We start from the raw sequence: 142,753 nt of genomic DNA on the forward strand, positions 1-142,753 counted from the left end.
CTGTCAGCACAGAGCCCGATGCAGGGCTCAAACTCACAAACCATGAGATCATGACCTGGGCTCGAACTCACGAACTGTGAGATCATAGCCTGAGTGGAAGTCGGATGCTTACCCAACTGAGTCGCCCAGGCGCCCCTGGATTTTCTCTCTTCTTCACCCCTTTTCTGACCTCTACCCTGACAGCATAATTAAAAGGAAAGAAAATCTCTACTGTAAACATCTTCAACCATTTTTGTGCCTGAGGCTAACTTTTTTTAAGGCCCAGAAGATAACTTTGTCTCTGAAATTTACCTTATACCATAATAAAGGAACCTCCAAATTTTCATATACAATGTCCTAAAATTAAAAAAAAAAAATCATACTTTATTAGTAAACAACATTGGGGGAAACTCCAAAACGTGATTCAGAATGGTTATGACCCCAAAGGGAGCTCTATATTCTTCATTCACTAGACATTTGTTGGTCATTTTACTTTGCATGCACTAGTACGGGTCATACAGCGCCCCCCGCCCCCCCCCCCCCCCCCCATGTAACTGTCCTCAAATTTGTTGAGTCAAGAGGCATTAAAGCGATTGGACTGGTTTTGCAGAAATTGTGGGGGGTAGGGTGGTGGCACAGCCTTGTAAGCATAGCAAGAAAAAACATTCGAAAAACATGTAATATTGGAAAACGGGGACAATGAAAAGCCGGACAGAAAACACAAGCTCAGTCATTAACGAGGCTGGTGACTCGTAACTTGTGAGTAGATGACTACAGCGTGTTCCACATTAGATCTATTTAAAATAGGCGTTTCTCTGCGTTGCCTTTCAGATGGGTCAGAGGACCCCCCCCCCAAGTGAATCGATGACAGCTGTGCCCCACCCGCCCCAAATCAGAGCACTGACGGGGATCGTGCCACACTCACTCACCGAGGAGTCAATTAAGGAACTTGATTAGGACCGAATCCTCCTTTCAACTCTGATGCGATGCCAGGGGTTAAGTATGCATTAAACGCAGGCGCCTTTTATCTGGCTGCTCAACAGGTAGTATTTTGTAAACGCTTCCCTTCACGTACCTCCCCCTCCCCCAAGCTTCTCCCTCCCAAGATTCTTCATGTTTGGTTCGGGAAGGCGTTGGGGGTGCTGGAGAAAATCAGAGTCGTCTGGGCAGCTGCACTTGTTTATGAGGGATGAGCACAGTCACGGCGCGCACAGAACAAAAGCCTTCAGGAGCAGGGAGCACGGATCCACCTCCTCCTGCAATCACCGGCTTCGTTTCGATGGAAAGCAAAGGTGTAAACGCACAAGCAGAGGCAGCAAACGCCCAGGTTCCTACGTTGCTGCCGCCACTATTATTGTTGCGGCTGCTCCTCCTCCAACCCAGCGATCCGGTCTGCGCGCGAGCCCGGACAGACCCATCTATCCAGGGTCCACGGGGCCCTACTGTGTGCCAGGCCCCGGACTGGACACCCAGCACCTAACCCCAGTCCACTGGCTTCGAGAGCCCTCCCTCGGCCCTCCCTTCCTCCTGCCCCGGGTGGGTGCGGCTGGGGGTGGGGGTTGGATTTCATCGCCGAAAGGTCCAGAAAGCCCAAGCCCAGAATCCGGGCGAGAGGCGCAGCCGGAGGAGCCCGACTCCGGCGCCCCGGGAGCGCGCGTCTGCGAGGCCGCGCGGGGTCCCCCTGTCTGGCGCTCAGGTGCCTCCGCCGCCCACTCCGCCGCTCCCCTCCCCGCGCCCTCCCCTCTCCAGCGAGGGTCGAGTTTGGCTGTGGCGCGCGGGGGAAGGAGGGGCTACGAGGGATTTGAAAGTGCACAGGCTGCGGAGCGGAGCTCGCATCTGTTCCCGCCGCCCGCGACCGGATTGAATTTCTGCAAATTCAAACTGAATGGGGCTTTCTTCTGCTGCCTTCCAGAGGGCGCCTGCAGCCCGCCGCGCGCTGCTCTCGGGCGGGAGCGCTCCCCCGGCGCGCAGCTAGGACGAGCGAGCCGGCCCCGAGCCCGCGCGGGCCAGCCGGCGGCGGCAGGGCGGAGGCTGCGGAGGCGCCCGGGCTCCGGGACCCGGTACCCGACCGCGCCCCCCGCCAGCCCGGCTCCTCGCGCGCGCGCGAGCGGGGCGACTGTCATCAGCCGCCGCACGGGACCCGGGCGGGGGCCCGGGCGACCCTCCGAAGAAGAACTTCTTGGGGGCGGGTCCCCGACACCCCGTCGCCGGCTATTGTCTGCGCGCGGCGCGCGGCGGCGGCCCGGGGCGCGGGAGACGCGGGCCGGGTGGGGCCGGGCCCAGGGCGGCGGCGGGAGGAGCCCGGGCGGCCGGAGGAGGCGGCGGCGGCGCCGGCGGCGGCGGAGGAGGAGCCGCGAGCGCGGGAGCCGAGCGGAGCCGGCGGGCCGCGGGCGAGCGCGATGCCGGCGGCGGCGGGGGACGGGCTGCTGGGCGAGCCTGCGGCGCCCGGGGGCGGCGGCGGCGCCGAGGACGCGGCCAGGCCGGCGGCGGCCTGCGAGGGAAGTTTCCTGCCCGCCTGGGTGAGCGGCGTGCCCCGCGAGCGGCTCCGCGACTTCCAGCACCACAAGCGCGTGGGCAACTACCTCATCGGCAGCAGGAAGCTGGGCGAGGGCTCCTTCGCCAAGGTGCGCGAGGGGCTGCACGTGCTGACCGGAGAGAAGGTGAGCCGCCCGGGGCGCGGGCCCCGGGGCGGGGTAGGGGGGGGTGGTGGCGGCGGGGACCCTGCCGGGAGCACTGCGCGGGGAGTCCAGTCCCGTAGTCCCCGCGCCTCCCCTCATCCCGTTTTTTCCTCGCGGGTGGAAAGAGGGGACGAGCCAAACGCGCGCGCGGGCCCCCGCGGCCGGACTGCCGGCCTTTCCCGGGGCGGGGGGCGGTCTGGGGTCGGCTTCCCCGGTGGGGGCGGCTCGTTGACCCGCGAAGCCGCCTGCTGCCTTTTTGCTCCTCGAAGGGCGCCGCCTGGTGGGCACCAGCGCGTGGGGGGGGTCGTGGAGGGGTTCTGCCCTTGGCGTCCGCAGGGGCCCCAGATCTGCGGAGCGACAGGAGCCAGGCCATTACGTTGCGCGCGCGGGCCACTATGTTGAGGGTGGGAGAGCCGCTTGGGGAGCTTCGAGTCCGATTTTCCCTCCTGGACTTAGGAGCTGGGGGAAGGCTGAGACCCCAGGGGCCTTTTCCACCTGCGGGCTGGGGGCAGCTAGGGAAGTTTTTCGTGCTCAGACGAGGGTTTTCACATGGCCCCCCTTCACCCACCCGTTCCCTCCCACTCCTGCTTTCGGGTATCTCCCACCCCTCCACCCTCAGCCATTCCCATCTCCTTCCCTCTATCCCTCCCCCGTTCTCCTCAGCCCCTGGGTGGGAGCTTCAGTAAGGACCCCGCTCCTGCAGGGAGCACACTGATACCCCCAGATTTCAGGGCTTGGGAGGTGCCTTCATATCTTTGGAGAAGGGAAAGCAAAGGAGGAGACCCAGAGACCTAGAGGGGCACCCTCTCGGGACTTGTGAGAAGTTAGACGGTTGGGAACCCTTGCTAGGTGCTGCCGAGGTAGATCTCAGTTGTGACTTGGAACTGCGAGAACCCCGAGATATGATGACTTACTTTGGAGGTGAGAGGCACGGGGTCACCCCAAGCGGTGAGGCTGCCCCAGCCTGGGAGTTGCCCAAGTTTTGGGGCAAGCTCATGGTCGTCTCAGCCTCAAGACTCCCCTGCTCTCCTCTGAGGCTTGGAGTGGCTCATTGATCAGGGAAGCATCGGCCCTGTGGGGGGATTGGGAAGCTATAGACTTCCTACCTGCCCTTCTGCCCACTGACCTGGGGTCGTCCGCCCACCCTGGGTGTCCCTGGGAATGCCATACACTGGACCCCTGATGCCAGAGCCAGCTGACCTGCCCGTCTGTCCCTAACCTCACCAGCTTCGGTTTCCCTCCTCCTTTCTCCACTGTGTCCTGAAGCCCCTTGCATTTGAGTGCAGGTCTCTATCACCCTTGTCACTGGCCATCTATTCCTACCTGCTGCTCCAAGTGGGGTACCTTTGTTTTGAGTAGGTGGGGTTAGAGTGGGTAGTTTAAAAAGTGCCTCTTGCTTGAATTTCCATGTAAAACAGGAGTGTGCGGAATGAACTCACCAAATTGAGTAATTCTTCAAAGAAGAAGAAAAAAAAAAACACTCCTAACCTCATTCTAGTCCGAAGGGAGCACTGCATACTTCACTGCTTTGGCTCCAGGAGGACTGGCCAACTTGTGCACCCGGCACAGGCCGCCTCCCCCCCCCTCCCGGCTTGCCAACTACAGTCCGCTCACTTCCCCATCCCTGGGTAAATCCCTGCCAGCATGGGTGGTAGAACTTGATTTTCCTTTTCCTTTGAGACATTTCGGAATTCAGTCTGGTTGTGCATGTTCCCGCTTGAACCTTAGCAGAAAGGGACGAGACTTTATATCGACGGCCTATGGGCAGCGTTACGAGCACATTGATCTCGCCTGCCCTACCGCTCAGCCTCTTCTGGCTTCTCTCCACTTTCCCATGCCGCGTCGTGCCTCCAGCTCCTCACCGGTGCATTTTTGCTCTGTAACATAAGGCTGTTAGCCTTGGCCGAACTGGGCGAGGGTGCACTCACAGCTCAGCCCCTGTCCGGAGCTTCTGGAGCTCTGTGCCGGGCCCCCAGGACAGCCTGGATGCAGGGAGCTCTTGCCCAAATGGGGTCCTGATGAGGAGCTTTCTTCACCCTTAGGTGTTCATGCCCTTTCTCTGCCGTCCCATCTTTCATAAATGATGAATTCCACCTCATCTCAGCAGGGGGTGTGTGGCACTAATTGGATATAAGATTGTCATTCCCAGGCTATTGGATTGGCTCTAGTTACTGAGGGTGGTTCCTAGGGTGGGGGAGGATGTTGGGGAGATTATTCTGATGTGTTGTTCTCCAGCCAGGAGAATCAGTGCTTCAGGGGGTACAAGCATCGTGAGAAATCTGGATTTTAGTTCGCTTAATTGCCTGCTTTAAGGAAACAATGGGTGTCATTCATAGCTTTTATCTCCCAAATCCAACACCTTTGATGCTTAACTAATAGATTAGGGTTTTGGCAGATTGTAGAGATTAAAATTGTGTGTGTGTGTGTGTGTGTGTGTGTGTGTGCACGACTTTGGGAAGGATTGCTGAGTTTGTGAGTCCCCATCCACACGCGCTCTGGATATTGTCTTACGAAAGCCAAACGAAGGTGAAGTCAACCTCCTACTCTGTGCAGCCTTGCCCTCTTTTTACAAGGTGAGCTAGGAAGAAGCTTTTCAGGCTGGAGACGGGGTACTCATGGGAGCCTAGCAAGGGGAGACCTTGAAGTGACAGTACTCTGGGGGAAGGGAAATGAGGTGTCCCTCACAGTGTGATGTCAACGGCCCTGGAAAGCCTCTCATCCCAATACTGCCCCCCTTTATGGAGTGCATACTTTGGATAGAGCACGCCACTTTTGTCCTTTCCTTCCTGTTTTAAAGGACATAGATCACAGTGGGAGGGGAATGAAGTCACGAACACTGTAGTAAGAAATGGATGCATGCCCTGGTGCCATCCCCTCAGTGGCAGGATCCAAGGCAGCTTGTGGGGAATCAGCCCTTGAAAAAGTTGAAAGCCGGGGTGGAGAAAGGGAAGTAGACGGGGTACCCATGTTTGGCCTTGGACTTCACAGGTGCAGTCTCAAACTATGCGCTGTGTTTTGGGTGATTCATACCAAAATCCAGGGTACTGCTGGTTTGGGACACTTGGAGTGCGTGAGTGCGTGTGTGTGTGTGGGTTGCATTTCGACTTGGTGCACGTTTCCAAAACGATTTGGTCAGGAACCTCCCCGTGCCTTGCCGGATGTTACTGCCCAGTCCAGGTGACCGAAAACCACCCTTACCTGACTTTGAATTCTGTCTCATCAAGAGGCTTCCTTTCCCGCCACTGTCTCCCTGACAGCAAGTTGCCAGCCTTTCCTCTGAAGTGGTTTGTTTGAGAGTCATTTGAATCTAGATGGCCTTGTTACTGCTTGAAAAGAAAGAATGGGTTTGGGTGACACTCACTTTTGCCTGCCTTCGGCTTTGAGTGGACGTCCTCTCTGTTAATACGGCTTTGAAAATAAATAATTCACTTGGGCATGTGAGGCTCTTAACTGGTCTGCTCTGAGGACAGTGTCTGTGACTAAAGGAGCCTGATGATAGGGGGAGGAGGAAAACTGACCACAAAATCAGATTTTGAAAAGTGTTTTGTGTGGCGTTGAGACCAAGAACAAAGTTGTTGAGCGGGGGTTGGGGGGGGGCGGTGGTACTGAGTGATGACTTTGAAAGACCCAGAGAGGTTGGGCTTGCTGTCACTGAGATTGTTCGCTGATACCTATGAAATGCATCATTTGGGCACATAATAGGTTATTGTTACATTTTTTAAAAACTTGGTAAAATAAAGGAAAGGCTTACAGAGAAAAAGCAAGGTAGATCTCAGGTAGAGAGCTGGTTTTATAGGCAGAACCGCACGAAGGGGAAAATGGTGGAGGCCACAGTTATCTCCTTTTGTGATTAAGTCTTTCTAAGGTACAAGGGTGGGCACAGAAATGATTGGTTAAGATGTCTCAATATCTTCTCCTACCCTTTGGTTAAAAAAAAGGAAAATAAGGCGGAGCTATTTTGGGGCTTAAAATAAGGGTTGCCTGCTTAGTAAGTTGCCGGTAACGATGCTTTGAGCACCACAGTGCCAGATACCTGGAGTGAAGGAGTTACTAAAAATAGAAATTACTATGTGTTGCAGAACAGGAAATAGGACTAATTTTAGAGATGGCCTTTTGGCAGATCTGTTTTTAGCAAGTATTTCTGAAACAAACAGGTGCTAAATCCTGTGGGTTTTTTTTTTTTCTTTTTTGAAGTGCTAGAAATTTAGGGGTAATAGCTCTGAGGAACAAGAAATGCTTCGAGAACTGGAAATTCCTATTAATCCTCAGCAGGGATCTCTTGGCAAGAAGGAGGCGTTTGGCAAAAACACCTGCTCTGTGTGTCGCGTGTGACAAGGCAGCGCCTATAATTTCCGAGATTGCACGCTGCAGTGGGAAGCGCATTCTTTCTGAACTTCCTGCCCCGTCTCATCTTTTTCAAGTACGTGTGAGTGATGGAAATTGGCACGTAGGGCTCAGTTCTTCGTGCTCATTGATGCTCGGGTCCCGTGGACTTCAAAGGGAGCCTTGCATTGGCACAGCAGTGCTGAGCGGTGCCCAGGAAGAGCCGTACAACCCTAAATTTCGTCCGCAGGTGTTGAGTCATCGTGCAGGCTGAGTTCGACGACAGCGTTCTGTTCTGGCTGTTCCAGGGCGGGATGGCTGCCTCCCCATTGGGGTGATTGTCCCCCCTGGAGGCATGGGGAGCGGCAGCTGTGTCTGCCCCAGAGGGATGGGCAGGCTGGGTGTTCTCTGTGACCAGGTGATTTGGGCACGAAGTATCATTTACGTCCTCAGGATCTACACCCCCCTCTGGATTATTCATGGTAACCAAGTGACCTGCTCCCTTGGCTAATTGAAACCCATAGATAAACCCCCAAGCCTTATTTTTAGCAAACTGGTGAAACCTCTTCCTCTGCTCAGCCCCGGGGCCCTGGCCGCTTTGAGTGCTGACCTGAATTGAATTTCACGCTCTCCGATGGGGGGCTTGCTGGCTGGTAAGATGACCAGGAAGGAGGAAGGAGGTGAACCTCGGGGCCTCCATCAGCCCCGGAGGAGGCTGATAACCTCTACGAAGGTGGGCAGAGCCACTGCATCTCCTGTATCACGAGTGCCACCTCTCCGTGGTGTGGCGCGTTTTGGGGTTTATTTGGGGGTCTTCCGGGCATTTTCTCGCTATATACTTGCGGTGCCCCTGAGCAGACGGGAACCAACTTGCTGGTGTTCATACCTCTGTTGATGAAGCAGAGGAAAGCCCTGAGTAGGTTTTCCCTCTGGCCTTCACATCTGTGCTCTTAGGGCTTTGGAACAAATAGCCATACACTAGGTGGCTTAATTTTATCCCATCACAGTTCTGAAGGCCAGAAGGTGGGGGGCCCGGTGTCCACTGCTTCCTGGGGGAGACAGGGCCAGGGCCCCGGGTGGGAGGGAGTCTGAATCTGAGACCTGGCTGTTTCCATAAAGAAAGTGGACAGCTTTCCCGCCCTACCTTGCTGACCGGTTGTGATCCCTCTCAACCTGAAACGAGGGAGCATCCACGGGGTCTGCACTCCAAACCCTCTCAGTGTCTTGGGAAATGTTCTGGCTGCAGGTTTCTTTTCGGTTGGAATTCTTGGGGGCTCTGTTGTGTGTGGGTGTGCGGGGGATGCTTTTAGGATACTTTTACATGTTCTCTGTGTTTTCTCTGGAGAACGTTGTGTCAACGGAGTTTGGCTAACTTGTCGACCAATGTGTCTAGTTCAGAGACAGTGGGAGAGACCCTCCCCCCCCCCCCCCCAATCCATTCTGGGCTTTGGGAGAAGTTGTGGGAAACTGGACTGTTGTCAATTAGAGTTAATGATTTGGGACATTCGGGGGAACCAAAGACTACTTGGGTCAGAGCCATTTCTTAACGTCCACTTACCCCCTCACTACGCTGGCGCTTCCCTACTTAGCTGTGCGCTTCCTCGTTAGTGTGTTCTTTTTGGTTTTTAGTCGTTATTGTGTGTTTTTTCGTTTGGTTAAGATCTGGTGTGGCTAATACAGACTCGTGTTCTAAAATCCGAAAGCTTTGTGAGGGTATGTGGTGGGAGGTAATTCTGCCTCTCACCTGTGTGCCTCAGCAAACAGTTCTTTCTCTCCCCAGAGGCAACACTGCCTCTGGTTTCCTGTGTATCCTTCCAGGGACGCTCTATGTGCATACAATATACATACAGTATATACATATTGTAAATGTATAGAAAGGTACACTTTTTTACACTGTAAATGCTGTTCAGTGTCTTGCCTTTTTCACTTAGTAATACGTGTTGAACATCCTTCCCCCAAACGACTATGGGATTGCCTCATTATAATTTTTTATTTATTTATTTTGAGGGAGACAGCACAAGTGGGGGAGGGGCAGAGAGAGAGGGAGACAGAGAATCCCAGGCAGGCTCCACATTGTCAGCACAGAGCCCGACGAGGGGCTCAAACCCATGAAACCGTGACATCATGACCTGAACCGAAACCAAGAGTCAGACGCTTAACTGACTGAGCCATCCAGGCGCCTCTTCATTATTTTTAATTGCTGCATTTTATTCATGGTACGGAGCTAACGTATTTACTGTATTATTCCCTGTTGGTGAAGTCCATGGACGTTACTTAAAGAATTAAAGGCAATTAAAGAATGGACATTTAGGTTGTATCCAATTTTTTGTTATTCTCAAACTCTGCTGCAGTAAACATCTGTGCCCGTTATTTTGTAAACGTTTCAAGTATAGCTGAGGGATAAGTTCCCAGTCTTCGGTGAAAGGGTATGACTGTTTTTAACTATTAATAAATATTGTCAAATTGCCTTCCATAGAGTTTGGCCAGTTTCTGCACATGTCAACCTAACATGGCGGGGTGGGGTGTGTGTGTGTGTGTGTGTGTGTGTGTGTGGAGGGTATCTTTCCATATCTTTGTCAATACAAGGCACTCTTTAAACTTTTTGATCTTTGCTAATCTAGTAGATTAAACAAGGTATCCAGTTTTCCTTATAGTTTCTCTCTCTTTTTAAAAAAAAATTTTAACATTTATTTATTTTTGAGAGAGAGGGAGACAGAGTGTGAGCAGGCGAGGGGCAGAGAGAGAGGGAGACACAGAATCTGAAGCAGACTCCAGGCTCTGAGCCATCAGCACAGAGCCCGATGCAGGGCTTGAACCCATGAGCCGTGAGATCATGACCTGAGCCGAAGTCAGATGCTCAACCGACTGAGCCACCCAGGTGCCCCTCTTTACAGTTTCTCTTATTTACAAGGACACTGAGCATACTTTCATGTTTAACAACAATTTGCATGTCATTGCTGTTCGTTGTTCCTGTCCACCATTTGCGACTGGGTTTTTGGTCTTTTTCTTCTCGGTTTATAGACACCCTTTGTATGTTAAGGACAGTGACAGATTTTGCAGCTATCTTCTCCTGCTGCCTGCTTAATCTTTGTCCTTGTTTCCTGGTGATTTTTGCCATCACAGAGGTTATATCCCTGGACCCCACAAACTAGAGAGGGACCGTAGGTGAGCTTTGCAGGTCTATGAACCCCTATAAATTGTTTGTGGATAATTATATTTCCAGGGAGAGGGTCCATGACTTCCATTGGATTCTAAAAGGTGTTATTTACCCGCAGAATATTAAGAGCCAATGCTTCGTTGCCCACCTCTGTCGACTCTGCTGACTGAATGGAGGTTTGTGCATTGTTGGGATGAAGATTTGAGTCACCTTGGTTTGCCAGCTCCTGTGCTGATTGGGCTGAAATTGTAGATAACACTCAGACCAGGCAGGCTGGTTCTACAACCATGACCTTGGACTAGGCATGTGATTCTGACCCCCTGCTCCCACTATGCCTGGGTCATGGGCATAGGGCATGATAGAGTGTAGACACATCTTTGGAAAACCTTGACTTTTGCTGGGACAACTCTGAATCCTGGTCCCATAATCTCTTCAGGGGAAAGTCAATAGAAAGAATTTTTTGGTGGGTGGTTGATAAGAAAGAAAAAGAGGAATATGGAGGGAAATGAAAACTTTTGCCACTTAACTTGGACATAAAGTGCGCTAAGTCAAGGGTAGGCACTTGGGTAAAAATATGCCTTGGGACCCTGTGGGATCTTTTGTCTACCCATAAGCCCTCTGGAGAGTGGTGCTCGTGGGCTGAACACCTGGACCCTGGTGTTTGGAATCCTAGAGGTCAGTATGACCTTGTTCTGATGACGCTTGTCGCTTTCTGCCCCTTCTTCACCCTGCTTTGTCTTTCCTCAAAGTGCTTCTCATCCCCTCTATTAGCTTGCTGGGGGCTGCTTGCCACACACTGGGTGGCTCAAACTTAAATTTATTGTCGCACAGATCTTTTTCTTTTTTAATTTTTTAATGTTTATTTTATTTCTGAGGGAGAGAGAGAAAGAGAGGGAGAACATGAGTGGGGGAGGGGCAGAGAGAGAGGGAGACACAGAATCCAAAGCAGGCTCTAGGCTCCGAGCCATCAGCACAGAGCCCCACATGGGGCTCGAACTCACAAACCATGAGATCATGACCTGAGCTGAAGTCAGATGCTTAACCGACTGAGCCACCCAGCTACCCCCCCCCACCTTTTTTCTAAGTTTCTTTTTTATTTTAAGAGGGAGAGAGAAAGCGAGAGAGAGAGAGAGAGAAGGGGAGGGGCAGAGACAGAGGGAGAAAGAATACCAAGCAGGCTCTATACCATCAGCATGGAGCCTGACATGGGGCTCGAGCCCACGAACTGTGAGATCATGACCTGAGCCAAAACCAAGAGTCGGACGCTGAACCGACTGAGCCACCCAGACGCCACGTTGCCACATAGCTCTGGAGGCTAAAAGTCCAAAATCAAGGTGCCAGTAGGGCTGGTTCTTTCTGAGGGCTGTAAAGGGGAATCTGTTCCAGGCCTCTCTCGTTGGCTTGCAGATGACTGTGTTTTCCCTGTGACTCTTCCGTCATCTTCCTTGTGCGTGTGTCTGTCTCTGTATCCTCATTTCCCCTTTTTAGAAGGACGCCAGCTATATTAAATTAGAGCCCATCCTAATGATCTTACTTTAACTTGATTACCTCTGTAAAGGGTGTATGTCCATGGGGCACCTGGGGGGGCTCAATCGGTTGAGCATCTGACTCTTGACTTTGGCTGAGGTCATCATCCTAGGGTCATCAAATTCAGCCCTGAGTTGGGCTGAGTGTGGAGCCTGCTTAAGATTCTCCCTCTCTTTACCTCTGTCCCTCTCCCCCACTTGTGTTCTCTCTCTAAAATAAAAAAAAAAAAAAAATTAAGAAAGACTGTATGTCCAAATCAGGTGACAGTCTGAGGTACTGGGAGTTAGGACTTGCTATCGTCTGATTGGTTATGTCCCCCTAGAATTCATATGTTGGAGCTTAAGCTCCAGTGATGGTGGGATCTTTAGGAAGTGATTAGGCATGAGGGCAGAGCCTCCATGAATAAAACTGTAGAAGAGACCCCAGAAATCTCCCGTGGCCCCCGCAAGAACACAGCAAGATGACTGTCTGTGAACCAGAAAGAGAACTCGCACCAGACGCCCAATCTGTAAGCTCCTTGATCGTGACCTTGAAGCCTCCAAAACCATGAGAAATAAATTTCTGTTGTTTCTAAGCCACCCCATCTGTGGTATTTTGTTATAGCAGCTCGGAGAGATTAAGACAAGACTTAAAGACAGGAATTTGGGGAGGACAAAATTCAACCCATGATGTCATCTGACCCCCTGGTAAATATTTATGTGTTGATGTGTTTGTTGTTTGTCTCCCCACTGGACCGTAAGCCCCGTGAGGAAGGGATCGCCGCTCTCTCCCTGGTGTCTGGAATAGTACCTGGAACAGACAAGGTGCATCGTAAATATTTTCTGGATGCATCAGAGAATGCTTTGATGTTCCCAGGACACGAAGGTGGTCCGTGGATAACCTGAGCTGGCGGGGACTGGTTCCTCAGGTGCTGTCTGTCCAGTCCTTGCAGTGCGTGGGTACGCATGTGTGAGGGATGAGGTGGTTGGACAGGTTGTCCAGCCGGCGTTCTTTGGGAGAAAACCCCAGCCCCGGAACAGCTGTGCCTTTTGCAGGGATTTGTTAAGGAAGGCGCCTAGGTAGCAGAGTGACAGGTGACCAGCCAGAAGCAGAAGCATATCTTGCCGTGTCATGGGGCTGTTGATGGACCCTCAGCTCTTCCCAGAGAAAATGTGCCGACACCGCGACAGATGGGCAGAGTTGCTATTTGCAAACATACATTTTTTTTTGGATGTTGCCCATGGAGATATATGGAGGTTTGGATCTGTCTCTTGGACTATAATTTTTAAATAAGTGGATCGGTCTCCTAAACCAAATCGCTGCCAAAACATGTTGCCATCCGGCTTGCTTCTCCTGCCCGTTCTCTGAGCCATTCGATTGCTTTTCGTCTCCCTCTTTGCGTTACTTCTGCCATTTTTATCCCGTACTGAGTTCTTGTGTTGTTACATCCCATCCCGTGGCTTTCCGGGAAGGCATCTGGCTTTCGTTCTGCCTCTGTTGGGCCACTCTTGTTTCACGAAGGTGCCCTCTCGATCGCTTCCTGCTGTTTGCCGAGCTCTGCGAATGGAACACGGGAGAGTGGACTGCAGTGATGGGCACCCACTGAGCACAGAGCGGGGTGCTGAGGGCAGAGGAAGCAAGGACATGTCGTGCCCTCCAGGAGTCTTAACTATTTCTGGGTAGGGATGGTCGGGTGCAGTCAGATCCCAGCGAATCCTTCGTGTGTGTGGAGCAACCCAGGGATTTCATGACCTCCCGAATCACCGAAAACCTGCAGCAAAGCGATGAGTGCTTGCTCTTTGCTTTCAGCACGTGGATGTAATACTGATAACAATAATAATCATAAACACTTACGGATCTTGTACCATCTGCTGGGCTATGTCCTAGATGCTTCGCTGCATGATATAATTTTTTCCTTACAGTGGACTTTTATGGTAGGTACTGTTGTACTGATTTTGCAGAGTGACTGGCCATCCCGTGGGGCCCAGGACTCTCAAGTTTAGCAGGATTCGTGACTCTGGGTCCCACGTGGGGTGAGCACAAGCCCTGCTTCTCTCTCTCTCCCTCTCTCTCCCTCTCTCTCCCTCTCTCCCTCTCCTTTCATTCTCTCTGCCCCTCATGGGATTCTCTTTCTCTCTCTCTCTCACCACCCCTGCTCACTTGCGCCCTCTCTCACTCAATAAAAACAAGTTTTTTAAAGCATTAAAAATTATTTTTATTTTTATTATTAATTTTTTTTTTTTAAAAAGAGAGCATGAGCAGGGGAGAAGAGCAAAGGGAATCTTTTTTTTTTTTTTTTTAATTTTTTAATGTTTATTTTTGAGAGAGAGAGACAGACAGAGTGTGAGCAGAGGGGAGGGTCAGGGAGAGAGGGAGACACAGAATCCGAAGCAGGCTCCAGGTTCTGAGCTGTCAACGCAGAGCCCCACGCGGGGCTTGAATCCACAAGTTGTGAGATCCTGACCTGAGCTGAAGTCAGATGCTTAACCAACTGAGCCACCCAGGTGCCCCAGGAATCTTTTTCTTTAAATTTTTTTTTTTTTTTGTTCAGAGAGAGAGAGTGAGAGAGAGCATGCACAAGATTGGGGAGGGGGCAGAGAGAGGGGGACGAAGGAGTTGAAGCACACTTTTTGCTGATAGCAGAGAGCCTAATGCAGGGCTCAAACCCATGCATGAACTGCGAGATCATGACCTGAACCAAAGTCAGATGGTTAACTGACTAAACCACCCAGGTGTCCCGAGAGAGAGAGAGAGAGAGACAGAGGGAGAGAGAGAGGGAGAGAGGGAAAGAGAGAGGGAGAGAGGGAGAGAGAGAAAATGAGAATGAGAATGAATCTTAAGAAGGCTCCACGCTCAGCACAGATCGGCGCAGGGCTCGATCCCACAATCCTGGGATCATGGGATCAAGATCCCATGAAATCAAGAGTCAGATGCTTAACCAACTAAGCCACCCAGGCACTCCTCAAATAAAAGTTTCAATGAACAGCTAATTAGGTCATGAATCAGCAATGAATAAACCAAAGCCCAAAGTCCTAGACCTAACTGGGGTGCTTGTTGTAGATGACAGCCTCTGCGTGTGGTCCCGGGGGGTGAAGCGTGCTTTTCCTCTGGCTCTACTGTGCCAGCTTCACAGCGAACTGTGAGTCTCAAAGTGTGGGCAGTGGTTCTGGTCTGGTTTTACAGGTTCACTGTTAATTGAAAAGCTTGAGCCTCGCGTATGTGTTTATGTGTAAATCATACACACGTAAATGTATGTATGTGTATACATATACACAAACGTGTGTGTGTATGCATATTAAATAGAAGTCATAGAATACTATGCTAAATAGAAATATAAATGCATAACTTCTGGCAGCAGATTTTCTTAATGAAGGAAATAGGGGCACTGGTAGCTGCGTTGAGTAGCTCTGGTTAGCCTTCAGTCTTAGCTTTTGTGCTGGAGGGGGAAAAATATGAGGGGAGAGAGGAGTTTGAATCGTGGTCAGCTGCGGGTGCCTGTCCTGTGTAGCCCACCAAGCAGCCCCTAGGAGTCTTCTTGTTAAACCCCCCTCCTACAAGAACGAACGCAGATTACTTATGAAAGACAAAGCAAAACACGGTGCTTTCACTTTACTTGCTATGCGGATGATCTGGACCTCGACCCGCTTTTCCAAGCTCCCTTTGGGTCGAGAAGGGGCGTCGGAGGCAAATGGAATGAGGAAGTGCCCCGGTGAAAAAGAGGCCACAGGGAAAGTTGGCCATGGAGTCTGGGGTCAGGCTCTTCTAGCATTCTATCTGAACTCTACTTGGGTGAAGCCAAATGGATAAAGATAAGTGTTATCACTTCTGTAATCTGGTCTTTAGTTAGCATTACTGCTGCTCTGATGTAGAAGTCTAGCTTTCTAAGTGCATTCTTTCTTCCAGGGTAAAACTTTAATTAGAGATACTGGTCTATGACTCAGTTCTCAGTTGAACATTTATATTTAGCAATACTAATAAAAAAAAAAACCCAGATTTGTTTTGAAAACACTTCTCCAGGTTTGTGAAGTGTCATTCCCATGGGATGACATTGTATTCTATTAAAAACTAGCATTGTGAGCAGTAGTTGTAATTTCAAGCCCAGTTGGACGTAATGAAATTTGAATTTCCCTCTGGAGGGATTGGCTATATGACTGTTGTGCTGTCGCCGAATTCATTACTCTGAGATGCTTTTTTCCTAGATCCAGAATGATTTTTTTTTTCCTTTTTATCTTAGAAGGCCATTAAATTAAAGCACCTGAGAGTGTGTGAAATAACAAATGTTCCTGTCCAGTAATCAGACTTAGACTGTCTTCCAGATTGCAATGGGGCGTATGTATTTAAAAATAAATACTAATCCCCTAATATGAAACAGTTGTTTTTCATGCAATCAACTATAAATATTTTTTAAATAATTTATAAAAGGATTTTTGACCAAGTATTTTGTGTCTTAAAATTCTTTAAACTGGGCCGGTCACAGGTACCTTCTAGAGTATTTGAGGTTATTAATCAATCAGAATAAATCCTGGGCTAATATTTATTCATCGCTAGGTCTTTTTTCTTGCATAGCTACTTACATACACCCTCTTTATTAATAATGCTGCCACACTTTACTAATCACATTTCATTTTCTACTCCCCTTTTGTTTTAAATACCTTAACAATTGTCCCCCTTTTTTAAAAAAAAGAATTAAACGTTTTTGTCTCTGGTTACTTGTGGAAAATAAACAGAAGCACAAAGAAGAAAATAAAAATCACCTGTCATCATACAACCCAGCAATAATCACTGTGAATAATTTTAGGTGTTTGGGCTGGGCACGTGTGATACGGAGATATGTACACATATACATGTATACATAGAGGTGATTTTTTTTCTGCTTTGAATCCGTATATTACAAAATTGAGATTCCAATGTTCATGTTGCAATTTAACTTTTTTCCCCGTCTTAATATGTAGAGAACATTTTCTCATGTTATTAAATAGTCTTTAAAAATTTTTTTTTTATTTTATATAGAGAGAGAACACAAGTGGGGGGAGAGAAGGAGAGGGAGAGAGAGAGAGAGAGGGAGAGAGAGAGAGAATCCCAAGGAGGCTCCACTCTCAGCACGGACCCTGACACAGGGCTCAGTCCCATGACCCTGGGATCATGACCTGAGCTGAAATCAAGAGTTGGATGTTCAACCCACAGAGCCACCCAGCCCCCCTAAATATTCTTTTAAGATTTGATTGTTGGTGATAAATAACATTGCATTATTTAGAGTTACTGTAGTTGTACAAACTAGTTCCCAACTGCCGTGTATTGAGGTTATTTTTAACATTTTCTACATAAATGATACTGCTATTACCATACTTATATGTACATCAGTAAGCCCTTCCTTAGGATAAATACTCAGAAGGCTTTTGACATGTTGCAAATTGCACTTCAGAAAGATTATGCCAAATGACACAATGTATGGGAGTGACTTTTAAAAAGTGCATTTTGGTAACTATTAGGGGTAGTCATAATTTGTATACTTGATTGAAAATTTGTGTTTCTGCTATTAACTACCGTTAATGATTTTCCCCATTTTTCTCCTGTTTCTCTCATTGATTTATACAAACTTTTAACATATTAAGGATATTAGCTGTTTATTTTTGGTATGTTGCAAATATTTTCTCCCAATTGGTCATTTGCTTTTTATTTCATTTTATGTGTCCTTTTTGTTGTTGTTGTTGTTGTTGTTTTGAAGGGGAGCATATACAGATTTTAATTTTGTTTAGTTAAACCATTAGTCTTTTTAATTTTTTTTTAGTATTTTCTTATTTTTTATGCTTAAACTAGAGGATTTGTTATTAGTTTTGCTTAATGAATTTATTACTGCTGACTAAAGTATGAGTCTTGTCAATGTTTCATTGTTGTCTGCAGAAGATCCTTTGTGTTGTGGGATGGGGATTTTTGACTGTATTTTCTAACCTGTTGCAGTTGAACCTAATGGTATCGATAGCACAGGCTTTAGGGGCCAACAAACAGCCTTGGTTCCTACCGCCTTTCTGCTTCTTTTTTTTTTTTTTTTTTTTAATGTTTATTTATTTTTTTCAACTTTTTTTTTTTTTTTTTTTTTTTTTTAATTTTTGGGACAGAGAGAGACAAAGCATGAACGGGGCAGGGGCAGAGAGAGAGGGAGACACAGAATCGGAAACAGGCTCCAGGCTCCGAGCCATCAGCCCAGAGCCTGACGCGGGGCTCGAACTCACGGACCGCGAGATCGTGACCTGGCTGAAGTCGGACGCTTAACCGACTGCGCCACCCAGGCGCCCCAATGTTTATTTATTTTTGAGACAATGCGAGTGACAGAGTGCAAGCAGGGGAGGGGCAAACAGAGGGAGACACAGAATCTGAAGCAGGCTCCAGGCTCCGAGCTGTCAGCCCAGAGCCCAATGCAGGGCTTGAACTCACGAACCATGAGAGCCGAAGTTGGATGCTTAACCGACTGAGCCACTCAGGTGCCCCGCTTTCTGCTTCTTAGTACTGTGTGATCTTGGGGAAGGTATTCAAACCTTCCAAACTTTAGTTTCTGTGTTTGTAAAATGATAATAACTCATGGGCATTCAATGGGCATTTGATTTTATACACACACACACATACAGATGCCTATGCATAAAAATATACATGTAGAAAAAGTACATACATATTCATGTATATAATATACATGTATATAATATATGTATAATACGTACATACAATGTACATACACATAGATTTTTTTTATTCTTTTAATAATTTTTTAATGCTTGTTTATTTTTGAGATAGACACAGAATGTGAGAGGGAGAGGGGCAGAGAGAGAGGGAGACACAGAATCCGAAGCAGGCTCCAGGCTCTGAGCTGTCAGCACAGAGCCTGATGCAAGGGCTCGAACCCACAAACCGTGAGATCATGACCTGAGCCAAAGTCAGCCGCCTAACCGATGGAGCCACCCAGGCGCCCCCACATAGATTTTTCTTTCTGTGTATCTGTGTAAAGCACGTATTTATCCTGAAAATGTATTCAATGTTAGTGTGTTAGTGAACAAACCACAGTTGGTTATTCTCTTCTCTTCGACTTTTGTGTTTATGGTTAACCCTTAAAGGTGTGTGACTGAGGGTTTTTCAGATCGTGAGAAATAGATCCTCGCTGAGTTTATCGTGGGTGATGAAGTTTTATTTCAGAGATAACGGGAGGTGAGGAAGAAAAGCGGGCTGCATCCCTGAGCCCCACAGTCAACACCTCCCTGAGGACCTGCCTGCCACTCAGGGCTCCAGGGGGCCTGGATACCTGCATTCCATAAATTCCACTTCCCTCCTATGCCTCTGCCTGGGGCTTCCAGCAATTTCCATGGCTCTTACAGAATATTCCTCTGTCTGCCCTCCCCTCTGCCTCACAGCTCCTTACTATCAGTGGTTTCTCTGCTGACTGGTTTGTACTTTCAGCTCTCTCTCTCTCTCTTTTTTTTTAATTTTTAATGTTTATTTTTGAGAGGTGAGGAGGGGAAGAGACAGAGAGAGAGAGAGAGAGGGAAACACAGAATCCAGAGCAGGCTCCAGGCTCTGAGCTGTCAGCACAGAGCCCCATGCGTGGCTCGAACTCACAAACCGCGAGACCATGACTTGAGCCAAAGTCACATGCTTAACCGACTGAGCCACCCTGGGACCCCATTTTCAGCTCCAAGTATTAACTTTTTTCCCTTACATTTCTTCGATCGGTGACAGAGTGCTAGGAAGGTATGATCATTGATTCCTTACTGGCCTTACCTTCTTGTCACCGTCTGGGCACAAAGCGTCCTTCAACGGTATAAAGTTATTTTAACAGTGGAAGAAAGAGTAAACCTATAGATAGATAATTCTCCACAAGTTCCCAGATGGGCATCGTGTGGAAAAATTTATTGGACAACGTAATTCCCCGCGTTTGGGTTTGGTAGCCAAATCTTTATTCAGCACTCAACAAAATATTTTACTGTTACGATTTCTTCTGTGTTTGTGTTTGTGGTTTTGGAGATAATGATGCTACATTTGTTAACCGACCCTTTGCTAGAAGTCCCCAGTATTTCCATGGTGATCTAAGGCTAAATTCCAAGACTGAGTGGAGAATTTTGTCTTGCATTATTATTGCCAAAATTTCTGTGTTTCTAGTTCCTATGGTGTCCCCCAAAGCTCCCCCCACCCAAAGGCTACTTTGTTCATGTACCTTTTTCAGCTACATTTGGCTCCCAGTTTTGTCCCAGGATGGGAGAATAGACTTTTGATTGTTTCCTGCTGCCTCTGGGACAGGAATACTTCTTGAATTAGGGCTAATTTTGGAGTTTTAAGTATTAAATGTCAAATATTGAAGAAAGCACGTCTATGATCTCTTTGTTGTGGAAGGGAAGGTCATCTAAGGCTTAGGGGAAGGGAAAGGAAGAAAGAAAAGGGAAAACAGAAAATAGCTGATGATTTCTTGCTTTGTCAGATCATTCCCTCTACACCCCTTGAAAACCCTTCCTGTTTTCAGAACCTCCTTTTTAAGATCGATTTCACATCCTTTTTAAGATTGATTTCCTAACCTAAAGTCATTTGCTAGGTGTACCATAAGGTCAGAATGGTCACTGCTGGAGAAATTTCCCACTTGTAACCAGTTTTTCAAAAAAGCGTTCTCTTTACTTGGCCATTGGAGATGATCGTGTGTTTTTGCATTCAAACACTATTGATTGCCTTCTTCATGCAGACCTGCTGCTAACCTGTATGGGCTTTTGTACAAATTAGAAAAAGGTATGGCTAGGCAGACCATTGAGAAAAAGGCATCCCCTCTGGGCAGACCAGTTAGAAAAAGGTGCTCTCTCTGAGTGGCTTCAGTGCCAAGGGCCATGGATTGGTGAGCAGACAGCATTTCAGGGGCACCTGGGTGGCTCGGTTGACTCAGCCTCCGACCCTTCGTTCCGGCTCAGGTCATGATCCTAGGGCCGTGGGATCGAGCCCTGCATCGGACTCTGTGCGGAGTGTGGAGCCTGTTTAAGATTCTCTCTCTCCCGCTCTGCCCTCCTCCCCTGCTCACTCACATTCTCTCTTGCTCTCTGAAATAAAAAATGAAGAGAAAAAAAAAATTCTTAAAAAAAACCACACAAAACATTTCCTCCAGGGTACACAGGGTGGCAAGCCAAGTGAGGCCTGGGTTTCTGTCCCAAACGGCCCCCTCCAAAGGATGTTTTTGTGTAAGGCACCAAATGTGAGTGGGCACAAGAGTCAGATCTTCCCTCCAAGAGTCCTGGGTCCCGGAGTCCGAATCGAGCTGTGAACCACAGACAGAACGTATCGTGGTAACGGTGACAGTTTTTCCCTAACAAGTGACAGATGGAGTATCCTAGGCTTTTAGGGGATCTCCAGTAAAACTCTGCAGGCTCAGAGTGTCCTGGTGCCTCTCTGGGAAAGTCCACTTTGTTGCTTTGCTGTAGAGAGAAAGATAAGCCTGATGAGAAATCAATTCAGGTCTGTTTGTGTCACTCACTGCCCAGGAGACACAAGACGTATTCCGGCACACGTAACCAGGGAGATCTTGGGGGGAAGTGCCCTTCACTGGAGCCACGAGACCTGTGACCCCCTGTCTCCTGAGTCATCATTCAACCTGACGGAGGGGCCCCGGGCTGAGACTTCCTGTGTGTTAAGAGCTATCACAGCTGTTCAGCTGGGGTCCGAGAGACCCCTCTCTGTGAGCTCAGAGAGAAAACTCCCCCCAGCATGCTGACTGCCCATCAGCCCCTGTGCACCATTCCTTCCTTGGATGGGCAGATAGTGTGACCGTTTAATAAGGGGTCAGTGCCCACCCCTTGCAAGTGGGGAAAAGGAAAGCGAGGGTCTTTGAACGTAGGTCCCCCACCCCCTACCCCACTCCTGGGGAAAGGAACGTGATGGTTTTGGGTTTCTCTGTGTGTAATCTGAGAGGCTCATCCGTCTCCGTGTGACAGAGGAGAATTTCAGCATCAGGAAAGTCACTTCTGATCCAGCACCAACAGCTGGGTGGGCCGTGCCTCACTGGTGCACACCACACGCAATCTCTTGAATATCGTAGCTCAGCGTGACTTCTGCCCCCGAGAGGGCTTGCGAGCTGCCGTCTGGGTCTGAGGTGGTTGTCAGGCCGCTGTCGCCTTGACCGTCCTCATGTGGAGGCCCCCCTCTTGGATCTCTTGAGGTGTTTGGGCCGAATTGCGTGCCTCTCCCCCGCAAATTCCTATGTTGGAGTCCTAACCCCCCTGTCGCTCACGAGGTGACTGTATTTGGAGATGGGGCCTTTAAAGAGAGAATTTTGGCAAAATGAGGTCGTGGGGGCGGGCCTCGTCCCATCTGATGGTGTCTTTATAAGAAAAGGAGAATAGGACACACACACACACACAGAAGGAAGACCACGTGAGGACACAGGGAGCCGAGGGCCACCTACAAGCCAAGGAGAGAGGCCCTCCGAGGAAACCGGCCCTGCAGGCGTCTTGATCCTGGACTTCCAGCCTGCACAACTCTGAGAACGTGAATCCTGTCGCTGAAGCCTCCTGGTCTGTGGCCCGGCAAACACACACGGCGTTTATACATCCAGATTCGCTAGGTGTCCTGAGAGCTAGGACCAGCCTCAGGACCATGTGGGGCAACTTCACTGTAGTGAATTGCATTATATCCAGATAGTACAATACCTGGAAACAACGCCCTCCGCTCAGTAAGGAGATTGATCTTGCTGACCGAACTCCTGATTTGTTGTTGTTGTGTGGTTGCCTGCGGTCTGGTTCCACGTAGGAGTCGTGTCATCAACCAACCAGCCAGCTAACCGACCCTCTGAAAATACTCAGGGCCGACATTACTTCTGTTTGCCTGGTATATTTATTTCGACAGCCTTCAGAAGAGTACAGTGTTTCACGTTTCTACTAGGATTTCCTAAGGGACACATTTAAGTATACGGAATTATGAAGACAGCCCATAGAGGTACTTAGATTTTGTTTGTTTATGAGATGTTGACAACGTGGCTTATAAATAATTCACGTATGATTTGTGTGAACCGACAAGGCTATTCCGTGTACCTCTTGCAACGTTTACGTTGAACATACTGTCGTTGCTCATAGTATTCTGTCACATGTGTTAGTTTGCCAAGGCCGCCATAACAGAATACCACAGACTGGGTGGATCAGACAACAGAAATTTATCATCTTGAACCAAACCAAGCTTATTTGGTTCTGGAGGCTGGAAGTCTAAAATTGAGATGGAGCAGGGGTGGTTCCCTCTGAGGGCTGGGGGGGGGGGGGGGCAATCTGTTCCAGGTCTTTCTCCTAGCTTCTGGTAGCCTCGGGAATTCGTTGGCTTATAGATGGGATTTTCCCTGCATCTTCCCTCTCTGTGCGTATGTGCCACCGTCTGTGTCCAAAGTTCCCCTTTTTATAAGGACACAGTCATGTTGGATTAGGGCCCACCCTAATGACCTCCTCTCCATCATCTGCAAAGACCCTATTTCCAAATAAGGTCGTGTCCACAGGTACTGGGGGGGTGAGGACTTCAGCATCTTTTGGGGAGACACAACCCATTCCATAACATCATGCTAGGATTTTTTTCCTTGTCCTGTCTCATTCACTCACTAGCCCAGAATGGCCTTTGGACCCTCAAAGCAAAGAGCAAGAGACAGGCAAGGTCAAGGGGACGGTGAAGAAGATGGAGTGGTCAGGACCAAAAGATACACTGCCTGGGCATTGGTGTTCCTTGGGCTCTGGGTGGAGAGTACTGCCTAGACCCTCCACGGTGCTTCATCACCTCTGACCCCTGTGTTCTAGCTTTCTGGGACACTGAACTTACTCTATCCCTTCTGGATGCTGGCCACTGTTAAGGGTGCTTGGGGCTCACTGTGGAGTGACAGTTGACTTGGGGAGAGAAAGCTGGGAGACCAGGTGGAATAGAGAGGTGCTGTAGAAATGCAGATGGTTATGATGACGTTCCCGTCGAGGATGCACCAGACCCTGGACACAGGGCTCTGAGTCCCCTAGGTGGGCTGGCTTCCATAGAAAGGCAAGGAAGTGAGCAACACAGGGCAGTATTTCGCAGCCTTATTGTTACCCGTATGGCTATGGGGCATCTGTACCTGGCACAACCGTTTTATGTTTTGTGGTTATTATCAAGACAAGCTTTGTATTTTGTGGTTTTATTGGGGCAAAGGTAGGGGTGTTGAACATGCATTTTGTGAGCTCTCTTTTCTTCTAGACGCTGGAGGCCCATTCTCTGTCTCTTGGTCACCCTCGTGGAGAGGTCCAGCATTGAACTTTGCTGTGGGGTGGGACAGGGCGGGTGGGGGTAGGAGAGAGGCTTCGGGAAGCGTGAAGAGAGGTTGATTGTTAGACTAGCTTTGTGTGAAGCAATGAATTTGGGAAGTTTGCGAGAAAGGGCAGTGTCTGTCCATCCTGAAAAAGGCTGGTTTGAAAGCAAAGCCTTTAATCCCCACAAAGCGTCCCATCCGTGTGCCTTGAAGACATTGGCAGGGGTCTCTTGAGGAACACCCTTCGTGAACTTACTCTCTTCGACGGCTTAATGTTACACACATTTATAATGTATGTTATAGTGGAGACAGTCTTAATGATTGCAAGTTGCTCTGAAGTTATCACCCCCTTCCACTGCTCTCTGTAGGCAGATGAGCGTAAGGAGAGAAGCTTTTGCTGCCCTTGATGCTGTGGCGGAAGTGATTTTGAAGCTGGCAGCAATTTCCTGCTGAAATGACCTCCCTCCCTTAGATCTGTTCTTACATTATTCTGTGTTACTTTCCTGGGCCTGCTGTGACAGAGCGCCGCAAACCAGGCAGCTTGGAACAACAGAAACGGTCTCGGAGCTCTGGAGACTAGAATGGTCCATGTGTCCACCAAAACGTGGGGAAATCTTCCTTGCCCCTCGCCCAGCCTCTAGTGCTTTACCAGCAACCTTCACTCTTCCTTTGCTTGCAAATTCGTGGCTCAGGCTCTGTGTATCTTCACAAGACCTGCTCTGTGTGTCCGTTCTCTTCTTCTAAGGACACTGGCCATATTGGCTGAGGGACCCTTCCTACTCCTGTCTGATCGCATCTCGCTCTAACTAATTACACCTGCAATGACCCTGTTTCCAGTAAGGCCCCATTCAGAGGTACAGAGAGTTAGGACATTAACCTGTTTGGAGGGACATGGTTCAACCCCTAATTGTCTGCTGCCACTGACCACGGTGCCTCGTGAGTCCCCTCTCTGTCCTTCCCTGCTGCTCCTGTTCGGTCTTTGCATCTCCTGTGAGTTCTAGCTCTGTGTTGCTTTAAAAAAAAATTTTTTTTTTTAAATGTTTACTTATTTTGAGAGAGAGTGAGCAGGGGAGCGACAGAGAGGGGGACAGAGGATCCAAAGTAGGCTCAGCAGAGAGCCCGATGTGGGGCTCGAACTCATGCACCGTGAGATCGCGACCTGAGCCAAAGTTAACCGACTGAGCCACCCGGGCTCCCCTTTGCTCCATGTTGCTTTTTGATTTCACCTCCTGCCGACCGGTCCCTGTGCCCCATTCAGGTTTAGTCCTTGTTAATCCTCTGTGTCTCCTCGTTCACGGCCATAATCCATCTTTACCACTTAGAAAGGAACTCTACTCATGCCACAGGCCTGCTAAAAGAAAAAAAGCCCTCGATTAGTTGGCTCCCTTCTTACCTACAGAGTGGATTCCACATTCCGTCCCCTGCATTCAGGGCTCTGTGTGCTCAGGGCTGTGTCCTCGCTTCTGTCCCAACACCGTTTGTGCGGGTCCAGGCAAGGTGGGTTCTCTGTCCTCTGAGTGTCCTTTGTGGGGGCCTGCTGGCGCGCCTCTGCTCCCCGCTCGCCCCTCCTGCCCACCCTCCCTTCTAAGCCCCCCCGAAATGCCCCATTCTTCCATGGGGCCTGCCTGCCCCGCTCTGCCCCCAGCCTGAAGCCTTTTCTAACCTACCGCAGTGTCACCTTTTACATTGCACATGGCATTTCGGATGTTGCTTCCTCACGAATTTGTAGGATTAATTAGGTAGAACCAGGTGTTGGGCACGAAAGAAGAAATTCTCATCTGTGCCTGGCCTGATGTTTCCCAAATGGTGGTACTTGGACCGCTCAGTAGAACGGAGGTCTTCCGTGGAGGCTCTGGCTGCATTTCAAAGGCTTTGTCACAGGCCAAAGGTTTCCTCTGGACAACATCCCTCCATCGAGCCCCGTGTGATACCTCAGTTCATCAGTACTCTGGAAACAAGCCTTTGTCCAAAGTCAGCCACCGGTTTATTGTGGTTTATTTTTAACTTCCTGATGGATTTGGATGCAGAGTGGCTGGAAAGAATTTCCCAGGTTTTGGAATGGACGGGATCCTGGTAACCTCAGAGTGCTGTGTTCGTTTCCCGGGGCTGCCGTAACCAAGTATCGCAGCCAGGATTGCTTAGAACCACAGAAGTTTATTCTCTCGCAGTCCTGGAGGCCAGAAGCCTGAGATGAAGGTCTTGACAGGGGCTCGCTCTCTCCGTAGGCTCCAGGAAGGATCTGTTCCAGGCCTCTCTCCCAGCTTCCAGCAGTTCCTTGGCTGGTGGCCGCCTCACCGTGACCTTCGTCTTCATCTGTGACCCGTGTGTGTGTCTCCATGTCCGAATTTCCCCCTTTTTGTAAGGACACCAATCGGATTGGATTGACTCACCCTAGTGACCTCATCTTACCTAATTACATCTGTTTCCAAAGAAGGTCATATTCTGAGGTCCTGGGGGGCTAGGGCTCCAATGTGGAATTCTTTTTGGGGGGGAGACACAGTTCAAGCCATAACAAGTACTAAGCTCCAGCCCTCCCTGGAGGGGAGTGTCTGCTGGATCGACTTAGGTGAGGCACTGAAGCTCGCCAGATTAGGCGGGGAGTGGGGGCGGGGGGGGGGGGGGTGCCTTCAGAGAAGATGGCGGTGAGGAGAACGGGGTAACCATTCTGTCCACACTGTTCCCCTCCGTCCCTGGGAAAACAGGCCTGGCTCTGCTGTTGATGTGGTGACAGCCATTCTCCTGCATGGAGGCCTCAGGCTGCTGGCAAGAGTGACCGGCCTGGGGGGCCTGGGGGACAGGCGGTGGTCGGCCCTGCCCGTGTGGTCAGCAGGGCTCGTTGGGCCCTTGGGATGTCAGAGGTGAGGACCTGACATCAGTCACACCGGTGTTTAGCCCCCGTTTGAACTTGTAACTCGCTCTTTTCTGTTCACACTGAGCTACGGGTGCCGTTGCTTCCTCTGCTCCCCAAGTTCCGGTAACAGGTGTGATCGAACTACTTCCTCGAGGCTAAGCATGTCTCATGAGCCACTGGGGTGATGTCGCCGTTTGGGAATTAGGTTTTTATTTTTATGTATTTGCTTATTAAAGTTTATTTATTTTGAGAGAGACAGAGACAGCGTGAGGGGGGAGAGGCAGAGAGACAATCCCAAGCAGGCTGCGTGCTGCCAGGCAGAGCGCCATGTGGGGCTCGAACTCACAAACCGTGAGATCATGACTTGAGCAGAAACCACGAGTGGGAGGCTTGATCGATTGACCCAGCCAGGTGCCCCGGGGGATTATACTTTTAAAGTGACCGCTGTGGGTAGTAAGATAAGTTTTTGTGTTTCTTGGTTACATTGACTTTCCTGATTTAGCTATTTACAATAATCGAATAACCCACTGGGTAACCGGCTTGGGCCTCCAACGCAGATCACATAGCTCTTCTAAATGGCAAGAAGCAGCTTTGCTGTGGGTTGGGAGTCAAATCCAGGTTGCCCCATGTCCCGTCTGGGTGACCTACATGCAGATTTCTTAATCTGTGTAAACCAAGAGTTTTCCCTCCTACAAAAAGGGAAAATAATAGGGTTTTCTTCATAAGGTTGTGGGAGTCTCAGGGGACAACGTGCAGTAATATGTCCTGTGGAGTCTGGTTTGTCAAGTGCTTGCTGAATGGGACTGGTCCCAAGTTGAGATTTATATGGCTTGGTCACTGTGGTCTACACGTGTGCCTTTTTATTTGTTTTCACACTCCGCAGTTGACAGACAAATGGCAATTGTCCAAATAGCTCATTAATTTTATGCTTATAGATAACTAAACTATGTAAGTTAGATCACTAAATGGATCCCCAGTTGGCTCGATTATTTATAGAGCTTGAGTTATTCAGATAGTCGCCTACATTGATTGATTGATTGATCTGGACCATGGAGACCCATGCCTAATTACAGCATGCATTTTTAATACTATTTATGCTATTAGTTAATATTTTCTTTACATAATGAGAAAAATGTGTTCAATCTAATGAGATTATCACTCTTGATCTACTTTAAATAGCTATGGTAATGATCAAAGTGTCTAGCTTTTTGTTTGTTTGTTTTGTTTTTTGATGGAGGGGGAGAGGTGAGGTTTGCAACCAGTATATCTTGTCTCCTATAAAAGACACTATTAACATCTTTCCAGCCTGATTTTGACATAACAAAGCTCCATTAATTTTGATGGAAGAAATAGATAATTGGCACTTGACCCAAATTCACAGTAGGGACCCAGTAGCATAGGAAATCACAAACTAAGAACAATACCCCCAATCACAGGAACCCCTCTGTGAAAAATAAAAAAAGCTCAGAATTTAAAACGTATTTTCAGAGTTAGTGATCACATACTTTTAAGTAGGAACAAACTTTTGAAGTCTGTGATAGCTCTCTTGAAATGATTCTTTTATTGGACTTGACTATATAAATATTCATGTTGTTGTATGTGTATATCTTATATTGTTTCATTAGTTACTTTTTTTGCCATTGGAGTAGTAAAAAAAAATGTTTGCTAGGTACTGAAAACAGTATTGAGGTGAAGATTATTTTAATTATTGGCCAGATTAACTTATTCTTGCCAAAAAAATAACCACCTTTACAAGGAGGCAGTTGACTGAATAATGGGTAAAAACGTCTACACTTTTTACAAGAGTTCTGAACATCGATGGCCTGGATAGAATCAGAATAATTGTGTTCCAGTCTGGGAATTGCCACATTGTGTCACCCTGGGCAAGTCCCCACACCTCTATTAAATACGGTTTACCCCTCTCACTAACAGAAACAAAACGGAACTCCCAATCCTTTCTTATAAACAGTCACATTTTCAGAGGGATCGGCTAAGAGAAATGCACTTTCACAAATGAGAGAGGATTTAGAGAAAATACGAGAAAGGTTTTAGGGAAACTCTAAGATTGTATCTAATGGGATGAACACTATTAAGTCATGACACAATTTAAGAACACTAGACAATAGCAACAGAAAATACAGCCCCTTTGGGGATGGGTGTGACTTTCTCATCTAACATTTGCAGTTACTGCCAGAGGTTTAAAGACCTCTTGAAGGAGCCAATTCTGTTTCTTCCTAAATGGTCTTGAGCACCCCAGCCCCGTGCCTGGAAGCTAAGCAATTAGTCCTAGTCTAGAGTGTTCAAGTCATGACTGTTCACTGCAAAGGGCTTGGTTTTTTTTTAATGTTCAAATATTGAAATTCTGGCAGATTTTTGACATGGATTTGCTTCAGGAGATCTTTTTGGCTCTACTTTTGCAGCCCCTTTCTGGCTCTACTTTTTTTTTTTTTTTGCTAAACTTTAAATGGACCAGTGGTAAAGAGTGCGAAGCATATTTATCTGATGTTTCCTAAACTTTTTGCATTACTAAAAGCAGCCAGAAAAGAAAAGAAAAAGAAGAAAAGACCGCTGTGACAAATGCAGATGAAAAGATGTCGGCCTCCTTTTCCAAAAATAAGCAGGAAGTGGATATGCAAAGGCGAAGTTAAGATGTACAATATATGCCTGTTTGTAGTAAAGTTAATGACTTAAAGTAATCAGCGTATTGAAACTCATTAGCAGGGAAAACAGGTGACAGAGATAGAAAGAAGCTGCAAGCACTGTGATTGTTGGACTTGAGTTTACTCAAATCGCATTGCCTCCCCTTGGGAGTGGAGGTGTCTCCTTTAGATTCGTGACTGCCTTTCTTATTGCTAAAATTTGTGAGAAGTTTGGCTGGGAGTTGTCTCCCCCTAAAATTCATGTTGGAGTCTTAACCACCAGCAACTCAGAAAGTGACTATGTTTGGATATGGGATCTTTAAAAAAAAGTTTTTTTTAACGTTTATTTATTTTTGAGAGGGAGGGGGGAGAAAGGGAGAACGAGTGGAGGAGGGGCAGAGAGAGAGGGAGACACAGAATCTAAAGCAGGCTCCGGGCTCTGAGCTGTCAGCACAGAGCCTGACGCAGGGCTTGAACTCATGAACCTCGAGATCATGACCTGAGCTGAAGTCGGATGCTTAACTGACTGAGCCACCCAGGCGCCCCTGAATATGGGATCTTTATTTTATTTTATTTTTTTTTCAACATTTTTTATTTATTTTTGGGACAGAGAGAGACAGAGCATGAACGGGGGAGGGGCAGAGAGAGAGGGAGACACAGAATCAGAAACAGGCTCCAGGCTCCGAGCCATCAGCCCAGAGCCTGACGCGGGGCTCGAACTCACGGACCGCGAGATCGTGACCTGGCTGAAGTCGGACGCCTAACCGACTGCGCCACCCAGGCGCCCCTGAATATGGGATCTTTAAAGAGGTAATTACTTTTATTTTATTTTATTATTATTATTTTTTTTTAATTTTTTTTTTCCAACGTTTTTTATTTATTTTTGGGACAGAGAGAGACATAGCATGAACGGGGGAGGGGCAGAGAGAGAGGGAGACACAGAATCGGAAACAGGCTCCAGGCTCTGGGCCATCAGCCCAGAGCCCGACGCGGGGCTCGAACCCACGGACCGCGAGATCGTGACCTGGCTGAAGTCGGACGCTTAACCGACTGCGCCACCCAGGCGCCCCGGTAATTACTTTTAAATGAGGCCTTTAGGGTGGGCCCTAATGCGGTCAGACTGGTGTCCTTATAGGAGGAAATTGGGACGCACACAGGCACCGAGGGAAGACCAAGTGCGGACTCAGGTGTAGGGCAGCCATCTACAAGCCAAGGAACGAGGCCACAGAGGAAACCTGTTGACACTTTTCATCTCAGACTTCTGGCCTCTGGGACTGTGAGAAAATAAATTTCTGTTGTTTAAGCAGTTACGTTATGGCAGCCTTCGCAAACGAAGACACTGGGACGTGTTTATTAAAATGATGGAAAGCACAGTCTGTGTTTGAAGAAAGAAAAGAGAATCGAGCGTTCTGGTTTCACCCAGGCCCTCTCCCTGCAGCCCTCACCCACCCTGTGCCCACATGCGTGCTAACACGCACACGCCTCCCACCGAGTTCCCTGGTTATCTGCTTGTGAATTCCTCGCCCTTCCCGAGAGCCATGATCTGCCTGTCAGTGGACGCAGAGCATTCAGTATTCCCCGTGAGTAGAAGGGAGGCCAGGAGGATTTATGGTGTCATTGCAGGAACACAAATTCCGCTTTCATACAGACTGACACCGTAAATGCACACGTATAAATCAGAGCAGAGTGGGGAAGCAAAGCCCTAGCTTTCCCTTTCTGATGAGCACAGGCACCGGGGCCAGCCCTGACATGCAGCGTGTGATTTCAGTGGAGGGGAAGGAAGCCTTGTGAGCACGTGGCGTGGGGAAACCATCTGCAGATGGTTATTGAAGACCTCGTCTGAAAGGGCTCGCTCCGGTCCCAGGCGCAGGAGACGGGAGGGCCGATAAGGATTCCTGTGCTCAGCTCATGCATAGCTGTCATTTCGACTCCCCTTTCCTGGAACCACCACATCTGCCCCTCCCCCGGACCTTTGCCCTCCCCCACTTTGTAGGGGGCGGGGTGCTGCTGAAAGTCTTTTCCACCTGGAGCAGCCCATCCCTCCAGGTTTCCGTGAGATAGTACCGAGCGGTACTGGCTTTTCTTTTCTTGCCCCGTTAGCACTCTCTGCAGAGAGCAGTGATATCCCACCCCGCTGTGTGGTCCGCTGTGTTTGCTCAGTTTTAACGACAGCTCGTGAATGGTTACCGTGTACCGAGCACATGACTGTGACAGAAGTTGGTGGCCGTTATTACCCCCAGTTTACTGATGAACAGTCTGCGGTCTATTGACGTTAGGTTTGTTTTTTGTTTTGTTTTGTCCGGGATTTCTCAGTTCTGGGCTGCTGCCTTGGTTTTGTTCCGAGAGGCACAGTTTTCATCCTCACTGCAAATTTGTGTGACTGGTAATCTACACAGTTGGTAGAGGAGACGGTGGAGCATTTCTTCACACATTCATTCATTCACCAGATTTTTGTTGTTCTTGTCGTGTGCTGTGTCTCAGGCAGGCAGTGTGCTGCTTCTGGAGCTCAGAGGGTTAAATGACTTTGCCAGAGCCATGGGGTCAGGGCAGCACTGGCCACTGGCCACATGTAGCTGCTGAACACTGGAAATGTACCCGATCTAAACTGAGATGTGCTGTGCGTGTAAAACACACGTCAGGCTTTGCAAAGACGACGTAAAGTATCTCGTTAACAATTAAAGTAGCCACGATCAGTTTGTTCTCTGCAGTTAAGAGTCTGTTTTCTGGTTTGTTGCTTTTTTTCTTTGTCTTGTTTCTTAAATTCCACGTATGAGATCATGTGGTATTTGTCTCTGACTGACTTATTTCACTTAGCATTGTACCCTCTACGTCCATCCATACTGGTGCAAATGGCAAGATTGCATTTTTTTATGGCTGAATAATATTCCATTGTCTGTATATACACCACATCTTTATCCATTCGTGTATCGATAGACACTTGGGTTGCCCCTATAATTGGGCAATTGTAAGTAATGCTGCTGTAAACCTAGGGGTGCATATATCCTTTTGAACTAGTGTTTTTGCATTCTTGGGGTAAATACCCAGTAGTAGAATTACTGGGTCATATGGCAGCTCTATTTTTAACTTTGTGACGAACCTTCATCCTGTTTTCCGTAGTGGCTGTACCAGTTTTTCATTCCCACCAGCAGAGCACAAGAGTTCCTTCTTCTCCGCATCCTCACCAACACTTGTTGTTTCTTGTGTTTTTCATTTTAGCCATTCTGACAGATGTGAGGTAATATTTCGTGGTGGTTTTGATTTGTGTTTCCCTGATGATCAGTGATGTTGTGCATCTTCTGACGTGTCTGCTGGCCATTTGGATGTCTTCTTTGGAGAAACATCTGCTCGTGTCTTCTGCCGTCCATGTTTTCATTGGATTGTTTGTTTTTGCTGGTGTTGAGTTGTGTAAGTTTGTTATGTATTTTGGATACGAACCCTTTATCGGATATGTCACTTGCACAGTTTCGTTGATTGTTTCCTTCGTTGTGCAGGATGTTGTCCTAATAGTTTATTTTTGCTTTTGTTCCCCTTGCCTTAGGAAGCACATCTGGAAAAATGTTGCGATAGCCGATGTCAGAGAAATTACTGCCTGCCCTCTCTTCTAGGACTCTTATGGTTTCAGGTCTCGCATTGGGGCCTTGATCCGTTTTGAGTTTATTTTCGCGTGTGGTGTAAGAAAGTGGTTCCGTTTCATTTTTCTGCACGTAGCTGCCCAGTTTTCCCAGCACCACTTTTTGAAGAGACTGGCAGTTTCAGTTTTGCAAGATGAAAAGTGTTCTGGAGATGGATGATGGTGATGTCTGCACAACAAATATGAGCATACTCAATGCCACTGAACTACATACTTAATAATGGCTTATTTTCTGGTAGGCGTCTTATCAAAATAAATAATAGAAGAGAACAACCAAGACCTTAAGGACTCACTGTGGTCTCCCTGTGTCTCACTGTGACTATTATGTGAAAATATTGGACTGAAAGTGGCTGGGTCAGTGAAAGTTGGTAGGATGGTTGGAATAAAATGTTCAAAAAAAAAAAAAAAGAGGAGAAAGTAAGGAGGGGCTGGTGCCAGATCAAGAAGGATTTTTCAATTTCTCATTAAGGAATCAAGTTTATTTTAAAGGTCTCTGAACACAGCAGATGATCATAACCATTCTTGGAAAGAAAACTCTAATGCTTCAATGTAGAGAAGGGGGCAGCCCAGAAAGAGTGTGTGGAAGCCCTTAGAAGGCTGGCCAGGCCAGTAGACATGGCAGGGAAGGAACCTTCTGGAAGACTTGGTGACTGGTTGCTGGGAGAGGAGGCAGGGGAAGAGTCAACTGCTCAGGCAACAAATGAGGATGATGATGGCCTCCGTGACAGGAGCACAGAGAACAGTGACAAGTGTGATTTTGGAGAGGCTGGTCAGGGAGGGCTGGGGGGCAGGCTGTCCACACAGGCAGTAGGAAGGATGCTCATCTCGGCACATTGACAGCGATCGTTGGCTGGGGATGGTCATGCCGAACCAACCCCGTTATCTTTTGGATGCATGTATCTATTTGCTTTTAGATGATGTAATTTGAGGCTTTCTCTCCACTGTCACCAACTTATATTCTGGGTAATTAAAAACGGGGCCAAACTGGAAGAGAAATGCAGCAGAAAGGGGTGCTGGGGGATCAGAGTTGAAGGGTATTTGAGGCAATTGGGTACTTTTAGTTTTTTAACCTAGGTATTCATCGATTCAATACATTTGGCCTTTCAGGAGCCAGGCATGCTGGGGAATGCCAAGATGAATTATATGCGGTGTCAAAAAACTTATAATCTGTTCCTAAGCTGGGCCTTTTGACCATTTTCCAAAACCAAGGAGAAGTGATTTTAACACGACCCGTTTTTGTTTTTGTTTTTGTTTTAATGTTCATTTATTTTTGAGAGAGAGACAGAGTGTAAATGGGGGGAGGGGCAGAGAGAGAGAGGGAGACACAGAATCCAAAGCAGGCTCAAGGCTCTGAGCTGTCAGCACAGAGCCCGACGTGGGGCTCGAACCCATGAACCGCAAGATCATGAGCCAAAGTTGGATGCTTGACCAACTGAGCCACGCAGGTGCCCCCCAGCACTACCTGTTTTAATTCCTACTTCATCTCCCTTTAAGATTCCTGAGTTGTGGGGAACTCTGGGCATGGAATTTGGGGTCACTTTTATCCTGTGGATGATAAATCTGTTTTGATGACAAAGAAGCATGTGCATTCTGTCTACATAGATGGGCTTTTGATAAGAGTTCCAGTTGTGCAGCTACTGCTCACATGGGTACGCAGCTGCCCCAGTGCACCTTGCCGTCTGAAAATTCTCCAGTTTGCCTTTTTCCTTCCTTGCAGGAACCCAGTTTCTGGTTTTCCCACCAGGAGGATGTTTCTAGGGCGTCGGGACGTGATTTGCTTTCCAAACTGGAGCTGGAGCCTGGGCACAGAGAATCCCGGTGACAGTGGCTTCAGAGCCCCGCGGGGTAGGCGTGCCTGGCGAGCTGACTTTGTTTCTTTTCTTCAGCCAGAGTTCAGCTCTTTACCCGTACCCGGCGCCGGGTTCTGTTAGGGTTGCCAAATCAGTCCTAATGAGCTCTGTTGTTTAAATTGGGGACGGAAACTTTTTCCCCCTCATTTACAAGAAGACAGATTTTAGTGCACAGCAGCGGGAGGGTGGCCGGTGGGGAGCCAGGGGTCAGGAGCTGTCGCGCTCCACTGCATAAAGAGCAGCAATTAATGGGCCCCTATAAAAGACAGCGATGTGTGTTTGCTGTCTAGCACCGTCTCTCTGTGAATTGGAGCAACCCTGAAATTAATTATAAAGCCGGCAAAGGATATTTTCTGCTTTCTGTTAAATAAGTATCCTCCACACAGGCACACGTTCCACTCAGATGCATTTACGGGTATCGTTTTCCTGGGAAGAAGGCGTGAAACCAGTTTATTTTCAGAATTTCCCACTGGGTCATGCTAATCACCACAGTTTTCAGCCTTTTTACATCCACTCAGGCTTGGGCTGGAGCCTGGAGCCTCAGAGCCTCTGTCCCTTGTCATTTTTTTCATGGCTTTCGGGGCAGCCCCTCCAGCAGCCCGATTTGCTTCATCCAGCAGTGCCACCCAGACTTGACTGTCCTAATGCGATTTACAAAGTAAGCCGCTCTGTTATTACTGATCACTTTCGTGAAGGTTCTGTATTACTCTGCTAGAGCCACTGTAACAAAATGCCACAGGCAGGGGCCTTAAACAGCAGACACTTATTCCCTCCTGGTCCTGGAGGCTGGAAGTCCCAAGATCAAGGTGCTGGCAGGTTTGGTTTCAACCCTAGGCCTGTTTGACTTGCAGACATCTGCCTTCTCTCTGTGCCCTCACCTGGCCTTTTTTCTCTGTGCTTGTGAACCCCTGGTGTCTCTCCTCCTCCTCCCCCTCCCCCCTCCTCCTCCTCTCCCCCTGCCTCCCCCTCCTCCTCTCCCCCTCCTCCCCCTCCTCCTCCTCCCCCTCCTCCCCCTCCCCCCTCCCCCTCCTCCCCCTCCCCCCTCCCCCCTCCTCCCCCTCCCCCCTCCTCCTCCTCCTCCTCCTCCCCTCCTCCTCCTCCCCCTCCTCCTCTTCCTCCCCTCCTCCCTCCTCCTCCTTCTTTTTTTTTTGAGAGAGAGAGGGCACAAGTGAGTGAGGGGCAGAGAGAGAGAGAGAAGCGGGGCTTGTGTTCATCCAATGCAGGGCTCAAACACACGAACCATGAGATCATGACCAGAGCCAAAGTCAGATGCTTAATGACTGAGCCTCCCGGGCAGCCTTTTCCTCTTCTTATAAGGACACCAGTCCTGTTGGATCAGGCCTCCACTCCTATTTTCTCGTTCACTTATCATTACCTCTGTAAAGGCCCTGTCCCTTTAGAGTCACATGAGGGGTTAGGCCTTCAACAAATGAATTTGGCAGGGAGACACGATTCAGTCTGTAACAGATTCTGGTAGTTTTAATAGAATCTTTTTCTTCCAACTGCAACTTGTCATCATTCATTCATTCATTCATTCAAGAAATGCTGGAGTGCTGTCTATGTGCCAGAGACTATTCTGGATGCTGAGAACGTGTCCGTGAAGGAGACAGAGGACGTGCCTTCCTTTCTGGAGCTTTCAAGGGCCAGGCAGATTCCACATGCTGTCAGTGAGCTGGGTAGGATTTAAGGGGTGACCAGGGCTAAGGGGGGAGAATGGGCCGGAGGAAGGGGATTGTCAGTGGCAGCTGGCTGTGGCTGTAAACAGGTGAATCAGGGAAGCGTCTCTGGGAGGGGACATTTCAGCAAAGTCGTGGAGGCGAAGGGGTCAGCATGTGGCCCCAGCTGGGAATACACCTGTCGCATCTGAAGAGCTAGGAGGCGGTGGGTGAGCTGAGGGAACAGGAGGGAGGCCGGGGGGGGAGGCGAGGTCAGAGAGCGAGCTGGCTGCCTGATGGGGACCCGCGGGCATCCTTGGCTCTTTGGCTCCTTCCTCTAGGAGAAGCGGGGGTTGGTCCTGGATTTGGGGGAGCTTTCCTGTTCCCCCAGACTAGTTGCTCTCGAGAAGGTGACAGATGGGAGACAAGTTTGCGGGGGGAGAGAGGCTAGCAGGCAGGTGCACAGGCCAGAGTTAGGTGTTGGGCTGACGTCGTAGGGTGGCACAGGGGGGTGGCTGGCGAAAGTGACGGCTCTTCTGGGCTGGAATGCCACGCTTTAACGCTGGTTGTGGCGCCTCTCCAGGGTTCTCCCTGGTGACTTCTCCATACTCAGCCAGACGCTGAGGAAGCCAGAAAGGGCTTTATGGAGTAGGGTGGTGGGACGGTTCCAGTCCACGCTGGAGCAGGGGATGTCAGCCCACTGCCTTTAGCTTGGCAGCCGCCCAGGCTTTCATTTTCTCTCTCTGACTCACCCAGAAAGGGCCACTAGGGATACTCTGTTCAGCGTCCTCTGATCTGCTTTCGTTGCCATTTAATCTAAGTCATATGGCTTCTGTCCTGGCTGCAGTGGCATCCACAAGTCACACAGGTAATGGCGGCAGCCGTCTGTCCTCCCTCCCTCCCTCCCTCCCTCCTTCTTCCCTTAACCTGCACACACATCGGCCGTGTCGTTACTCTGGTCCATGTTTATTGAGCTCCTGTGTTCCTGACGCCGTGCCAGACATTGGGCCTGCAAGGGCAAGCCACCGTTTGAGGTGACAGTGGGGCTGGGGCCAAGAAGGAGGTTCTAGAAGAGGGCTCCAAGAACAGGATGAGGCTTGGAAAAAGGTGCAAGGGGTCCAGCAGGGCTGATCCCAGAGTCTGGGAAGGGGGCCTGGAGGGGGGAGAATGTTGTGCTGCAAAGGAGCGACGGCCTGTGAAGAGACAGAGGAAGGGGACTGTGAGTGCCCGGTGGGGGCAGAGTGCGGGGGCACGGCCGGAATCAGGCGGGTCTGGGAAGCCTCTCAGAGAAGGTGACATTTCTCCAAGGGGGGGAGTCTGTGTCTCTGCATCAGTCACACAGAAGCTGAAACACGCCCATAGGTGGCATCACGTCTTATCGTTTTAATGGTTGAAGGGAAGGATTTTGGTCTGCCTGTATCCTAGCTGAGGGCGGGGAGGACTGGTGAGGTTACACCTACTCAAGGCGGGAGTAGAGGTGACCAAGAGGTCACCGTACTGACCACCTGTGGCAGACTGGTGGGACCTTCCTAACTTCCTTCCTTCCCTCCTTCCCTCCCTTCCTCCCTCCCTTCCTTCCTTCCTTCCTTCCTTCCCTCCTTCCCTCCCTTCCTTCCTTCCTTCCTTCCTTCCTTCCTTCCTTCCTTCCCTCCCCTCCCCTTCCTTCCTTGCTTCCTTCCTTCCCTCCCTCCTTCCTTCCTTCCTTCCCTCCTTCCTTCCTTCCCTCCCCCTTCTTCCCTTCTTTCCTTCCTCTCTCCCTCCTTTCCTCCCCACCTTCCTTCTTTCCTTCCTTCTCTCCCTCCCTTTTTCTCCCTCAAGAGCTCCCCATGAGCCATGCACTGACCTAGAAGCTGGGAACACAAAAGTGAGGAGACCAGATACAACTGCTGCCTTCTGGGAGATTCCAGTGAAGGTGTCCCAAACCGTTAAGTGTGTGTGATGAGCATGACAGCTGGGGAAGCACCCGGTGACCTGAGCCAGTCTGGGGTGGAGGAGGGAGCGGGTCCTGGCCAGGGAAGAGTGCTGTGTGGGAGGGAATTCCAGGCAGGGGTGGGGGAGGCGACCCAGGAGAGGCGGTGGAGGTGCCCACAGGCAGTCAGGGCTTGGGAAAGAGGTGAGCAGGACATAGGTGTTGGGGAGTGTGAATACACAGCGTGTGGAAGTGGAGGGGCTAGAAGTAGAGGTGGGTGGATGGCATGTTGGTGGCATGTAAGGAGGGAGGAGGCTGGGGGCGGGAGGCTGGGAAGGAGGGAGGAGGGCGGGGGGCGGGAGGCTGGGAAGGAGGGAGGAGGCGGGGGTGTGGGGGGAGGCTGGGAAGGCTGAGCCATGGGGAGAAGCAGGAGGCACTGCTCTGACCTCCTGACTGGTGGTCTGAGGGCCCCAGACCTGCGGTGAGGACCAGGGAGCCGTGGGGCTGGGTGCCTCTGCGTCTTCTTCCTCCTCGTCTCGCACAAAAATGCAGCTCCTAACAGCGATCGCTTCCCGAGGGCTTTCCTGAGCGCGGCTGGTGCTCAACACCCTGGGTGGCCTCGCTCATTTCTCCAGCATCCCTGTGAGGTGTGCGTTAGTGGCCCTCCCTGCGTCGTTTTTTTTTTTTCTTTTTTTTTTTTCAACGTTTTTTTTTTTTTTTTTTTTTTTTATTTTTGGGACAGAGAGAGACAGAGCATGAACGGGGTAGGGGCAGAGAGAGAGGGAGACACAGAATTGGAAACAGGCTCCAGGCTCCCAGCCATCAGCCCAGAGCCTGACGTGGGGCTCGAACTCACGGACCGCGAGATCATGACCTGGCTGAAGTCGGACGCTTAACCGACTGCGCCACCCAGGCGCCCCTCCCTGCGTCGTTTTAAAGAGTGAGGACGCTAAGGCTTGGAGAGGTCCAAGCTACCAAGTGGCAGAGACCGGCTTTGGAGTCCAGGCTCCCGGCCCCCGAGCCCGCAGGCCCGGCTGCCAGGCTGCGCCACCCTGTCACCCGCCGCGGTGTGGAAAGCGGCGGAGATCACGCCAGGAACTGTGAGGTCTGGCCCCAGCCCTCGGGGAAGGGACAGGAGCCCTTGGCTCTACCTTTTCATTCTCCTGCAGGATGAGGGAACCCCGTGGTAGTACGTGATGCTTGGATGGTCAGGTGGTCCTCTTGGCTGCCGTAACCAGACCCCACACACTGGGGGCTTAAACAACACACACTTATAGTCTCTCAGCCCCGGAGTCTGGACGTGCAGGATCACGTGCCAGTAGGGTTGGTTTCTGGTGAGACCTCCTCCTTTGTTTGTAGATGGCCATCCTCCTGCTGTGTCCTCATGTGACCTTTCCCCTGTGCATGTGCAGAGAGAGAGAGATCTCTGGTATCTCTTCCTCCTTTTTTTTTTAATGTTTGTTTATTTTTGACACACACACACACACACACACACACACACACACAGAATCCGAAGCAGGCTCCACGCTCTGAGCTGTCAGCACAGAGCCCAACACGGGGCTCAAACCCATGAACTGTGAGATCACGACTTGAGCCGATATCAAGAGTCGGACGCTTACCCGACTGAACCACTCAGGCGCCCCTCTTCATTTTCTTATATGGCCACCAGTCCTGTTGGATTAAGGCCTTACCCTTATCATCTCATTTAGCCTTAATTACCTCCCTTTTCCCAAATATAGTCACCTTGGGGGTTAGGGCTTCAACATACAAATTTTGCAGCGGGGGAGCACAATTCAGTCCGTAACAGATGGTGATCTTGAACACTCCAAAGGATCTGAGTTATCCCCGAGAAAGAGCCCGAAGACCCGTGTCCCTTCCATAGTGTGCACTTGGCACATGGAACAGTGTCAGATACATTTTAGGTGCTTAATAAATGTTTGCTGAAGAAGGAAAGAGTCTTTTGAGTTTAACGTAAATTATTCATTAAGAGACCAAAGTAGGGCATCTGGGTGGCTCAGTCAGTTAAGCATCTGACTTTGGCTCAGGTCATCATCTTATGGTTTGTGAGTTAGGGCCCCGTGTCGGGCTCTGTGCTGACAGCTCAGAGCCTGGAGCCTGCTTTGGATTCTGTGTCTCCCTCTCTCTCCCTTGCCCCACTCACTCTCTCTCTCTCTCTCTCAAAAATAAAAACATTAAAAAAATTTTTTTTTAATTAAAACATAAAAAAGAAACCAAAGCATTCTGGAAGAAAGCTCCTTTTTTTTTTTTTTTTTTTTTTTTGGCTAATTTCCATGTAATAAGAAAATTCAGTTGGTCATGGCCTCTTACTCCCTGTGCCTTCTGATTATCTAAAACATTATGGTATAATAGCACTGTGATTAAAGAAAGGCTGAACTTTCAAAAACACAGCACACACCGTAGAACGGATAAGACGTGGGGGACATACATGTGTGTTTTTGTGGTATTAAAGAGGGGGTCTGTGGTCAGCATTCTTTTTCTTACTCATATGGAAGATCCATTTTATATCTGTCTTTTCATTTTAGAGATTAGACACATGTATGATTCTTGATGTGTTTGAGAGTCATGAATTTTAAAGGCAGTGGAGGGTGATCGGGGATGAAGGGATGAATTTTAAATCCTGTTAACGCTGATCCTATGTAGACAGTCTCAACTAAGTCAATATTTAAAGAAGATGAGAGAAGTAGGCTGATATTAAACCACTGCCTCGGGATTTAAAAGCAGCTCTATTCCAGAGAGTTCGGGACACTGAAATGGGGTTCAGGCTTCTTTTTTAATCTGCCGGGGAGAGAAATGCACATTTTTTTTTTTTCCTGAGCTGAACCAAACTGGAGTGCTTTTCCACCCTCTCTACAGGCTGCTTCTGTGAATGTAGAATGGTAACAGTAGTCAGAGCACCAATTTAAGGAGCACTTACTATGTGTCAGACATCGTACTGAGCGCTTTCTGCACATTATCTTAGGTCCCAGCGTGTGCTGCAACGGGGTCGGATGCCTTTGTGCGTCCCTCATTCTGAGTAAAATTCAGTGTTGGATTTTTTTTCTCCTACTACATGCCATTAAGCACGAACTCCTTTCTGTACCTTGTCTTCCTCCTGATGGATTGAGATCCCTATGCTTGTGCTCCTCCCCCTTTTCTGTGTTGGAGGGCAAGCAGGCTCTGTGCTATCAGCACAGAACCCCACTCGGGGCTCGAACTCACGAACGGTGAGATCGTGCTCTGATCCAAAATCAACAGTCTAACACTTAACCAACTGAGCCACCCGAGCGCCTCAGGAGCTTAGCCATTTAAATTTGCTGATCTTACCCGTCACTGATAGGCATTTTTTTTTTTCTTTTTGGTGGGAGCAGGGTGGGGTGGGGAAGAGGGTGGGAGTTGCCATGTTGTGAGAAATGCGATTTCTTAATTAATGAGAGAAGTTGGTGAATAATCTGTTTTCAACCGTGGCTCACGGGAGCCGTGTTAGTCTCGCTCTGATGTTTGCACCACCGCGAGACTCGGCTGCGCGTCTTGGAAACATGGCGTCAATCTTTGAAAACGGAGGCCTTTGTAAATTTCAAGAAGCTTTGCAAGCTTGAGTCTGTTGACGATCTGGAGCTGTTTGATTTACCTTTCACAGCAGAATTATTTCTCTTGATGTGCTCAGGGTGACATCCAAGCTGCCACGCTCCCTTGACATCACTACCCCCCCCCCCCCCGCCCCCTTCTCCAAACACACCCTTCCAGTTGGGGTCCTTGGACTTGGTCCTCAGTGAGTCTGCACACATTTAATTTTTACTTTTTTTTTTTGATTTTTTTAACATTTATTTATTTTGGGGACAGAGAGAGAGCATGAATGGGGGAGGGGCAGAGAGAGAGGGAGACACAGAATCCGAAGCAGGCTCCAGGCTCTGAGCCATCAGCCCAGAGCCCGACGCGGGGCTCGAACTCAAGGACCACGAGATCGTGACCTGAGCTGAAGTCGGACGCTTAACCGACTGAGCCACCCAGGCACCCCTTAATTTTTACTTTTTAAAACTCGCCTGACTGAAGCAGTTCATCCTTTCAGCTCGAGACCCATCATCATGCCAAGCTTCAACCTTGTAGAATCAGCATTAGATCTACTCTGCCTGCAAATGTCTGATTACCGTCAAATTAGATGCCTTCCTTTGCTGATCGTTGACTGCCTTTTCCTTAATTTCCCGTTCAGCGTTTCCCATGTTGTTACAGATGAAGCTGGTTAAACATTCCATTTTCAGTATTATCGAGGCGGGGTTGGTAAGTTTAGGGGGTGGATTAAAGAGCCCAGGGATGAGGTGGTGTGTGGAAATGGAGAGGGGCATTAATGAGGTGGCTTTCGGGCTCAGGGGTCTTCACTGAGGGGCTCTCAGAAGCCACAGAACATGGAAACCAAGATACCAAATAACAGTGGGGCACATGTGGCGTGCTGGCTTCCTGGGGCCGCTGTCACAAAGCATCACAAACTCGGGGGCTTAAAACAACAGAAATTGATTCTCTCACAGTTCTGGAGCCTGGAAGTCCCAAATCTGTTTCACTGGACCAAAAAAGCAAGGTGTTGAGGGGGCCGTGCTCTGTCTGATGAGTCTGGTGGCTGCGGCATTCTTTGGCTTGTGGGCCATCCTCCTTCTTCGTGCGGACTTCTCCTCTGTGCGTTCGTGTGAACCCCCCTCCCACCCCCCCTATTTTATAAGGACACTTGTGCTGCCATGTAGGGCCCGCTCAGATGGTCCAGGTTAATCTCATCTCAAAATCCTTCACTTTTTCCAAATAAGGCCATATTCACATGTTCTGGGGATTAGGATTTAAAGTCTTTGGGTGGCCGTTACATAATCGACTACAGGCAATTAAAGAGCTAAGTAAATTATCCTAATAACCATTGTGTGCTCTGTTGAAAAAGGCATATTGTATTACCGCCGGGCTTTCAGACTATTGTTCATTCATAGTACTTTTAAGAATTTCATTGCCAAAGGGTGTCATTTTTAAACCATTGCAAGCAAAGCCACAAGCAAAGACAGAGTCTAATTGTACTTTTCAGCATCGCTCTTTCTCTCCACCCCCACAAGACAGTGGCTATGTTACATGCACGTATGCGCACACATACACGTGTGTATATGTGGTTGTGTATGTCTATGCATATGTATGTGTGTGCACAAGCATGGATGTGCCTATATATGTGTATATATACTTTTTTTCTTTATCTTTTGGTCACGGGTGAGTACAGTTTTTACAGCTTTCAGTCTAGCATTTACTTGTGGGGGCCAAACTCCAGCCTGAGTATAACTTTTAACCTCTATGGGAGGATTGCATCCCTATTGGCTGATTGTCTTTCTTAGTTATATCTTTGGATTAAAGACCTGAAGACCCCCCCCCCCCCATCAAAATGGGTGAAGGCACAAACTTCCAGTTATAAGATAAATAAGGCTAGGGATGTCACATGTGGCATGGTGGCTGTTGTTAACGATACCGTATCGTATATCTGCATGTTGCTGACACAGAGCATCTTAAAAGTTCATATCAGATGGTGGCTATGGTGGGCACAAGAGAAAGAGAGCTGAAGCACCCCCTGGGAGGGAGGTGGGATTTGAGTTAGTGGCTCAAGGACTGGGGTGTCCAATTGGGTGAGGGGGTGGCCTGGGCTCAAGCTCGGAGAGTAACCCAGTGTGTTCAGGAGAGTGAGGAGACTGGCCCCCAGGCCATCCCCTGATGCTATGTTATTTATTTATTTATTTATTTATTTATTTATTTATTTACTTACTTATTTAAATAATTTTTTAATGCCTATTTATTTTTGAGAGAGAGAGAGAGAGAGAGCGAGTGCATGAGTGGGGAAAGGGCAGAGAGAGAGAGGAAGACACAGAATCAGAATCTGAAGTAGGCTCCAGGCTCTGAGCTGTCAGCACAGAGCCCAGTGTGGGGCTCGAACTCACAAACCGTGAGATCATGACCTGAGCCGAAGTCGGACACTTAGACTCAGCCACCCAGGTGCCCCTGATGCCATTTTAGATAAGGTGTTTCTCCTGGTACAGGGAAGTAGCACTTTCTTAGGGTTCTTGTGAATAGTTAGGGAATAACCTTTGCTTGCAGTGTCTGACAAGACGGAGAAGCTTGAGTGCTGGGCCAGGGAGTGTGGACCTTGCCCTGCAGACAGCAGTGAGCCCCAAAGAGCTTTAAGCAAGAAATCAGAGTTCCAGACCCATGGATTTTGAGGCAGAGCATAGAGTGACTTTAGGGGGCCGGGAAAAGAGGTAGGATGTTGATGTCATAGTCCAGGTGACTGGACTTGGTTTTAGTTTAGTTTTTTAGGTTTTTTTTTTTTTTTTAATGTTTGTTTTGTTTTGAGAGAGGAGAAGGAGACAGAGCACGGATGAGCAGGGGAGGGGCAGAGAGGGCGAGAATCCCAAGCAGGCTCCATGCTGTCAGTGCAGATCCCCACATGGGTTTTGATCCCACGAACTGTGAGATCATGGCCTGAGCTGAAATCAAGAGTTGGATGCTTAATCAGCTGAGCCACCCAGGCGCCCCTCATTTAGTTTTTAATCACAAACCTGAGTCAAGAAGTAACATTTGAGCAGCTCACATAAATATTACCTATCAATCATCTATCAGTCAAGCATTCATTTATTTATTATTTCTTTATTTTGAGAGAGAAAGCAAGCAAGCACAGGGGAGGGGTGGAGAGAAGGAGAGAGAGAATCCCACGCAGGCCCCTCACTGTCAGGGCGGAGCTGGATACGATATCCCCCCAACTGTGAAATCTTGACCTGAGCCCAGATTGAGAGTCAGATGTTTATCCTACTGGGCCACCCAGGCGCCCCTCAATCATTTATGTTTTTTATCTGTGTCATAACTTGGTACTAATATATGGGGTATATTATGAAAGTGACAAAGTACAATCACAAAAAAAGGAAATAAACAGAAGTGGAAAACCCACTCTTTTTTGTCCTGCGGGGCCCCTGCCTTGAGAGCCTTGCACGGGAATGTCCCTTGCTTTGGGAATGTCCCAAACAACTTTGAGTCACAGAGATGGTCCGTCTGGGGGATAGGAGGCACAGTCCTAAATGAGCCCGACCGGTGGCATGGGAACAGAGGAAGGACAGGTGAGGAGGCATCAGCAGGAGGAAGCGACATGATGTCAGCGGCTGGTCTCCTAGCGAGAGGAGTGAAGACAGGAGAGGGCAAAAACAGGGGTGTGTTTTAGGGCCCGGTGAGCTGGTGAGCAGAGAGGTGAAGCCCACCAAAGGGAAGGGGTGCAGATTTGGCTGGGAAAGACCATCTCCACCCCCGTCCCTCTTTCCCTGCCTTTGCAGGAGGCTGGAGGGTCTGTGCATGTGACACGTTGCTTGTGAGGGCAGTGACCCAGGAGCGGTGTCCTGTGGGCAGCTGAGACACAATTGTGGGCCACCAACTGGCTGCACCCTGACATAGGGGCCAAGAGCTAATGTGAGCCATGACTCGCCCAGGGAAAGAAAAGGATGCTTTTCCGTGGCGGGAGGAAGGAGAGGGCATTGCGTCCCCCACCCGGAACTAAAGACGAGGGCAGATTTGACTCTGTCAGAAGTGGGGGCCTGGGGGAACCCCGCCCCCGGATGGATGATGGCTCAGCCTGAGAGGGAGCCAGGAGAGGCCCTTTGCTGGACTGGAACTTGGCATTTCACGCCGGGGATAACCAAGTTTGACACTGACTCTTCACTGAGCCTTCCAGACCGTCCAAGTTGGCCTAAGTGAATTTCACTCTCTTCCTCAATAATCGGGTCTGGTTCCTGATGTTACATTTTTGGGTTTTTTTTTTTTTCCCCTGGATGCTATTTTTAGATGAGGGGGTTTCCCCCCTGGTACAGAGAAGTAGCTATGTATTTTCCTAGGGTTCTTGTGCCTAGTTAGGGAATAACCTTTGCAGCATCTGACAACAGCCATGTTCTCGGTGTCTCCTCAGGTGGCCATAAAGGTCATTGACAAGAAGAGAGCCAAAAAGGACACTTACGTCACCAAAAACCTTCGGCGAGAGGGGCAGATTCAGCAGATGATCCGCCACCCCAACATCACCCAGCTCCTTGATATCTTGGAGACGGAAAATAGCTACTACCTGGTCATGGAGCTGTGCCCTGGAGGCAACCTGATGCACAAGATCTATGAGAAGAAGCGGCTAGAGGAGTCTGAAGCCCGCAGATACATCCGGCAGCTCATCTCTGCCGTGGAGCACCTGCACCGGGCTGGGGTGGTCCACAGGTAAGGGCCGTGGCACGCTCACGATCACCGACTCTGTGCTGAGCGGACGGCACAGCGGGTCAGTGCGCTCTCGGCACGGCTGAATTGTTGCAGCACGCTGTGCCCCGTCTCCGGATTTCTGTGTCGGGGGATTGTTTTGTGAGCCGAGTTGGCGCCATCGTGGGGTGGAAAGAGTGACCTCTGAAACCAGAGTGCCGGGGTTTGCATCCTGGCTCTACCCCTCCACAGTTGTGTGACCCTGGGCAAGTAACTTCACCACTCTGAACTTCAGTCTCTTCTTCTGTAAGATGGGAAGAGGAATGATCCTTGCCTCATGGTTGTTGTAAGGGTCCGTGTAGAGAATGCAATGAGTTAATCTATGAAAAGTGCTGAGAACAGTGCTGGGTCCATACATGTAAGTGTTGGCTGCTCCAATCAATGTTAAGGTGGCATGGGATGGTTTTTCAGCTGGTGCTGTGGATGATGCTTTCGTTGTATTTGCTTTACATACGGTAGTAGCTGTTTTATTCAACAGAACTGAGTCACCATTTTTTTTTTTTTTTTTTTTTTTTTTTTTTTTTTGAGAGAGAGACAGAGCATGAGCAGGGGAGGGTCATGGAGGGAGAGGGAGCCACAGAATCCGAAGCAGGCTCCAGGCTCCCAAGCTGTCAGCATAGAGCCCGACGCGGGGCTCGAACTCACAAGCCCGTTAGGTCATGACCTGAGTCGAAGTCTGATGCTCAACCGACTGAGCCACCCAGGCGCCCCTTGAATCACCGTTTAAATTGTGAATTTGCTCTTGAAAGTAAGGGGAGTGTCTCACGAGCCAGACTAACCTTGCAAATGATTATGAAAGTCAAACTTTTTTTTTTTTTTTTTTTAACAGTCTGTTCCCTCCTGAGGGGGAGCTCCACAAGGAAAAGTGAATGGAAATAGCATGCCTAGCAATGTTGCCGTGGGTGGTGGGGGCCTATTTTTAGTGCTGTATTAAAATACAATGAAAACAAAAGAAAGAAAAATATTTAAAAAGTGCCCTTTTTTACCCCCAAGAAAATGTTGACTCTACCAATAAATTCATACTTCTTCCTTCTTGAAATTATAATCAGTAATTACTCTGGGCTGTTGAGAAAACTTAGGGTCACATTTAATTGATTATCATTTTATTTATTTATTTATAAAAGTTTATTTATTTTGAGAGAGACAGAGACAGAGACAGTGTGAGCACAGGAGGGGCAGAGAGAGTGGGAGAGAGAGAGAGAGAGAGAGAGAATGAATAATGAATCCCAAGCAGGCTCCACGCTGCCCGGGCAGAGATCGACTTGGGGTTCAGCCTCACAAAACTGTGAGATCATGACCTGAGCCCAAACCAAGAGTCAGACACTTAACCAGCTGAACCACCCAGGTGCCCCATGTTTAAAAATTGTTTTGTATCGAAGTACAATTCACATACCACGAAAGTCACTATTTTAACGTGTACGGTTCAGGCATTTTTAGCATCGTAACAGAATTGTGCAACTATTGCCACTAATTTTAGAATATTTTCATCCCTCCAAAAAAGAAACCCTGTACCCATCAACAGCCACTCTCCATTCCCGCCTCCTGCCAGCCCCTGGCAACCACTAATCTACTTTCTGTCTGTGGATTTGCCTGCTCTGGACATTTTTTATAAAAGGAAACAAAAGTCTGTGGGGTTGTTTGTACCTTGGTCTATTATGAACAATGCTGCTATGAACACTCATGTGCAAGTTAGAGCATGAACATGTGTTTTCACTTCTTTTGAAGAATTCTGCTTTTAGCAGAGGAACTGCTAGGTTATATGTTAACTCTGCATTTGACCTTTTGAGTAAACACACACACGTGCGTGTGTGTGTGTGTGTGTATTTTTTTTAAGTTTACTTATTTATTTTGAGAGAGAGAGAGTGTGTGAGCGTGTGCAAGCAGGAGAAGGGCAGAGATGGGGGGGAGAGAGCGAGAGCGAGAGCGAGAGAGAGAGAGAGAGAGAGAGAATCCCCAGCAGGCTCCACACTGTCAACACAGAGACCGGCAGGGGGTTCAGGCTTAGGAACCTCAAGATCATGTCCTGAGCTGAGAGAGATTAAGAGTCGGACACTTAACCGACAGAGCCAGCCGGGGGCCCCAGTAGACACATATTTTTAAAAATTCAGCTTCTAACGGTGCGTTTTATGTGTTTGAAAGCCATTCATGTTCTGATCAGTGAAGAAAGCAGCTCTAGGCCTTTAATTAACGGAGCTTGTAGGCTTTCAAGGTGAAGAGGGCCTTTCCTTACTAATGGGATTGGATGCGGGGCGCCTGGGTGGCTCAGTCGGTTAAGCGGCCGACTTCGGCTCAGGTCATGATCTCGTGGTCCGTGAGTTTGAGCCCCGCGTCAGGCTCTGTGCTGACAGCTCAGAGCCTGGAGCCTGTTTCAGATTCTGTGTCTCCCTCTCTCTGACCCTCCCCCGTTCATGCTCTGTCTCTCTCTGTCTCAAAAATAAATAAACGTTAAAAAAAAAAAAAAAAGGTTAAATGATGACTAATGGGATTGGATGCTCTACCCCGTGGTGCTTAAGCCTGTGGACACGGTGGGGGAGGTCCCCTGGCTCAGAGCGATTCCAGGGCCTTGGCCAGGCATCATTCAGGCAGATCAGTTCCTCACTGAGGTGACAGTCTCTCCATGTACACGTTTTCTTAGTCACACATGTTGTCATGAAATCACGCCTCATTGGAACTCTTCGAGTTCCGGTCAGCAGGGAAGGGAACGTTGGGAAATTTTAAGGGAATAACACTGTTTGTGGCTCTTTCCATCAATACCCTGGTGCGGCCTGCCGTGTCACAGCTCTGCCCTTATAGGAGAACAATGGCCGTGAGTGTGCCTGGTTGTAGCTTTGTTTATTAAGGAGACAAAGGCAGAGACCTCACGAATGAATCAGCTTGGGTTAATGACTCTGCTGGTCAGAGTGGCAAATAGAACGGGGGGTCCAAGCTTTCTGCAGGTCTCGGGGTGTCATTACAAGGGTTTTGAGGTGTCAAAAACCAGCTGAGCGCCCAGCTTCGCAGGATCCTGAGGACAACAAAGGGAAATCCAGTGCATGCTCACTGTCTTCTCCCGCAGGAAATTCTCAACAACGCTTTTAAAGTCATTTTAACAGATTCCCATCCCTCTCGGCACAATTACTGTCAGGACGTCAAAGGAATGAATTTAATCATGTTTTGATAGCAAAGACGGTGTGCTTTTCTTCCTCTGATCTCTGACATTCTCCTTCTTTCTCTGTCCTTGGAAAGGCGTTCATAAGCCGGCGATGGTAGAGGCTCAGATCTTTCAAAGTTAGGGGAATTTGGAAACATAGGTGTCGTTGAGGGAGGAGTCCTTTGTTTTTCTCTCTGGCGATCATGTTAATGAGTGCCAGTGCGCACGGACGTGGGTGGTTAGGTGGTGGAGACATCACAGGAACATGATCGTGCAGGAGAGACTCATGGGCTGACTCTAGCTGAATGTCTTGACTTTCCCAAATTCCGTACCACTAACAGCATACATGACCCAGTCACCGCTGGTATAGCCTTTACTGTAGCCCTTTCCCATGGTGGCAGTTTCTCTCCTGTAGGTTGCAAAGAAGAAATGGATTTCTTTTTCTTTCTTTCTTTCTTTCTTTCTTTCTTTCTTTCTTTCTTTCTTTCTTTCTTTCTTTCTTTCTTTCTTTCTTTTTTGTATTTACCAGATTTTTAAATTATTATTTTTTTTTTTTTTGGCTGTTTTTTTTTTATTTTTTTTTTTTATTTATTTTTTTATTTTTTTTATTTTTTTTATTTTTTAATATATGAAATTTACTGTCAAATTGGTTTCCATACAACACCCAGTGCTCATCCCAAAAGGTGCCCTCCTCAATACCCATCACCCACCCTGCCCTCCCTCCCACCCCCCATCAACCCTCAGTTTGTTCTCAGTTTTTAACAGTCTCTTATGCTTTGGCTCTCTCCCACTCTAACCTCTTTTTTTTTTTTTTTTTTCCCTTCCCCTCCCCCATGGGTTTCTGTTACGTTTCTCAGGATCCACATAAGAGTGAAACCATATGGTATCTGTCTTTCTCTGTATGGCTTATTTCACTTAGCATCACACTCTCCAGTTCCATCCACGTTGCTACAAAAGGCCATATTTCATTTTTTCTCATTGCCACGTAGTATTCCATTGTGTATATAGAAACCCCAGAACTAGACCCACAAACGTATGGCCAACTCATTTTTGACAAAGCAGGAAAGAACATCCAATGGAAAAAAGACAGTCTCTTTAACAAATGGTGCTGGGAGAACTGGACAGCAACATGCAGAAGGTTGAAACTAGACCACTTTCTCACACCATTCACAAAAATAAACTCAAAATGGATAAAGGACCTGAATGTGAGACAGGAAACCATCAAAACCTTAGAGGAGAAAGCAGGAAAAGACCTCTCTGACCTCAGCCGTAGCAATCTCTTACTCGGCACATCCCCAAAGGCAAGGGAATTAAAAGCAAAAGTGAATTACTGGGACCTTATGAAGATAAAAAGCTTCTGCACAGCAAAGGAAACAACCAACAAAACTAAAAGGCAACCAACGGAATGGGAAAAGATATTTGCAAATGACACATCGGACAAAGGGCTAGTATCCAAAATCTTTAAATTATTTTTTTAATGTAACGTATTGTCACGTTGGCTGATGCACAGCGTATATGGTGTGCTCTTGGTTGTGGGGGTAGATTCCCGTGATTCCCAGTGCTCATCCCAACAAGTGTTCTCCTCGATGCCCATCACCCATTCCCCCCCCCCCCATCAACCCTCAGTTTGTTGCCTCCCTCTCTGTTTGAAACTGTTGTTTCATAAATTATTTTGAAGTTAGATTTTTCAAATGAATAAAAGAGTATGGTATTTCAGAGATGCCCTGGGAGTCCCTCGTGGGAAGATTTCTTTTTTTTTTTTTTAATTTTTTTTTTCCACGTTTTTATTTATTTTTGGGACAGAGAGAGACAGAGCATGAACAGGGGAGGGACAGAGAGAGAGGGAGACACGGAATCGGAAACAGGCTCCGGGCTCCGAGCCGTCAGCCCAGAGCCCGACGCGGGGCTCGAACTCACGGACCGTGAGATCGTGACCTGGCTGAAGTCGGACGCTTAACCGACTGCGCCACCCAGGCGCCCCCCTCGTGGGAAGATTTCTGAGCAAGTAGACTGGATCATCCCAAAAGGATTTAGGGTGAGTTTCGGTGACTGTGCCTGTCCAGTGATTTAAAGGGCTTTTGGTTAGTGTGTTAGAGGATGCTCTAACAGCACAGTTCCTGATTAGGCTGATACTATATCCTTGTATTCTCATCAGCTTAATGCTTGGCAAAGCCCTTGTTTCCTGTGATACGAAGTCTAAATATTTAATTGTCTACTCGGAACTACTGAAATATCCTTTACAGGAAGGAAATCTTTAAAAATCATGTAAATATTGTAAGCAGAAAAAGAGAAAAGGAAACTAAAGCCGTATATAGCAAGATTCCCTTAGCAGCTGGCAGAGAAATTCATTTTACACTGGGCCTGCCGGCTCCTTTGTCTTTTGCTATAGTAGGGCTGTGGCTGACTTTTACAAAAGTAGAGTATGGTCTGATTTCTTCATTACTCCGTGTTAGGATGGCCTGAGAAAACTCCACGTTTAAAATATAACGATTTTTTTTTTTTTTCTCTCTCTCAAACGTGCTCGCCCAGCACGGTGCCCAAACCTGATGATCTGCCTGTTGTATATAGAGCGTTGACTCTTAACATCAGTCAATGAAAAGTGTGATTCCTCGGACAGGCTAATTTGAGATTCATCGGTTCATTCAAAATAACAAAGTCCAATCAAACCGTACAGACAAAACGTAACAGTGTAACACAATACCGCCATCCCTGAGCAGGAAGAGAGGAGCCGAGGGGGCCCGCAGGACCAGGGCTGAGAGACACATGATCAAAGGGAGTGCGAGCCTGTGTTTGGATGTACGTCAACACTGCCACTCCCAGGGCCATGACCTTCCTCATTCATCAGTATCGGGAAAGGACCCTCTCCGCTCAAGAGGAATGTGGTGGAAGAGAAGGGACACTCCTTTGTTCTCTTGGGCCTGACAAGAAGCAGGCACACCACGCAGTGGTGGGGCATTGAGTTCTTTTAACTTTCAGGTTTTCTTGGAGAGGGGAGGGCAGGAAGGGTGGACAAGGAGGGGGTGACTTCTGCTTACATTCAGCAACTGTTTGGGATCCCTGGGCCTTCTGCTGAGAGACCGCACATATCTGGAGACGCTGGTCACATTTAGCAAAGGTTTTGTGTTGAGCTGGGTTTAAAAAATCGGATCGGAACTACGAGATTTCACAAAGCTCTAACGCAGCAACTCTATGGAGCGGGTTGCAGGGTGATCAGCGGCGTTGATTCCGAAGCCAGACCGCCTGCACCCACGTGCTGGTTCTGCCACTTAAAAGCTGCCCTGGGCAAATCGCTCAGGCTTATGTGCCTCTCTACACAATAGGGATAATGGGTCATCCACTTCACGTGGTTGTCATGAGGATTCAATTAGTCCATTCACGTTAAGTGTCCAGACTGAGGCAGTAAGTATGGAGTACCTCATCCTGCCCTGCTCATTCTTCAGGTCCTTGTTCTAAGATCACCTCCTCCAGGAGGCTCTCCAGGCTAGGTCCCTGGTCCTAGACCCACACTGCATTTCTACTTTGCTTTCCAAACTTTTCAAACGGTAGCTTTCTTGTTTGGTATCTGTTTTCTGCACAGGCCACAGGTAGCCCAGCGTGCAGCCCAGTAAGCATACAGCAAGACTTTGTGGAATGAATGAAGGCCAGTTGAATGACTACAGCTAGTGTCAGAGTTAGCACTGGGATGGAGGCTTTTTGGCAGCCGGTTCATTCTGGAATATTCCATATCGTCCCTAGAATATCAAAGGAGTTTCCAGGCGCCTAGGTGGCTCAGTCGGTTAAATGTCCCAACTCTCGGGTGTCGGTTCAATGCAGAGCCTGCTTGGGACTCTCTCCCTCTCTCTTGGGCCCTCCCCTGCTCGTTCCCTTCCCCTCTCTCTCAAAAATAAATAAACTTTGGGGCGCCTGGGTGGCGCAGTCGGTTAAGCGTCCGACTTCAGCCAGGTCACGATCTCGCGGTCCGTGAGTTCGAGCCCCGCATCAGGCTCTGGGCTGATGGCTCGGAGCCTGGAGCCTGTTTCCGATTCTGTGTCTCCCTCTCTCTCTGCCCCTCCCCCGTTCATGCTCTGTCTCTCTCTGTCTCAAAAATAAATTAAAAAATGTTGAAAAAAATAAAAATAAAAAAAAAAATTAAAAAAAAAAATAAATAAATAAACTTTAAAAAAAAAAAGGGGGCGTTTCTTCATTGACTTAGTACCAGTTTGTTTATTTTTCGGGTCCCAATTTGTAGAGTATCATCTTTTTAGTGAGTGAGTAGCTTTCACTTTATAAACAGTTCATATCTGGAGCATTGTAGGAATTCAATAAAGGTTTCATTTTGAGTAAATAAGTCAGGTACGTGCTTCACAAATGATTCTTGTGTTTTATCAGAATGCCCATATTGTAAGTAAATCAGTGATTAAGAAATCATTTGCTTTTAATACAGTGCTTTTGAAGATAAACCTAACCCCCCAAAAACTCGTTTCCTGCAAAATGCCTATGGCCTTGGGGAGTTGGGTGCTTTTCTTGGATGCTTTATTCTTTTTTTTTTTATTTAAAAAAAAATATTTTTTTAAAGAGAGAGACAGAGCATGAACGGGGGAGGGTCAGAGAGAAGGAGACACAGAATCTGAAACAGGCTCCAGGCTCTGAGCTGTCAGCACAGAGCCCGACGCGGGGCTCGAACTCACGGACCGCGAGATCATGACCTGAGCCGAAGTCGGCTGCTTAACCGACTGAGCCACCCAGGCGCCCCTTGGATGCTTTATTCTTAGCTTATTGCTAAAATCAATCTCCACAGGCACCAATGTCTCCTCCAGACCTGATCCTGTGTGAGCTTGCTCTGGCCACCCTCTGGGCTCTTTCTCTCTGACCTTTCCGTGGAGGGCTAATGGCCCCCAGTGCTGTTTGCTTATCACCCAATTAATCACCTTTTTAAGTCTTTTCTGGGCTCTCCTCCAGAGGAGGGCACTTGCTCTTAGCACCTTTATTATCCTCATCTCTGCCAATGGTAGGTTAGCCTGGGAGTGGCCACAAGACACTGGGGCTCAGTTTCCCTCCTGCTAAGGGCCCTGCCAGGTAGCCACTCTTGGGACGCCGTTTTTCAAACCAGAATCAGATGCTCGGAGTTTAAACTACTTGCCCAGGGCCACGGGACGGTCAGTTAGAGAGCCTGTCCGTCCTTGTCTCCAGCTGCCAGGTCTGGGGCCGAGACTGTGCTCAGCATCTCTGCCCCGGGTCGCTGCCCCCCTCTTGGAGGCGCCTTGCGCTCAGGTCTTCACTTCCATCTTTTGTCTTCACCCGAGTGGCACCTGGGGTCTCTGTGACTTGGCCTGAGGTTTGTTAGGGGCCTGACCTTTGACCGTACCGGCTGGAGAGGGCCTTGGAGAGGCCGGCGGAGAGCCCCTTCCTTCACTTCCTCCCCAGTGTTCTGGGTGTATGTGCGTGCACGCAAGTGTGCTCACGTGTGCACGCGTGTACACACTCACCTACATACACATAAGCATGCACACACGACCATGCACACATGCACATATGTATGCAACACCACACGCACGCCCTCACACCCGCTCACGTGCACACACGCACGCCTACAGGCACACACACACATGCATGCCCACGTACACAATGATCATCTGTGCACACACATACGCGCATGCAGACATGGCCACCCACAGGCACACCTGTGCAGGCACACACGCCCACTCTCCACCTCCCCAGTACTCTCCTGGCCGCCTTCCCTGAAGGGTCCCAGCGGCTGCTTCTCCTCTCCTCACACACTGAGCGCCAGGACCCCTTATGTTTGTTATGGCAACAGAGCCCTCCCCAAAGCACACCCCTCTGTCTGGGAGGGCTGTGGCTGGAGTTCTTGGCGGCTGGTCTCCAAACCTTGGAAGGTTTGGAGGTTACCATCGTTCAAGAAATGCAAGGAGAGTTTGGGTGAGTGGGTGGGTGCAGGGGGAAGGAAGGCGAGGGGCACGCTTGGTAGCTTGTGGGTGGACCTTTAATTGCTAGTCACGGCCTGGCCCGTTGGAGCTTGTGCTTTTGAAATAAACTAGAACAAAGGGCTGGTGATTAGGGCTCTCCCCTCGGGCTCCAGAGAAACACCCATCAACCCCTCTCAGTCTCCCCCTTCCCCAAGCTTAGTAGAGACGGAGAGACCCGGTGTCAGGTCTCCAGAGCTCTGTGATGATGAGGCCCTTGGGCATTGCTCCTGGAACAGCCCGGTGTCCAGAGAAGGCTCTGTGCCTGGGCCCCTGGTGGCCTTTTCTGGGCCAAGCTCCCTCCTTTGTTCCCAAGACACACAGTAATTGCTTTTGGTAAATTCTCAAGACTCAGGTGCCCCGCCCCAACACTGTCCAGGTAACCCGATCCTCTGGTGCCCCCTTGTATTAGGCCACGCCCCATCCCCTCTCTCTGTCTCCTCTTTGAAGCCCCTTTGGCCAAGAAAAAGCTGTCTTCACCACCCCCTGCCCGCTCCCACCATCCAGGGACCACTTTCTTTCCCTCTCTTCTCTTCCGAGGCTTAAGTTCACTCTGAAGTTGCAGTTTGCGAGCCACAGGGAAGACCCGCTCACACTGCAAGACTGTGGGAGGAGCCTCCTACTTCTCTCTCCCCTCAATAAAGTGATGAATCTTATCATCGAGGGACACTGCTGTGAAATTGAGGATTGCCTCCCTCATCAAGTGCGAACCAGTCCGCTGTCAGAACGTTCCTTCCCAAATGGCAAATCTCACGCTTACCAGAGCCAAATATCTTCTTCTCGGGGATGGGGCTAGTGTAAGTAGCATCTTTTCACAGGGACCCCAGGGAGGTTTTCTGGATAACAGAGGCCTGCCAGTATTTTTGTTTGTTTGTTTTTAAAAAGATGCAGTGAAATATGCTACCGCTAAAACCTTATGGATAGATTCATCCCTCTTATTATTCAAGAAGATGTCTCTCAATTTTGTGGTCTCCTGGGAATATTTGTGGTCTCTGGGGTCAGTTGTTGAAGAGCTGGGCAGAGGGTCTGAATGGTCCACTATGCCGAATGGGGCTCGTAATTAATTTCAGGTGGTAAGGGTTCCCCGAAGTGAACATCCTGAGTGAGGCACTTGCTTGTAGCGGTAACATTCCTAGTACTGATCTCCTAGGAGGGGAGAAAAATATCCAAAAGCTACTTTTAAAGAGTTAATAGATTTTATATATATTTTTTAGAGCAGTTTTAGGGTTACAGAAAAATGGTGCTGAAACTGTAGAGTTCCCACATGCCTTCCCACCCCCCTTCCGCATGGTTTTCCCGGTTAATATCTTGTGATAGCGTAGTACATTTGTTAGAATTGATGGACCAATGTTGATGCATTATCATTAGCTAACGCCCATAGTTTACATTAGGGTTCTCTCCACTTCTGTGCAGTTCTGTGGATTTTGACAAATGCCTGATGTCAGCATCGTAATAACTTCGCCACCTATGAAAATTATGGGCCACCTCTTCTCCTCCTCCTCCTTCAGGCAACCACGGATCTTTTTACTGCCTCCATGGTTTTGCCTTTTCCAGAAGGTCATATGGTTGGAATCACACAGTACGTAGCCCTTTTCAGATTGGCATCTTTCACTCAATCATATGCATTTAGGTTCCTCCGTGGCTTTTCATGACTTGGTAGCTCATTTCTTCTTATTGCTGAATTAACTTTCCCTTGTCTGGGTGGACCACCCAGTTTGTTTACCCATTCATCTCCTGGTGGATAGGGCTTGGTTGCTTCCAGGGTTTGGTAATTATGAATAAAGCTCCTATGAACATTCCTGTCCACAAGTTTCGGATTCTTGGGGCGCCTGGCTGGCACCGTCGGTTGAGCATCCCAACTCCCGACTTCAGCTCAAGTCATGATCCCAGGTTTGTGGGATCAAGTGCCACGTAGGCCTCCGTATTGAGCGTGGAGACTGCTTAAGATTCTCTCTTTCCCTCTCCTGTAAAAAAAATAAAATAAAATAAGTTTTTGACTCTTTTGGGTAAATACCGATGCAAAAGCTACTTTTAAAAACATGATGTTAAAGCCTTTCTTCCTGAAGAGAAGGAAAATATTCTCCCCCTCCTTCTAGATGTATTTCAAGACAAGGCAGAAGGTAGCAATAGATAAAGCCAGAAGTTGTGGAATGTTCCTTTCATTTGGGTAGATGAGGTACAGTCCTTTCCTGAACAGAGACTAATGTAGCTCACCTTTAGTCCTGGAAGGTTTAGGCAGTCCAAACCATTTAGAAACATTGACAGAAGGGTAATAAATAGGTAAACAACCGAGTAACAGGTTTGTTCTGAGCGTTTGTCCTAAGGATAGGTACTATGGGATGCGGTGGGTAGAAATGAAAACTGATTATATTTTTCTCACTTTGCCCAACAATTACATTTTATACTTACTCCCCTGGTTTTATGACATTTCCCTAGTTTCAAAAGTGGGCATTTTTTTTCCCTCTTTTGCATTTTTTCTTATTTTTAGTCTTCCATTTATATCATTCTTCTCATCATTGTGGTTGTTCACTAGGCTTTTGTGGGCCCAGAATTATCCAGCTTAGCTTTATAATTCTTGGCAGTTGCTTTCTTATACCTCACCCCTCTCAATTGTTTTTCTCCATAGTGTATGTTCTGAACCAAATTTCTCCTTTAATGCCTTAGTGTGGCTTCCATTCTTTCCAGGGAAAGAGGTTTAATTTCGCTGGAAACAAACTGTGGCCTTCCTTTAGATTTAAATAGCACAGCTGCTTTATAATCAGTTTGCACAGGATCACAGTTTGGGCTATTGCTGGCCCAGTGTTTTGTGTGTACGTGCAGTTTTTTTGGAATTACCGTAAATGCTTGAATAGAAGGTCAAATTAGATCATGTCCTACTTCTCTTCAGAAAAGAGGAAGTGTCTAATTTTCAACAACAAAGTACTAGCTAGAAAAGACCCATTAACCTTGACTCACTTAGGACTTTTGGGAGCTTTAGAAGTCACCCGAGGAAACGAATAGAAAGGCAGGCCAGGACGTTTTACACGGCTTTAATAATAACTTTCAGGGTCATAACCTCACAGTTGTGAGGGTCTGCGACAACTCTAAAAACAATTCACCCGAGTTGTTGATTTGCAGAGATTTTAAATGGGTGCTTATTATTCAAATGGCTTGTGCTGAGACTACCCGCCAGTATTCACAAAGTGCGTTATCACAAACATCCAGTCCACCGCAAGGTCATGCGACCCTGGTAACACCAAAGGAAGGCTCTGTCATCCCTGTCCTGACTGTGACAAGTTTCAGTAAAATTGTTTCATGAAAGGTGAGGGTGTAGGAACAATATTTCTGAAGTTAACATTATGTTATATGCTCTTAAAGATAAATAGAATGATCATTTGGTAAATCCATTGTGTTTTTAAAAATTACATATGTGTCTTTTCCAAAACCCTTTTTCTGAGGAACAGGGTCTTCCCATTGGAAAAATGAGGGGGAGATTACCTTATATTTGGGGTCACCCTGTATTTGGACATACGTGATACATTTTATTTTTTTAATGTTTTTAAAAAAATTTCTTTGTTTTTGAGAGAGAGACAGACAGAGAGCAAGTGGGGGAGAGGCAGAGACAGAAAAGAGGGAGACACAGAATCCGAAGCAGGCTCCAGGCTCGGAGCTGTCAGCACAGAGCCTGACGTGGGGCTTGAACCCATGAACTGTGAGATCATGACCTGAGCCAAAGTCAGATGCTTTACCGACTGAGCCGCCCAGGCGCCCCTCCATGATCCCTTTTAAAGGCTGACATAGGTTTTATATAGTCTGTGCATTGTTTCCACTGGATTGAAGCGAAGGGACACAGTTCTTCCTCCCGTTGGTGGGTGCATGTGGGTGGGGGGATATCCATATGCCCTAGCTGCAGGTTTCAAAACAGACCTCCCCTTTCTCATCCAAGTATGCAGCCCTAAAGCTACCAGCCACCTCCCAATTTTGAAAGACCTTGGATGTTTTATAGAGCTCACCTTTTTTTCTCACTTGACTCCTTTTCTTCTCCCAATTTGAAATGCTTCCCTTTATTGTTCCTGTGACAACTGTGTCCCGGGCTTCCCCCCCCCCCCCTTCACCAGCATGTTGTCCTTGGTTCTTCTCCCCAACCCCCAATCTCCTCCCCCCCTGCCCTTCATCCTCTCCCTGGGCAATCTCCTGTCCTTTCAAGGCTCAGCTCCCCAACTGAGGTTGAAAATTGGTAGTTTGCGAGAGGTAACTTGCCTGCAAGTTTGGCCTATGCAATGTGGCTGTTACTGTTTTAAATGTGAATTTGTTGCCAACATTTAAAAATTGGGATAAAGTCCAGATTGCTAGATTCTCTTGGAGAAAATGATGAGCTGGCGGTGTTGGGACTGAGCTGTGAGCAACTGTCCCTGTTAAATGGGACACTGCTTTCCCGTTTACCAAAAGCCCTAGCAAAAGCTCCCTTTTGTCTCATGACTTTGACGTAGTATTATCGGTTGCCATTTTTGCTTATCATGACTCTGCTATTCTATTCCTTTGGCAGAGATATGAGGAAGAAAGATTTCTTTTGCCTGTACCTCTGTTCAAAAGTGGGAAAAATAAACTAGACCAAGAATGCTGTGTGTTTCAAAACAGTGGAATAGAGCATGTGTGTGTGTGTGTGTGTGTGTGTGTGTAAAAGAATATTCCTACATATCTAATACTCAAGGTGTGCCTGAGTGGACAGGCTACAACTTAAAGATGCTTGGACTGTAATCATCAGCCTCAATGGTTTTGATGACCACATGTATACTTTTGCTCCATTTTCTTCTTCCAAAATTCAAAACGATCTCTTTGGTAATGTAGATTCATTCGTACTTACTGAGTACCTGGGATGTACAAAGGCACTGGGGGTACAGTGGTAAGTGGGGCAGACATGTTCCCTGCCCTCTGGGAGCTTACAGTCAGCTAACACAGATACCGCAGGCACCTCTCACTCAGCATGACCCTGAGTACACTTCTCCCTTCCCCCTCTTCAAGCCACCTTAGTGTCAATGATCACAGTCACCCACCGGTCCGTTAACAATCTTCATTCCATTTGCAAACTTAATTCCCTTTGGGCATGTAACAGTTAACATTTACTCAAGCATAGTATAAGGGATTAGGACCCTGACATCTTTGGAGTCCATTTTTCTGCCCACCGCAATACCTGCCTGCTTAAATAGATTATTCTTACCTGCCAATTTGTGGATGACACTGGGGCTCCAAGCATGGAGTTTGTAGGACTGATAAATTATGTCAGCTTTCAACATTTAAAAAAAATTATTTTTAATGTTTATTTATTATTGAGAGACAGAGAGACACTGAGCATGAGCAGGGAAGGGGCAGAGAGAGGGAGACACAGAATCTGAAGCGGGCTCCAGGCTCTGAGCTGTCAGCACAGAGCCCGACGCGGGGCTCGAACTCACAAACTGCGAGATCACGACCTGAGCTGAAGTCAGATGCTCAACCAACTGAGCCACTCAGGTGCCCCGCAGTATTTATTTATTTATTTATTTATTTATTTAGCACCTTCCCCAACTCTGTTCCTTCCCCGGGCTGGTGTTACTCACTGTCTCACAAACATGTGGCCACATGTGTATTTCTGCTCAGGCAGCGCCTGTCTTGAATGATGCCTTCCACTCTCTTCCAACCCCGTCTATTTAAATTCCAAGTTTCAGCTTTGATCCCACTTCTTCCGGAAACTTCTCATGATGTGTTCTGCCCTCAGTGCTCTCTGCTTTTCTGAAACCCTTTGGCTTCTTCGGCCTGCGGCAATTAATTATATCATGTTTATAAATATTTACTTACCGCTTGTGTGAGTTTTGGCAGAGAGCGTTTTGGGTTGGTTCAGAGCGGCTCTAAACGGTTTGTTTGCCTTCAGAAGCAAAATGTTATTCCACTATTTCAAATGTCTATCTGAAATATGCTGTGGTTTTGTTTATTTCAGGGACTTGAAGATAGAAAATTTGCTACTGGATGAAGACAATAATATCAAGCTGATTGGTATGACTTTAAAAAAATCTTTTTTTCAGTTTATTTATTTATTTTTAAAGAGAGAGAGAGAGCATGAGTGGGGTAGGGGCAGAGAGAGAGGGAGAGAGAATTCTAAGCAGGCTCTGTGCTGACACAGCACAGAGTCCGACACAGGGCTTGAACCCCACGAACCATGAGATAATGACCTGAGCCGAAATTAAGAGTTGGATGCTCAGCCGACTGAGCCACCCAGTCCAGTCATCCATGTACGACTTTTTTTTTTTTTAAGGCAAGACTATTTTTTTTTTTTTAACATTTATTTATTTTTGAGACAGAGAGAGAGCATGAACAGGGGAGGGTCAGAGAAAGAGGGAGACACAGAATCTGAAACAGGCTCCAGGCTCTGAGCTGTCAGCACAGAGCCCGATGCGGGGCTCGAACCCACGGACCGCGAGATCATGACCTGAGCCGAAGTCGGACGCTTAACCAACTGAGCCCCATGGCAAGACTATTCTTTAAGTGTTGTGTTGTCAGTTCTCATTTATTTCTGGGTTATTGACTTTGAAAAGTATCCATAGTTTATTTCTAATCCCAGATAATACTCTCTCGATCATCTCCTTTACCTCCAATATTCAATAATGGTTTTGAAAATGAAAATTGCTTTTAATAATGAACATAATTAGGAAGGTAGATATACTGTAATGTGACCATAAGATGAATTTCACAGCTACAAATAAGTATTTGTTGGTTATGTGTTCTTGGGATTATTCAGACATCAGCTTTGTATAACTTCAGATAGATCTGAACTTTTAGAGGGGCTATTTTTGTTTGGATTAAACATAAATTTAAAACTTCTTTTAAACGTAAAACTTCTTTAAAACAGTGAAAAATGCTATTTAGTTCAGAAGTACTCCTCCTAGCTTAGCCATGGCTTAATTCACTTTTCAGTGAATACTGGGGTGCTGAAATCAAAGGGAACCCCAACTAACCTTCTGTTTTTATTATAATCTTTATTGAAGCCCCATTGGACATTGGTGGTTGTGCAGAGAGAAGTCCCCATAGAGGGATAATTTAGAAGGAAGGTAATCATAAGGAAGTTCCAGGATAGAGTGAGTCATAATTGGTTCATAATTCAGGGTCCATAAGCGAGTTCACTCCATGACTCATTTGTTAGAAGAATTCCGTTTTTGTTTGCCTGTATGATTGCTCTTGGCAAAAGTCTCATGGCATCATTTTTACACCCAGATGTTAGCGCCATCATCTGTTCCGCTCTTTCTTTCCTTTCCCACCTCAAGTGCAAGTAATTTCTTCCATCTCAATAGCCTGAAAAAGGCTTTATATTAGGAGGAAAGAGAAGGATCAATAGAATGTTGTGAATTTAACTTTCGTACCCAAGAAGGAATTTTGTTTGGCAAATACTGAAATCCATTTCTAGACTCTCCGAAACGTTATCATTCAAATAACCAGTTAGATTCTTTGGACTCACAATTGGCTCCCAAAACCCAGTAAAGAGGCAAGGGGCTGCTGGGACTCCAGACCCCTTGGCTGGGTAATTAAGCACCACTGATAGGTGTTAACGAACGAATATACCGATTGTTAGAAAATTAACAAGGGGATACCAGTTTTTTTTATTCCCCCCAAAGATTTTAAAGATGATATTCTCTAAAACGGACAATTCAAAGAATTATTTTCTTATCGTTTCGCTCTTACATTTTAGTCGTCCTGAGGGCCAAATATGGAAGCGTTCAACAGGACAGCCGTTGACATGTCTGTAGGATGTCTTTCTGGTCCTTGTTTCTGGGATCTGTGGCATTAAGCAAAGGCCCGACCTGGTCGGGGGGTGGTGGGGAATGGAGGAAAGCGGATCGTTTAGGTTCTCTGGCAGGCTGACCTGTAACTTGCCTTCAGAAAATGTGGAGGTGACAGAGATGGACTTGCCCTCATAGCAGCAGATTGTAAGGAAACAGGCCACGTGAAAGCCGGATGTACGTTACATAGTAAAAGCTAAAATCACTCCCTTGCACCGCGCATCGTCCAGACTGAGGCTGGTAAGCTCTAGCACGATGCCTTTCACCAGGGGGTGATGCTGTTTGCCACCTACAGCTTCTTTCCTTCCCTCTTGCCTCCCTCCCCTTCTGGGCTTGCTCTCTCTGTCTCCCCAAGCGATAGCCCTAGCTCATCATGTCTAAAACTAGAAACGTACTGTGGAATGAACAGTGTTGAAAAGCGCAGAAATTTTAATTGGGTGGAAGTTTGCTCAGAAGATTCTGGAAGAACCAATCTCTGTACCCAGTGGGATAGGTTTATAAGTAGTTCACAGATTGGCCTGGTAACAAACCCCTCTTAGAGTGGACCTGTAGAAGTAAGAGGAACATGATGTGCCTAAATGAGAGCCCACGGTTCCCCTTGAGGAGAGTGGGCTGGTGGCTCTTTAGATTCCAGGGACCCTTTTGTTCAAATGCCTCCAAGTCCTCACCGCTCAGCTTGGCAGCTGATTCGGGCACCCAAGCCAGGACTGAAGTGGGTTCTGTCAGAAACTGGGAGTCAGAAACCACAGTTTTCCAAAACTGCTGGAAAGGAGGCTCTGATCACTGGATTTCCCATTATCTGCACTTTTATGTGGCTCCTGGTTCTGTCGTGAGCAGCAGCGTAAACCAAAAGCCTTATCTCACATTTGTAATCAAAACAGACATTATAGTACCCCGCCCCCCCCCCCCCCAAGGGCAACTGGGCATTGCCTGGTGTTTACCAATATCTACATTTTCTCATTTTTTCCCTATGGGTCAGTCACAAAGGCAATAACTGGGGGTGGGGGGTGCTGGAGGGAAGGAAGGCCCAGTGTCTCATACGTTTTCTTGCCCCCCGCCTCAATCCCCTTCCCTCTCCACCCCCTCCCCCCCCAGCTTGGGCCATTTGGATCAAATGTTTCTATAACTGTCGTTTTGCAAGTTGAAAGCTCTTGAACCTTTTCTTCAAAGGAATTACCTGGTTGTTTTTCAAAGATGGATTACAGTTATTTCCATTTCCCCTTAATAGTTTCCTTTCTTTGAAATAATTTGGTTTAAATAAATGTACTTAAAGCTGCGTTTCAAATGAACTGGAGCTAACTGGGAGAAAGATCTGATTTCGTCAAGATTTTTTTTTTTTTCTTTCCACAAAAACAGTCTGATGTCTGATGGTTTAGGTGGTAATGGGAGAGCCCCAGCTGAGAACAGTTTTGCACCGCAGCGTTCACTTGGGCGTTTTGTGAGACTCATTTTGGAGCCTTCAGAAAACTGAAGATGTTTCGCTTATGTATGTTTGCCAGATCTAACTTGAGGCAGACCCACGTGACATACTGCCAGGCGGACTTCTCAAAATTTTAATAATTAGCCTTATGAGTGTGAAAAGGGCCGGTTATTTCTCTGTAATATATTTTAAATGAAACCCTTCTGGCTAGGTCAACACTAAGTCATTTAAAATGCAGATTTTATCTCCTCCACTCACCAGATCCTCTGCTAATTTATCTTCTTGAAACATTCCTCCAGACCCGGCAAGACACTGTGTTCTCGAGCTTGCCTGGGAGCAAAGGGGGGCGGGGGGGGGGGTGACCTGCTCTCTATCTTCTCCCTGCCCTCTTGGGATCAAGCAACTCTTTACAGACCGCAGTGGAGGCTTCAGTGACCTGAATGAGGCAGGTCCTTTGCTGTTAGCGGAACCCCATTGAGATTAGACACGGAGTCTTTTGGTTTCATGTCAGAAATCTAGAGATAGATTTTATGGGACTCCTAGGAGATTGGACCTTCTCACATGACTGTTTGTGAAACATCCCTTAAAATGTTGCCCTGAACAATACAATCTTTATTCCATGGTGCTCTTTACGCATTTGTTGTTTTATTAAAATTCCTTTAGGTTGATTTGCAAACCCAGAGCATTTAAGCCACGGTCCAATTTCAAGCACGCTATGATTTTTCCTCTTACAAAAATACCCCCCTCCCTTTTTTTCCCGTGTCGGTGATACTACAGGGTGAGGTCTGAGAATAGGGGCCCTCAGATCCTCTTGTACAGAGGTCTCCTACGGTGGGAAGCCAAGAGTCCTGTGGCTCTGGAAGGGGCCTTCTTGGGCAGGTTATGGGGGAACCTACTGGTGTGGGCTGGGCTGGGCGGGGGAAGGAAATGGGGTCCGGACGGGGGTAGGTAGCAAAGGGAAGTTATGAGATAAAAAGATGGAATCATAAAAAACAAAAACAAAGGAAGAGTTAAAGGTGTCCACATCCATCCCTGGGTAGATTCTGGGTCTTCATCTTCAAGCCCAGGGCCTTCAAGAGTTTTCTGAGCTCTGCCTGTGGCGGCGGGGGGACGGGGCTCTCTTTGGGAACGCTCTGTCATTATACAGCCTAAGCCAGTGACTGTTGGGAGAGTTTCTGGTGGTGCACTTTGACCCATGGTGTGAGTCACTTCATGGCCTCACGGTTACTTCACACCGCGTCCCGTGTTCCTCTTTTCCTGAGCTATTACAGCAGTCATGTGCTTTGCAGGTGGAGACACGTTGGTCAAGGAGAAAACACAGTAGTGAAATCAGATAGAAGTCCTGCCAGTTGAGAAAGTACAGGGTTTTGTTCGAGACGTGGAGACAGTCCTGGCCACTGAGCCCTGTGGACAGAATCTCCTGTTTGGGGAACTAGAACCATAATATTTACATTGAAGTTCAAAGAGAAGCCATGATCTTTTTTTTTTTTTTTTTAGTAAGTTTATTTTCAGAGAAAGAGTGAATGCGAGTAGGGGGGAGGGGCAGAGAGAGGAAGCGAGAGAATCTCAGGCAGGCTCCGTGCTGTCAGCGCAGAGCCCAATGGGGGGCTCAAACCATAAACCGTGAGACCTGAGCTGAAATCGAGAGTCAGATGCCCAACCGACAGAATCACCCAGGGGCCCCTAAGTCATCATCTTAATTCTGGGATCAGCAAAGATTCAGGGAAGGTATCAGATGAGGACCGAGACAGCTCTGATTACCTGTCAGTTGCCATATTCTTAGGCTCAAAAAAGTGAACACGAAACAAAAGGCTTTGGACGCAGCATAGCTTTGGACGCAGCGGCCTCTTCTGTGTTTTTCCCGTTTGCCGTAATCATCTGGGAACAAGGCAGTGCTATGATGTCGCTTAGTTCAGTTTTCATTGCTGTCTTCCTGGCGTTAGTTTTCCAGCCAACACTTAGCGTTTCTAAATCATTGGGTGTGTATTTTTTTCCCTCTTTAAATCCCCATACGTTGCCACATGCACAGGGAGCATTTTTAAGGGACTTGCATGAAATGAAAACATTGAACTGAACAAGTCAACTCTAAATGGTGGGATCGCATGTCACTTGGGGTGACTCTGACCCCAGCCAGGGAAAATGGATCTTTCTTCAGCTTTTTTCCCCACGTGGCCACTGGGAAGCCAGATTGCTGCCTCCAAGGCCTCTGTTCGTTCTCTCTTCCCGCCCCAGTCCTAGAAAGCGAAGCCTTTCTTTTTCCTGGATGACTCATTTCCAAGGTTTGATGAAAGTATGTTTTGGTTCAACATACTTTCAGCTCTAGCTGGATTTTATAGTGAGGCCTGATAGAAACGGTTTCCAGTCTTAAGACCCATATCCGGCGATGAGGGTCTGCCCCTGCTGGTTTTCCTTCGGGGATGCTAAATGATGTGTTAGCCTGAGAGAATATTTCCTTTCCTGCTGCCCCCTGGTTTTTTTGTTGGTTTTTTGGTTTTTTTTTTTTCTTCTTTTTCACGGTTTTCTCATTCAGAGCTGGTTTTGTCTTCCTCTCTTTGCAGACTTTGGTTTGAGCAACTGTGCTGGGATCCTGGGCCACTCGGACCCGTTCAGCACGCAGTGTGGCAGTCCAGCCTATGCCGCCCCCGAACTTCTTGCCAGGAAGAAATATGGCCCCAAAATCGATGTCTGGTCCATGTGAGTTATGGCGCTTATAAAAGGGGATGCTCTCTCTGGTCGTCTTTACTCTCCATTTCTTATAAAATAACCTTTGAGTATTTGATGAGGACGTGTTCTATTCTAGGCTCTCAGATAGATACTTGGTGATTTTTGGGGCGGGGGGCAGCTTTCCCGCTCTGTTCCTTCTGGTCTGTTCTCCATAGACCACCGGAGAGGCTTTTACCAAAATTCATTCCGTTGCTGGGGAGACAAGAAAACCAAGTCCTGAACCCACAGAACTCACGATCTGGTTTTATGAGTCACTCGCATCCTTCCCCTGCTTAAAATCGCCCCTTAGCTTTCTATCAGCACCAGAAGAAGACAGCCCCTGCCTGGCCCACGCTCCTGCCTCTCCACCTCCTACCCTACCCTCTGCTCACGGTTCTTCAGGGATGCTGGCCTCTGTTTCATCTTTCCCACCTCTGGGCTTTGCACTTGCCATTTCCTTTGCCTGGCATATCATTTCCTGGCTCTTCAAATGGCCCGTCTGTTCCCATGTGACCGTTTTGATCCAGTGCCACCACTGCAGAGACCATCTCGGGTTCCCTGTCGGGAGGCCCCCCACGACTCTGTCTCCTCGCCCTTTCAAGTCCCAAGTCCCTCTCACCCATCACAGCCTATCATTTTATTGTCTGTCTCCCCAGTCGGGAAGGACACTGAACGGAGACGGGTCCATTATTGGTCGGCTTCGCCAGCGTCTCACCCGGTGTGGGCCACTGGGGCAAAGTCCGTCAACCTTGAAGGGACGAATTGCTACAGGGGCTCTGGTTCCTGAATCCAGGTCCCTTGGGGTCCCCATGCCAAGCAAGCCTCTCGTCATCATGCGTGAATGGTGCAGGGAACCATACCAGGTGCTGGAGTCTGGGGTGGGGACTAAATTCCTTATCAAGAGGAGCTGGGCTGTAAACAGAGAGTGGGCTCCCGAGTAAGAGGGAAGCTGGAGGTGAGAGGGGCTAATCGAAGCAAGGGTGTGTTGATCCAGTACATTTCTGGATGCCTCCTCCTTCTCTCCACCCTCACTACACTTCCCTTGTCCAGATTGGAAACGAGCTAACGTTTGCTACATGCCTGGCACACGGCAGGCACCGTGCCATTTCATTTTCATGCTAACCCAGTGAACCGTTACTCTCTCTTATCCCCATTTTACGGAAGAGGAAGCTTATTACAAGAGAGATTAATAACATTTCTTAGGGTCATAGGGTTAACTAAGTAGTGGAGCTGACATTTGAACCGAGGACTTCAGGGTCTCAAAGTACTGAATTCTGAACATGGCCCCATTGCCTCATTGGAAGCTATACTCTCTCTCTCTGTCTCCCTCTCTCCCTCCGCCCGCCCCCCCCCGCCATCCATTCTCTAGCTGTTTCCTGTCCCTTGTGTGCACTGTTCTTTTAGCCAGGAATTCTTTCTGGTCCTGTCCTCGTTTTCTTTCCCTCTTCTTTTCTGGGATGCCACTTCCCCTGGGCAGACCCCCCCACCCCCCCCGCCCCGCCTCTTGCAGGCTGGCCTTGAGCCTCTGGTGTCTCGTCGGTTTCCTGCTCCCTGCTTCCCTGGTGCTCGCCCTGCAGTCACAGCTCACCTCCCAGGACCCCCTGCACTGTAGGCCGATGGCACGGAGCCCGGCCAGAGAAAGGAAAGAAAGGAAGGCGGCTAAGGGAGGGAGGGACAGGCATTTCATCCTGGAGAACAGAAGCTATAGGGTCAGGGGCTATAGTTGGCAGAGGAAGCAAACAGAGGAATGTGACCCAGTACAAGGTTCTGGAAGTCAAGGGAGGTCAGGAGGCTCCAGTTGGAGGTGAGGGGAACCAGAGCCCAGCATGAGATTCTGAGGACCACAGGATCCCCTGGGCTCTGGGCACAGCTGGCCACAAGGCACTGGGGAGTCTGCTTCCATTCCTGGGCAGGCCAAGTGCTCAGAGGTCATTTGACCCAGATGGGAGAGAGGCCTGGCGGTGCGTGTGTAAGTGGTGGGGTGGACTTTGCACTCGGGGCTCCTTGCACAGAAGCCTGAGCCCCCGGTTACTTTCCTGACGTCTCAAGAGGAGGTGTGGGCAGGGCTGTAGACAGAGAGCATGCTCTGTGTGTGCTGATGACCCCCTGCAGGGGGCCGGGCAGGGGCTGTCAGGGGGATGGGAATGGTGGCAGGAAACCCTGGCAGAGAAGCTTTCTCTTCGAGGTCGTTTGGCCGGGTCGTTTGGCCGGCATTGCAAATTCACAGACTCTTTATTCTGTGCCCAGAATAAAGGGCCTCAGAATCCTTCTCAACACGGCTGTCAGGACGCACTGCCAATGGATCAGAGTCCACACTTGAGATGGAATCCATTCTTGGTCCTTTTCAATGCTTAAGAATTTTCACACATGTCTGGCACATAATCTGCCCTCGGTAAGTATTTATTAGTGGATGAATATACATGTGTGAGTCTATAATCACCTTCTCTCCTCAATAGGTAGGGAACTCACTTTTGCTAAACGGAGAGCTACGCAAGGGACAGTTTGTGTACCCGCACGATAAAGGCTGTGCGGAATAGGGAGCCTGAAAGACCAGGAGGTTTCGAGGCGTCATGTAACTGGAGAGGGTGGGAGGCATCATGACTACAGGGGAAGAGAAGTCGGCGGTTGGAGAGCAGGTGACAGTTTACAGCCTGGTGTCCTGCTCTCCCGGGGACTGAAGGAGAAGCGTCATCACGAGTTGTCATGACGACGAGGCTCAGCCTACAAAGGGGGACCTTTCCACTCCATGACTGGTGAAGCCGGTGGCTCCTCACGGTCTAGAAGTGTTGGTAGAAGGATGGAGCCTGGTGGGCCGTCAGAGCTGGAGGGGAGCTCCCGGGCCTGCATCACCTGCACGGGACCTCTCGTCCCCTCGTGCGGACCATAGGTTGGGAGTAAATCATTTCTCCCATCTGGGGAAATCCGAGGGGGACTGAAAAGCACGGCGGCAAAAGGCAGCACCGTGTGAGGTCAGGTGTAAGCTCAGACCCTGTGCCCGCCCCACCTGCCAAGTCCCTTGACTTGGGAAAGGAGTCCGCATGTAACGGTCACGGGTGCTCTGTTTCTCAGTCTCGGGACCCCAAGATTGGAATCAAGGGACCTGGTCTGCTGCCACCTGTTTTGTGTCTCTCTTGACCCAAAACACTCCCTTCCCTCCACTACCCTGGCTTCTGGGTGGGCTGTCTGGAGCAGCTGGACATTTCTTTGCTAACCTCCGCTTAGTTGCCTCCCCCCGCCGCAAGAAGGTGATGCGTAGCTTAAGGTCTCCTGAAAAGCTCTGATCAGGACTCATTCTTAGTCCTGGTGCCACAGAGTGACGTATGGGAAAGTCTTTGATAACTAGGAACACCCCCCGCAGAGATGTTGGTCTTTCAGTGGGTTGTGGGGTCTCTACATAGACTAGCAGCTGCGAGCTCACGAGTCCGTGTTCCGGTGCCCCATGGTGGGGAGCTGGGGTGGAGATTCTCACCCTTGTTTAGCCACGAAGGGCCTTGTTTTATTTCTTATAAACCAGGTTTCCCCAGAGCAAGTCTGGGCTAGCCAACCTGGGACGTTCTCTAGGGGATGAGGCCACATGACGCAAGTCTGGTTCACAGGGATGGTGTAAATTAGGCCCCTTTAGAAGCCGCTGATAAAGCTTAGAAAACAAAAAGAAGTCACGTGAGCAACACAGAGCTTATCAGAAATTTGTTCGTTTGGCAAATATTTGTTGAGCCAGGCACTGTGCCGGATTCTGAGCGCGCAGGGGTGAGTCGAAGGGCCTTGGTCGGTCCCTGTTCCTGCAAAGATTATTATTCATGCTCGCGTACCTCCAGTTGAGTGACAGGCAGCGTTCTAAGGGCCTCACAAGTATTAACTCGTCTCACATGCCTAGCAACCCTCCAAGGGAATGTTCTGTTATCCCACTTTGTGGATGAGGAAACCGAGGCACTAAGAGTCTTAGGCACTTGCCCAGGTAGCACTGCCACTAGGTGTAGAGCCGGGATTTGATCAAGGTGGTTTGACTCTAGAGTTTGCCTTAAATTGCCACCCTCTCCTGCTTTTGCTTCTATTTTGTTGTGCTGCTTATTGTGGGGTTTACATTCTAGTGGGGCAGACAGTTTTTATAAAAGCTATAAGCTGGGTGTGGTGACTACTGTGGAGAGGTGGGTGGGAGGTATCGAATGGGATGGGGGTGGCCTCTAGCCGAGAAAACCTCAAAGCCAAATCCTCAGGATGAGAAGGGCTGAACTCTGGGAAGAAGGAGTGTTAAGGGAGGAAGGCCCTGGACACAGGGAACAGGATGTGAGAAGGTTGTGGGGTGGGGAAGTGTGGGAAAGAGTTTGGGTTTTTCCCTAAAGGTGGTGAGAGACCGCTGGAAAATTATAAGCGGGTGGGTAACCAAATGCCACGGATTGAATTGTGTTCGCTTCCCAATAGATGTGCTGGAGTCCTAACCCCAGTGTGTCAGAATGTGACGTTATTTGGAGAGAAGGTCTTTATGGAGGTAATCAAGTGAAAACGGGGTCATAAAATCCAGTATGACAGACACGTTTATAATGGGGGGGTGGGATTTGCAGACAGAGACACAGGGAGAGCGCCGTGTGAGGCTGAAGGCAGAGATCATAGTGATGCATCTACGGGCCGAGGAACACCGGATTGCCAAGGGAAGCTCTTGGAAGCAGCATGGAGTGGGTCTGCCCTCACGGCCCTCAGAAAGAACCAACCTTGCTGACACTCTCCTCTTGGACTTCGAGCTTCCAGAACTGTGAGAAAATCAATTTCTGTTGCTTAAGCTCTGAAATCTCAGGCAAGCTCCAAGGTAAACTGAAGAGTACAAAACTCGCCGCTCCAGATCCCAAGAGCCATTCTCCTTCCCAGTAAGTGTGAAAGAATCTCTTTTCTGAATCAGGTTCGCCAACGGACACCTCAGGTCGACTAACCGCATTCTTGGTCATCCCTTACCCAGCAGAGTGTCAGCCCCCGTCAGCCACCCGGCAGAGAGCACCGCATGGTTTGATTGTAAATCCAAGTTCTCAATCATCGCTGTTACTTGTAGGTAATACGTTCCTGGCTGCATGAAAACCAGAAACAGAGGGCGCCTGGGTGGCGCAGTCGGTTAAGCGTCCGACTTCAGCCAGGTCACGATCTCGCGGTCCGTGAGTTCGAGCCCCGCGTCAGGCTCTGGGCCGATGGCTCGGAGCCTGGAGCCTGTTTCCGATTCTGTGTCTCCCTCTCTCTCTGCCCCTCCCCCGTTCATGCTCTGTCTCTCTCTGTCCCAAAAATAAAATAAAAAAAAAATGTTGAAAAAAAAAATTTTAAAAAGAAAACCAGAAACAGAGAACACCACAAAGGTACGCAGAATTTTGCTCCCTCGATGGTGGAAGGAGTCCCCAGGAGTAAGAGAGGCAAGCCCTCGGGCGTAAGCACTTTTCAAGAAGCCTCTGTGTCACCTTTACTAACCTTCGGTGGGCAAAGCCGGCTGCATGGCCAACCCAGAAGCAGGAGGAGAAAGAGAAGATCCCACCCTGTGATGGGGGAGTGGCAAGGAATTTGTGGGCTTTGGTTTTTTGGTTTTTTTGTTGTGTTTTGTTTTGTTTTTTGCAATTCAACACACTTAGCTACTGCTACGGACTGAAGTGTATCCCCCGCTAATTCCATATGTTGAAGCCCTGATTCCCCAGTGTAGTGGAAATGGAGCCTTTGAGAGGTCACGAGGGTAGAGTCCCCCTAACGGGCTAAGTGTCCTCATAAGGAGAGACTCCAGAGAGCTTGCTTGCTCTCGGACAGTGAGGACAAAACAAGAAAACCTGGGAAGAGAGCACCCCACACCCCGGACGTGCCGGCACCCTGGTCTCAGACTCCAGGCTCTAGAACTGCGAGAAGATGAATGTCTGTTGGCTGAGCCACCTCGTCTGTGGTATTTTGTCACGGCGGCCTGAGCTGACCGAGACACCGACTTACCCGTAAACAAATACGACGTGTCAGGAGGCACAGCGCAGAGAACAAATAGGGCTGCAGAGCTGGGTCAGTTCAAGGAGGCATCCGAGGAGGGTTGGATCTGCTTCTGAGACATGAGGCGGAGTTTGCCAGGTGGAGGAGAGGAGAGGAAGCTTTCCAGGCAGAGGGAATAGTATATGCAGAGGCTGGAAGGTGTGAAAACCTGGTTACTGTCATTCTTGATCTTGGAGACAGTGAAAAACTTCAGAGCCTTCCTTAAGAGAGAAATTCTCCACTGCTTTGGGGTGTTGTGTCTGAGATAGTGGTTAGGTTTCTGTTCGGTGCTCAGTGACTTCGCTGGCAGAATTGGAAATGGAAAACCCAAAGAGAATTTAAAAGGCTGTTTAAGAAAGAGTGAAGATGGGACCAATTTTCTTTCTGGGTCAGACACTGTTATTGTAGAACATCCCTTTTTTATCGCTGTGAAACAACAGAATGAAAAGCTCACTTCCAAAATCAAAAGCAAACTTCTCTCTCTAGAGGTTTGGACCTTGACAGATGGATGAGGCCCTTCTCCAAGACTCCTGGGACTGTCTTGGGAAGAAAACCAACGTGTGACTCAAGGAAACCAGGGGAAGGAAAGCTCTTCTGACAAATGGGGCCCCCAGGACCCCCCTCCTCTAGTGAATCAGGAACTAACTGTGTCAGTGGGAAACGGTGCACCCTGTCTTAGGGCCCTTCCATTATTTTCGATGGTCTTCATTTTCGTACGTGAATATCTTTCAAATCGTCTGCTTCTTACCTTTAATCGAGATGACAGGAATATCTCGATCTCCAAGTGAACTTTGAGGTTTCAGACGCAAAACCAAAAATGGTCGTTCTGTGGTAGTGAACCTTTCATGGTTAATGACTTTTCCTCAGAGTGACATATGGGCCAGTTAAAAAAACAAAACAAAACTAACGCAGATGTACTTTTTAAATGAAAAGATTAAAAATTGACTGTATTTTCAGAATATTCCAGTGCTCTTTGGAGAACTCTGGTGAATCTCTAAGAGTAAGGAAAGTGGAAACTGAGAGTCCGATCCCCAAAGCATTGGAAATGCCAGATTGTTTCAACCAAAGCTCCTCTTTCCTCTCCTGGGGGTGCCTGGGGCGGATGAAGCATTTGTGTGAAGTCCTGGTGTCTTGTGGAGGTCGTGCACAGCACACCCAGAACCACTGTCCCAGTCTCACCGAATCTCTTTTCACTTAGTGGGAAAAAAAATCTCTCCCACATGCTGTCCCTTTGGGTAGACAAGTTGGCTGAGAGCAGCCATCTTGTTTTGAGCCCTACTATCCCCATATAGACCTAGGCAATCAACCCTTCGACTCTATTTTGTAAATAGAGTAAACCAGATTCCACCAGCTATAGCCCCAGTGGTCAAATACGGAAGTTAGCGTTTTCTCTCCATGTATACCCCCTCAAAATGGCAGGAGAAGGATTTGGAAACAGGAGACCTATGGCTTCTTTTAGGTAGCTTAGGGCTTTTGACTTAACGGAGAAATCTCCTTTAGCCTTTGAGATTTTTCAGTTGTAAACTCTACGAGATATATATATATGTATTTGGTAGCTAATGTGTGCATTTAAAGTAGAAGAGGGGAGGGGCGCCTGGGTGGCTTAGTCACATGGGCATCAGCTTCAGTTCACGTCGTGATATTGACGTTCATGAGTTCAAACCCCATGTTGGGCTCACTGCTGTCAGCACAGAGCCTGCTTCAGAACCTCTGTCCTCCTGTCTCTGCCCCTCCCGCACTTGCCTCTGTCAAAAATAAAATCAAAAACATTAAAAAAAAGGTTTATAAAATAGAAGAGAGGAAAGAGGAAAGGAAAAAGAAGCAAAAGTCTTAACATCCACAAGAAGGTAATTTCTTGTAGAACACAGACCATTTAATGGAGCAGGCACGACGTTTGACATTTTCCAAATGGACAGATCTGTTCCCACTCTATTTTTAAGACTTTAAATTGGAAGTTGTATTGAAAGTTGATACTGGAAGAATGGGAAGATGTTGCTTTTAGGCAGAGAGTCATTCTTTTTTAAAGCTAAACAACATTTTTTTAAAGTTTATTTCCCTACTTTGAGAGAGAGGAGAGAGAGAGCGTGCACATGAGCAGGGGAGAGGCAGAGAGAGAGGGAGAGAGAACTCTAAGCAGGTTCCGCTGACACCTTTGGAGCCCGATGTGGGCTCCATCCCATGACCTTTGAGATCATGACCTGAGCGGAAATCAAGAGCCGGATGCTTAGCTGACCGAGCCACCCAGGTGCCCCTGGCCAGAGAGTTATTTTTAATTTTTCGGAGGCAGCTCCTTTTCTGAAGAACCACACAGAAGCAAGGCGTGTCAGCTGAAGATTCTCTCAGCTTCACTCTGCCCTACCCTGGGCAGTTCCCGAGGATCCTGCCCAACAGCCCTGCATGAACAGCAGCCAGCCCCCCCATGGGCCAGCCCAGCTCTGTCAATTGCTTTGTCCCTTGTGTCTTGTCAAAGGTGCCGACCGACTTCTCCAGGAAGGTGTGACTCTGTCTTTCCTCCCTTGGATGATAGGTGACAATCCAGCTTTTCCTCCAGGGAGTGTTTCATTATCCGACTGAATATGAGGACCACCATTGGGCTGCTGACTTAATCCTCCAAATTCCCCATTTATATTTCATGGGGTCCTATCTCCTCATCCTCTAGTTGTTCTTCATTCACTTTATTTTGCTCTTTTGACTCCACACTGGCCAGTACCTTTGGGTTTTCTGTCACCCAGTGATGACTCAGCCTTGCTTCATTCTGTTTGGAAAAACCCAGAGTGTGTCTGTTTGTTGCGTCCTTCATTCCAGTCCGTCATCCTTCTCTTTCTTTAAAACCATTTGTGATGCTTGGGGGCTCCGTGTGTACCATGGAGAGGCTAGAAAGGCCTGGACCATATTTCAAAAGACACGTCAGGAAATTCTGAACATGTCTGAAGACTCCTACTAATTCTACGGGATTACAGAGGTTTATAAACTGCATTCCACATTTTTCCCTTGGTATTCTCACATACTTCCGAAATGTCAAAGGGATGAGATTTCTCTTTATCCCGATATTAAACATGTATGAAAACTCTGGGGGAGAGGAATGAAAATGCTCAATCTGGTTTCCTTTACAAAATCTCCTGGGACTGGATGCCTCTTAATGTAGATTTCCATCATTATTTGGCAACGGGATGCAAATATAATTGTAGCTCCGTATGTGTTATTTTTAAAAGTTTTGTGATGAAACAACAGATCACATTTATCAGGTACTGAATCTGCCCGGCCCAGCTTCCAGTACTTTCTGTGGCTTCGTTCATTTGCCCCTCATACAACCTGAGAGGTAGGTACTGTAGTCACCCACGTTTTGTAGACGAGAGACCCTGGATGAGAGAGCGGGGTCCTCTTTAAGGACTTGTGACTGTTTTTGTTGATGAGAACCTTCGCCAAGCAAAATGAAATCCTGCAGCCAGTTTCGTAACCTAGTCAGTTATTATCAAAACCACTCGCTCGGTTCTGGTGGGACTACTCTGAGCAGGTGCACCAGCACTGTCTTTAACACAAGCGCTTACCTTTATCTGTGGTCCCAGCCAGATACTGGAGAAAGGCAGTGCCCGGGATGTCGTCTTTTGAAGCCTGTTGGGGGCAAGGAGAGGTCTCCAAGACTCCTCGAAGAAAGAAACTTTCATAAAGGTTTTAGAGTTGCTTCTCTGGCTTCATACTGCTTACTACATTCACCCAACTCCTTCAGTTGGATTCCCCTCCATTACCATAGTGTCTTCCCTCTGTAACATCCTGCACTATTTTATGCACTCCACCTGTGATAGGAAACTCTGTGTCCCCTAAAGATAAAGGGAAATAACAAAAGATCATTATATAAGGGCAGTGGTCTTTACACTTGAGTGTTATATACTCTTTTTTTTTTTCAACTTTTTTTTTTTTTTTTTAATATATTTTATTTTTGGGACAGAGAGAGACAGAGCATGAACGGGGGAGGGGCAGAGAGAGAGGGAGACACAGAATCGGAAACAGGCTCCAGGCTCCGAGCCGTCAGCCCAGAGCCTGACGCGGGGCTCGAACTCACGGACCGCGAGATCGTGACCTGGCTGAAGTCGGACGCTTAACCGACTGCGCCACCCAGGCGCCCCTATATACTCTTCTTTTAAAGGAAGGACATTCTTGGTAATCCCCGGTGTTGACTCAAGTTGTTTTTATTTACATTGTGCTTAATGTACATGAATGTAAAATTAAATTCTTTTCATTTATGGCTCTGTGCAAATAAGACCCGAAAACTGATTTACAAAGTTAAGTATAACCAAGGCTAAAAGAATCGCAAAATATTAAAGCCAGCAGCATTAGTTAGCTGCTGTGGCTGCTGCTTTGTGGGGACTGAACTGCCGGACGCGTTCTGGGTGTAATTCTTGCCGGGCACAGGCTCCGAGCTGGTCAGCGCATGGTCGTGTGATCACCCAATTCTCCCACCATTGTCACCTTCCAGGGGCTTTCAGACCTGACGGCGCATCCAAAGCACCTGGCAGGCTTGGGAAAACCCAGATTGCGGAGTCCCCCCCCACCCCCCCCCGCAAAGTTTCTGATCCCATGAGTCGGCGGTGGAGCCCAAGAGTTTGCAGATCTAACATTTCCAGGTCACGCTGCTGCCCTACCGAGCACCACACTTTGGGAATCACCCCGAAGCCCACTTATGTCCTCTTCTCGTTAGCCTGTGACAATGAAAGTGATATATTTTGGCAAAGATGGTGTGTTGGTAAACACGAATGCAAAAGCAAGCACTGAAATCCAGCGCATAGTTGGTTATAAGATTGAAATCCAGTGTGTACTTAGTTATATGGTGGCCGTCCGATGGCCCGTGTTGAGATTTGCAAGATGTTCTAGTCTATCACCAAAAGAAAATAAAAAACGGAACTGCTGAGCCCCTGAGGACGTGTCCTGCCTACCTCAGTCTGAGAAAAGAAAACATTTACCTGTGGGGAAAAATGATATTGTGTAAGTACCAGGCTCTTCAGTTTTAGGTATGAATGTTGGACTGAGACAAAGGTGGACAGAAGCGAGCAGGGACAGAGAGGACTGGGCTTGTCCCTTAACCTCAGCGTAGAAGAGAGGGACCGCAGCTTTGTAGTGAGAAGCCTTCCTTGTGCCCAGAGCTGCCCTCAATGGAATGAGCTGCACTAGGGAGGTTGGAAACCCTTGTCTTGAAGGTTGCTGAGGGGCCTCCAACAACAACTTTGTGGATGTTTTGGTGGGGGGAGGGCGCTCTTATTTACAAAAGCCACGTGTCCAAGACCCGTTTGGATGCGGACATTCTACAGTTGGTGGGGGGGGGGGGGTGGATTTTAGTTTTCTCTCTTATTGGTCTCCAAGAATCCCTTAAGCTGGGATGTTTAGCTGTATCTCAAACATATCCATGGTGCAGCATTGCGTGGTAGGTCCCCAAACGTGTCACCAGCCCCGGTACTCCGTCCCTTCCCCTCTCCTCAGTTTCCTCAATCCTGACACTGTTCCCACCATTCTTCTCGCTTCCCAGGTTTGCAACTTGGCACATCGCCTTCAGATATCTAGTGCTTATTAGCCTTTCTCTCTGTGGCCCGCTATCCCTCCCATTCAGACTTCGCCAGCAGCAGCGTGCCCACTCACTGGCCCTGGCTCCTGCTCCCCATCCTGAGCCCCTGATATCCACTTAATACCAGCTGACTGCTTCCCCAGTCATTTGGCTGTGGCACTTTTATTCACCTGACATCTGTTCTTATCCTGGGGAACGTGTTCCACCAAATACATAGGGAAACGCTCTAAATGGCTGTGTATGCCCGGTTCGTTCTTGTCTCCATTTCTTGTCTGCCCAGTTTATTGCCCGCATCCGAAAGACACAGAAGCTCACACGAGTATACTCGCCCCTCCCCCCGCAGGCCACCTGTCTTCAAGTACTTATCGTAGACTTCTTCCTCCCCTGATTGAACCCTCTGTGGTCAGAGGCAGCAGCGTTCATTTCTTAACTCCCCCACTTCCGTTGCTCCTTGAAAGGATTGTGCTTAGTTATTTGGTTGCTTGTTGACCGTCGCTCCCCTACAGGCCAAGATGGCAGGGCTTTGTCTGGTTCAGCCCTACCCAGCACCCGTAGCACTGCCTGGGGGGGGCGGGGGGGGGGGTAGCCAGCCAGCAAATGTTTGTGGACAGAATGTGTACGAATCTGTGTAACTCTACTGTGAGTTACACCGTCTTAGCCGAGGCTTAGCGTTCTGTCTGCGATATGAGAGTGATTTCTGGCTGGAGCCCCGCAGGCTCTGTACCTGTCATGATCTGGGGCCCTGTGATTCAGGGGCGCCTCGGTGGAACGGACCCCCAAGGGTTTTAATTTCCATCAGTCTCATTGGATTTGTTTTGACTGGAAATCCTATTGCCTGTTTTTAAAACATATTCCCTTGGGTACTTTCGAACACTTGAGACCTCTTGGCAGGCAGGCATTTCATCCCCATCAGGAAATCTCATCAAAATGATATTAGGTTTGCACATCAGGAAAATGAAAGTCCTCCAAGAAGATGTCGCTAGGTTGGCTGTGGATGTAAGCAGTTAAGCCCATTTAGAAGGTATTTCGACCACATCTGACGTTTTGGGCCCGGGCCGGGTGGCAGAATCTCACAATGAACAATGATATAAAAAATAAGAGTGGGAAGGAGACACCTCCCTGTCCCCCACCCCCCTGAGGGAATTCTCTAGTTACAAAAGCCCAAACAGCATTCAAGGGAAGAGCAACCGGCCAGTTTTGGATATGAGATTTTTGTTTCAAAGGGCTGAAAGGTAACCAGGCCTGCTGGCTAGGCTGTGGCTTGCCTTCCGTGGCAGGGTCTTGCCCTATATTTTTTTGTCTGGCCGCCTCCAGGCCGCATCTTGTAAGCCACACTTGGAAAACCACGTAACGGCAAGACGACTTTTATTCAAGGGTCCTAGCATGCTCCTGGTATTTTTCGCATAATTTTGTCTGGACTTCCTTCCAGAAGGAAGGACCTGGTTTCCCTTCCGTAGGGGGTAGCTCTTGAAGTTTCTTAGACTCCTTTGATCTCCACAGTCCATTGTCCAAGTCTACAAGGAAGCTTTTACCTGTGCCTTTCACTTTTGCTGCTTCAGTGTGGTGCTGAGTTTTCTAGAAAAAAGGCCCCTTGAGGTCAGCATGAAAGCGACAGGGCTGAAGCTTTGCCAAGCCTGTGCCCTATCTGTCTTCCCTTCCTGGGGGCCTCAGTCTGGTCTCATGCTTTGGTGTCTCTCTTTTCAGAGGCGTGAACATGTATGCCATGTTGACTGGGACCCTGCCTTTCACAGTGGAGCCTTTTAGCCTGAGGGCTTTGTACCAGAAGATGGTGGACAAGGAAATGAACCCCCTCCCCACCCAGCTCTCCACAGGTAATGTGCCTGCTACTCTTGGGTTCCTGGTTTCAGGACTTGGGCGCCTACCAGGTTTGGTCCATCTGTGAAGTAGTATTTGTTTTGCAGAAATGATATTAGGCCTTTTCCTAGGATTAAACCGTGACTCAAGAGTGGTTGAGTTTCCCATCGCTAAGCAACCCTTCATCTCACCTTGGCCCTTTTCTTCTCCATTATAATTCTGAACCCCTGACTTCCTTCTTCCTCCTTCTGCACAAAACCGATATTTCAAAAGGATCTTGGGAAAAGAAATGCAGTCTTGATTGCTTTAAAACTCACCATATTGTACTGTTGACTTTGAAAAAAAGCTTTTATAATCACATGTCTATTGTGTTTTCCTTAGTCAATTCACTGTAAAGAAATACTAGATTCATTCAAGTTTGGTCTGTGATTTGTCTTGCTATTTGAGGTTTTGAGCCTGTTCAAAATCTTTGAAATATATATAGTTTCAGTAACTCGATTAGACTAAATCATCAGGTGTGTTTGGAAAGTATTCTCAAACTTTACGTGGCTCACATTTCAGTAAACAGGTTGTATTAAGATTTGGTTTCAGATCCTGTAAATTAGCACAATTCATTCTTTTGTTTTGGTCACAATTCACTTCAAGTTCCTGGCCTCAGGTTGGTCCTGGTGATCATTTAATTGGCTCCTTAGAATAAACTCAGCTTCACTGAGATAAGGCATGTGACAAAAAAAAAAAAAAAAAGTAATTGTTTAATTTCAACTTATGATACACGGTTAAAATACAACATTTTTATTTTACTACTGTTACGCATTTTTCTCTTGAGTTTATAAAGCATCCATGAAGCCGACCTTGAATTTATGTTTGCCAAATGGAATCCAAGCTGAAATGCATTCTTTTTCTAAAAAAAATGTTTATTTATTTATTTGAGAGAGAGAGAGAACATGAGCAGGAGAGGGGCAGAGAGAGGGAGAGAGAGATTCCTAAGCAGGCTCCATGCTGTCAGCACAGAGCCTCATGTGGGGCTTAAACCCATGAACTGTGAGATCATGACGTGAGCCAAAACCAAGAGTCGGATGCTTAACTGGCTGAGCCACCCAGGTGTTCCATGAAATTCATTCTTGTATGTAATGATCTAATTTGGTCCGTACTTCCCCTTTGCTAGGGAGGATAGAATCTCTTGTACCCTCATGCCTGGAAAAGGCAGACAGGGCTCACTTTGAATCCCAGTGAGATCCCGAGGAACTGGAGAACTGCTTCTCACTGGTTTAGTCAGGATGGGCCAGGTTAATGCAGAGTAAAAAGTAGCTCCCAAATCTCAGTGGCTTAAGACAACAACGACTTCTTTCTCATTCATACCACGTATCTGTGGAGAGTGGACTCAAGAGTTGAAGGATTCTGCCCATCCTAGTCAGTCAGGGTCCCAGACTGATGGAGCAGCCACCATTTCAAACATATCTGGTCCATGCGGAGGAAAAGAAAAGTCTAGAACCACCTCTCATCAGCAATTAAGTCTCCCACCAGCGTTTCGCTCACAACTCCCAACTTTCTGAAGCATGTCACCTGGCTTCACCTAACTAAAGCAGATGGGGAAATACAACCCTACTGTGTGTCTAGAAGGCAGAAAGCCAGAAATATCTGTTGAACATCATGAGTGTGAGTCACAGGCTGTGGGAGGAGGAGCAGATGGTCCGGCCTGTGATACTCCCCGGGGTGGGCTGCACGGCAGGGCAGGGCAGGTAGATGGGCAGCCCAGGAACTCATTCTTAACTGCGCCAGAACCGACATTGTTTTAACCCTAGTAATATTACCTGGACTTAGCAGGGTGGGCTCAAAGTGTTTTCTGATGGGGAACTTTAACTTTACCTTAAAGAAGTAAAAGCCGCACCCCTGAAGGTATTTAAAACATAGTCCAGAGGAACTTCCAAAGAAGATGCGTTAGAAATGTTCTGAGTGATTTTAGCCTCCCTGGAGTTGGCTCGTGAGTGTTTCTCCTCGACTAGGGCTTTACCGCTCCATGCTAGGTACCAAGCATAGTGTTTACACAGAGTAGATGCTCAGGGAATCTAGGTTGCTTACTCTGCTGGCAAAGCGTGTGGCCCAGGAAGGCACAGATCCGCCCAGCTGCTCAGGGATGGGACTTGACCTGATACCCTGGGGCCCAGAGCTGTATGCTGGCTGCCGGGGCAGTGCAAAGGATGTTGGCTTGTTTACACAGTGAATGACTTCAGTTTTGGGGATCACTCCCATGCCTTCTGACAGCCCCCGCTTTCTCCAACCCTTTGCCCTTTATGCCCTGCCAGCTTTACCTCTTCTCCTTCCCGACTAGCCTGGCCCCCCGTCATTTGTGATACTGTGTGGCACCATCTTGGTTACATCCCCAAATACTCACCAGTTAACAAGAGCAGCTGAATGGCCAGGTATAAGTGCTTTGTACATTACCATTTACTCTCGTAACAACCCTGCAAGGTAAGTACTCTCATTCCCAATTTATCAGGGAGGAAACAGAGTCTCAATGAGCTTATGTGGCTTCTCTGTTTCTGATTTTATGTCTGCTTCACCCCCAAACCTGGATTTGCCTAATATATCAGGCTGCTTCTCTCCCTTTCCTTATTTTATTTGCTGTAAGATGCTTCCCCTTCCTCCAGATTTGGGGGGAATGATCTGTTGTTTTTACGTTTTGAGTAATGTCAAAATTGAGATGCCCAAATTGAAAATACGCGAATTTCATTAAATGTCTTGCCAACACATCTTTAATTTAATGATTCTATCATTCGTATTTGTAAGGATCTCTACATGTGTACCGTATAATAGTACAATTAGATTCAGTTGGGAGAATTTTGGCCTAGTTAAAAAAAAAAAAACAAAACAACCTCAGTGTTATTGCCCTTGTGAGTCCACTATGCATGCTTTCGAAGAATTGCCCCTCATCTCTACCATGTAGTTTGAGAACTTAAGCTTTTGGGATCTTTGCAATTCTTGCTTCTAGACAGTCTCTTTCCGCTTGTTGTTGGCACTTGCCTATCACAGGGTCGGGAATGCCTTTCGTGGCTTAAGCGTTTTTCAGACAATTTACCTTTACATCACTACATCTCAGTGATGGTACTTACACATTCCAAACAATCACTTCAGATCAAGAGGGTTTTGCACCATGAAATCACGGAAGTGAAGCTGAAGGTGAGTTGTTCGCGTTTTGTAAGGATTGAGCCGATGCCAGTTGAGATTTTTGAGAAGGTTCAACCGTCAAATTCTTGCTCTTGATGCTTTTGCCTAGGAAATGATAGGGAAGGAGACTTGCGTGGGGATGGGACTCCACTTGCAAGTGATGGGCTTACAAAGTCCGATGGCTCTGTCTGTGTCCTGTAGCCCTTTCCCTGGGCACAGTGTCACGGCGCTCACACAAACCAGTCCAGACTCTGGAAGGTAGGAGGAAAGTAGGTTTTGCACCAGAAGTGTATGATGCATATGATGTGGAGCACGGAGAGGGAGCTCTCTGTGTGGGTCAGCCCTACCCTTGGGCCTGAATGGAGACCCCAATTCCTAGCTTAGAAGAGTGGGGGGCAGGGGTGCCTGGGTGGCTCAGTTGGTTAAGCATCCAACTTCAGCTCAGGTCATGATCCCACGGTTCGTGAGTTCGAGCCCCGCATTGGGCTCCGTGCTGACAGCTCGGAGCCCGGAGCCTCCTTCGGATTCTGTGTCCCCCTCTCTCTCTGCCCCTCCCCCGCTCACGCTCCGTCTCTCTCTGTCAAGGGGGCAAGGAGTGGCCATGCCTGCCGTGGCTTTCCAGGAAAATGGAGAATTTTAATCCCTTTGGGGTCACCAAACATAGGGATTTTCAAGGCCCCAACACAAACTTTTTCAAAGAACTCTAACGATATTTTCAAAGTCCTTTTTGGATAGTAATGCCACGTTTGTGATGTCCAAAGAAATAAAATTCATCAGTAGAGATCAGAACTAAAATTACTTGTGCTCATCAGCAGTTTGTGAAGGTGCAGAGTGCGTGGTTCTGAAAATAGAACAAAAACGCACATCCAGTCTGTTCTTAGCTCTTCTGGTTAATCATACTCTGAAAAAGCCTGGCAGTAGCCTGGCTTGTACGGGTCCTTTGAGGGTAAGCGACAGAGATGTCGCAGAAACATCCGGAACTCACAGCCTCTGCATTTCAATTCATTAAGGCCGCATCTTTTTTATTTGATCAGTAGATGTCCCTGATTAAGCATCCAGATGACTCTCGCAATGAACGGGAGTCGAGAGAAGAGGGATAAAGGTTCCAAAAAGAGAAACGTCCTTTTTCTTTCTTTCCTTTTTTTTTTTCTTTTTTGTTTGACATCTGTTTGCTTTTCAGACCATCGAACAACATTTTAGGAAAGTTTTATTTGGAGACTCAGCTATAAACCTCAGAGTATTAAATGTCCCTCATAACCGTGTCTACACATGTACTTTTACCCGCTACATTCTTAAAGAGAAATAACCTGATGACCACACCAACTGTATGGAAACCCACTGGAGGAGTTACTTGGTGGTAAAAATTGTTTCTTTTGGGTTGATTCTGGCATCACCATCAGCCCCTCTTTTGATGGCTTGATTTCTGCCCTACGGAAAACAATGACAGAAAACACCCACCATTCTCTAAGAACGGTAACTAAATGACAGCCAAAGCCTATGAGGATGTGGGAATTCTTACGACTTTTCTTTGAAAGGTTAGATTATTTTAGAAAACTGAAAGATAGCTTTGGGGAGAAGGATAGAAAAGTTTGGGAACCAAGCAAATCGGGATTATTTCCTGGAATCTATTACTTGGTATGTTGGAAATTGGATATCATGTGCAAGGCTACATAAAAGAATATTATTAGAAAGTTATTTGTAATGTTTTTCTTTTTGAGAGAGACAGAGACAGAGCATGAGCTGGAGAGGGGCAGAGAGAGAGGGAGACACAGAATCGGAAGCAGGCTGCAGGCTCCGAGCTGTCAGCACAGAGCCCGACATGGGGCTTGAACCCACGAGCCACGAGCTCATGACCTGAGCCGAAGTCAGATGCGTAACCTGCTGAGCCACCCAGGCGCCCCGAGGATATTTTTTATAGTGCCAAGATGATACGACAGTAAGATAAGGAGTGCAGAATAAAAACAAAATCACAGTCCCACAACTCAAGCAAGACAGGCCGTCTTCATTTGGAAGTAATCAGTCCCTGGCATTCTTTGTCTCTATATGTGTTCATGCCTGTTGTCACGCTAGCAGCTTTGGAGCCTGTGACCTTCCTGTGCATTATTCAGGTATTTTTTCCACGTCGTGTAGTTATCTCCCTTGTTACACTCGTAAAGGATGGAAATGTCTCCTTAGAGATGAACCAGCTTCCTATCCCTAGTGCCTGGCTGGGCAGCAGGTGCTTTGTAAATGTTCATTTAATGAAAGGACACCCGGGACATTTGAAAAAATCACTGTGGCTTTTGCCTGGGACGGAGGGGAAGGGCGTTGTAGGGATCTTCTGGCTTCTCGCTTGCTTCTCATACTCTTTCCTTACCCACATGCTCAGCCTAACTAACGTGACCACAGCCAAGTTCAGTAGGCTGCCAGATAAGGACAGACTTTATTGGCAACACAGCCCGCCCAAGCTGCCCCTTCATTTTGAGGGAATGCACAAAGGAATGGGCCCCTCAAGTAGATGTGGTTTTGTAGTGTGGTGCTTTCCGCAACATTGTACACAAACTAAGGAATTTAAAATTTGAGCTACAGGGGCGCCTGGGTGGCTCCTTCGGTTAAGCGTCTGACTTCTGCTCAGGTCATGATCTCGTGGCTCATGGGTTTGAGCCCCGCATCGGGCTCCGTGTTGACAGCTCAGAGCCTGGAGCCTGCTTCGGATTCTGGGTCTCTCTCTCTCCCTCTCTGACCCTCCACTTGTCACTCTCTTTCTCTCACTCCTTCAAAAATAAATAAACATTAAACATTTTTTTCAAAAAAAATCGAGTCACAGAGTTTACTTACACCATTACCCAGACTGGCCCTCTGATCGGCCTGGCTTCACAGGCGTGGGCTATAGCTGATCTGGGTGCTGTGTCATCAGTCCAGAGTCCGGGGACTAAGTAGATGGCCATGCAAAATGGCTTTAAAAGAAAGGACCAGAAAGAGAGCACGACCTCCCTGGGTCTCAGGAGACTCTGTGTGTCGCATGGTGAGGGTCAAGTTAGAGGGCAGAATTTTGAATGCCTTCATTCTCTGGTTCCTTTCTGAGTACTCAAAAACCCACCTTGAGGCCAAGTGTTTTCTCTTTACTTCCTTTCTTCCCTGTATTACCAGCCTGTATGTCGCACATCCCTCTGGCTCACCTTTAGAGATGGACCCGCCAAGCTAAGACCGCAGTATTGGGAAGTGCGGGGCACGGGGAGAGACCTGAATCGGCTCTTACTTTACCGTGTACCAGTTGTATTCCTTGGACAGATACCTTAAACTCGTCAGACTCGAGGCACCCGGAGATCCAGGGAATAGGTCAATGCTGGCAATGACTCCAGAGAGGTGGTTGGGCACCTGCCTTGAGTCTCGGTGGCCTCTGCATTCAGCCTGTAACGCGGATGTCTGTCTGCCGAATGTCTTCACAGGGGCCATCACCTTCCTGCGCTCTCTTCTGGAACCGGATCCTGTGAAGAGGCCCAATATCCAGCAAGCCCTGGCCAATCGCTGGCTTAATGAGAATTACACGGGCAAAGTGCCGTGTAACGTCACCTATCCCAACAGGTAATCGAGTGCACGCAGAGGGGGCCCTTCTCTCGGGCCACACGAGGCCGTCTTCTGAGCCCTGACCACTTCTGGGCAGGAAGCTGTGCGTGATTCAAGGAGAAGCTGCATTTCCCCTTGGCCGCCCCCTCCCCTCCGGGCCCCTACAGCCACCGACTAGCCCACCTCAGCGCACGAGAGGAAGTGTAGATGGGGCCGTCCCGTGCGGCTGTGCAGTGTGCACCCTGCATGGGTTACCCAGCAGAGGGTGGGTGGAGGCTGCCCTCCACACCCCATTCCCCTTGTCAGACGTGCCCCGGGAGCCCACGTCCTCTATCTTCACAGAGTGGCACCTCTTTCTAATTCACACAAAGGGACCATTCAGGCTTGCTGTGGCCCGAGCGAGCGGGCGCGTGTCTGTGCTGAGCGTGTCTGTGGCCGTATCTGGTTGCGTTTGTGTGTGTGCGTGTCTGTGTCTGTGAGTGTACGTGGTTGTGTTTGAGTGTGTGAGATCCATCCGTGGGCTCTCCTGCCAGCCTCGGGCAGAGTCCAGCGGGACTGCCCCTCTCCCCTTTCAGACCACCCCTTGGGCTCCTCTTCTGACACTTGTTTGCTCTGATGTTTATTTTAGCACCGAGTCCCTTGCCTCAGAACGTTGGGGTCAGGAAGAAAAGGCAGTAGGAGGGGTCAGCCGCTTCAGGCCGTGTTTCCCTGTGGACTTCCTGTGAAGGCTTCACTTTAGCAGCTTCCATGAGGAGAATGCTTTAAGGCAGGCTTGCAGGCGGGGGTCCGCGGCATGGAAATGCCGAGGGGCACCTCGTGATGGCCCACACGTCTCTGTCACTGCTGTAGTGACTACACATTGGAAAACAAGTATAAGAAAACATTAGCTTGTACTTCTTTCCTACTCATCGGACGTATTGTTAACCAACCCGAGTGAAGGCATGAGGACCCTCACCTTGGTTCCCTTAGAGCAAACATGAACACCACGAAGGTCAAATACCTTCCAGGACTGGGACCCACACGCCGGGTCCCGGGCCTGCTCACTCTAGTCTGAAGCTCAGATGAGGACAAAAGGACCACTGATGAAGGGGGGACAGAGATTTTCAAGATGTCCAGGAAGGTCTGGAAACATCCATCAAGACTTAGGAAAGCTGTCACACTGAGTTCTTCAAATAGGATGGGCAGGCAGGGCTCTGTCTTGGGGAGAAAGTTCTAGAAGAACTTAAGAGGCCGTGGGTGGAGTCCGTATCCATACCACAGAGCCAGATTTACACTCACCAGGGCTGAGGTGGTTTCACTCAGCCGCCATCTAGAATTCTAGCATTTGACTCATGAGAAGTAATTTAAACAAAGTCTAGTTACTTAGGTTACCAAGGGAACCTGGAAATAGACTGCTCGTTTCCAGCGCTGGCTCCCCTCGGCCCGTGCCTGAAACAGACACCAGAAAGATTACCTCAACGTGAGCTGGAAAGCCAAGCCGAGGAGCCATGCCTCATTACCAGGGCTCACGAAACGTGGCAGCACACAGGTATGCTGTCTGCTCAAGGAGGGGGCACTGGTGACAGCCACAGGAGTCTTTAAGCGAATGTGATCGCTGCCTAAATGAGTATAATCAATCCACTCAACATGGCAGCCGTTGGAAGGAAGTGGCTCTGGTAGTAGAAACACAGCCTGCCCCTCCCTGATGGCCACATCTTCATTTGCAAGGAGTCGTTCCGGGGCGCCTCATTCCGTAGCTTTTCCACAGGTCGCAGATAGGCATTTGTGGATTACAACTTCAACCCAGGTATCGTCTGCTGGTTTTGCCAGATCAGTGATTTTTGCATTTGGATTTGGTCAGAAGCATAAAGGCTGCATGTGAACTAGTTGGGTTGGGACCACCGTATAAGATCCTGTGTATCAAAGAAAACAGCAGCTCGCTGCCTTCTGTTTTCGTGTGGCCCGTCGCTCATTTTGTACCAGAGGCAGATTAATGTTGGTTTTTTTTTTTTAATTTTTTTTTTTTTAGTGTTTTTATTTATTTTTGAGACAGAGAGAGACAGAGCATGAATGGGGAGGGGCAGAGAGAGAGGGAGACACAGAATGTGAAGCAGGCTCCAGGCTCCAAGCTGTCAGCACGCAGCCCGACACAGGGCTCAAACTCACAGACCGTGAGATCATGACCTGAGCTGAAGTCGGACACTCAACCGACTGAGCCACCCAGGCGCCCCAATGTTGGGTTTTAAAGTGCTGGAACCAGAAATCGAAACTCTTGGGGGAGGCAGATGTTGTTTACAGTCTTTATTTTGAAAAATGTGTAAGGCAAAAAATGTGCTTTTGATAGTTCTTTTTTTTTGTTTTTTAAGGTTTTATTTTTTTAATTATTTTTGAGAGAGCGCAAGCAGGGGAGGGGCAGAGAGGGGGACAGAGGATCCGAAGCGGGCCCCACGCTGACAGCAGTGAGCCTGAGGCGGGGCTTGAACTCCCCAACGATGCAATCACGACCTCAACTCAAGTTGACCACGCTCAACTGACTGAGCCGCCCAGGTGCCCCTGGTAGTTATTTTTCTGGTTTGACCAGTACACAGATTAATGGAGTAAGAACATGTGATCAGGGAAAGGAATATAGGCTTTATTATAAAGTATATTTTACAGCTTCTCAACATACCTAGCCTCAGATTTTATTATTTTAGATGTTGTTAAAAGTGTTTTACTTGTGGGGCGCCTGGGTGGCTCAGTCGGGTGAGCATCCGACTTCGGCTCAGATCATGATCTCACAGTCCGAGAGTTCGGGCCCCACATCGGGCTCTGTGCTGACAGCTCGGAGTCTGGAGCCTGCTTCGGATTCTGTATCTTGCTCTCTCTCTCCCCCTCCCCTGCTCATGCTCTGTCTCTCTCTGTCTCAGAAATTAAAAAAAAAAAAAAAAAAAGGGTTTTACTTCTGGGAAATGGATAAAATAAAGGGCTTACGTGTTGTATCACTCTTCTGTAAAGCCTTTTGTTATGTCATTTGGGCTTCCAAGTTGATCTCCAAAAGGCAAGAGGAAAATATCTTTAAATTGTATATTTACAACTTAAACGTATAAAAGTACACTTTTTATTTATTTATTTTTTTTTTTTAAATTTTTTTTTCAACATTTTTTATTTATTTTTGGGACAGAGAGAGACAGAGCATGAACGGGGGAGGGGCAGAGAGAGAGGGAGACACAGAATCGGAAACAGGCTCCAGGCTCCGAGCCATCAGCCCAGAGCCTGACGCGGGGCTCGAACTCACGGACCGCGAGATCGTGACCTGGCTGAAGTCGGACGCTTAACCGACTGCGCCACCCAGGCGCCCCAAAAGTACACTTTTTATAATAAATGTTCAAGCCAGTCCGTCAGCAGTTTTGCCATGTGCCAGGCTAGTCTCCCTGTTCTGGGAGCAGATATTTTTATGGAGGTGACCTTGGCTGCTTTCCTCCATCTTCCTTCTGGGGCCTGGACAGTCTCCCACCCCTCCAGTTAGCTCTGCAGATGGGTGGGAGGGGAAGGAGGTCATGGGTAACACAGGAAGGAATTGGGCCAAAGCGGTCTAACACGGGATTTAATGCGAATTTACTTAGAATTGCACCTAGTGTTCCAGAACGTTTGACTAGTGACTGTATTGCCCAAAAAAGAGGAGATGATACAAATTAAATAACTGATGCTGCAGAATACCAAATATACATGCCAGTTATTGAACATGTTTTTTTATTTTTTTTTAATGTTTTATTTATTTTTGCGACAGAGACAGAGCATGAGCAGGGGAGGGGCAGAGAGAGAGGGAGACACAGAATCGGAAGCAGGCTCCAGGCTCCGAGCTGTCAGCACAGAGACCGACGCGGGGCTCGTACCCACAGACTGCGACATCATGACCTGAGCCGAAGTCGGACGCTCAACCGACTGAGCCACCCAGGCGCCCCTGAACATGTTTAAAATAGGGGCACCTGAGTGGCTCGGTTGGTTGAGCATCTGACTCTTGATTTTGGCTCGGGCCATGATCCCAGGGTTGTGACATAGAGCCCCATCTGGGGATCCATGCATGCACACGCTCTCTCTCTCCCTCTCAAATGAAAAAAAAAAAAAAAATAGTACTTTCAATCAAGAGAGTCAGCAGTGTCTTTTGGCAGAGCTCTCCTATTTCTGAAGACAGTGGACATGAAGGGCAGAGTTGGAGTGCCTGCCCACGTTTACTGACCTCTTTTCACCTCCACCCTTCTCCTAGAGAGCTCTCCCTTCCCCTGCTTGCTCCTGGGGAGAACAGGCTTCCAAGGTGTTGCTGGGTCGATTGGCCAGGGGCACCTTGCGTGGCCCTGATCTGATTGGCCAGGGGCAAGGCCATGAGGCTGTGGTCTGATTGGCCAAGGACAAGGCACACGGCAGTCATCTGATTGGCCAGGAGCAGGGTCACTCCCGTGCAGACATTACTGGGGAGTTGCCAACAATGGAGTTTTCGGCGTTAGTAAGTGCTTTGGCAAACTTCAAAAGTATTATTTTTTTAACAAAAGTTATTTTTTACCAGTAGTCCTTCTACTCCCCGCTCTCCACCCCACCACTGTGATCTAGAATTTGTGATTTTATGGGCAACAGGGCGAGGAAGGCGGATTTCGTGGTTCCTTGGGCCCGTTTTCTTTGGTTGGCACTTACTCCTATCTAGCGAGGGAGTGCTGTCATAGGTTACACGGATGGGTGGTGGAAGATGGTCAGCAGACCTAGGTCTGCCCTTGCTGCCCTATTCAGCTGGCTTGTGAATTTGGCAAGTCGTTTCCTCTTCTGTATCCCAGTGTGGAGTTGTCCTGTGTGGTTTCTCAGGGTGTTACGGTCTGAAGTCCCATAAAAAAATGTCTTCAGACCCTTGGGGGTGAGGGGTGGGTTACAGAGCTCTCGGGCCAGATGTGCCTTCCTTCTGCTCAGAGTGCCCTATCTGTATCCCTCTTAAGGGATTTAGAAAGTTCTATTTGATGATGTACGTGTTACCAACACACACACACTCTGTATTCCTCAGCCTGCTTTCGTGTTCTCCACAGCCATTTGACACATCTGTTTACTTGAGAGCCGGTGAGTGTAGAGGTTTAGCATCTAGATTCTGCGCTAGGCTGTCAGGGTTTGTATTGTGGGGCTGCAACTTCCTGCCTATGTGACCCGGGGCAAGTTACTTCATAGCTGTGGGCCTCAGTTTCTTCCATTGGCAAAATGGGGAAAATAACAGTACCCTACAGCCGCGCCCCAGACTCTTATTTGTGAATGTGGGAGCTCTTGGTGTTTCTTTAAACACAGTCTGCACTGGCTTCTGAACGCACTCCTTTGCTAACCCACCTTACACCCAACACAAGTGTAGGCTCCACCCGTGTCCAAGAAGTACATTTTTAGAAAGCAACGCCAAAGTGTAAACAAACTTGGGGACAATTGGGGAAATCTGAATACAATCCAGATATTAGAGAACACCAAGAAATTATTAAAATTTTGTTGGGTGTGTGGACGGTATTGTGATTCTGCAGGAGATGCCCTTGGATCTTAAAGGTGCACACTGGGGTGTTTAGGAATGAAATGTCATGATGTGTGTGATCCAAAATACTTGATAATAATAAATAGGCAGTAAATAAACTATATATATATATATATATATATATATATATATATATATATATATAATATAATATAAATAAGCAATAAACAAGAAACAAAGGAAGAAAATATGGCCAAGTGTTAACAGCGGTATATTCTGGTGTTGGGTGCACAAAGGGTATTTATACTGTTCCCTCGACTTTCCTGTGTGAAATTCTTCATCACAAAAAGCCAAGCGAAAGAATGAATGAGTTAACGAATGAATGAACGGGTCTGAGTGTCTCCAAGGGCCTGGGATGGGGAGGGGGGCTGTGCTTTGTGCCGCCATGTTTGTGACCCCACCAAGGAGGATCCAGAACCTCTCGGTGGCCGTGGAGAAGTGACCGGTTCTCTCTCTACGGTGCAGGATTTCCCTGGAGGACCTGAGCCCGAGTGTGGTGCTTCACATGACGGAGAAGCTGGGTTACAAGAACAGCGACGTGATCAACACTGTGCTCTCCAACCGCGCCTGCCACATCCTCGCCATCTACTTCCTCTTAAACAAGAAACTCGAGCGCTATTTGTCAGGGGTGAGTGGGGCCCTGGTGGCTGTTCTCTCTGCTCTCTGTGGAAAAAGGAGCTCTTCTGAGACCTCGAGTGTTTCTCACTTGCTGACACTTGATCTAAGCTGTTAATTTGAACTAACGGAAGGCCGAGTTTCTGAATGTGGGATAAAATAGTAGCGAAACTTGCTTCTCAGGTAGCTCGCGCTTTTTATCTGAGGTATTTTTCAAATGTCCTCCCTCGGAGTTAAGCCCTGGGCAGCACTGTGAGAGAGTCAAGCCTCTTTTCCCTTCAGTTTCTCCGTTGCCTTCTCTGCCTACCTCTTAGCTCCTTGGGTTCCCATGTTAAAGGCATTGGGGATTTCTGTGGTCGTAAAAGTTGGGGAGCAGAGCCTCTCAGGCACTGATCTCGAAAGCATGATTTAATGAGGAAGGCACTACTTACTGGTACTTCTCCGGAAGGTGAAAATGAAATTGAGCTTTGCTGGCTTGACCCCGGTGCCTTCAGTCTGGGTGACAGAGCACAGGTGTCCTGTGCCCCACGGGAGGAAGTGTGGGAGTCTTGCAGCCTAGGATGGGGGTGGACGGTGGTACCCTCATGCGTCGGTCGCCTTTGGTCTTCCGCCACAAGCAGTTCATGTGCGCCTGGGGAAGGAATTGACGTGCTTCAGTGTCTGCTTCTGACTAAATCCTCTCTCCACTTGAAAAGAATTCTGCAGACCTCTCCTGTTTCTCCTACTCCGAATAGAGGAGACTGACCAGTTCTGACGGGAGGTCAGCCTGCTAGAGAGATTGAGAATTGTCAGGAAGCCTGTCGGAAATTTGATTTCAGATCCACGGTCACGAAGGGTGACCATCACCCTGTGTATGTGGTGCCCTGAGATCTGATGGTATGGGGCTGTCAGTGTTAGGAACACGTGTAGAAAACAGAACATGAAGAACTTCTAGTGCATTTTCAGTGCTATTTAAAGTCACGTGAGAGTCAACCCAGTATCTCGCAAAAGGCTTAGAAACCTTTGGTGAGGTTTCTCGATTAGAGCTAAAATGAAAATCCGCCTACAGTTGGGGAGATGATATTCTCCCTGTCTGGCAGAAATGACCACACAATAAGGCCCAGAAGGCGAGATGGTCAGAGTGTGTCTCTTTAGCAAATGGATTTGGGAGATGTCTACAAAACATTGCTGAATAGACGCAGAGGCTCTTTGGGAGGTTTGTTGAACAGTTGGATGAGAGCGCAGGTGTTTCTAAGCTGAGTCAGCTTAGGGAATTTGCTAGATTTTGCTCCAGTGGGAAATTATCCACAGAAGTACTTTTTGGGTGAACCACCAGAGGAAAAATTGTACTCGAGAAGAAACATTCTCAACAGATAAGAGGCTTTTGAAAATAACAACGGTGTTTTATTGAGGGGTGGGATGGCACATACATGTCCCATGTAAGCCCTGCTGGGGTGACACTTCTGATGGGGACAAATCTGCAGCTTTGGGACTGGATGTGAGGGATGGTGTCCAGTCACAGGAGAGCTACTGCGGGAGAGGAATTTGAGGCCAGAAAGACAGGACCTTTGACACAGTATATTTTTTATATCATTTTACTACAAGGAATGATTAGGAGCATCTCTTGTACTGTGCCCAGGTTCTCTGTCCCTCCATGATGATGAACTTAAAGATAATTGGACTTGAAGCTACTTCTCATTTCCCTTTTACAAGAAGACCACATGCCCCCTGTTTCTTTCTTATCTTTTTATACTTTTTTTTTAATGTTTATTTATTTTTGAGACAGAGACAGAGCGTGAACAGGGGAGGGGCAGAGAGAGAGGGAGACACAGAATCCAAAGCAGGTTCCAGGCTCTGAGCTGTCGGCACAGAGCCCGACGCGGGGCTCGAACCCACGAACCATAAGATCATGACCTGAGCCAAAGTCGGACGCCCAACCGACTGAGCCACCCAGGCGCCCCAATTTCTTATCTTTTTAAATCCCTATTTGGTTATATGTTTTATGATGTACATGATATGTTAGTACAGAGGTGCATGCTTATAATTTATAAATAAATATGCATATATTATAGGTCCCTTCCTATACCTTTTCCACTCATATGGGTTCAAGGTCACACCATTTGGGGACGACTGTGGTAGAAAACAGTAAAGAATTTATTTATTTTTATTGTTTTAATTTTTTTTTTAAGGTTTACTTATTTTTGAAGGACAGAGAGACAGAGTGTGAGCAGGGGAGGGACAGAGAGAGAGGGAGACACAGGATCTGAAGCAGGCGCCAGGCTCTGAGCTGTCAGCCCAGAGCCTGACGTGGTGCTCGAACCCACGGACTGTGAGATCGTGACCTGAGCTGAAGTCGGATGCATAACCGACTGAGCCATCCAGGTGCCCCAAGAATTTAAATAGCTGTCAACTAAAAGGAAGGAAAGAGGATCAACGCACTGATTTTTTTTTCAAATGATGACTGTTACTCAAAAATTAGTTTTTAAAAAGTGCCTCCGCTGAAACTGACCATAAAATTCACAATTTCATGTTTAAAGGAAAAATTACTACTTTCCTAAGCAAACATTCTTTTGGCAGAACTTCTTTGGATGCCGATCAATAATGTGCAGGGACTTTAGGGGTTTTTTGTTTTGTTTTTTAAAGATTTTGTTTTTAAATAACCGCTACACCCAACGTGGGGCTCGAACTCACAGCCGCGAGATCAGGAGCCACACATTCCACCAACTGAACCAGCCAGGCACCCCAAGGAACTTTAGTTTTTCAAATACTTTCCTTCCTCTGTTCTGCCTCCACAGCTACAGATACGAACTTTGGTTACTCACGCTCTTCCTGAGCAATCCCTGAAGCTCTCAGGCTGTGTCTTAATTTGTCTTTGTTTCTTCCCATCTGCTGGTTTCGGCACCTCCTCTCTGCCCGGCCTGAGCATCGGCATAAAGGTTGCGTGCAAGTCTTGCAAAGCTGAGCATGGCTTTGTCTGTTGAGAATGTTCCCTGGAAACTCGGCTAATGTAGTTCCAGCTGGAGAAGGTTATTTTATTGTGTCTGTTTCACACTTAACCCTTAAAGCCTAGGACGTACCTGGTCTTGAGAACTAGGGTCTGGGCGAGTGGCTGCTTTTAACTAGGGTGAATTAATCCCCACAGACAGCTACAGCCGGTCAGCTCAGTAATTTCCACACACGGCTAATTTAACTGCCCTGTGTGCACTGTCCCGTCTATTAATCTCATCAACCAATTACTGACAACCCACGTAAAATTTTAAGACTGAAACTCGTGAACTGACAAGTAAAATACCTACCTTATCTGTCATTTCTCCCTTTCTCTCTTCGTTCTTGTTTTCTCTTTCTAAAACCAAGAAGCGTGGATTCTGTGTTGGAGAGCCTGGAAGGCCGTTCCGTGACTCTTTGTTGGTTGGTAGATGCATCAGTCATTTAATTCACCTTTCTCCACACAGGCCGGCACCTCAGTCGTGCACCTAGATCATCCTAGATATGGTTTTCTGTCATCTGTAAGCTGTGTTATGAATTGCTGTGGCTCACTGGGCAGGGGAGGGCAGGGATGCGGGCTGTTTTTCACTAAGGAAATAAGCAAGATCTGTATCTTGTTTGGTAGGTCAATAAAATGAGTTATTCTTTCGAGCTCATGTATCTGGTTTCTGCTTTCACATCTCAGAGTAGTCTTCATCGTACAGATGAAAGAACTGAGGCCAGCAAGGAGCAGTGACGTGCCCAGGGTCACCTGGCCCTGTCCTGGCAGAGCCATAACAGAAGTAGGTTGCCCGACTCTGGGTCCGGGGCTGTCCCCTCGCTGCATCATGCCTGCAGGCCACCCTCCAAAGAGGCTTTGCATTGCGATTACCTGGCTTGCCAACCAGTTTCAGCACTTTCTCAGCCAAGTGCTGGTTTAAAAATTAATGACTGCTTAATGGACACTTCTATTTCCTGTGAGTTAAGCCATGCTTTTTCCCCGCCTTTCTCCTCGGATAGAAATCTGACATCCAGGACAGCGTTTGCTACAAGACTCAGCTCTACCAGATAGAGAAGTGCAGGCCCAGCAAGGAGCCCTATGAGGTGAGTGACCCCCCTCCCCCAAAATAAAATCCAGGATCGCTTAGGAAGAGTGGGTTTCCATTTTGAGAGCAAAGTGGAAAGGAAACCGGTTATTGTGGGACAGAAAAGCAGCAAGAGACAACTGGTCACTTAACTGGGTCCCCGAAACAATGGCGTACGGCCGAGCCACTGTCTCTCAGTTGTTAGACTGTGGATCTTAGCTGTGGCTGCATGGTCGAGTCGCCGGGGGAGGGGCGCCTGGGTGGCTCAGCCTGTTAAGCGTCTGACTTGGCTTGGGTCATGATCTCACGGTTCGTGGGTTTGAGCCCCGAGTCAGGCTCTGTGCGGATAGCTCGGAGCCCGGAGCCTGCTTCGGATTCTGTGTCTCCCTCTCTCTCTGCCCCTCCCCCGCTCACTCTCTGTCTCTGTCTCTCTCAAAAATAAACATTAAAAAATATATATATAAAAAAAATGTAAACATCTGGATGCCCAGATTGCACCTCACATAATTCTCCTGAAACTCATGGGGCAGGAATGGGAAAGTGGGCGCGCGTTAGTAGTTTTTAAAGCTCCCTGGCAGATTCCATGGAGTGGCCAAGGTTGGAAACCACTGCCAGTTCTTCGAAAGGTAAAAATGAGATGCTCAAAACTGTACATGAGTGTAACGCTTGGCATCAGAAGGAGGCAGTAAAATGAGGGACAGGAAAAAGTTTTGGATGAAAACAAGTATTTCTAGGCATCCTAGGACAACTTGATGCTAGATACATACTTAAAATACCAAGATCCTTTGATTTCAAAGTACAAAGTAGTATCACTGGGCGCCTGGGTGGCTCAGTCGGTCAAGCATCTGACTTCGGCTCAGGTCATGATCTCGCGGTCTGTGATTTCGAGCCCCGTGTTGGGCTCTGTGCTGACAGCTCAGAACGTGGAGGCTGCTTCGGATTCTGTGTCTCCCTCTGTCTCCCCCCCTCCCTCGCTCATGCTCTGTCTGTCTGTCTGTCTGTCTGTCTCTCTCTCTCTCTCTCTGTGTCAAAAATAAATAAACATTAAAAAATTTTTTAAAAAAATAAGCAGTATCATTTGGCAAGTTGTACCAAATTTGGACCCCAAATATGTGCTTGGGAAGAGACTGTGCCTGGGAATCTGGATCCAGGGCCAGGGGCACAGGATGAGGGTGTCCCCCCACGCCCAACGCCCAGGACTCTTCATGCAATGCTTTGTCAAACGCGACCCCTCGGCCTTCTCAGTGATCTTCCTGGGAACCCACTTGATTTCCCCTTCGCAACCTCTGCCGTGTGCCCCAACAGTTTTTTCATTCGAGCAGAAATCAAAAGGGAGCCTTCCTCCATGCCCTACATGAGGCCGATGGGCCTGCCCACTTCTCTCTTCCGTTTTCTGTGGTCAAAGTGGTCAGTGGTGGTGACCGAGCAGTTAGTTGTCCTGGGCCCTTACAGAGACCGGCTGGGCAGAAGTGGGAAAGGCAGAAAGAGATGGCCTGGGTTCCGGAAGAGGAGGAGTAGGGGAAGTGAAGACAGTGAGCGTAGACCTCTCTCTGGGTGACGTTGGCCCCCCGCCTGAAAGATGCTGGGGTTGGGGAGGAGTGAGGGTGGGGGAAGTTGGGCAGAAATCCAGGGATGGCTGGGGTGGGGCTTAGCCTCGACCACGGCCTGGAGGCCTCCTGCCTCTGAGACAGGCTCCGGCACCTGCATGATGAGGATGCAGAGGAGTCTTTGCGGGGGTGGGTCATGCTTGGCTTTCAGGCCGAAGGCAGGAGGTGATGTCGGGACCACACTGCCCTGAGCTCCAGACCCTTCAGGCCAATTGCTTCCTCAGCTTCCTCTTGCGTGAGGGAAGGTGTCTCCAGTCCGTCGTGCCTGGAGCCCCCAGTGTCTGTCTCCAAATGGCAGCCCCACCCTCGGTATGGGGCAGGAACTCAGGAGGTACTTTTTCTCACCCCCAGAGCCAGGCCGTCCCCAAGTTCTGCCAGTGTGACTCCTCAACCTCTCAGATCCCCTCCGCCGCCTTGGTCTCTCTCCTCCCTCCCCATCCCAGCCACTGTCACCTCTGCCTCTGGCGGGGATGTCTGCCACAACCCTGACCGGTCTACCCCCTTCTCCGTGAACGCCTGGCTCTCGCTTCTCCGCACGCCAGCCGGAGCTGAGCCGTCCGCGCTCAGACGGAATCGCGTCCCTTCCCTGCTCCAGTTAGCACATGTTTACTGAGCACCTCGTGCACGCCAGGCGTGCCTCCTTAAGCTGGAAGGCACGGTCGGTGACATGGCCACCACGTCACAGATTAGACCATGGTCTGCTGGCCTCTCAAGCCTTGTCCCCTGGGCCCAAACGTGCAACCCTGCTTCTCGCTCGCTCCTGCAGGCCTTAAGACTTCTGTGCTCTCTTGGCTCCCAGCACCATGCACACCCTGCCCCTTCTTCCAGAATGTTCCCCTCAGCTCTCTTTGCTGATTACTATTTTATGTCTTCAGATTCCAAGGCAGGGTCATTTCATCCCGGACCCCATTCTCTGACCTTTGCCATCGGATCACATCTCTCCAGCACAGACTCACCCCCGCCCGCATCCTGCATCGCGGGGTTTGTCCCATGCGCATGTTTTGTTTGCTCAGGGAATGTTGGATTCACGTCTTTCTGCCACTCTGGACTGTGAGTTCCATGAGAGCGGGGACTGTCTCCCTTTTGCTCCTTACAGTATCCCTAGAGTCTACACGATGCCTGGCATTTGCTAAACGAACAAAGGAGAGAATCAAGTGGGCCTTGACCGGGGTCTCTGGTAGAATTGGATTCCCAAGGGGAGAAGGTGGAATGATCCAGGAAGGACAGCTAGCTTGACTAAAGCAGGGGAACGCCTGGAGCATAGCGTGCAAGTCGTGTTATCCTTACAGATGACCGTGCCCCGAAGCAGGGAGGGCCGTCTCACGGTCACGGGCTCTGAGCGCTTATCACCTCGGCTGGCGTGCAGAGAGTGCAGAATTCACGGCTAGGCTCCCTTGCCTCTGGATCTGCATTTGACTCTTTAGGGCCTCAAGGAGCAATGTGAACAGATGCACCCAGCGTCCCATCTGTGTGCCTTACGTGGCCTCCACTCCACTTTGCTGACGCGCATGTCCTCGGTTCCCCTCGAACCTGACCCCTGCGCTTGTTTGTTTTGAAAGCGTCTATGATGGGAAAGGGGCCTTTTCTTTCACCCAGATTATTTTCCTTGGATGATTATCTCATTTGGCCTGAAAACACACGGAGAGCGTTTTAAACATTTGTTGAAATATTTAACGGTTAGGGTTTAAATAGGAACACTAATGGGAAAAGAGCATTTCACTTGTCTGTGATCCATTTGTTTTCTCCAAACGGCAGTGATACTTGTGCTAATTAAATTACGGGCTATTACTGGATCATCCAGCCCGCCTCTGCTGGAACGTAGAGAGTGGAATGGGGCCAGCTCGGAAAAGTGTTAAGAAGATCTGAAAGGGCCCAGGTTTTCTAGGTAAAGCCCACTCAGAGCCTCCGTGGGCTTCTTTCCAGTTGCCGTCGGCTGGTCCTGGAGAAGCCGCCGAGAGGCGGATGGGTTTCAGGTCGTGCGCAGGCTGGCTGGGGAGTGAGCGAGGCCTCTGCGTTGTTCTGAGTCCCAGTTCTTTCTCTCCTCCGAGACAAAGCAGCTGAATTAAGTTGCAAAAACGTCCCCCTTGGGATTACAGTGCTGTTATTGTACGACTTTACCACGTTCTCCACCTCCTCTGCCTTTAAAGGGTAGCAGATATGTCTGTGAAAGTGGGACATGTGTCTCATCCAAGAGCACCTCGAGCATGGGCCCCGGAGACTCCTCTTCCTAAAAAAAAAAAAAAAAAAAAAAAAGAGGCCCTCAAGGACCGTGGAGATCGAGGCAGGGGGGCCAGTCATCATTTTTAAGCTGGCTTATTAAAGCCACATAGAGCCAGAGGCCATTTGTGTTACAATCTTTCCCCAAAAATGTTAATTTGTAGAGCAGTGGAAAATAGAGCGGGGAGGGCTTCTGGGTAGCACAGGGTAACGAGGCAGGCTTGGAAGAGAGCTGTGTGGAGGGCGGCAGAGGGACGGCATCAGCGTGACCAGCCGTTGGAGCAAAGTGCCACACACCGGGGGTGGGGTGGCGTGGGATGGGGGGCTTCAACAGCAGCAGTTTCACTGACTCTCAGTTCTGGAGGCCGGAAGTCTGAGATCAAGGTTGGTTCCCTGCACGGACTGTGGAGGAGAACCTGTCCCCTGCCTCCTGGCTGCTGCTGGTTGCTGACATCGTTGGGCTTCATTCCTTGGCTTATAGAAAGAAGCACCACCCGATCTCTGCCTGTACCTTCCCTTGGCCTTCTCTGTGTGTGTGCCTATGTGTCCAGTTTCTCCCTTTTATGAGAATACCAGACCCATTGCAGGAGGGCTGGGTTACCTCTGTAAAGGCAACACCAACAGGCCCCCTCCCCAAAGGCAAAAGAGAGTGAGCTTTCCATGTGCTCCTCCCCCCTTCCAAAGCATCAAAGGGGACACGATAGGCCTGTCCTGACCCTGTCTTCAAAGAAGGTCACGTGCTGAGCTCCTGGGGGTTAGGACTCTTGGGTACCAGTTTGGGGGGGGGGGGAATACGATTCCACCCATAAGAGGGGCAGTAAGCTAGAAGGTAAAATATTAAAATGTTCACTTTGTATCTTATTTCACATCTATGCAGCTTGTAAAAATAGTTTGAAATCAGATTAGACAATCAGTGCTGTTGGAAATGAAAAGGGTAGTTCCCTTTGGGGACTGGGAGAGGGCAAGGATGGGGGGGGGAGGGGGTTCCGGGTGGGGCCGGTTGGGCTCCATATCTTAATCCGGGTGGAGCTCTCATGCACATTTTTTGCTCTTGGAGAGAATGCGTTGACTGAGCAGCTCAGTCTCCTTGAGAGCACTCCTCCGTTATATGTCTTAGACTTGAATAAAATAGAGTTTCTCACCTAGAAAATCTATTCGGTGCCTGAATTAGGACATCTGCTGCCCGCTTGCATGATGGTTTAGGAGTCTCGTTTCTGGTCTCTAAACATTGAAAGGAATAATTCTCAAACCCAGAGTTGCAAGTGGTAGGGGAGAGAGAGTTTAGGGAATAAATAGCAGGTACAGCTACTCAAATTGTTGAAAATGTTGCTTTTCACAGGCCTCCCTGGACACCTGGACAAGAGACCTTGAATTCCATGCTGTGCAGGTAAGAACATGGGAGTTATGATGGGTTAGTCTGAGTTCTCTAGAGAGAACCAACAGTGTGTGTGTGTGTGTGTGTGTGTGTGTGTCTGTCTGTCTCATGCTTGGATACCCAGGGAATAGTGGATGTTTCAGCTCAAAATCCAAGGCCTTCTGGAAGCAGAATTCCTTCTCTCTCAGGACACTTCAGACTTTTTCTCTTACAGCCTTCACCTGATTGCAGGAGGCCCACCCACCTTGTGGAGGGTCATCTGCTTTGCTCAAAGCCTACTAATTTAATCCCATGTGAAAAATACCTTCACAGCAACATCTAGATTGCTGTTTGACCAAAAACTGGATACTGTGGCCTGGTCAAGTTGACACTTGAAATGAACCATCACATGTGACCCTGAGGGCTGGTGGATCTCTGCTTAGGGCTCTGGATTCTACATACCTCCTTCCTTGTCCTGAATTAAAACGCAGAGTCCGATGGTGAGTGGGTTTATCAGAATCCCTTCAGATCAGACAGGTGCTTTCTTTGTTGACCATTTTTAATTGTCTTGCTGTCGCTGCACACTGGGCTGTGCATTCATGTTTTTACCTATATGAGAAGTGGGGTTTGCAACAGTCCAGAGCTTCCCAGCTTAGTGGCCTAATTTATGAACGAAGTCCTCTTTTTCTCAGCTGCATTGTGTTTTTCCCGTGGCAAAATCAGGTCTCTGTGGCTTTTCCAAAGCAACCGGCAGGCAATGCCTGGGCACCTGGGCCGCCCCAGGTATTCACGATCCACACCTGATTCTGACGTTCCAAACAGTCACATGAGGTTAGCTCGTCAGCAAGGGGACAGCAGGCTCCAGAAGAGCCCGTGCTGAGCTGGACTGTCATCCAAAGAAAACAGCTTCAGCTCACCTGCAGACCCCAGGCTCTTGGCTGCGGCATCACGCCATCCGTGGTCAGTTTCCACCGCGTGAGGGTGCAAGGCAGCTCTTATGCAGCCCGGGGTGGGGAGGAGGTGTGGCCGCCCCTGTCCCTGTGAAATGGCTGCGTTGGCCTTTCAGACTGTGACGCAGATGAGATGTGAGGCTCATGTTTATGCCTGAAGAACTGACTTTCGGTTGCAGGTGGGGAAACACTTCTCTCAAGGGGCCGTGTGCTGCTGATGTGTACCCTGCTGTATCTATAGGAGCAGAGCTGGGGAGGAAGGGGGAGGGCTCTCGCTCTTTGGAACGCAGGAGGCTGGAGTCACAGGGACGAGCCCAAAGGGACCGGCTCTGGAGCTCAGATGTCAGAGGCCAAGAACCTACTTTTCTCCAGAAAGCCCCATGCAGCACCACTCCCTGGCTTCTTCCTCTCTTCTACCAAACAGTTGTGACACTGTAAGAGTCTTGAGTAGACAAACCTTTGTGAGGCCACATTTTTTTTGTTGTTTTAATGTTTATTTTTGAGACAGAGACAGAGACAGAGACAGCACAAGTAGGGGAGGGGCAGAGAGAGAGGGAGACCCAGAATCTGAAGCAGGCTCCAGGCTCTGAGCTGTCAGCACGGAGCCCGATGCCAGGCTCGAACTCACAAACCGCGAGATCATGGCCTGAGCCGAAGTCGGATGCTTAACCTGAGCCACCTGGGTGCCCTGAGGCCACATTTTCAAAGTGTCCGGTTTAGTAAATGTCCGTGCACATGTGCAGTGGGTAGAAAGTGGTTTAAAGAAAACCGGAAGCTGTTTTGTGTGGGGCTGGCTTCTGGGGCCTCATGTGGCCCCCTCTCCGATCTGCCTTGGGGAGTTTGGGAGGCGGGGTGGGTGTGGGGAGCACATGAGACTCAGAAGAAAGCCAAAGAGACCGTGCAGGCAGCCGGATTGCTGGGAGGGGAGCACGGGAGTGGGTGTAGGCACATCGAAGGGGAAATATAATGAGTCCCTCTGAAGATCTGTTTCTGTTACATAAGGTGCTTTAGCATCCTGCTCCCTGGAAGATCTCTTGTGGAGAAAATAGGGTATGCAAATGAAAAGGTATAATGGGATGATGGGTTGCATTTGGTCACCTGTGCCTGGAGGGCGCTGAGATTGGCTGGTTGTACAAACACATGTCTTGTGTGGGCTGGTGACCCATCCACACGGACTCATCCAGCCGTGTGTCCCTGGCAGGGGTCTCTTGGGTGGTGGATTCTTGGCATGCCCGTAAGAAACTGGTAACTATGAAATCACCCATTCTTTGGGCTGGACAAGGGTGTTCTGGGAGCTTTTGGAGAAAACACCCGGGTGCAGGATCCTGGGATGAAGTTCAACAGGGTGGCTCCAGCAGGGTTCCTGAGGTCATTTCCCCATCCCTCTGCCCCCGTAGCAGGCTTTCTGTTTGGTGCTATCCCTTTGTCAGTTCCCAGAGAGGTTTTTTAGAGCCAACGTTGGGCTCTTTCTACAGGGAATTCACGTCCTGTACACCTCTCAGTGCTGATGAACTCTAGCTGGGTGGTGATGCTGGCCCCCCAGAAACTTTGCATCTTGATCCTTTGGCTTTGGAGAACCCAAAGAGAGTTGGGGAGGGGCCAAGATGAAGCCATGAAGCCAAAGGCAGAGCAGCTTCCTCTAAAGTGTAGGGATCACGGAGCACCCCGAAGGAAGCTGTACTCGTCATTCTTTTTTCTTTTTTAAATGTTTATTTGAGAGAGGAAGAGAGCGAGAGACGGAATGTGAGTGGGGAAGGGGCAGAGGGCAGGGGGGACACAGAATCAGAAGCAGGCTCCAGGCTCTGAGCTGTCAGCACAGGGACCAACACGGGGCTTGAACTCACGAACCATGAGATCACGGCCTGAGCCGAAGTCAGACGCTCAACTGACTGAGCCACCCAGGCGCCCCTGTACTCACTATTCTAGAAAACAATCCTGAAAAGGGCGGGGGGGGGGGGGGGGAGGATCTGCAATTTTGTCTTTTCTTCCAAACACTGTTTTACGTGGTTTCGTAGAAGTGCATTCAGTTTCTTTTTTACCATTTAAAGTGTAAACAGGTGGAACTGGTGATTTTCCTCATTAGAACAGAGACAGGAAGAATAGCACAAGAGGAAGAGATTTTACCAGACTTTTCAGGACAAGCCTGTCACGTCCCTTCGATGCTTGGGGCACAAGGGGGGGTGTGACAGCTCGTTCCCCTTTGCCTTAGAGAAGGGGGCTGTTGGGGGGGGTCACAGAAACCAGGAGAGGGATGCGGCCTTGACCCAGATGGTCTGGAGCAGGTGGCCCCCTTTCCCGTTCGTAGCATTCTGCCTAATGACCTGGGGCTCAAGCCTCCTCCCGAGAATCCCGGATGCCCACCTGGAACCCTGGGACTACAGCCTGGTCCCTGTCCCTCACCGGCCCCTGTGTCTGCCTTTCTCTCTGCCCCGGACTCGTCCTGCCCCAGGCTTCCAGAGGGCGTGAGTTTTCACTCGGCTCCCAGATGAATTATTCAACCTGCTTCTGGCTGTTTGCTGGTCCGTGATGGGGTGACAGCTGTGCTTTGTCCCAGGTCATGCTCTCAGTGCAGCACCTGGCACTCGATGTCCCGTAAAAGGCTCTTCGGATGCTGGGGAGGGAGTTTGCGAAGCTTCACCCCTCCTCTCTTCCCTCCTCAGCCCTCCACTGGGGATGGCCACGGCAGCCCAGGCTTGGGGCCCTAAGGCACTGGGGCCCTCACGGTGACCCTCAGGGTTGGCGTGGCACCCCCACTTCCCATTCCTCCCCTGCCGTTTTCTCTCACCCGCCGATTGGGCATCAGGAACCCCCATCTGGACAGGCTTTGAAAATCCCCATTGGAAGGGGCTGTGCGAGCCCAAGGAGAAGCTTCCTGGAGAAGCTTTTCAACAACATCAATGAGGAGCTGATGAGCTCTCTTGAATTGTAAATATTCTTCACGTTTAAGGCAAAAACCGTGAATCTGGTGGTGAGGTCAGGGATGCGGTTGAATCTGTTGAACAGTAAACATCAAAGTCTTTACGGCTGGAGAAGAAACTTCTGAGTGGTATCGCCCTTCCCAGAAGCTGGAACGCAATTTTAATTCAGTTTGGTTTCTACTGGCTTTTTTTTTTTTTTTTTTTTTACATTTCAATAAGTATTAAGTCTTCTCTATGTGCTTGGCTTTATGCCAGAGGCTGTGGGGTTGAAGATACATAAAATAGTAAAATTCACTCCAGTCAGAGGGACACAAGTGACACATAGTGATGTAAGCAAGGGCTTGCATGACCGAGGGTGGAAAAGGGTCAGAAACTCACCCAGGATGGCACAGGGCTCCTGGGGTTGCCGTCCACCTCCTTGGCCTGACTGAACACACAAGAGTAAACATTAAGATAGAAATGGTTATGTTTCATTTGCGAAGTTACCTTTGCAAAACCACTGCTGTGAGCAAAATCCTAGAGCCCTATTCTGAGTAAGACCACAGACTTCCAGAAATCCTCATGTGTTTTGCCTCAGTTCCTTCATCTTGTTCTAGAACAATTGACCTCCTAGGGATGAACTTGCCCTTGCTGGAACACCTTGAAATAGGGCCGTGCGGGGAGCTGGGGATGACAGAAGCCTGCTTGTGGCCCAGGGAGAGGGAGGTGGGTTCCCTGGGGCATCTGCTGGGCCTCTGCTCCTCCCTTGTTCAACGTGCAGCTGAGAACGGAGTTTTGAGAGGCTGGGGTTTCTCAAATCCACTTGGATAACTCTTCAAAGGGGAGTCACATTGTATATGTCTGTGTGTCTGAGTACATGTGTTTACTTCTGACTTGAAGGATGAAAAACCCAAAGAACAAGAAAAGAGAGGGGATTTTCTTCATCGGCCATTTTCCAAGAAGCTGGACAGGAACCTCCCCTCCCACAAACAGCCCTCAGCCTCGCTCATCACGCACATTCAGAACACCAAAGCCCTGCTGAAGGACCGGAAGGCCCCCAAGTCCAGCTTCCCCGACAAAGGTGGGTCAGCTCCAGGTACAGTCTAGACCACTCGTGTTAAGCTGCACGGCCATGCGTACCCCTCCCGGGTGGCTGTGCGGACCCCCTGGGACATACACGATTCCTGTGCCCTGGGAAAGCAGTGAACACACCCAAGGCAACCCAAGAACACTGGAGGTCCAGATGGGGTGGCATTGGCCACCCGTGCAGGCAGGGTTTGAGGAAGCAGAGGTGGGGTGCATTGCATTGTGGGAGCAGAGATCAGGGTGTAAGGTATTTCAGGAGTAGGGATTGGGGTGCACAGTGTTATGGAACGAGGGACAGGTGTTCATTGTTGCAGGGACAGAAATTGGGGATTGGCGGCATGGTGTGGCGAGAGCCTGCCCAGAATAGCGAACACCTAGAGACACTGAGGCGTGGTTGATGGAGTCTGGGCTCTGGGGTGGGGCTGGGGGTGCTCAGAGCCAGCTCTGTGGCTTATTGTGGGTTAAGCTCCTTACCCTTAGAGGACCAAAATTGGTTCCCTTACTGGCAAAAGGAAGCCCACCCGTTGGAGCTACTGGGTGGATTAAATGAGATACATAGGTTGGCTTGTCCGCCTCTTTCAGAGTGTGGGACATCAGGTAACTGATAAATGCGAGGCTCTCTCCTCCGGGACAGCACTGAGGGACGTGGGGGAAGCAGGAAAGTGTTGGGGAGGTTGCAACAGCACCGAGGACTAGAGGTGTTACCCTAAGAGAGACCTGGTTCTCAGCCAGAGAGGAAAATTCCATTTGATTCCGTTTCCTTCCTGAGGTTTCAGAAAGGCAGGGGGTCTCACAGGATGACTCTGCTTGTCCCTCCTGAGTGATTCTCCTTTCTGGCTTTGTAACCAGCAGCAAATTCAGGCCCTTGACGGAGACATCCCACGGATGTCCCCAACAAAGTCTAGGTCAGTGCTGATGCGTTGGATAACTTTGCCACCCCAGAGCTGGATTCGATTCCTGGCAGTTTCCTGGGCCAAGTATCATTTGTTTCTTCGAGTTGTTCCTTCTGAGAGCATGTTAGCTTAGAAGCGTGGACGCCCTATGTAATTGCTAAGACCGAACTCTCGCCATGGGGCAAGCACTGTGTCGAGCTCTCAGCTCACCCCAGTGAGCTTATTCTCACCTCTGTTTCTGAAGCAGTGGAAATAGGCAGAGAGAACTGGCCGAAGTCAGAGAGCTCATACGTGGCAGAGTCCAGATTTCCAACCTGGCCGCCTGGCTCCAGAGCTTTCTCTCCTGACTGGCGCAGGCCCCTGCGTCCTGATAGGGATGGAAGGCGAGGAGCCAGCCGGTGCGCTCACAGGGCGGGGCTGATGACCAGGTCCTTCCTGCCCAGGGTGATGGAGTGTGCCGGCCAGGGCCCTGGGGGGCTGACTCTAGATGGAGATTAGCAGGGCGAATGTGGGAGGCTTCCTCTCAGGATCTACATCACCCGGAGAAGGGAAGAACGCAGGACTGGGCAGAGGGGGACCCTGGGCCACAAATTTGGAGGACACGGCCATCGCAGGAAGGGGAGGGGACGAGATGCCGCGGTGCCCGGCTGTCACACCGGATTCGTCAGCCGCCGATGAAATTTTGCTTCTCTCTGCTGGTGACTCTCAGGCACCTGTGGTGGCCTGAGGAGGCGATTTATTTTGGGATCTGTGCATTTATTTATATGAGGCCACGAGGATGCCCTATGCCCTCGGCTGCTCCTGAATCACTCTGCTTCTTCCTGTAGCTGAGCCTCGACGGGGGCCTAGAACACGCGATGGTAGAAAAGCCAAGCTAAGAGCTCGTTCTGCAGGAACTTGGCTCTGCTTCCCTCAGCTTCAGATCTGTGGGGTTTCCCCTCTCTTTTCTGGCACAGTCCGCAACCCTGGATTCCGGTCTGTGCCAATTTGAGATGGAAGCCAGGGGGATTGGCTCATCGCCCTCAAGATATAGATGAGGACTGTTTCACCCCTTCAGAACCGGATGAGGCCCCGGTAAGATCAGGAGTCAGGAGGGAACCTTATAAAGGAAGTCGATTCGGACACTTACTACATACGGGTGAGCCAGGAGGACATTCAGCTGAGGGACACGAGCCAGTCACCGAGGACAGATGCCGTAGACTCCGCTTATATGGAGCACCCGGCGACGTCAGGTGCATCGACAGAAAGTCCAATGGAGGTTGCCAGGGGCTGGGAATGGGTGTTACTGCCAAGTGGGTACGGAGTTTTTAGATTCCCAACACGAAGAGTTTTGTTTCACGGCAGTGTGAACGTACTTAACACTACTGAACCATCCACTTAAAAATGGTTAAGATGAGAAATTTATGTTACGTATTTTTTTTTTTTAACCACAATTTGAAAAAAAAAAAAAAAAAAAAAGCACGAGGGAAACCCTCCTTCCAGTGTTGGCTATCTGAGGACCAAGTTCACGGGTCCTGGGCCGGGTGTGCTCCTAGCAGTTTGGTGGCGTTCTTCTGAGTCGGGTACCTTTTTGATTCAAAGACTCGTTGGCAGGGTCCCGCATGTTAGGCAGCCAGGAGGAGGGCAGATGTTAAGGTGGTGCCGTGGGCACGTCAGAACTCGGGAGGCCTCCTGTCTCCGGCCTTCTGTCCCCTCCATTCTAGAAAGAGCAGCTGGTCCCCTGTGGGGAGCGCTGGACGCGGGGGCCCTTTGCTTCTTGCTTCCTTCTGGCCTCCCCAGGAATGGTCTGTCTCGGTGAAGCAGGAGGGCCCTTCTCACCGCTGTCCTCATGGTCTCCTCTGCTTTCTCGCGTGCAGATTCCTTCGGCCGCCGCAGTATCTTCCGCAAGACCTCAGACTCCAATTGTGTGACTTCTTCTTCCATGGAGTTCATCCCCGTCCCACCCCCCAGGACCCCCAGGATCGTCAAGAGACCGGAGCCCCCTCCGCAGGGCCCTGGGGGCCCTGGCATCCCCCTCAAGGAAGACCCCCCGGTGCTGGATATGGTGCGCTCCTTCGAGTCCGTGGACCGCGAGGACCACTCTGAACCACTGTCCCCGTCTCATCACTATCGGATTCTAAGCTCACCTGGGGGCTTGGCCCGCGGGAATCCCGGTGAGCGGACGCTCTCCCCGGCCCTGCTGCCCGGAAGCCTGTCCCCTCTGCAGACTCCTTTGCATCCCACTCTGGTCTCCTTTGCTCACGAAGAGAAGAGCAGCCCCCCGAAGGAGGAGGGCGTGTGCTCCCCACCTCCGGCTCCCAGTAACGGTGCCACGCAGCCGCTGGGGAGCCCGAATTGCGTAAAGAGCCGCGGCAGGTTCCCCATGATGGGCATCGGACAGATGTTGAGGAAGCGACAGCAGAGCCTGCAGACCCCCGCAGACCGGCCCCTGGAGGCCAGCATGCCCCCCCTGCAGCCCATGGCCCCCGTGAGCCTCTCCTTCGACATGCCTGATGGGGTCAAAGGCCAGTGCTAACCCAGGCCAGTGGCGGGATTCTGGGTGTTTCTAAGGACAGCGGTGGAACAGAGCTCCTCACATCTGTCAGGGTGTGAAGATTGAAAGGCCTCATGGGAACCTCCTTCAGGGTCTCACCGCCCCCTGCCACGGAATGTCCCCACTGTGAACCGCTAAAACCCACAGACCCAAAGCCTGCACCCCCCAGGCTCGCGTAGGGACCCTGGAGTCGCTGGGATTTACAAGGAGGGGTGGTTACAGGTGCGGTTTCAACCAGTTGTGTCCTCCTTCTGCCCACCCACCCACGACCCTCTGCCCACCTCCCACTGCTGGGCTGCTAGGTGAAAACCCCACACCGGCCGCTGAGCTCTCGGATCACAGACTGTTATGAGATCTTTCCTCACTTTGTGATCTTCTCAGCAGTCAGCCAGTCACCCGGGGACTGAAGGCAGCATCGCAGAGTGGCTTGTCCAGGCCACTGCTCCCCTTCCTCTCGCAGACCGTGGTCGCTGGTGAGCCTGCTGCCTGAGGAAGACAGGAAGCAACACCACCCCCTCTGAGTGGAAGGGGGCATCCGGGCAAAGACCGATCCAAATGATGGGGACCCTGGTGAAAGGAAGGGGCCAAAGGGACACGCCTTTGCCATCTTTTTTGGTTGACCTTGCTAATGGTTGAATGATCTTTTCCCAAGATGGTGTTTCTTTATGTGATGTCAAATTGAAGTAACATAATTAAAAAAACAACCCGGCTGGAGAGACCATGAGAAGCGATTCTACCAAATTCACGTTTTCGCGCAAGGATAAGCGTGGAGGGCACGAAAGCTCTCCCACGTGATGTTTTCAGTGGCCCGTGGCCTCCCGTGGCCTGCAGGAGGGCTTGATCGCAGCTGGCCCCGTGTCCCTCCCGTTTTGTCAACATGACCTGATCCTTCTGGAAGGCATAGGACATGGCCACAGCTGGTTATTTAGGAAGAGAAAAGGTTGAGGTTGAATTTGGATGCGTTTGGAAGGCACCGTTACCTCTGTGCAGTGCGGCTTTCAAGCTGCCAAGATAACAAGGGTGGCTTAGAGCTGAGTTCATTTGCTGTGAGCTGTGAGAGGGCTTGCCTGGCGGGGATCGTGTTCAAAAACTCAGCACCGTATCCTCTTGGAGGAAAGCAGCGTTCCTCAAACACGCTTAGAGTCCGCGCTGTTTTCACGCCTTTCGTCAAGGATCGAACCAAAGATGCGTCTCCGGTTCTGTGTCCACGCCATCCCCGTGTGCGCATTTTGTGGACCTCAGTGTTGTCTGACCGTGTCTAGCAGGAGCTTGCTGGGGTCCGTCTCCTCTCAGGGCCCCGGGCCCTGGCACTTGGTGGCGACCACCGGTCATGAGCAAAATTGGAGAAAGAGGAGGAATTGGCACAGGCCGGATAGCGGTTAGCTCGGGAGACAGGTGACACAGTGGCTTGGGGTCTTCAGCTGTTGACTGGCGCAGGCGTGAGCAGACCCACAGCTGTGGTCACCCCGGGGCTTGCCCGCTGGTTCGGAAACAGGCCTCGGCCCTTGAGAACAACAACGCCTGCCTTTGTTTCCCCTGGCAACCAGCCCGTGCCAGAGAGCCCTGAGGTGCTTCCTCAGCTTTTCTCCTTTAGCAGCGGTGACCTCCTCCTGCCCCACACGTTTCTGGCTGAGCAAGGAAAAGCGTGGCTATTTGGCTGACTCTAGAAGCCACTGAGATGCCCGGGCCCGGCTGACTTCGCAAGACCTGGAGCTGCTGTGTCCCACCTCGATGGGATCATCCCGGTGCTGGGGCTTGCTAGGAGGGAGCCAAGCTCCTGGCTGTGGTGTCGTTCTTCTGTGTGGCTCCAGACCGGGTTCCAGAACTTTCCATTGGAAGTGGCACTTGTTAAGCAGAGAGAAGAAAAGCATCTGAAAGCGGCCTCTCTCCACTTGACACGAAGCGTGTCTGGTTTCCGACCAGCGAAGGAACCCTTTTCGAACATGGCTGCTGGCTTCAAGTGTCGTGCTCTGCCGATTCGCCGACTCGCGGGCTGTGTCCCTGTGCCTTGTGAACTTCTCTCCCCTTATGTCTCTTCCTTGTATTGTACTTTCCTTGAGAACACGAGTGTTTTTTCCGTATCGCTGTCAATTAAGCTCATTGGGACATGCTTTCTGTTCCTCGATTCAGGAACAGCCGCAGACCGTCGTACGACTCACGGACCGTGTCACCATTGGTAGCTTGAACTGTGAACTCAGGTTTATTCCAGACCCAGTGAGAGGTGAGAGTGAGGAAGGGGGGAGGGGTCAACTGTATTTTTTTGTATGTGAGCACCTGACAAATCTATGAAACCGAATGAAAGAGGAAATGTTAAATTCTTTATTATTTTATTATATTTATATGGGAAACTGGACCTTTGGTAAGTACAAAGTATGTTGTCTGTTTGACCCATGACTGTCTCTCATTAGTGTGTGCCCATGACCTCAGTCAGCCTGTAGTCACTGACAGAAATGACTGAACTGTCACCGTGTGAAGTCCAGGAGGAAAAGTCCACTTTATTGTATGATTTGGTCGTAAGTAAGGACTGTATTTATGTCACCATTAAGTATATGTACTTTTATAATGACTGTGAAATACACTATTCCCTCACCATGACTGCTTCATTCACTTGCATTTGACACATCTCCAAACACTGAGTATGCTGCAATCGCTGAGCTGTCTTCTATGTAAAGTCCTTGGCCTTGCAACTGACAGGATACGGTGGGAATCGCGCTGCGGGGTGTTTGAGGGCATCTTCTGCCCCTACATCACTGCTTCATTTCAGCTGCAGCACGTGTGATCTAAGAAGTCTCCTTGGACCGGCACACAGCGAATGGCGGTGCAAGAGAATTCAGCACTTTTCTTTTCTTTTTTAGCAGGTTCGGGGTCTCTCTTGGAGATTCTGAAAATGGCACATGAAAAGTGACATCTGTGAGCATTATCTCTAGCTTTTGTCCTTGTCTTAGGGATTGGTGAGGGACGGGAAAGAAGGGTGATGAGGTAGAGCAGGAGGGTTGGATTGTCCTAGCTCTGACTTCATTCATTACCGTTCGCAAAAGGTTTTCATACATAACCACCTTGCTGGAACCCTGGGGTCCCCCTGGGCGGTGTGGCTCAGAGGCTGGCATGGAGGAAGTGGAGTTTCTCTGAAGTTTGATGGGGTTGGGAAGCAACAATGAGTATCTAGTTGTGGTGATGCTATTTTCTTTTAGGGGGCAGAACATTTTAGAACAGAAAGAGACCTGAGATTAGGTGCTTCAACCCCAACTTTTTTTTTTTTTTTAATTAAAAAAAATCTTTTTAACGTCTATTTGTTTTTGAGAGAGAGAGCGAGAGCAGGGGAGAGGCCGAGAGAGAGGGAGACACAGAATCCAAAGCAGGCTCCAGGCTCTGAGCTGTCAGCACAGAGCCCAACATGAGGCTCGAACCCACGAACCACAAGATCATGACCTGAGCTGAATTCAGACGCTTAACTGATTGAGCCACCCAGGCGCCGCCCCCCCCCCCGCCCAGGTCTAGGCATTTTTAAGTCATTATCAGAATTGTACAGCTCCTTAAGATTCTGTGTATCCCGCTCTTTTCCACCATCCACCACCGACTCTCGAAGACAGAGAAAGACTTTTTCTTTCTCAGCAGATCTTCCAAGTAAGCAGCAACCCCTGGATACTTTGTTATCTGCTTTGCTGTTAAAAGGCTGTTGGGTTTTACTAGATTCAATCAACAAAACATTTTTTAAATAGCCATGTCATGAAATGAAACAAATTCAGAAAGAGTACAAGACTGATATTTTTAAGGGGGGTCCGGAAGCCTCTTAGTTATTGTATTTGTTTTCTTTGTAGGACCCTCTATGTGCTACAGGCGCAGTACGAATAATTCAGAGCAGTACTGGGAACTGGTTCAATGTAATGTCATCACTTTTCAATGAAAGGAGCGTATTTCCTGAGTAGTAAATGAGTGTATTATTTGTGGCAGCTTTTTCGTCGAGGGAGCTTTTCAGACATCTGGTTCCAAAGACAAATGGGATACACATCTGAACTTCTTTTCTGTGGGCCTGTTTTCGCGACACACGGTTATCTCCGAGATCTGATGTTTGTGGCACCAAGGGACTGGGGTGGGGGAAGCGTGGGGAGCGTTTCAGCCTTGGCAGTCCCCTTCCACGGGTAGATCTACGTCGGAGCTGACGTGTGGATAAGGAGGCTTTTTGGGGAACCAGCTCTGTCATTGTAGAGTAGCTTGATGTGGAGCAAACCCAGGGGTCAGCTGGAGCTTAGTGACGTGACGTGAAACTGAACCATGGCACGGGGCAGAGAGGGCGGCATCAGGAGGCTGCGTTGTTCACAGGTGGACGAAAAAGATAGGTCTGAGCTGTTTACACAACATACGCCCTGCTCAGACGACCCATTAGCTATTTTGCAAGGAAAGTCCTTGGCCGGCATTATAAACCCTTGGGAATAACACAAATATATCTGTTCAGGCCTCGTGACGAGAGCCAGCTGAAAAGGGTGCGAGCCTGTGACGGGAACGAGGCTTCTCGTCCAAAGTTAGGCGGTGAACTCGTGGCAGGTCTGAGAGGAGAATGCCTTCCGTGACCCCTTCACCCGTGTTCACGTCTTCTCTGGCAACCCAGCCTGTGGGATAGGTGAGGCTTTGCTGTGGGATAGGTGAGGCTTTGCTGTGATAACGACGTAAACCCCCAATGTCTGTGACTTGCCCAATGAAGGGTTAGTTCCCACACACGCTTTGATGCCATTTGGCTGAGTCCCACAGCAGCCGTCTCCATGTGGTGACTCGGGGGTCCAGGCTGCTTCCTACCTATGGCTCCATCCACTCACCATGATTCCCTGGCTGCGAGCTAGTGGGTTCTCTGCTGCCCTCGAGTGTGCTGTGAGGGCTGAAACTTGTCCTATGGCCCTCCTAGGAGCCAGAGGCTGAGAAATGTGGGGGTGCATGTGGACATTTGGGGTACAGCTACTGTTTCTGCCACAGGGAAGGTAAAGATGCTTACCACTTAAAGGCCCTCTAAGACTGGACTGGTCTTTCCCATAGTTACACGTATAACGCTTCTTCGTGTTGTATGGATTGTTTGTTTTAATTAAAGGGATAAGCCTTGTTAATTATTAACGTTTCATTTAATTTAAGGGAGGGGGTGTTATGGGCTGAATTGTATCTCCCCCAAATTCATATATTAAAGCCTTAACTCCCAAGTACCTCAGTATGTGGTTGTCTTTGGAGACGGAGCCTTTAAGGAGATAAGTTAAAGTAAAGCCACTGTTAGGGTAAGACCTCATCCAATCTGACTGGTGTTCTTATAATAAGGGGGCGCCTGGGTGGCTCAATCGGTTGAGCGTCTGACTTCAGCTCAGGTCATGATCTCACAGTTCGCGAGTTTGAGCCCCGTGTTGGGCTCTGTGCTGACAGCTCGGAGCCTGGGGCCTGCTTCGGATTCTGTGTCTCCCTCTCTCTCTGCCCCTCCCTGGCTCACACACTCTCTCTCTCTTTCAAAAATAAATAAACATTAACAAAAGAAGAAGGAGGAGGAGGAGGAGAAAGAAGGAGAACGAAGGAGAAGGAGAAATGTGGACACAGAGAGGAATACCAGACAGAGGAAAGACCATGTGAGACACAAAGAGAAGGCAGCCGTCTGCAAGCTAAGGAGAGAGGCCTCGGGACAAACCAAACCTCCCAACACCTTCATCCTGGGCATCCAGCCTCTAGCACTAAAGAGAAACCAATTTCTTTCTGTTGTTGAGGATGTGGCACTTTGTCACGGCAGCCGTAGAAGACTAATGCGGCAGGGAAGCCACTTAGAAACACTTATATAGGCCACAAATCACATGTTCCATCCCACTGACCATTTTCTGACAACTAAACTACTCTCAGGAGGTCCTTTTCTTTTTTGCAGTGGAATTCCACCTTCCCAAATGTCCCCGGTGCTCTAGGCCCTGGTGCCATTTATTTTCAAGCATATTTCTTCCTTTAATCCAGAGATCCACAGACTTTTTCTGTAAAGGGCCAGGTAGTAAATATATTTTGTATTTAGTGGACGATCATGCAGCCTGTTGTGTATTCTTCTTCTTGTTTTCAGTTTGTGTTTGTTTTTATAACTCTTTAAACAATGTGAAAATAATTCTTACCTGGTGGGCACATAAAAACAGGCCACAGCAGACTTTGACCCTTCAGCTTCCTGCTGTCCCCTTCTCCAGAACCCGGGAACGTGGTCGTGTTGTCTCTTGCCCGTAAGTTTGGGTAGTTTGCCTGGTCTGCACACCCAGAGTCATACACTACAGGTGTTCGTTTTAGCAACTCACCACCCGCAAGAAAGAGAAGAGCTTTTTTTGTGGTATCTGGGCCAGTAGGTGCTTGGAAGGGGGCGTCATTCGTAGTAATGAACCGGAGAAGGGTGTCGGGAAGGGACTGGACCTAAGGGGATTGGGAGGTGAGGCGAGAACCTGGCCTTCCTCTTTGCTGCCCCTTCCTGTATTGCTTTCAGTGGGTTTCCAAGGCTGGTTGCCATCCGCAGACGTGGCGATGCTTCAGGAGAGCTGTCCTGGTCAGGCATCTGCCACTGTCACTTAGTCCTCACCCTCAGATTCATCCCTGCCTTCATCTGCGCAGAATGGAGCATCGCTCTGCTACACAAATCACTTGCCATTCAAGCCGCATTCCTTTTCTCTTTGTGAATGGCCTCTCGAGAATGGGTTCTTATTGCTTATAAAGAAAGAGCTTCCCGAAAGTCATAGGGAACAAGTCTAAATCTAGAAGAGACGTGAAGCTGAATGATGCCTCATAGGGGAATCATCACCATTACTCACACCTGAATGATGCAGTGTCACCACAGGTTGGACAAGTGTCCCCTGTACTAAGAGACGAATCGTGTCATCTGAATCAGCGCCAAAGAGCCCGTTCAGAGTCCTTCCCGCTTACGACCGCTTCGATTACATGAGCCATTCTCACTTTCGGAACATTCAGGCCCAAGCCGCAGAATCGCAGGGACCTTGGGGGTCACCCAGCCCTAGGCTCAGTCCTCTGGAATTTGGGGCAGTCCTCTAAGGGCACCAGGAAATGTGGGTTGTTAGAATAAGCACAAAGCAATTCCTTGGAGCAGAGTTTTTGTAATTTCCTGCTAATTTTTTTTTTTTTCTTACTTAGGACTAATGTGTCATGTATTCAGATACAAAGTCAGTGTGAGTCTTGTGACTCCAACCCTCATTGGCCTCTAGTGGATGGATGAATGGGTGGTGGATGGATGGATGGATGGATGGATGGATAGTAAATAGATGGGTGGGTGAATGGTGGATAGTGGATGGATGGGTGGGTGGATGGAATGAGCAATGAATAGGATTGAAAATAAATGTTGAGAGGATTTAAATGATTTACATTAGTGAATGGTTGAAGGGCACTTAAGGGAGAGGGAAATACTCCCCTAATTCAGGGTACTAGCCCTCAAAATACTTAATAAACATAACAGTGATGGGCCCGGAAAATAAAGAGGGCACTAACTTTGAGTACCAATGTCCTTCACAGAGGGCAGCCAGAGAAATGCCCCCTCCTACTGTAAGTCCATTTGCCACCTGGAAACAAGTAATCCTAGACCTTGGCTGTGTGGCAAAGCCTTTGTCCTCATCTGCCGAATGCCCGTACGTTCACTTGACGGTTTAACTTTGGTGACCTTATAGAGATTTGGCAAGAAGATGAGGAAACTGTAAGAGAGGCTGGGACAGCTCCCTGGCCTCCCTCCTCCACTCACACAGTGTTTACTGGCCTGTGCACTGAGGCCCAGACTCTTCCTAATGCTGACCCTGAAATACTGATAACCTCATTCTCCCATCTCGTCACCCCAAGTTTCCGGCTCTATTGCGCACAAAGCATCTAAAAACCGCAAACAGATAATGCGCTTTTACGAGGCTGGTGTGTGGCTGACGGAGACGGCATTCTCTGTCTCACTCCAGCTGACCTTCTTCCACCCACGTGGGCCGCGTTGTGTTCTCCCAAAGTTCATCTGTTGAAGCCTAGCCCCCAGTATGGCAGGATACGAGTGTGTTTGGAGACGGGGGTCTTTGAAAAGGTGATTAAGTTAAAAACGAGCAGCTGTTAGGGTGGGCCCGCATCCAGTTGGACAGTATCCTCCTAAGAAGGGGAGATTCGATTACACAGACACCAGGGGTGCGAGAACACAGAGGAAAGACTGTGTGAGGACAGTGAGAAGGCTGCCATCTGCAAGCCCAAGAGAGAGTCCTCCGATCTGCCGGCACTTTGATCGTGGACGCCCAGCCTCCAGAGCTGTGAGAAAACAAATTGCTGTTGTGTATGCTTTCAAGTCTGCGGTATTTTGTTATGGAAGCCATAGCAAACCAACACACCCACAAATCGCAGGTGTGGAAATAAGGGAGACCATCCAACGAGAACAAACAGAGGCTATTTATCAGAGCTTTGCTGTAGCGAAGGGGACAGAGCCGTCACTTGTGTCTGACAGAGACTCCGCGGCAGGCGGGGGAGTGGGAAAGCTTCACAGTGGGATAAAGGGAAGGTTTCAGGCGTGCCCTGATTGGTTGTCATGGGGAAGCCGGAAGCAGGCCAACTACAAGGGGGGCGTCCCTTGTGATTGGTTAGGGGAGGACATCTGGCTTTTTCTGGTTGGCTCTGAGGTGGAAGCAGGGGCAGTCACTGACCAAGGCCTAATTGGGCTGACTGTTGCGGAGGGGTTGGGCTTCATAGGCTGGTTACTGCGGCGGTCGCGGGTCAGCGTTCTGTCGTATCTGATCTGGCCATCGTCCATCTGTGCACTCTGTGTGTCACAGGGTGGTCGGATGTCTTCTCATCCCATTTATTGGGCTGCGTTAGTTTCTTGGGACTGCTGTAAGAGATCACAAACTTGGTGCCTTCGAACAGCGGAAATTAATTCCCTCACGGTTCTGGAGAAGGGAAGTTTGGAATCGAGGTGGAGCAGGGCCAGAGTCTCTCTCTGAAGGTTCTGAGGGAGGATCCTTCGTTGCCTCTTCCAGCTTCTGGTGGTTCTAGGCAAACCTTGGCGTTCTTCGACTCCAGGGTCTAATTTTTCAATGTTTGTTCCATCTTTACGTGGCGTTCCACATGAATGTAGAATGTGTGTCTTTGCATGACTTCGAAAGATACCGGCCTCTGAATTTAGAGCCATCTTAAATGACCTCATCTTCATTAATCACATCCGCAAATCAGATCACATTCTGGAGTGCCAGGTGGTCATGAATTTTGGAGGAGACACTCTACGACACACTATACTGGTTAAGGGTCCTATTCTGCTGTCACCAGGGCCGGAAGCCTGGCAGATCTGCACTTGACATGGGCCCTTGGGCACAACAAGGGAAGCCAACTCTGCAAAGTCTTGAGATGTCCAGAATAGGGTATGTCAGCAAGTGACATTTTAGGTGGAAACTTGGGGATGCTTAGAGGTGGAGAAGAGAGGAATCCATATCTGACCACCTGAAGTGACTGGCGTGCCCATCCCAAGGAAGGCAGACATTGAAGCGGGTCGACGTTCTGGTCACCTCCTGACACAGACTTTCGCAAAGGAACCCGAGAGAGGGACAACTAGGGGGTGGGGTGCTGAATTTGGGAATGCTGTGCCCAGGGGTTTATGGGATCTTGATGTGACCTGTGATTCCCCACAAAATCCAGTTCAAATCTATCAACTCATCCACTCTATCTTTGGAACAGAATATTCTCTGGAGCTTCAGGCATGTTTACCGAGCTCCAGAGAAGGTTCACATTAACTCAGTATATTCAAACTAAATGATCTCACGCCCCACACCAGCTTCTCTTGTGCTCCCTCCCGTGGTAAAGGGCATCCCAGACTCTACCTTGATGCCCCAACCTGGGCATCATCCTGGACCACACTCTCCCCTCACCTCCCACATGTGGCCCATTCACAAAGCCTGTCAGTTCCATCCTCCAAAGATGAGGGGCTAGCAAGGGCCATCGGTACAAACTCCACATGAGAGGCATGAAACCCACTCTTTTTTTCCACTCTTGCCGTTTAGCATGATGCATCAGTGGACGCCTCATCAAACCCAGAACCATCTGCAAAATAAGAATTTGAGGTAATAGGGTAAATGAGATTCTTTCGTTAATATATACAAGACACCCAGTACATTCTGGGGCAAAGTGTGTGATGTAGAAGCAGTAACTATTAACTATTGCCTATGGTTTATGCATAAAAAAAAATCTGGTCCACTCTGTTTTGTGAGTGTGAACAATGTCACGGACGTTAAAGAAACAAATGAGCACTGTCTTCACTTTCGCTCTTGAAATGGGTGTTTCTTCACAGTCTTAGGGATGTGGAAGCTTTCTCCCACTAACATTGACGCTTTGCTTCCGGATCATAATAGAAACACCACGTTCGGTGATCGAAAAAGAGCACTCAAAAATGTGTGCTTTTTTTATTTTATTTTTTTTCATTGTTTCAACCCCCCCCCCCCCCCCCGCCCCGAACAATCAGAGCAAATGCCAAGGCCTTTTGCTTTTAAGTTCATCATTCAGAATCCTTGGCAAGTTTTCACAGAAAATCCCCCGGTGGTCAAGTTCTCTTCCATGTGAACATACGCGTCAGCCAGCATGCGCACGATTCATTGTCCCCCGTGCTGACCTTTCAGTATTTCCATCGCTCTTGTGAGTGACAAGGCCATTCCTTTGTGCTCCATTGCTGAACCGTCTCCTGCCTTCCTTAAACCTCCCGTGACAAGGAAGGGACAAAACCTCTCTTCTTTGCAATCTGTTCTTGGCTTTTTCTCCAAATACTTCTTTTTAATGCCAGCAAATGTCTAGCACTCCCATTGTTTTGCTTTATACAAACTTTGAGATCTTTTGCTCTTAAAAGCTCCAGTCATTTTCATTCAGGCACAGACGGGTTGGAGCAAGTTCCTTTTAAGATTAGTCATTGACTTTCATCAGCCTCATAGGCCACCTCTTTGGACACACAGAAATCGTCATGGTGCAGACTTAAAATGTTTATCCTGTCTGTGATGGTCAATTTCCCCCGTCAACTTGACTAACCTTGGAGTGCTAGTCAGATTAAATGGTGCATCTGGGTGTCTGGGAGCATGTTTTCACATGAGATTAGCATTACCGAATTGGAGGACACAGTAAAGTAGATTACCCTCTCCAGTGTAGACAGCCATCTACCCAATTCCTTGAGAGCCTGAACAGAACACAATGCAGGAAGGAGAAATTCTCCCCTCTTTTCCTGCCTCACTGATTGAACTGGGACATCTAGTCTCATCTTCTCTGGCCCTTGAACTGGGATTCGCACCAGGTGCTCCCCTGGTTTCTCCTGTCTTTGAAGTCAGACTAAATTGTAACACCAGGCTTTCCTGGGCCTCCAGCTTGTGGAAGGCAGATTGTGGGACTTTTCAGCCTCCATGATCACATGAGCTAATTCCTCATAATAAATCTCTCTGTCTCATATACGTGCATATGTATTACATGTGCACACACACATATGTAATATGTATATATATTCTACTCGTTCTGTTTCTCTGGAGGAGAACTGCTAACACGCTGACCTTAGAAGGGCCACGTGTCATTTGGCCAGGAGGCACCCCCCCCAAACTCCCCACAAAGCTTTATTCCATAGAGCCCCATAGACGACAATGAGCCACGAGAGCCACCCTATCTCGACCCAACACAATTCCAACTTGAATCTGTTTTCTCTCTCCCCTTCTCACCCCAGCGAGTGTCCTCACATCTGCCCCTTTCTCCACGTGGGGCCATTCACTTTACAGTTGGTTTCCAGCATCATTAGGACTTTCCTCATTGCCAGATATATTGGCCATTTTTCTTCTTTTCTTTCTCCCCTGCGTCCCCAGGACCTGAAGCCGAGAGCCACGAGTCAGTCACGTGCCGCTGGGGCTGCCGCAGCCCCGGCATGGAACCCCTTAGCCACGACTAACAAGCCACGAACAAGACCTGACAGTGGACAGTTTCCATTCTCTAGTTATTTGCAGACTGAGTTCTTCACCCCCCACTCTTACCCCAATTCATATGTTACAACCCTAACCCCCGTGTGATTGTGTTTGGAGACAGGGCTGTAGGGTGGTCCTATGGGTGGTCCCTAATGGGACTGAACTGGTGGCCCTATAAGAAGAAGAGGGCACAACCAGGGATGCTGAGGCACAGTAAAAAGGCCACACGAGGGTACAGTGAGAAGACGGCCATCTACCAGCGAAAGAGAGAGGCCTCAAGAGAAACCAACCCTGCCGACCACACCCTGATCTGGAACTTCCAGCCTCCAGAACTGGGAGAAAAGAAATATTTGTTGTTTAAATTTTTTTGATGTTTATTTATTTTTGAGAGAGAGGGAGAGATGCAGAGTATGAGTGGGGGAGGGGCAGAGAGAGAGAGACACACACACACACACACACACACACACACACACAAGGAACCGGAAGCAGGCTCCAGGCTCTGAGCTGTCAGCACAGAGCCTGACGCGGGGATTGAACCCACGGACTGGGAGATCATGACCTGAGCCAAAGTCGGGTGCTTAACCAACTGAGCCACCCAGGCACCCCAAGAAATGTTTGTTGTTTAAACCCAGCCTGTGGTGGGTCCTTAAGCTAAGACACGTTGCTTCCAGAAACTTTCCTACCCTAGTTCTGTGACTCTCCTCTTCTCTGTCTGCCTGTTCCTTCCTGATCTCCCTCTGGATTTTCTCTTCCCTCACCTGCTTTCTAAAGGGCGGTGTCCCCATTTCCCATCCCCAGGCATCGCACCCCCTCCCATGGTCTCAGTGGATAAGATCACCATCTATAACTCCCTGAACATCAATGTGGGTGCCCTTTCTGGTGGGAAGTCTGTCAGGTACTTCATAGGCGCCTCAAAGTCAACACGTACAAAGCCAGACTTACCAGTGTCCCCCTCACGATCTGCTCTCTTCCTCCTGCTCTGTTTTCAGTGGCCCTGAGGCCCCCAGGCCAAAATGCTGGCTGTCATGCTTGATTCCTGTTCTTCGGCTCCCACATCCAACCAACTTCAGCATTTTGCTTTTGTCCATCCCTGCATTGAGGCCACTTGCTTCAGTAGCCTATACACCCACCCTTGTTGTCTCTGGTCAAGGCCATTGCAACAAGCATCTAATGAACTGGTCTCCTGAAATCCATCCTATGTCCACCTGGTTATCACTCTAATATTAAACTCTGACCATGTCACTCCCCTGCTTAAGGCCCTTCTCCAGCTTCCTGACGGCCATCGGCTAACATCCCCACTCCGTAGCCAGAAGGCAGGGCTCTGCACAGTCTAACCACCCCCCACCCCCACCCCAGACTCTGTTCTCATTGCTTCTCTGCCTACAACTTTGTGTTTTGGCCGTCCGTGCTCAACGGCTCATACTTTCTCCTGTACATTTGCCACCTTCTCTGCCCCCTTTCCTGCCTGTTTGTGAGATGCTCGCTGTCAGGTGCTCTCTCACCAGGAGAGACCATTATCCCCCCTAATCCCCCCGGGTTGCCACATGCCTGTATTAGCTTCCTATGGTGGCTGTAACGAATTATCACAAACTTAACGGCTTAACAACACAAATTTATCCTCTCACGTCTCTGGAGGTCAGAGTCTGAAATGGATCTCGTGGGGCTAAAATCAAGACATTGCCAGGGCCGGTCTTTTCTGGATGCTCTGAAGGGCAAATATGTCTCCCTGCCTCTTCAGCTTCTAGAGGCTGCCTGTATTCCTGGGCGTGTGGCCCCTTTAAAATCCATCACTCTCATTTTTGCCTCCTTCATCATACCTCTTTTTTCTGACTCGGACCCTCATCACTCCCTCTTATAAGGCCCTTTGTGATTAGATGGGGCCCATCTGGACAATTCAGGATAATCTTTTCCATAGCAAGACCCTTAATCGAATCATCTCTATGATCAAAAGTTCCTTTTTAAAAATGTTTAAAGTTTATTTACTTATTTATTTTGAGAGAGGGCGGCAGGGGAGAGAGAGAGAATGTGGGCAGGGGACGGGCAGAGAGAGGGAGAGTTTGTGGGGCTCGAACTCAAGAACCGTGAGATACCGACCTCAGCCGAGATCAAGAGTCGGACGCTTAACTGACTGCACTACCCAGGTGCCTCCAAAATTCCTTTTGCCATAAAGAAATAACACAGGTCCTGGGGATTAGGATGTGGATATCTTTTGCAGGGACATTTCTCAGTCAACCACATGCCCCTTTCTGATTCTCCTATAATTGCTTATATATATTCTGAACTTACTGCGCTTGTGGATGGTTGTCTGTTTCTGCATCTGTCTCTCCCCTTCTACTCCAACTGCATACTCTTCTAGCATAGGAACCTTATCTTTCTCATCTCGTATTCCCGGTACCGGCTGTGTCTGGAGCATAGGAGGTGCTCAGCAAACATTTGTCGAGGGATGAAACAGAGACCTCGTTTTGGTTTTCAGATCTAACTTTCGGCTGGACTTGATGTGTGCTGAGATCACCCAAGAATGCAGCTAGTTCAGAGAAGAAAGTGCACAGCAAGTTGCTGGTTCCCTTTGTATCTCTGCCCCCCTTTCTAAGCCCAGAGAAGCAACATCCACCGTTTTGCAAGGAGCTGCAGGTCAGGGGTGCACAGGCAGGGAGGTCCTGCAGAACTGGGGTGAGGAAGGCGCTCTGAGGGCCCCTCCTCCCCTCACAGAGGAGGTCTGAGGTTTGAAGATGTTAGTATCGCCAGTTTTTCTTGTTGCCAAACCACACAGTTGGAGCCCGTGATTCCATTTTGACCTACCAACCCCCCTCCCCTCTGTGGCATTGGACTGTGCGTTTACTTCATTCTGGGCCAAGCCACAAGCTGTGGGTTTGGGGCCACTATCCACTCCTTGCAGGGTGGGAAGCACACTCTGATCTGGGACTGTGCCCACTCACTTTGTTGACCTAGGAAACGAAAGGCTGCAAAACTGGCTGTTTGGAACCCATTGTCCTTCTGCCCATCAGGCTCCCAGTGTGGCTGCCATCTTGGGTCCCAAAGATCATTAGGTCCTCCATCCCTGTTCCAGGCTGTGGTGAGGTAGAACTGAGGGAAGGGGTCTTCAGGATGGGTTAGGAGTCAGTTTGTCGAGTCCTGGACCAGCTTGAAAATAACAGGGCAAAAGATGACAAGCTCGGAACTTTCAGGTACAAATGGGAAAGCAGTCACTTCAGACATGAGTCTGGAAAGGAGGGCTTGAGCCAACAGTGACTGAATCCAAAGGCAGAGCCTACCTTTCGGTGGCCTGAGAATGGGTTTGTCAGGGAAGCAGTAGGCTTGGAAGTGCAGTGAAGGCCAGCATATTATTAGTTTGCCAAAGCCGCCATAACAAAGTCACAGGCAAGAGGCTTGAACATCAGAAACATGGCCTTACAGTTCTGGAGGCTCAAAGTCCAAGATCAAGGTTTTGGCAGGTTTGGTGCCTTCTGAGAGCTGCAAAGGAGACTCTGTTCCAGGTCTATCTACTAGTCTCTGGTAACCTCACTTGTCCTCGGCTTCTAGACACATTTTCCTCCCGCTGTGCGTGTCCGTCTCTGTGTTTCCCCTTTTTTCTAAGGACGTAGGCTATGCTGATTTAGGGCCACCCTAATGACCTCACCTTGACTTCATTATCTCTACAGAGACGTTGTCTCCAAATAAGGTCACATTCTAGGTACCGTTGGTTAGGGTTCCAACATATCTGTTGGACAGACAGGGGGGAGGGACGCACAATTTAACCTGTAACAGCCTATCAGCTCGGAGGTAAGAATTTGTGCTCAAATTTTCTCAAAGTGACTTCTCCTCTCAAGAAAACTTTTCCCTGGACTTTGTGTGGTGAGTTGCAATGGAGGAAGGGGAGGGAAGGGGCAGAGGAGCCTGAGAAAAGACACGGGATGTCAAGCCACGTCATGATTGAGCTTCAGAGAAAAGCTTCCTGATTGCCACTGACAAGGCCACGAGTCTGTTGGTGGCAATGACATTCTTTCCCATTCAGAATATAACATCCCACCATTAGCCTTGGCCGTGACTGATGCCTGTTTCCTTTTTAGCAGCTGGTCTGCCTTGGTTTCATCTCTGCTGATTAGAGGGATGGTGGTCATAATCCCTTCAGTGAAAATGCACTTTCCTCTATAAATATAGACTTACAAATCTATAAATATTTGTTTATAAATACATTTTGTGAGTGGCTGGAGATCTTAAAATAAGACTCTGTTTTAGCCCTTGGATGTCAAAAGAGACTCACATTTTTATGTTTGGCAAGAAAAGTATCAGAGGACTTTTTTTTTTTAAGTTTTTAAAAATGCTTATTTATTTATTTTGAGAGAGAGAGAAAGAGAGCGAGAGAGTGAGCGGGGAACGGGCAGAGAGAGAGGGAGAGGGAGAATCACAAGCAGGCTCCACACTGAGAGTGAAGCCTGATGCAAGGCTCGATCTCACAGCCGTGAGATCCTGACCTGAGCTGAAATCAAGAGTCCAAGGTTCAACCGACTGAGCCACAGGCGCCCCGACAGAGAACTTTTTAAAAGTAAGGTCCACCCCCCACCCCGAATTATAATAATACAGTTGCATTTTAGCAAGTCTAAAAGATTTAAAAAAGGAAAAAAATGTTTCCCCAAATCCCCACGACCTAAAACCAACATTTGGTGTAGTCTCAGAATCTTTTTCCTGTGCATTTATAAAGGCATTTTAACCCTTTAAATTGTTTATTATTTTTTTTTAACTTTTTGTTTTGAAGTAGTTTAAGGCTCGTACAGGTTGCAAAACTGACACAGAGAGTTCCATGTACCCTTCCCCTGGTTTCCCCCAGAGATATTATCTTTTTCATTTTTGAAAACTGTGGAAAAATACACATCAGGTAAAATTTACCATTTCACCCATTTTTAAGGATACGGTTCAGCAGCATACGCGCATTCACATTGTGGTGCCCCCATCACCACCATCCCCCTCCAGAACTTTTTCCATTTTGCAAAACGAAAGCTTTGTGCCCATTAAACACGAACACCCCCCGCCCCCACGTTCCCTCCTGCAGCCCCCAAAACCCACCCCTCTGCCTTCTGTGTCTGAAATGGACTCCTCTAAGGACCTCATGTACGTGGACCCATACAGTACTTGTCCTTTTGTGCCCAGATCGTTTCACTCAGCATAATGCCCTGAAGGTTCTTCCACATCGTAGCACGAGTCAGAATTTCCTTCCTTTTTAAGGCCGAATAATCGTTCTTTATGTGAATGGACCACATTTTCTTCACCCATTCGTTTGTCGATGGACACTTGGGTTTCTTCCGTCTCCTGGCTATTGCGAAGGAAGCTACTGTGAGCCTAGTTGTACAAGCATCTGCTCAAGATCCTACGGTCCCTTCTTTTGGATATATACCCCAAAGTGCAGCTGCTGGATCATAGGGTAGTTTTATGGTCACTTTTTTGAGGACTCTCCGTGCTGTGTCCCAGGGTGGCTGCACCATTTTACCTTCCCGCCAGCCCTGCACCAGGGTTCCGATCCCTCCGCATCCTTGCCGACGCTTGCTGTTTTGTTGTTTTGATGATAGCCATCCTCATGACGAAGGTTATATCCGGTGATGAGATCTTATGTAACCACAGCACCATTATCAGGAATATATGAGTTTTTTAGCCTTTTTCCCTTTTAAATTGCACATGCGATCTTTGCGGCCACCAGTCTTATTTGCTTAACAAAACACCAATACTTAACAAAAGCATGTGGTCCTGTAACTAAAACCTCTCCATAAATACCGTTTCATTTGGCAGCTTCCTAGTCTGCCCAAGGCCCATGGCTTCCCTGCCATGAGTGGACTCACAGGGAGGAGGGAGGAGCGCTTGAGGAGCCTGGTAGTGCTCCCTGCTCCCATGCTGCGAGGCCAGCAGGTCGCTGGGTCTCTTATGTCCCGGGTGACCTCCTGAGCCCGCCGACCTGCAGTGGGGATGCCGAGGGGGAGAACAGAGACTTCCTGGTGTGCACTTGGCTCCTTTTCAACCTTGCGGTGCAATAAGCCACCAGTCTTGGAAATATCACGGTAGGAGGTCCATAGAGAACGCTGATTTCTAACACGTGTTCTTGAGGCAAAGAAAACAGCAGTTTGGGGTTTGCTTAGGTTTGCGTGAGATTCAAGCTGACAATGGCTGATTGCAGGGACACAGTTGCCCCAGCAGTGACTGGCCTGGCTATCACGGAAGTTGGGGCAATTGGACCTCAGACCCTCAGTAGCTGCCCTTGCCGTCCGCACTCACTAAAACACCCCTCACCTGCCCAGGCTCCTTGAAACCATGCCCCCGAAGCCATGATCACAGATTCTACCTCCCACCCCCCATCCCCCCGGCTCAGTTTTCTGTAGCTACAGTTTCTTGCAACTGCCATAAAAATGTACCACAAACCAGGGCACCTGGGTGGCTCAGTCAGTTAAGTGTCCAACTCTTGGTTTCGGCTCAGGTCACGATCTCATGGTTTATGAGTTTGAGCCCCACGTCTGGCTCCATGCTGACAGTGCAGAGCCTGCTTGGGATTCTCTCTCCCTCTCTCTCTGCTCCTCCTCCCCCCAAAATAAATAAACTTAAAAAAAAAAAAAAAAAAGGTACCGCAAACTGAGTGGCTTAGAAACATTTAGAAACAAACACTTATTCTCCTAAGTTCCGGAGGCCAGAAGTCTAAAATCAAGGTGTCCAAAACCAAAGCTCTTGAATCTTGGACAAATTACTTGATCTCCCTCTACCTCACTTTTCTTATGCACAAAATGGGATGTGCTTTCATTTAACTTTATTTACCTGTATATAAATACAGTCATATTGGGGGTTGGGGGCTTCAGCATAAGAATTTTAAAAGTAAGGGTTTTTTCCGCCCCGAATTATGATACTACAGTTGCATTACAAGGATCCGTAACGTCCCCCACGGAGGCTGGTCACAGGTACATTAGCAAAACACACCAGCCTAAAAGATAGCCTTCCTGGGCAATAATCTTGCCTCTGGCCTCCAGACGATGCCTCTGTGCTTGCGTGCATGATGTGAGACCCTTGCCCTGGCTTTCACAGAAGCACCTGGCATGCTTGCAGAGAGGATGGGGGTTTCCAGGCCCCCCACCCCATTCCTCTCCTCCAGCTTGATCTCTCCAACTGCAGCTGCGCTGATTCTGAGCCAGGGGGGCGAGTGGCAGGGGCGGCCTGGGCATTGCCCCCCTTCCACCTGACTGGAGGGGAGGTTCCCCGGGGGGAGTGCACGTTGGCAGAGGGCAGGTAAATTGTGAGCGAAGTAGCCTCTCAGACATCCTAATCTGGTGCTGGAACAGGCATGCCGCTCTGGCGCCCAGCCTGCCCCCAGCCATGTGCTGCCAAGCAGCTCCTGGACAGACACAAGTGGGAATTTAAAAAAAAAAAAAAGGAAATTTCAAAGTCTGTGTCTGTGGTCCTCCCTGCTGCCCGCTTGTTAGTTTCAAAGGCTTGAGGCAAAACGCGCCGCTACTGTGAGTTAGAAGAGTTTGTAAAAGAAGCCCCCAAATAGGAGGTTTTGCCAGCATTTCTGTTTCACGCAGTCCTGCTATTTGATTTAAACGTTTTGGTGTACTTTCCCAGTGGTCACGACAGTGGTGGTCCATGAAATCCTACTAGATCTGCCTGTGTTAATCCTGGGAAATGGTTCCAAAATCCTTAACGGTCACAACCCTAGAATTTCCCCCTCTTCACCTCGTTGGGAATGTTGCAGAACTTTCCAAGGCATCTGCCAGATTCCCCGCGGAAGGTGGCCCTCACATCTGCCTCCCTGACATTTTGTAGAGCTGTCACGTTTGGAGGTGGGACGTGGATGGACCAAAGCCCAAGGGAAATGCTCTATGGCATTTCTGCGGCGCTGGAAGCTTCCGGTTTGTTTCTTAACTGATAACTTCTTTCCTAGTGGATAGCAAGAGACAGAGGGAAGAGAGGAGGAAATTCCTTCTGGCCTATGGAATAAAAATCTGTCCTTCAACAAGTGAAGGGTGAGGGAAAACATGTGGACATTCCATCTTGTATATTTCTGTTCATAGATGATGCTAAGAAGTTTCAGCTTTATTTCAGAGGGGACCCAGCCAGAAAGCTCTTAGCTGAACCTCCAAACCTCAGTTTTCTCTGGACAGGGAAGGAGGAGGAGCTAATGACAAAGAAGGCAACTGGGTCTCGATAGCTTTTTAGTTCTACCGCCCAGGCCCCAGTGGACATGTGAAGGGGCAGGACAGAGTGGGGGTGGGGCAACAGTCCAAGGGAGAAAGAAAGAGAAGGCCCTGGGCGTCATGGAGATGGGACAATTTCCTCTCGCGAAACTCAAGGCTGGTTGTCGGATCTGATTTCTCCAAATGAAATCTCCACATGAACAACGGCAAAGAAAAAAAAGACTGTCATCTCACAAGACTGCCTTCAGTTACGATTCCAATAAATCCAGGACACCATGCTTTTATTAAATCCCCAAATACCTGCAGCTTTTGTTGGTATAATAGTATTGTGTCACTATCGTGAAAAAGGAGACAAAGCCTCTGAAATCAGAATCATTTACATCTTGAGCCACACCCAGGGAGTTATTAAAGGTCTCCTGACTTGGAAAGAGTGGAGACCATCTCCTTCAGGTGTTTCAAACCCTCCGAAGGAATCGTATTGTTTGCAATTCCTATTGTTGGAGTTACTAGTGATGTGGAGTATTTCACGTTTATTAGTCACTTACATTTCTCCCAGAGACTTCGGCCACATCTCTTGCCCTAACTCCCTCCTAGGGCAATTTTAGAATTATTGAGGATTATTAAGGAAAAGATGAGAAGAGTATGGTGGGGGATAGTGTGGGGAGGATGAGAGGAGGGGAGGGAGGTTCTGGAACCCAATCCCCAGCCCTGGCAACCAACTTTTCCCTAGGGTTAGATTCCCTCCACTTCGTTCCCACTGTTTCCCCCAAGGCCAAGTGAAGTCTCTTTAGTGGAGCTCTCTCTTCCCCTAAGATCATTTTTCCCAGGTTCTTTTTCTTAGTCACTTCACCCGGACAGAGAAGAACTTTAGTCCTGGATCCTGAGCCTCTCTCCAATGGAACTCCTCTGAGGACAGTCACAGATGTTCATGGTGACCCTATCTCATTTTATTTATTTTATTTAAAAAAATTTTTTTTCAACGTTTTTTATTTATTTTTGGGACAGAGAGAGACAGAGCATGAACGGGGGAGGGGCAGAGAGAGAGGGAGACACAGAATCGGAAACAGGCTCCAGGCTCCGAGCCATCGGCCCAGAGCCTGACGTGGGGCTCGAACTCACGGACCGCGAGATCGTGACCTGGCTGAAGTCGGTCGCTTAACCAACTGCGCCACCCAGGCGCCCCTACCCTATCTCATTTTAGAAAGTAAAACGTTCGCAGGGCACCTGGGTGGCTCAATAGATTAAGCATCTGACTCTTGATCTCAGCTCAAGTCATGATCTCACAGTTGGTGGGATTGAGCCCTGTGTTGGCCTCTGCACGGAGGGATCCTCTCTCTCCCTCTCTCTCTGCCCCTCCCCTGCTTATTTGTGCTCTCCCTCTCAAAATAAATAAACTTTATTTTTAAAAGGTAAAATACTCATGTTTTAATTGGTATGAAGCAAAACATATACCCAAATCCTGGCTTGGTGATTTTTCCCTCCCATGCGAGAATCACTAAGGCAGAGAGAGCTGCCTGATTCAACATTCACGTGAATATCCAGCCTCCTCCCCTGGGCTGTGAGGGAGCAGTTGCTGCCACCAGAGCCTGAAGAGCCCTGCCCACGTGTTCTTTCCTTCCTTAAAGGTCAGTGAAATGCTGGGTCTGTCCCTGAGCGATATGCCCAGTTTTCTTTTGTAGCAATTTGTCACATTTAATCCTTGCTGTCATGTAGGGAAATCACCTTGGTCTAGTGGACACTACCCTGAAAACAATTCCAGTGGTCCCCAAACAGAGAATGCACAGATCAAATTAAGATGCTGGCCTCCCGTGGTTTGCTAAATCAACCTAAAACTCACAGCAAGAAGCAGGGAGAAAGGGGGGGGCGGGCAGTTACGACGGTCAGGATAGTGTACCAGTGAGTGGAAAGGCCACCCTCCTGAATCCCGGCTACGTGGCGTGTACATGTCCTGTCTCTTGCAGCCTGCGTCAGCCTTCCGCCATGATGGTTCGGTGCCCAGGTTGAACGGGGGCTCAGCAGGAGGAAGGTGTCTGGAGTCCACCTACGCTTGTTCGACTGGCGAGACGCGGGGACAACTGCGCCTGGCCGTGCCTGTAATTTGCCAGGTAGCTTGCTCGACCGCTGTGGGTTTTATCTGCATTTCTTGGACAGAACACAAAGGATTCAGGCTGGGACACACTGAGTGTCGCAGATGGGTCGCCCATACAGGGATGACAAAACCATCAACTCAGAGGTGACATGACCCATGCCCATGACTTGGTCTTTTCATCCTTTTCTACCTACAAGCAGCACTCTTGCTAGGCCATCCTCCTCCTCCTTCTCAGTCACATAACATCTCATACAGGATAGTAACCTATTATCCACACCCACCATTTCTTATGGATTCTGCTTACGTCTCACAAGCTGCTTGCTTACTCATTCTCTGTATTTCACTTTAATTTCATGCACTCCATTTGTTTTCCTGTCCTCTGTAATAGAGTATAATATCCTCAAATAATGTTACAAGTTCCTATTACATCTGCTCATGACCTAACTTTGGATGACAAATTCCCAAGATAATAATAAAAAAACAAGTGAATCAGATTTGTCGTATACTTTTTTTTTTTTTAATTTTTTTTTTCAACATTTTTAATTTATTTTGGGGACAGAGAGAGACAGAGCATGAACGGGGGAGGGGCAGAGAGAGAGGGAGACACAGAATCGGAAGCAGGCTCCAGGCTCCGAGCCATCGGCCCAGAGCCCGACGCGGGGCTCGAACTCACGGACCGCGAGATCGTGACCTGGCTGAAGTCGGACGCTCAACCGACTGCGCCACCCAGGCGCCCCAGATTTGTCGTATACTTAAGGCATCTAGATATCATCCACATGGAAGTCTTCAGAGGGGTACACAACACTCCGATTCTCACCAGCCCCTGCCTGCATCGCTGGTGGACCCCAGGGATTCAGGACTTACTTAGACTAGTGCGTGGGAGTGGCATCTGATCCAGAAAAGACAACTGGGCTGGGAATTGAGTGAGTCCAGACTGATTGAGGCCTAGTGCAGAGAAGTGGATGGGATGTGTGGTGTGGTTCCTTTGAGGGGAGAGAGAAATCTCGTCTTCTGTGTGGTGAAGAATTCAACTTTGCCCCAAGAGAGGTCTGGCTTTTGTCCTCAGCTTCGGGAGGAATCTCTGAGCTCTTCGGATGTCGTGCCTGGCAGAAGAGTGTTTGTCTGGAGATTTTGAGCTACAACAATGTGATTTGGGGAGGGAGGGGTTCTGGGTCACTCGGTATCAGCTGCCCTCCAGAGGGGCTGGAGACTGAGGTCAATCACGTGGGTGGCCAACGAGGGTCAAGCGAAGGAGCCCTGATAAAGACCCTGGACTCCAGGGTTTAGAGAGCTTTCCTGGTTGGCAGTACTCTTTGGTGGCAGATTGTCACACGTCTCTGCTGGGAGACCGCGTCTCTCCTGACTCCACCGGGGGAGGGTAATTGTAAGCTCTTCGGGTGGAACTTTCCTGAACTCCACCCTGTGCTCCTCTTCCCATGGCTGGTTTTAATCCGTACCTTTTCCCTGCAATAAACCGTAACCCTAAGTATAAAGCTTACCGTGAGTTCTGAGTCCTTCTAGTGAATTATTGAACCTCAGGTTGGGGACTGCGCCCCACCCACCCCCAGACTTCGCAGTGCTGTTGAAACCCAAAACACTGCATAACTCAAAGTGTTTATTTGCCAAGCCGAGGGATAGACAGGGTGGCTGTGGGTCACCCTGGCTTGGGTTTCCAGGATCCCATAAAACATGGTCTGGAAACTTGTTCACATAAAATGAAAGATTTATAGATGCCGAAGGGGCCTCTTTTTCTGATTTAGAATTTCTTGACGTAGTTTGGTGTGTGCGTGTGTGTATGTGTGTGTGTGTGTGTGTGCATGTGTGTGTGCACACACACACACATGCACTCGGGAATCCCCCACTCTAATCCCGCAGGAACACGAAGGTCATAAAGCCGCATACATGTGGTAGCAGCACTGGACTTAGGTGTGTCATATTCAAACTGCAGGAAATCAAAGACATGGAGAAAATCTTGAAAGGATTTTGGGGGGCGGGTACCCCTTACCCATAGAGGAAAAAGCATAAAAATGGCATTGGATTTCTGTTCAGAAACCATGCAAGCAAGAAGATAGCAGAGCGAAATATTTATAGTGTTGAAAGGAAACCCACCAGCCAAGAATTCGGTGCTCGGCCAAATGATCCTTTGAAAGTGAAGGGAAAGACTTTCTCAGACAAACAAAAATTGAGGGAATTTGTCGTCCCTAGACCTGCCTTGGAAAAATTGTCGAAAGAGTTTCTTCAGAGGGAAGGAAAGTGATAGAGGTCAGGAACTCGTATTTGCATGAAGAAGGAAAGGTAATCAATGAAGGTAAAATAAAATATTTTTATTTTTCTTATTCTTGATTGATCTAATGGATAACTGTGCACCGAATAATCATAGCAACAATGTATTGTGATAATAGCTTATGGATAAGTGATATGACACTACAGTGTGAAGAGAGGGGAAGTGTTGCTGTGAGGGATCCGTACTGCCCATCACGTGGTGGGAGGTTGCTGGAAGGATCTGGATCAGTGGTGAATGTATATTGCAAACTCAAGGGCAACTACTAAAAAAAAAAAATTTGAAGGTGTATAAGTGATATGCTAAGAGAGGAGACAAAATGGAACCATATAAAATGTTCAACTGAAACCAGAGAAGGCAAAAAAGAGTGGAAGACAAAAAAAGAAACAAAAGACAATGAACAGAAAACAGTTATAGACGTGAGAGATGTATTGGTTCAAACATATCACTTGGCACTTTATTTATTTTTTTTTTTTATTTTTATTTTTTTCAACGTTTTTAATTTATTTTTGGGACAGAGAGAGACATAGCATGAACGGGGGAGGGGCAGAGAGAGAGGGAGACACAGAACCGGAAACAGGCTCCAGGCTCCGAGCCATCAGCCCAGAGCCTGACGCGGGGCTCGAACTCACGGACCGCGAGATCGTGACCTGGCTGAAGTCGGACGCTTAACCGACTGCGCCACCCAGGCGCCCCTCACTTGGCACTTTAAACATCAATGGTGCATGAATTCAAAGATGGAGACTGTTGGAGTGGATCAAAACACAACACCCAACTATTTGTTGCCTACAACAAACCTACTTCTAAACACATAGTTGGATGAAAAGTGAAGGGATGGAGAGACCTATGTCATGCTAACACTAATTGAAAGAAAGCGCGAGTAGCTATATTCATTATCAAGGCAGACTTCAGAATGAGAAAAACCACCAGTGGTTTCCAGCAGTTTCAGAGAGAGGGAGGTGGGTGTGTAGCGGCTGAGCTTCAGGCTGGGATCAGCCTTTCCCACCTCCCGCAGTGCCTGTGGAAGTGAGATCACCGCCTACTTCAGAGCCAAGTTAAGAGAGAACCGTTTTCTAGAACCTGGCTGGCCTCCCCTCCCCCAGCCCAGCTGATCTGCCTCGGTTGCCAGGCACCTGTTTACCTTACGGATGGAACTCCCCGCAGCGTTCTGAGCGGTCAGCTGTGGCCCATGGGACGCTGGCACTCAGAGGCAGAGCCATGGAGCCCTACACAGCCCTGGAGGGCCGGATGCCCACCACCGGATCCACTTTCCAGCTAATCCTGGAGCAGCCGTGGGTGCGCTGCTGGGGATTTCTGGGAGCTTGAGACACCCCGTGTTTCCCCGGGCGATCCCGGTACGAACTGCGGTGCCGGCTTTGGTCGCGAAGAGACGACACACGACAGGAAGCGTGAGGGCACTAGGTGAAAGGTGTCCTGCCCACGGTGGAGTCTGTGGAGAAGGCAGGGAGAACCTTGGACCGATGACACAGGCCGATGACGCGCTCAGGCTGCCCGGGGTGGAGGCCTGTCCCCCCACGTTACAAATCTGGTGCTTGTCGGCAATGGATACAAACCTGAGCAGTTCGTCTCTTCGGGACACTGTCAACTTCCTGAAACAGGCACAGAAGAGCCAGCCCCTTCAACGTTTCCAAGTCACGGGGGGGAAACCCCATCTTAAGAGCATCGGAGAAGGGTGGAGGGCAAGTTAGGAAGAAAATAACTGACGATCTTCTTGATAACACTCATTTTCCACAAAGCCCAGAGCTGCTCGACCAGGACATTTCAAGATGGAAGCAGAGAGGACAAGAGGAGGGGGGAAGAAAGCCTGGAGCAGTCCAGCCCTTTGCCTCCTCTCCTCCGAGATTACCCGAGAAATGGCGGGAACTGGGAGGAGGCTGAAGAGAGGAGGGAGTAGGAAAGGGCGATCACCCCATCCATCCGTCCATCCGTCCCAAGTGACCTGAAGGCTGTCGCTGATGATTTTGGCCTCAACGTGCCCCTTCAGAGTTCCGACCAGGAACATCAAGAAGTTGCAGACAAGTGTGGGAAGAAAACCAAACGAACGAAGAGCTTACGAGGTAAATAACGAGTCTCCAAACTGAGGAGGCATCTTTGCGGCGTGAAAACTCACAGCTCGAAAGGGAGATTCAGCGGCTGAAGCGAAAGCTTCAAGTTTTGCATGAATTATATCAAGAACACATCCTGCCGCCTCCGAGAACGCTGTTTGGGGAGGAACCGCACGGCTTGGCAATCGAGAAGAAACTGTCCAGCCTGCGCAGAATGGGCGCGCCTCGTGGCAGATTCGCGGCCTCTGCGAGAAGATGGCCAAAGACGTCTGCAAAGAGTTGGAGAGAAACACCTGCTGCCGTGTCCAGGGCATCCTCTTCCGTGAGAAGAGAGCTCGGGAAGGCGGGGTGGCACTGTGCTGACCAAGAGAAAGCTGGAGGAGCTAAGGAAATACGGTGATTGCGACAGGCACCTGCTGGCCAACATCAGGTCCAACTGCCAGCCTTTCCCAAGTGGCCCTTCTGTTCCTGCTGCTCCCTCTGCCGCCCATAGAGCCCGGAAGTGTCAGGGGCCCCCTGGGTCGACGGGCCCCCCAGGAACGAGGAAGATCACACCGTGAGGACTCGGGGATCCAAGGTCTCCTGCAGGTTTGACTCAGCTCACAGCACAGGGGGCTTCGAGAATTAGATCATATAACGATTGCATTTTGACTTAAATAGAAGGGCCACTATTACTGTAACCGTCACTGAAATCTGGCCCGGATGCAGACAGTTGCAGTAAAAAAGGCCATTTCTGTACGGCATGAGAATTTTTGTGTGCCCTTTTGAAACGTGTATTAAAGCAGGTATTAAAAGTCTGTAGAAGTAACTTAATATTTACCTGGATAAATTTCGACTATTTTTAAAAAAACATTAAAAAAAAAAAAACCCTCAACAACACCCCATGCAAACTTCATCATATTTTTAGTAGATTATCCCGAAATTCATAGATGAGTTTAGGAAAGTTTAAATTTTGCAGCCAATTTTTAGATTTTGGGTTTTTTAAAAAACTTTTTTGTTTCAAAATATTGTTTGCTGTTTAGATGTTTCCAAATTTTATGCAGTTAAAGTTTTCCCTTGATGGCAAACACACACACACACACACACACACACACACACACATGATAAAGCGGTACAAGGCTCTCTTAGTTGGTGTGTAATAGAGGACAGTATAAAAATAAAGCTGCAAATTCATTACTTTTTTTAATTTAAAGAAAGAAAACTCACGGTCACACAATTTGTACATACACAGAAGCTGCCTAACTCACAGACACACAAAAGGAGAAGTGGCTGATACATGGGACAAGATTCCAACAAGGAATTGTCATCCCGAATGGCATGGAGGACGAGCGTGCTGAAGGCTGGGTTCTCGAGCTACGGGCAGGGGTGGCGGAAGGAGACCGCCTGGGGAGACCCCCCCCCCCCCAGCCCAGCCGCTAGCGACCAGGGAAGCTGCTCCCAACCCTGGGCCTGGAGACAGGAGGGCAAACGGTGTCATCCTGGCCCAGGGAGCAGCTGTCATCACGGAGGTAAAGCTGAGGGGAACCGGAACCGGAAGCCGGCCCCACCCCTCCCCTCCTGTGCTCCCATTTCCGGCAGCCGCACGCTGAACCCGGAAGTAGGGCCGGGGGGGCCCCCGAGGGGCACACGCAGGCCAGAAAAGGGCCCGGTGTGAATGCGGAGGAAGACCCGCACACTTGGGTCTGTTCAGTGGGCCCAGAGGTCGCACCCTGGCCTGCGGCAGGTCCAGGAGGAAAAAGGAAGCAGAAGGCAGCGATGGCGGAATTGGAGCCGGGGGGAGAGGACCAGGTGACAGCCGAGATCTCAAGGCTTGAAGCGGTGGCTGGGCAGGCTCCTACCTCGGCGGAGACCTTCTGGCTGTGGCCTGAGCCGGGCCTGACCCATGACACAGCGTCCAGGGCGGCAGCTTCAGAGCCCAGCGCGCAGCCCGGCGGCCCTGGGGCCGAGGTCCCTGAAAGCGTCGAGTCCCAGACCGGGACTGAGAAGCCGCCCTCGGTCAGCCGGCGGGGCTGCCGGAGTGGGAGCTTCGCCTGTGAAGCCTCTGGCCTTTCTGCTGTGTGTGATCACTCCCACCTCGGGGCTTGTTTTGTGGCTGGACCTGCGTCCTCAGGTTAGGCACAGCCTGGCGGTTCGGTGTCCGACTCCCCGCACCACCGCGTGCTAGCTGTGTGCCCTCGGCCAGGTCACCGAACCTCTCTGTGCCTCTGTTTCTCATCTGTGAAATTCGATTGCTAATCCATAGTACCTGCCATACGCCGTTGGCGGGAAGCCATGACACGACAGCGGTGAAGTGCTCGGGACAGTGCGCAGAGGGGACCCCGTGAGCACGCTTGCCAGCAGCAGCAATTTTCCTCTTGACCAGATGGAGCTCCCGGGTGGTGAGATGAGCCATCCACAGTGAGGCAGGCTTGTGGCGATCCAGCCTGCTGGTCGGGGTGCGGGAGGTGCAGCGGGCCTGGTGCCGGTGGGTTGAGAGGGGTGTGATGGCTGTGCGCGGGGCTGGGTACTCAGGGAGCCGGGGCGGGTCGCCGTAAGAGGTAATGGCAGACACAGGGAAGCTGGTGTGGGTCCCCAGGTCACCATGACTCCCTGAGCTGTGGGACCCAGGCTTCTCCAGTTTCCCTCCCCCAGGCACTCAAGAGTGGGGCTGGCGGAGCCTGCAGTGTTGACAGCTTTTAGGGGGCGGAGCTGGGCTGGGCGTCAGGTCGGTCACCTGTAGACGCAGACAGAGACCATCAGCCCAGGTGGGAATATGAGTGAAACCAGTTCTCTAATGACCTCCAAGCCGGGGCACAGGTGGGGTGGACACTTCGCATTGCTGGGAAACTGTGGGTTCTAGTTTCTGGGCTTGAATATCCCTTGTCTATGTCCTTCTGTGCCTGGAACTTCCCTGCTGCCCCTGGGGTGGCCTGTAACAATTACGGTTGAAGCCTGACCTTTCCCTACTGGGCTGATTTAAAAATAGCACGTTCTCTTCCTTCCACTCAAATGGCCCCATTCCTGAATATTCATCAGGGCAGTGGGCATGGGAGGAAGATAAATGGATCCATACTATACTGTGAGTGGCCATCAACCCTCAAGAACATTTTTCAAAATGCTGGAATTTGGAAAGGTTGCAAGCAGTGTTTTTTCTGTTTCCAATACCTCTCGTTCATCTCTCTCCCCATCTACCTCTCTGCCCCTCTCCCACCCTCTGCTGTCTCCCTTTTAGAGAAATTTCTGCTACCCAAAGTTATGCAGCAAGAGGAAGAAAGGGAAGAAAAAGGTGTAATTAGAATTTTTTTTAAGAAAATGTACTGCCCTTTAATTTCTACCTCCTCAGAAATTACTCTTTTTGACCTTTGAGATTTGGTGGGGGGTGGGAGTGGGTGGGTTATGGGAGGTTGTCTGAGCTTCCCTAAAGTTTAAAAAAATTTTTTTCTTAATGTTTATTTATTTTTGAGACAGAGAGAGAGCATGAGTGGGGAGGGAGACACAACATTTGTGTGGAGACACAGAATCTGAAGCAGGCTCCAGGCTCTGAGCTGTCAGCACAGAGCCCGACAGGGGGCTCGAACTCAGAAACCGTGAGATCATGACCTGAGCCGAAGTCGGTGGCTCCTCCGACTGAGCCACCCACGCACCCCTTCCCTAAACTTTTTTAGAAGAAAATTTTAATTGACATCTAACATACATACAAGACAGTTTAAAATCACACAAACATCACAAACTTACAATTCAGTGAATCATCACAAATGAACACACTAATGTAACTACAACCCAGGTCAGGAAAGGGAAATTTATCAGGCTTTTAGGCTTCCTCCTAATTGCTGCGACCTTTCTTTTACCCTGAAATCTAACCTCATAGGTTACTGTTGAAACAGATTTGTCTTATCTTGAGGCTGTCTTCTGTTCCTTACATTGTGTATGAGTCTACATCGCTTTCTGTACTCGTCCTCTTGTTAATGGATGTTTGGGCTGTCTTCCTTTTGAGCTGTTACCAATAATGCAGCTGCAAGCATTCTCGTTCATGTCTTTGGATAAAGACATGGGGTACCTTCTACTAGCAGGGTATCAAGAGTTCCAGTGGTTCCACATCTTTGCCCCTAAATGGTATTGTCTGTCTTCTTCACTGTAATTCTTCTGATGGGTGTGTTTGGTTTTCCTTACGGCTTTAATTTGCATTTCTCTGATGACTAATGAGACTGCACACCTTTTTAGTTATTTTCACTGACTTTATTTTTGGATATAATGAAAACTCTTTGTGCTGTGGCCTCAGCAAGTCCTGATCCATAGCAGATCCATGATTTAGAGAAATGTAAGATCTAAATTCACTTCCAAAAATGTTCCAGGGATATGTATTATTTGCCATATGGGATTATCACAAACTTTTATCTATCTAGAGATCTATTAAATTTTTTAAATGTTTATTTTTGAGAGAGAGAGAGAGAGGGGCAGAGCATGAGTAGGGGAGGGGCAGAGAGAGAGAGGGACACAGAATCGGAAGCAGGCTCCAGGCTCTGAGCTGTCAGCACAGAGCCCGACGCGGGGCTCAAACTCACAAACCTCGAGATCATGACCTGAGCCGAAGTCGGTTGCTTAACCGACTGAGCCACCCAGGTGCCCCTCTATTTAAACTGCTCATTAGGAGATCCTCTTTTATGTGGTGTTCAAACTTCTTGACCATGATTTTCCTTTGGATCATCTTGCTGTTGTTTCATTAGAGAATTTCTTTATATAGTCTGGTTAGATGTCTTTTGTCAGGTGGGGAGAATGCAGATGTCTTACCCCTTTCTGTGGCTTGCCGTTCT

General features: G+C 48.9%; 1 protein-coding gene across 2 annotated transcripts; it reads left to right on the forward strand.

The window, feature by feature from the left end:
• The first annotated feature begins 2,257 nt into the window (after window positions 1–2,257).
• Window positions 2,258–114,042, forward strand: HUNK (hormonally up-regulated Neu-associated kinase). Of its 2 annotated transcripts, XM_058731864.1 has the most exons (11): window positions 2,258–2,639; window positions 46,389–46,681; window positions 61,758–61,813; window positions 67,570–67,705; window positions 80,946–81,073; window positions 87,650–87,785; window positions 93,736–93,898; window positions 97,849–97,932; window positions 103,077–103,124; window positions 107,839–108,019; window positions 110,774–114,042. In XM_058731864.1, the coding sequence occupies exons 1-11, from the start codon at window positions 2,379–2,381 to the stop codon at window positions 111,430–111,432; spliced, it is 2,145 nt and encodes a 714-aa protein (XP_058587847.1). In that variant the 5' UTR covers window positions 2,258–2,378; the 3' UTR covers window positions 111,433–114,042. The 2 variants fall into 2 exon arrangements, with proteins under 2 accessions (XP_058587847.1, XP_058587848.1); XM_058731865.1 differs by lacking the exon at window positions 97,849–97,932.
• Window positions 114,043–142,753: the final 28,711 nt, after the last annotated feature.

The sequence above is a fragment of the Neofelis nebulosa genome, chromosome 5, assembly GCF_028018385.1.
Source record: "Neofelis nebulosa isolate mNeoNeb1 chromosome 5, mNeoNeb1.pri, whole genome shotgun sequence".
NCBI lineage: Eukaryota > Metazoa > Chordata > Mammalia > Carnivora > Felidae > Neofelis > Neofelis nebulosa.

Bases quoted from the DNA above. Each gene is read 5' to 3' on its own strand.
- HUNK (XM_058731864.1), top strand. From the start codon at position 2,379: ATGCCGGCGGCGGCGGGGGACGGGCTGCTGGGCGAGCCTGCGGCGCCC. The intron at 93,899-97,848 runs GTGAGTGGGGCC...CTCCTCGGATAG, and splicing joins TCGAGCGCTATTTGTCAGGG to AAATCTGACATCCAGGACAG. The intron at 103,125-107,838 runs GTAAGAACATGG...TCTGACTTGAAG, and splicing joins TTGAATTCCATGCTGTGCAG to GATGAAAAACCCAAAGAACA.